Source organism: Glycine soja, chromosome 12, assembly GCF_004193775.1.
Source record: "Glycine soja cultivar W05 chromosome 12, ASM419377v2, whole genome shotgun sequence".
Lineage (NCBI taxonomy): Eukaryota > Viridiplantae > Streptophyta > Magnoliopsida > Fabales > Fabaceae > Glycine > Glycine soja.
The window spans coordinates 13,805,226-13,949,404 of record NC_041013.1 but is presented as its reverse complement, the minus strand read 5'-3'; the positions used below and the strand labels follow the sequence as shown (position 1 = coordinate 13,949,404).

At 36.8% G+C, this 144,179-nt stretch overlaps 13 protein-coding genes and 3 pseudogenes across 13 annotated transcripts; 10 read left to right on the top strand and 6 right to left on the bottom strand.

Moving 5' to 3' along the window:
• Window positions 1–27,324: 27,324 nt before the first annotated feature.
• Window positions 27,325–27,780, bottom strand: LOC114378788. The gene has a single exon (XM_028337409.1). It carries the CDS (start codon window positions 27,778–27,780, stop codon window positions 27,325–27,327), a length of 456 nt encoding a protein of 151 aa, XP_028193210.1.
• A 9,143-nt stretch (window positions 27,781–36,923) lies between these two features.
• Window positions 36,924–37,588, top strand: LOC114379641. The gene is made up of 2 exons (XM_028338328.1): window positions 36,924–37,247; window positions 37,339–37,588. Exons 1-2 carry the CDS (start codon window positions 37,098–37,100, stop codon window positions 37,501–37,503), a joined length of 315 nt encoding a protein of 104 aa, XP_028194129.1. The 5' UTR covers window positions 36,924–37,097; the 3' UTR covers window positions 37,504–37,588.
• Window positions 37,589–37,599: 11 nt separating this feature from the next.
• LOC114379640 (2-carboxy-1,4-naphthoquinone phytyltransferase, chloroplastic-like) lies at window positions 37,600–40,648 on the top strand. The gene is made up of 7 exons (XM_028338327.1): window positions 37,600–38,470; window positions 38,564–38,670; window positions 38,747–38,846; window positions 38,924–38,962; window positions 39,054–39,164; window positions 39,297–39,658; window positions 40,450–40,648. Exons 1-6 carry the CDS (start codon window positions 38,360–38,362, stop codon window positions 39,381–39,383), a joined length of 555 nt encoding a protein of 184 aa, XP_028194128.1. The 5' UTR covers window positions 37,600–38,359; the 3' UTR covers window positions 39,384–39,658; window positions 40,450–40,648.
• On the top strand, window positions 37,602–38,160 carry LOC114378787 (heat shock 70 kDa protein-like). Its single transcript, XM_028337408.1, has 2 exons — window positions 37,602–37,662; window positions 37,763–38,160. Exons 1-2 carry the CDS (start codon window positions 37,602–37,604, stop codon window positions 38,158–38,160), a joined length of 459 nt encoding a protein of 152 aa, XP_028193209.1.
• A 3,287-nt stretch (window positions 40,649–43,935) lies between the features above and the next one.
• On the bottom strand, window positions 43,936–45,245 carry LOC114378112. Its single transcript, XM_028336658.1, has 2 exons — window positions 44,929–45,245; window positions 43,936–44,687 (listed from the first exon to the last, which is right to left on the bottom strand). Exons 1-2 carry the CDS (start codon window positions 44,973–44,975, stop codon window positions 44,279–44,281), a joined length of 456 nt encoding a protein of 151 aa, XP_028192459.1. The 5' UTR covers window positions 44,976–45,245; the 3' UTR covers window positions 43,936–44,278.
• Window positions 45,246–45,476: 231 nt separating this feature from the next.
• LOC114378018 (senescence-specific cysteine protease SAG39-like) lies at window positions 45,477–46,864 on the bottom strand. The gene is made up of 2 exons (XM_028336523.1): window positions 46,317–46,864; window positions 45,477–46,240 (listed from the first exon to the last, which is right to left on the bottom strand). Exons 1-2 carry the CDS (start codon window positions 46,753–46,755, stop codon window positions 45,648–45,650), a joined length of 1,032 nt encoding a protein of 343 aa, XP_028192324.1. The 5' UTR covers window positions 46,756–46,864; the 3' UTR covers window positions 45,477–45,647.
• Window positions 46,865–50,759: 3,895 nt separating this feature from the next.
• Window positions 50,760–52,098, top strand: LOC114379629 (senescence-specific cysteine protease SAG39-like). Its single transcript, XM_028338315.1, has 2 exons — window positions 50,760–51,258; window positions 51,332–52,098. Exons 1-2 carry the CDS (start codon window positions 50,820–50,822, stop codon window positions 51,922–51,924), a joined length of 1,032 nt encoding a protein of 343 aa, XP_028194116.1. The 5' UTR covers window positions 50,760–50,819; the 3' UTR covers window positions 51,925–52,098.
• Window positions 52,099–56,532: 4,434 nt separating this feature from the next.
• LOC114379447 (auxin-induced protein X10A-like) lies at window positions 56,533–63,937 on the bottom strand. Its single transcript, XM_028338108.1, has 3 exons — window positions 63,825–63,937; window positions 59,098–59,264; window positions 56,533–56,636 (listed from the first exon to the last, which is right to left on the bottom strand). The coding sequence occupies exons 1-3, from the start codon at window positions 63,935–63,937 to the stop codon at window positions 56,533–56,535; spliced, it is 384 nt and encodes a 127-aa protein (XP_028193909.1).
• A 6,086-nt stretch (window positions 63,938–70,023) lies between these two features.
• LOC114378786 lies at window positions 70,024–71,770 on the top strand (annotated as a pseudogene).
• Window positions 71,771–77,701: 5,931 nt separating this feature from the next.
• On the top strand, window positions 77,702–78,613 carry LOC114378785. Its single transcript, XM_028337406.1, has one exon. The coding sequence runs from the start codon at window positions 77,702–77,704 to the stop codon at window positions 78,611–78,613; it is 912 nt and encodes a 303-aa protein (XP_028193207.1).
• A 20,975-nt stretch (window positions 78,614–99,588) lies between these two features.
• LOC114378209 (auxin-induced protein 15A-like) lies at window positions 99,589–100,139 on the top strand. The gene has a single exon (XM_028336758.1). The coding sequence runs from the start codon at window positions 99,689–99,691 to the stop codon at window positions 99,959–99,961; it is 273 nt and encodes a 90-aa protein (XP_028192559.1). The 5' UTR covers window positions 99,589–99,688; the 3' UTR covers window positions 99,962–100,139.
• A 1,199-nt stretch (window positions 100,140–101,338) lies between these two features.
• Window positions 101,339–101,863, bottom strand: LOC114379561 (auxin-induced protein X10A-like). Its single transcript, XM_028338239.1, has one exon. The coding sequence runs from the start codon at window positions 101,774–101,776 to the stop codon at window positions 101,498–101,500; it is 279 nt and encodes a 92-aa protein (XP_028194040.1). The 5' UTR covers window positions 101,777–101,863; the 3' UTR covers window positions 101,339–101,497.
• Window positions 101,864–111,620: 9,757 nt separating this feature from the next.
• LOC114378367 (auxin-induced protein 6B-like) lies at window positions 111,621–111,926 on the bottom strand. Its single transcript, XM_028336950.1, has one exon. It carries the CDS (start codon window positions 111,924–111,926, stop codon window positions 111,654–111,656), a length of 273 nt encoding a protein of 90 aa, XP_028192751.1. The 3' UTR covers window positions 111,621–111,653.
• A 12,205-nt stretch (window positions 111,927–124,131) lies between these two features.
• Window positions 124,132–127,910, top strand: LOC114378783 (annotated as a pseudogene).
• A 4,212-nt stretch (window positions 127,911–132,122) lies between these two features.
• LOC114378327 (indole-3-acetic acid-induced protein ARG7-like) lies at window positions 132,123–132,641 on the top strand. Its single transcript, XM_028336897.1, has one exon. It carries the CDS (start codon window positions 132,215–132,217, stop codon window positions 132,485–132,487), a length of 273 nt encoding a protein of 90 aa, XP_028192698.1. The 5' UTR covers window positions 132,123–132,214; the 3' UTR covers window positions 132,488–132,641.
• A 4,736-nt stretch (window positions 132,642–137,377) lies between these two features.
• LOC114378326 lies at window positions 137,378–138,102 on the top strand (annotated as a pseudogene).
• The last annotated feature ends 6,077 nt before the right edge of the window (window positions 138,103–144,179 follow it).

Here is a 144,179-nt window from a genome sequence, read left to right as displayed (position 1 = left end):
GGACTTAATGATCACATGATCACATGATCATTTTTTGGACTTAATGATCACATGATCAGTTGATTCAAGTTGTTTTGATGATAACAAAGATGATGACAAAAAGGCCAAGAGAATGATTTCAAGATTAAGTCAACAAGCTCAAGATCAAGTTCAAGAGAAGTTTGATTTCAAGATTCAAGAAAAGATGAATTCAAGATTCAAGAGAAGAAATCAAGAAGACTTCATAAGGGAAGTATTGAAAAGATTTTTCAAAAAACAAACATAGCACAATTTTGTTTTTCTAAAGAGTTTTTACAAAATTTTCTAAGTTACCAGAGTTTTTACTCTCTGGTAATCGATTACCAGTTTCCTGTAATCGATTACCAGTGACAAAGTTTGATTTCAAAAGTTTTTAACTGAATTTACAACGTTCCAATTGATTTCAAAATGGTGTAATCGATTACAAGATATTGGTAATCGATTACCAATGTATCTAAACGTTGAAATTCAAATTCATTTGTGAAGAGTCACATCCTTTCATAAAAAGCCTTATGTAATCGATTACAAGGATTTGGTAATCGATTACCAGTGACAAGTTTTGAACAAAAACCAAAAGATGTAACTCTTCCAATTGTTTTCAGATTTTTCTAAAAGTTATGACTCTTCCAATGGTTTTCTTGCCAGACTTGAAGAGTCTATAAAAGCAAGACCTTGATTTACATTTTAAAAAAAACTTACAACCTTTACAAACAAATTTTCCACATATTTTTTTACAACCTTTGAATCTCTTTGAACATCTTCTTCAACTTCTTCTTCTTCTTTCTTTGCAAAAAACTTTCTTAAGTTTTCTGGTTTTCCAAACCTTGAAAACAAAAGTGTGCTATTCATCTTTTTATTTCTCTTCTCCCTTTGCCAAAAAGAATTCGTCAAGGACTAACCACCTGAATTCTTTTTGTGTCTCTTTTCTCCATTTTCCAAAAGAACAAAGGACTAACCGCCTGAATTCTTTTGTGTCTCCCTTCTCTGTTGTCAAAGAATTCAAAACGACACAGTTTGAGAATTCTTTTGATTCTTCCCTTTCCCTTATACAAAAGATTTCAAAGGACTAACTGCCTAAGATATCTTTTGTATCCCCTTCACAAAGTTTCAAAGGACTAACCGCCTGAGAACTTTGTCTTAACACATTGGAGGGTACATCCTTTGTGGTACAAGTAGAGGGTACATCCTTTGTGGTACAAGTAGAGGGTACATCTACTTGGGTTGTTGTAACTGAGAACAAGAGAGGATACATCTCTTGTGGATCAGTTCAAGTGGAGGGTACATCCACTTGGTTGTTACAAAGAGAACAAGAGAGGGTACATCCCTTGTGGATCTTTGCTTGTAAAGGATTTTACAAGGTTGAAAAGAAATCTCAAGGACCGCAGGTCACTTGGGGACTGGATGTAGGCACGGGTTGTTGCTAAACCAGTATAAAACTCTTTTGTTTGTCTTCTTCTTCTCTACACTCTTTAATTTTCGTTGTACACTTTAACTATCGTTTTTACTTTTGGTTAAGTTTCTATTTTTGTTCTTTACTTTCTTAACATTATAGTAAAAGCCTAATTGAATTTAGTAACATTAAGAAGGATATATTTTTAATTAGTTAATGTTCATTAATAATTAATTCAAACCCCCTCCCCCTTCTTAATTATTCCGAGACCACTTGATCCAACAACATCAAAAAGCCAAAGAACATGGTAAGCAACACAAGATGGAAGAAAATGATAACTAAAGTTAACATAATCATTCATAAGTCAAAACCAAATATAATCAAATCATAAAATACTAAGTGCCAAATATAATCCAACCATAAAATGCTAAGTGCCAAATACCAAAATATAACGAAAGTTTAGAAAATGATAACTTAAAAAACATAGCCAAATACACGGCTTAAAATAAAAGATAATAATGATCTAAAACTAGGAAGGTGGTGGAAGATCAAAGCACCGACAAAGATAAGTCACATCCTCTTCAAGCCTCGTGATATGGGTATCCATTCCTTCAAAGCGACTATCCAAGGAATCAAAGCGTTCTCCTACATATGTGCGGAGGCCCCGTAATTCTGAAAGAACTTCATTCATAAGCACTGAGGAATCATCTCTTTGAGGAGGAGGAGGAGAAGGAGTACGCTCGTCTTGTGGAGGTAGTGTGTCCTTCTTCAGCAATTGTCCATCACGATCCTTACGGTAACCAAATGAAGTTACTGCACCAGCACCTATAGCAAAAGATCTCTTGACTTGAAGAAAAGGTTCATCATCAAGAGGAATTTGAAAATGACGGAGAAAAAGGATGACTAATTAAGGATACGGAAGAGGTGCATTGGTCCGTAATGCTTTATGCATTCGGTACCTAACCAAGTGAGCTCAGTCGATCTAACGACCGGTAAGGAAAGCCAACATCAAAATCAAGTCCTCCTTAGAGGATTGAGCCATATTAGAAGAACGGGGAAGCAAAATTCTAACAATAATATAGTGCATGATGCGACAATCAAAGGTTAATGATCCGGCCAGCAATCTATCGATCATATCAGCCTGGTCATTACAGGCCATACGACGAGCATCATGACTAGAATAATCAAACTTCTAGTCATCAACAATGGTACCCTCAAAAGGTGCACCTTGACTGGGTAATTTAGTTAATGAAAAGAACAGAGATTGATCAATGATCATAGAAATACCATGCACCTTAGAACGAATAATACCATCCTGAATTTTTAAATTGCTGTAAAAGACTCTAACTAGTTCAGGATAATAAGACAATTTTAAGGACACAAAATCAACTAATCCAGAGTTTTGAAACACTTGATAACAGTCAAACGTCTCATCATTGAAGAAATCTATGTCTAGGTACTTAGGGTCTAAGATGATCCTAGAAGAAAATTGAGAATTGTATCGTAGACGTTGATCATTTGAAGAAAATAGAGTAGATGATCATGGAGATGACAAGGAAGGACGAATTGGTGCTGTGGGTGCTTCAGATGGTTCGTGGTGGCGATGGCCAACATCAACGGTGGTGGAGGATGTTCCCTTTCTCTTCTTCGACGATTATGCCATTTGATGAAGTTTTAACGAATTTCAATCGGTGGAATCAAAAGAGGAGTGAAAATGACGAAGATTGGTCTTTGTGGGACGTGTTTTGCTTAAGAATTGAGGGAGTTATGAAGATTTGAAGATTAGGGAAAATAAGGCACATAGAAAGGAGTGTGGCTGCGTAGCGCTACTGGTTTTCGTGAGTATTTATAGAAGAGGGCATGATGTAATCGATTACAAGGTTTGGTAATCGATTACAGGAGCATTTAACCTTCTGGTAATCGATTACAGGATATTGTAATCGATTACAGGATATTGTAATCGATTACAGGCTATCTGTTCTTGTGTAATCGATTACACATGATGGTAATCGATTACCAGAACATTATCTAGGCTGTTTCCTTAAGGAATAGTTATGTCTAAGCTAAAAACATCTATCTATGTCAATTATCAATACTAATACTCATTTACTTCAATCAAACAAGTATCAATCACACAATAACACACCAATCAAACATAATTAACACCTTAGAATCAACAATCAATCAATAATGAAACATTAAGATTTCAAAACAACCAATCAATCCTTATTTATCCAAATCACTAATATCTAAATGACCTAATTCCCTTCTAATTGAAAAGAATGTTTCCTTGGGGAGAGGTTTTGTGAAGATATCAGCAAGCTGATTATTTGTATCAACAAATTCTAGCACACAATCTCCCTTCAGAACATGATCTCTTAGAAAATGGTTCCTAATTTCTATATGCTTGGTTCTAGAGTGTTGAATTAGATTTTTGGATAGATTGATTGCACTGGTATTGTCACACCTAATAGGTATATGGTCAAGAAAGAATCCATAATAAGAGAGTTGTTGCTTCATCCATAAAATCTGTGCACAACAACTGCCAACAGAAATATATTCCACTTCTGTAGTAGATAAAACAACACTATTTTGTTTCTTACTATGCCAAGAAACTAGAGCAAATCCAATGAATTGACAAGTTCCACTTGTGCTCTTTCTATCTGTTTTAGAGCTGGCAAAGTCTGAATCAGAGTATCCTATTAAGGTGAATGTGGAATTCCTAGGATACCATAAACCTATATTCATAGTGCCTAATAAATATCTTATGATTCTTTTAACGGTACTAAGATGTGATTGTTTGGGATTTGATTGAAATCTAGCACACATACACACACTAAACATTATATCAGGTCTGCTAGCAGATAAATAAAGAAGGGATCCGATCATACCTCGATATTGCTTAACATCTATTAACTGACTGGTTTCATCTTTATCTAAATAACAAGCAGTGCTCATTGGTGTAGCCATGTGCTTAGCATTTTCCATGTCGAATATGTGAATTAACTCTTTGCAGTACTTGGATTGATTGACACAAATACCATCCTTGGTTTGTTTAATTTGTAATCCAAGAAAGAAATTAAGTTCTCCCATCATTGACATTTCAAACTCACTTTGCATGTCACGAGAGAATTCCTTGCACAATAATTCATTAGTAGATCCAAAGATAATATCATCAACATAAATTTGAACCAATAAAATATCATGTGATTTTCTCTTTATGAAAATAGTAGTATCTACTTTTCCTCTAGAGAAGTCCTTTTCTAAAAGGAACTTACTCAGACACTCATACCATGCCCTAGGGGCTTGCTTTAAGCCATATATAGCCTTTTTTAATTTAAAAACATGATTAGGCTTGTCTGAGTTTTCAAATCCAGGGGGTTGATCAACAAATACTTCCTCTTGAATAAAACCATTTAAGAATGCACTTTTTGCATCCATTTGATAAAGCTTAAAATTCATTATGGATGCATAAGCTAATAGCATTCTGATGACTTCTAATCTAGCAACTGAAGTGTATGTCTCCTCATAATCTATTCCCTCTTCTTGATTATATCCTTTGGCTACTAATCTCGCCTTATTCCTTATAACTATGCCATTTTCATCTAATTTATTTCTAAACACCCATTTTGTCCCAATGATTGGGTAGTTTTAAGGTTTCTCAACTAACTCCCGAACATTATTTCTTTCAAATTGGTTTAGTTCTTCCTGCATAGCTATTATCCAATTTTCATCTATTATGGCTTCATTTAAATTTTGAGGTTCAATCATAGATACAAAAGCCATGTTATTGCATAAATCTTTGAGAGAATGTCTAGTTGTTACCCCTGCTGAGATGTCACCAAGAATGTTGTCAAGGGGATGATCTCTTGAAGCTTTCCACTCTTTTGGAAGATCATTATTTGCTTTGACTTCTACTAGAGGATCTTCATTGCTTCCTTCTCCTTTTCCTTTAGAATCTTGTCCATGAATGTGCATTTGTTCTAAATGTTAGTGCCTAGCTTTACTGAGTTTTAAAAGATTGGCTAAAATTTTGTTAAAACATAAGCACTTAGACAATGAAGGAAAGCTGGAGTTGCTGCACATGATGTCTAACATTATGTCAAGGAATCAGATCGGGCTGCACAATGCACAAGGCAAGATAAAATGTCAAATGAAGAATTGAAGCTGCAGGATCCACGATGTCGGATACAATGTCCAGGACATCCTGCCCGAAAATACTGGACACATAAATCTGTTATATCTTTAACAGATTAATGTACAGTCAGCAACAGATTAGGCGCTCTATCTTTAGGAACGAATTAAAAGATAATTAAAGTTTGAATTACAAACTTGAATAGTTTCGTTCAGGGATTAGAGATTGAAGATAAAAACTAAAAGATAAAACTTTATCTTTTAGATCTTTAAGTGCAGATTTTTTAGGAGAATGATAGATCTTATCCAGCGCAAGTTGTTGCAGCCCAGATACGTACACTGCTATATAAACATGAAGGCTGCACGAGTTTTCCATCAAGTCAGAGATTGAAGAGTTATTTTGTGAGTTTTGTGACTTGAGTGTTTTGTGAGCCACCTTGATGTTACCCTAACATCAAGTGTTGGACCTGAGTGTGTAGAGTTGATCTCTATTGTTCAGAGAGCAATCTCTGGTGTGTCCTTGATTTGTTTGTAAACACGGGTGAGTGATTGAGAGGGAGTGAGAGGGGCTCTCATATCTAAGAGTGGCTCTTAGGTAGAAGTTGCATGGGTAGTGGTTAGGTGAGAAGGTTGTATACAGTGGCTGTTAGATCTTCGAACTAATACTATCTTAGTGGATTTCCTCCCTGGCTTGGTAGCCCCCAGATGTAGGTGACGTTGCACCGAACTGGGTTAACAATCCTCTTGTGTTATTTACTTGTTTAATCTGTTCATACTGTCATATACAATCTGCATGTTCTGAAGCGCGATGTCGTGACATCCTGTACGACATCTGTCCTCAGTATCAGAATTTCAATTGGTATCAGAGCGGGCACTCGAAATCACTGAGTGAGATCTAGGGAGATAAATTCTGATGAACATGGAGAAAGAAGGAGGACCAGTGAATAGACCACCAATTCTGGATGGAACCAACTATGAATACTGGAAAGCAAGGATGGTGGCCTTCCTCAAATCACTGGATAGCAGAACCTGGAAAGCTGTCATCAAAGGCTGGGAACATCCCAAGATGCTGGACACAGAAGGAAAGCCCACTGATGAATTGAAGCCAGAAGAAGACTGGACAAAAGAAGAAGACGAATTGGCACTTGGAAACTCCAAAGCCTTGAATGCCCTATTCAATGGAGTTGACAAGAATATCTTCAGATTGATCAACACATGCACAGTTGCCAAGGATGCATGGGAGATTCTGAAAACCACTCATGAAGGAACCTCCAAAGTGAAGATGTCCAGATTGCAACTATTGGCTACAAAATTCGAAAATCTGAAGATGAAGGAAGAAGAATGCATTCATGACTTCCACATGAACATTCTTGAAATTGCCAATGCTTGCACTGCCTTGGGAGAAAGGATGACAGATGAAAAGCTGGTGAGAAAGATCCTCAGATCTTTGCCTAAGAGATTTGACATGAAAGTCACTGCAATAGAGGAGGCCCAAGACATTTGCAACATGAGAGTAGATGAACTCATTGGTTCCCTTCAAACCTTTGAGCTAGGACTCTCGGATAGGACTAAAAAGAAGAGCAAGAACCTGGCGTTCGTGTCCAATGATGAAGGAGAAGAAGATGAGTATGACCTGGATACTGATGAAGGTCTGACTAACGCAGTTGTGCTCCTTGGAAAACAGTTCAACAAAGTGCTGAAATGAATGGACAGGAGGCAGAAACCACATGTCCGGAACATCCCTTTCGACATCAGGAAAGGTAGTGAATACCAGAAGAAGTCAGATGAAAAGCCCAGTCACAGCAAAGGAATTCAATGCCATGGGTGTGAAGGCTATGGACACATCAAAGCTGAATGTCCCACCCATCTCAAGAAGCAGAGAAAAGGACTTTATGTATGTTGGTCTGATGATACAGAGAGTGAACAAGAAAGTGATTCTGACAGAGATGTGAATGCACTCACTGGGATATTTGAATCTGATGAAGATTCAAGTGATATTGATGTTGAAATCACTTTTGATGAGCTTGCTATATCCTATAGAGAACTATGCATCAAAAGTGAGAAGATTCTTCAGCAAGAAGCACAACTAAAGAAGATCATTGCAAATCTGGAGGCTGAGAAGGAGGCACATGAAGAGGAGATCTCTGAGCTTAAAGGAGAAATTGGTTTTCTGAACTCTAAACTGGAAAACATGACAAAATCAATAAAGATGCTGAATAAAGGCTCAGATATGCTTGATGAGGTGCTACAGCTTGGGAAGAATGTTGGAAACCAGAGAGGACTTGGATTTAATCATAAATCTGCTGGCAGAACAACCATGACAGAATTTGTTCCTGCCAAAAACAGCACTGGAGCCACGATGTCACAACATCGGTCTCGACATCATGGAACGCAGCAGAAAAAGAGCAAAAGAAAGAAGTGGAGGTGTCACTACTGTGGCAAGTATGGTCACATAAAGCCCTTTTGCTATCATCTACATGGCCATCCACATCATGGAACTCAAAGTAGCAGCAGCGGAAGGAAGATGATGTGGGTTCCAAAACACAAGATTGTTAGTCTTGTTGTTCATACTTCACTTAGAGCATCAGCTAAGGAAGATTGGTACCTAGATAGCGGCTGTTCCAGACACATGACAGGAGTTAAAGAATTCCTGGTGAACATTGAACCTTGCTCCACTAGCTATGTGACATTTGGAGATGGCTCTAAAGGAAAGATCACTGGAATGGGAAAGCTAGTCCATGATGGACTTCCTAGTCTGAACAAAGTACTGCTGGTAAAGGGACTGACTGCAAACTTGATCAGCATCAGTCAGTTGTGTGATGAAGGATTCAATATAAACTTCACAAAGTCAGAATGCTTGGTGACAAATGAGAAGAGTGAAGTTCTAATGAAGGGCAGCAGATCAAAGGACAACTGTTACCTATGAACACCTCAAGAAACCAGTTACTCCTCCACATGTCTATCCTCCAAAGAAGATGAAGTCAAAATATGGCATCAAAGATTTGGACATCTGCACTTAAGAGGCATGAAGAAAATCATTGACAAAGGTGCTGTTAGAGGCATTCCCAATCTGAAAATAGAAGAAGGCAGAATCTGTGGTGAATGTCAGATTGGAAAGCAAGTCAAGATGTCCCACCAGAAGCTTCAACATCAGACCACTTCCAGGGTGCTGGAACTACTTCACATGGACTTGATGGGGCCTATGCAAGCTGAAAGCCTTGGAGGAAAGAGGTATGCCTATGTTGTTGTGGATGATTTCTCCAGATTTACCTGGGTCAACTTTATCAGAGAGAAATCAGACACCTTTGAAGTATTCAAAGAGTTTATTCTAAGACTTCAAAGAGAAAAAGACTGTGTCATCAAGAGAATTAGGAGTGACCATGGCAGAGAGTTTGAAAACAGCAAGTTTACTGAATTCTGCACATCTGAAGGCATCACTCATGAGTTCTCTACAGCCATCACACCACAACAAAATGGCATAGTTGAAAGGAAAAACAGGACTTTGCAAGAAGCTGCTAGGGTCATGCTTCATGCCAAAGAACTTCCCTATAATCTCTGGGCTGAAGCCATGAACACAGCATGCTATATCCACAACAGAGTCACACTTAGAAGAGGGACTCCAACCACACTGTATGAAATCTGGAAAGGGAGGAAGCCAACTGTCAAGCACTTCCACATCTTTGGAAGTCCATGTTACATTTTGGCAGATAGAGAGCAAAGGAGAAAGATGGATCCCAAGAGTGATGCAGGAATATTCTTGGGATACTCTACAAACAGCAGAGCATATAGAGTATTCAATTCCAGAACCAGAACTGTGATGGAATCCATCAATGTGGTTGTTGATGATCTAACTCCAACAAGAAAGAAGGATGTCGAAGACGATGTCAGAACATCGGGAGACAATGTAGCAGATACAGCTAAAAGTGCAGAAAATGCAGAAAATGCAGAAAACTCTGATTCTGCTACAGATGAACCAAATATCAATCAACCTGACAAGAGTCCCTCCATTAGAATCCAGAAGATGCACCCCAAGGAGCTGATTATAGGAGATCCAAACAGAGGAGTCACTACAAGATCAAGGGAGATTGAGATCGTCTCCAATTCATGCTTTGTCTCCAAAACTGAGCCAAAGAATGTGAAAGAGGCACTGACTGATGAGTTCTGAATCAATGCTATGCAAGAAGAATTGGAGCAATTCAAAAGGAATGAAGTTTGGGAGCTAGTTCCTAGACCCGAGGGAACTAATGTGATTGGCACCAAGTGGATCTTCAAGAACAAAACCAATGAAGAAGGTGTTATAACCAGAAACAAGGCCAGACTTGTTGCTCAAGGCTACACTCAGATTGAAGGTGTAGACTTTGATGAAACTTTCGCCCCTGTTGCTAGACTTGAGTCCATCAGATTGTTACTTGGTGTAGCTTGCATCCTCAAATTCAAGCTGTACCAGATGGATGTGAAGAGCGCGTTTCTGAATGGATACCTGAATGAAGAAGTCTATGTGGAGCAGCCAAAGGGATTTGTAGATCCAACTCATCCAGATCATGTATACAGGCTCAAGAAGGCTCTCTATGGATTGAAGCAAGCTCCAAGAGCTTGGTATGAAAGGCTAACAGAGTTCCTTACTCAGCAAGGGTACAGGAAGGGAGGAATTGACAAGACTCTCTTTGTCAAACAAGATGCTGAAAACTTGATGATAGCACAGATATATGTTGATGACATTGTGTTTGGAGGGATGTCGAATGAGATGCTTCGACATTTTGTCCAACAGATGCACTCTGAATTTGAGATGAGTCTTGTTGGAGAGCTGACTTATTTTCTGGGACTCCAAGTGAAGCAGATGGAAGACTCCATATTCCTCTCACAAAGCAAGTATGCAAAGAACATTGTCAAGAAGTTTGGGATGGAAAATGCCAGCCATAAAAGAACACCTGCACCTACTCACTTGAAGCTGTCAAAGGATGAAGCTGGCACCAGTGTTGATCAAAGTCTGTACAGAAGCATGATTGGGAGCTTACTATATTTAACAGCAAGCAGACCTGACATCACCTTTGCAGTAGGTGTTTGTGCAAGATATCAAGCCAATCCCAAGATAAGTCACTTGAATCAAGTAAAGAGAATTCTGAAATATGTAAATGGCACCAGTGACTATGGGATTATGTACTGTCATTGTTCAGATTCAATGCTGGTTGGATATTGTGATGCTGATTGGGCTGGAAGTGCAGATGACAGAAAAAGCACTTCTGGTGGATGTTTCTATTTGGGAAACAATCTTATTTCATGGTTCAGCAAGAAGCAGAACTGTGTGTCCCTATCTACTGCAGAAGCAGAGTATATTGCAGCAGGAAGCAGCTGTTCACAACTAGTTTGGATGAAGCAGATGCTGAAGGAGTACAATGTCGAACAAGATGTCATGACATTGTACTATGACAACATGAGTGCTATTAATATTTCTAAAAATCCTGTTCAACACAGCAGAACCAAGCACATTGACATTAGACATCACTATATTAGAGATCTTGTTGATGATAAAGTTATCACACTGGAGCATGTTGCCACTGAGGAACAAGTAGCAGATATTTTCACAAAGGCATTGGATGCAAATCAGTTTGAAAAACTGAGGGGCAAGCTGGGCATTTGTCTGCTAGAGGAGTTATAGCAATTACTTCTATCTGAACGTGCTCAAACGTTAATAGCACGTTCACTACTGGGCCAAAACAAATTCAACCTTCGTTTCACTCGTCCCCCTACATTCCTCATTCAAACTTACATTTTCGTAGCAATCTCGTTTTCAACAGCATTCCCCAACACTTCTCAGATATTCACGAAACCACTCCCAAAGCTCTGCTTCTCCATGGATACCTCACCAAAAGAAACCTCATCCCCTGTTTCACCCTCTGTACCATCATCTCCATCATCCTCCAAAACTCCATCAAACCAGGAACAACCTGCACTCAATATCCAATCCATACAAATGATTCCTGGTCCAGGCCCTGTTCCTGAGAAACTGGTCCCTAAAAGACAACAGGGAGTGAAGATTTCTGAAAACCCTAGCTTTGCAACAAGCCCTAGGGAAGAAGACACTGAGATGGATAAGAAGATCCGCAGTTTTGTGAATAGCATTTTGAAAAATGCTTCTGTCCCTGATGCTGATAAAGATGTCCCAACATCTTCCACCCCAAATGCTGAAGTCCTCTCTTCATCCAGTGAAGAGAAATCAACAGAGGAAGAGGATCAAGCCACAGAGGAGACCCCTGCACCAAGGGCACCAGAACCTGCTCCAGGTGACCTCATTGACCTAGAAGAAGTAAAATCTGATGAGGAACCCATTGCCAAAAAGTTGGCACCTGGCATTGCAGAAAGATTACAAAGCAGAAAGGGAAAAACCCCCATTACTAGGTCTGGACGAATCAAAACTATTGCACAGAAGAAGAGCACACCAATCACTCCTACCACATCCAGATGGAGCAAAGTTGCAATCCCTTCCAAGAAGAGGAAAGAAATTTCCTCATCTGATTCTGATGATGATGTCGAACTAGATGTTCCCGACATCAAGAGAGCCAAGAAATCAGGGAAAAAGGTGCCTGGAAATGTCCCTGATGCCCCATTGGACAACATTTCATTCCACTCCATTGGCAATGTTGAAAGGTGGAAATTTGTATATCAACGCAGACTTGCTTTAGAAAGAGAACTGGGAAGAGATGCCTTGGATTGCAAGGAGATCATGGACCTCATCAAGGCTGCTGGACTGCTGAAAACTGTCACCAAGTTGGGAGATTGTTATGAAAGTCTAGTCAGAGAATTCATTGTCAACATTCCCTCTGACATAACAAACAGAAAGAGTGATGAGTATCAGAAAGTGTTTGTTAGAGGAAAGTGTATTAGATTCTCCCCTGCTGTAATCAACAAATACCTGGGCAGACCAACTGAAGGAGTGGTGGATATTGCTGTTTCTGAGCATCAAATTGCCAAGGAAATCACTGCCAAGCAAGTCCAGCATTGGCCAAAGAAAGGGAAGCTTTCTGCAGGGAAGCTAAGTGTGAAGTATGCAATCCTGCATAGGATTGGCACTGCAAACTGGGTACCCACCAATCATACTTCCACTGTTGCCACAGGTTTGGGTAAATTTCTGTATGTTGTTGGAACCAAGTCCAAATTTAATTTTGGAAACTATATTTTTGATCAAACTATTAAGCATTCAGAATCTTTTGCTGTCAAATTACCCATTGCCTTCCCAACTGTATTGTGTGGCATTATGTTGAGTCAACATCCCAATATTTTAAACAACATTGACTCTGTGAAGAAGAGAGAATCTCCTCTATCCCTGCATTACAAACTGTTTGAGGGGACACATGTCCCAGACATTGTCTCGACATCAGGGAAAGCTGCTGCTTCAGGTGCTGTGTCCAAGGATGATTTGATTGCTGAACTCAAGGACACATGCAAGGTGCTGGAGGCAACCATCAAAGCCAACACAGAGAAGAAAATGGAGCTGGAACGCCTGATCAAAAGACTCTCAGACAATGGCGTTGATGATGGAGAAGCAGCTGAGGAAGAAGAAGATGCAGCAGAGGATACAGAATCAGATGATGATGATTCTGATGCCACCCCATGATCATCAGACCTTTAGTTTTTTTTGCTTTTTACTCTTACTAGCTATTGGGGCATGTCCCTTTGAACAATTGATTGTTATTGGTCTGTAATATTTGCACATCATGCATTCTACTTTTGCCAAATTTTGTCTAAAAAGGGGGAGTAGTAGGATATTATGCATAATTTATGATTTTGAGGGGGAGTAGTATTTATACTACTGCTGCTGATGATGATTGATGTAAACTACTGGAACTAGTAGCTGATAGAAGATGCTGCAGTGAACTGCTGCCTAGCAGAATATTCACTTCACAGCAGTAAGAGCATGGAGACAGGGGGAGCAGAAAACTGATGTCACGTGAGATGTCTTGACATCCTGGAAAAGACTTGTAGATTTGCAACTTGCAGAATTTTGTTGTCACCACTACAGATACTGCTGTGCTTGATTACTCTGATAATGAAAGTTGCTGATCCCACTTGCATGACTGCTCGTACCTGCTCAGGAAGTGTCTAAGTATGTTTTAGACAAAATTTGCCAAAGGGGGAGATTGTTAGTGCCTAGCTTTACTGAGTTTTAAAAGATTGGCTAAAATTTTGTTAAAACATAAGCACTTAGACAATGAAGGAAAGCTGGAGTTGCTGCACATGATGTCTAACATTATGTCAAGGAATCAGATCGGGCTGCACAATGCACAAGGCAAGATAAAATGTCAAATGAAGAATTGAAGCTGCAGGATCCACGATGTCGGATACAATGTCCAGGACATCCTGCCCGAAAATACTGGACACATAAATCTGTTATATCTTTAACAGATTAATGTACAGTCAACAACAGATTAGGCGCTCTATCTTTAGGAACGAATTAAAAGATAATTAAAGTTTGAATTACAAACTTGAATAGTTTCGTTCAGGGATTAGAGATTGAAGATAAAAACTAAAAGATAAAACTTTATCTTTTAGATCTTTAAGTGCAGATTTTTCAGGAGAATGATAGATCTTATCCAGCGCAAGTTGTTGCAGCCCAGATACGTACACTGCTATATAAACATGAAGGCTGCACGAGTTTTCCATCAAGTCAGAGATTGAAGAGTTATTTTGTGAGTTTTGTGACTTGAGTGTTTTGTGAGCCACCTTGATGTTACCCTAACATCAAGTGTTGGACCTGAGTGTGTAGAGTTGATCTCTATTGTTCAGAGAGCAATCTCTGGTGTGTCCTTGATTTGTTTGTAAACACGGGTGAGTGATTGAGAGGGAGTGAGAGGGGCTCTCATATCTAAGAGTGGCTCTTAGGTAGAAGTTGCATGGGTAGTGGTTAGGTGAGAAGGTTGTATACAGTGGCTGTTAGATCTTCGAACTAATACTATCTTAGTGGATTTCCTCCCTGGCTTGGTAGCCCCCAGATGTAGGTGACGTTGCACCGAACTGGGTTAACAATCCTCTTGTGTTATTTACTTGTTTAATCTGTTCATACTGTCATATACAATCTGCATGTTCTGAAGCGCGATGTCGTGACATCCTGTACGACATCTGTCCTCAGTATCAGAATTTCACTAAAGATTCTGCAATATCATCTAAAATATCCTTTCTTGGAGAAATAACATTAGACTCATCAAAGGAAACATGAATTAATTCTTCAATTGTCATTGTTCTCTTATTATAAATTCTATAAGCTTTACTATGCAAAGAATAACCAAGGAAAATTCTTCATCTGACTTAGCATCAAATTTTCCTAAGTTTTCTTTTCAATTGTTTAATACAAAACACTTGCAACCAAAAACATGAAGATGTGAGATGTTTTGTTTCCTACCATTGAACAGTTCATAAGGAGTTTTCTTTAAGATAGGTCTTATTAAAGCCATATTCATGATATAACATGTAGTATTAACGGTTTCAGCCCAAAAATATTTTGGAAGAGGAGTATCATTTAATAAGGTTCTAGCAATTTCTTCCAAAGACCTATTTTTCCTTTCAACAACCCCATTTTTTTGAGGGGTTCTTGGTGCAGAAAAGTTATGTTCAATGCCATGCTTATCACAAAATAAATCAAATTCTTTATTTTCAAACTCACCCCATGATCACTCATAATAGATATAATTTTGAGATTTTTTATATTTTGAATAACTTTTGCAAGTTTCTTAAATGCTTGAAATGCATCATTCTTATGAGTGATAAATAGTGTCCAAGTATATCTAGAATAATCATCAACAATTACAAGTGCATAATAGCTTCCACCAAAACTCATATTTCTAGATGGACCAAACAAATCCATATGTAATAATTGTAATGGTTGAGTAGTTGAAACAATGTTTTTGGATTTGAAAGAAACTCTAGTTTGTTTTCCCTTTTGACATGCATCACATAGTCTATCTTTTTCAAATTTCAATTTAGGCAAACCAACAACTAAATCTTTTGAAATCAATTTATTTAAGTGTTCCATGTTTATGTGAGCAATACGTTTATGCCATAGCCATGGATCATCATCTTTGCTAAGAAAACATTTATTATCATCTAGTTTTTGGCTTAAGTCTATCATATAAACATTTTTAACTCTATACCCTATATGCTTTATATTTGTATCATGTTTATGTTCAATGAGACATTTTTTAGAATCAAATGATACTAGATAGCCCTTATCATATAATTGACTAACACAGAGCAAGTTGAGCTTAAGGCCTTCAACAAGTAGAACATTTTCAATGGAGTTTGAAGAATTCGTACCTATTTTTCCAACTCCAAGAATTCTACCTTTGTTGTTGTCACCATAAGTAACATGCCCACTTTTCTTGGAAGAGATATGTGTGAACTTTGATGAATCTCCCGCCATATGTTTTGAACAACCGCTATCTATGTACCATTTCTTCTTCAAAGATACCTACATGATCAAGTTTGTGACTTAGGTACCCAAACTTTATTGGGTCCTTGTGTGTTAGTATTAACTAAAGATCCTTTTGGGACCCATATCATTTTGATATTGTTGCAATTTTTCTTAAAATAACATGTAGATGTGTCATGCATTTTTATTCCACAATAAAAACATGTAATGAAAGGAGAATTATATTTTTGTGAGAAAGAAAAGAAACTTTTGTAAATCTTTTGTTGTTTTTCTGGTTTGTATCCAATTCCTACTTTATCAAAAATACATCTTTGATTTCCTAATATGACATCTAGGTTATTTTTGCCAATAGAAAATTTTGCAAGTGAATTTTTCAAATTTTTAATTTCTTCTATATATGTGCTACAACATTTACATGAATTTACTTTTTCATTAGTCATAGTAGAAACATGAACTTTATCACTAGATTTAAAGATTGAAACTTCAGTTTTAAGAAGATCTATTTCTTTGTTTAATTTTGAAATTTCTTTCTCTAAATCTGAAATTGTTTTCTTAGATGAAGAAACAAGTTTTGCTAGTTTAATTGATTCACTATGTAATCCGGCAAATGCATCTTGTATCTCATCAAAAGAAATAGATTTGTTAGAAGATGTTACCTCTTCGTCACTTTCATAGTTTTTTCCCATTAGACATAGATTAATCATTTCTTTTTCAGAATCATCAGACGATTCTAAGTCGATATCATCCCATGTGATGTAGGCCTTCTTTGCCTTCTTTTCTCCAATAGTCTTCTTTTCAGACTTCTCTATTCTTTTCTTAAAGATTGGACAATCAGCCCTCAGATGTCTGGGTTGATTGCACTCAAAGCATTTTGGAGTTTGAAATGACTCTTCAGTCCTTCTTTTAGGTTTGAAGTTTTGTCTTCTTTGATTTCCTCTCATTCTAATAATTTTTTTGAATGTTTTGACAAAGAGGCTAAGATCTTCATCTTCATCTAACTCAATTGAATCTTCTATGTCACTTTCCTCTTGGATTGAAGATGAGGCTTTAAGAGCAATTCCCTTCTTCTTCTTATCATTTTCTTCATGTTGATTTAATCAATGCAACTCCATCTCATGTTCCTGTAATTTTCCAAATAGAGTAGCAAGAGACATAATAGACTAATCTCTAGATTCTGTGATGGCTGTTACCTTTGGTTGCCACTCTCTACTTAAACATCTTAACACTTTATTTATGAGATCCTAGTTTGGAAAAATTCTTCCTAATGATGCAAGATGATTAACTATATGTGTGAATCTTTTTTGCATATCTTGTATACTTTCATTTGTCTTCATCCTAAATAATTCATACTCATGAGTTAAAGTATTTACAATAGATCGTTTGAGATCAGTTATTCCCTCATGTGTAACTTGTAGAGTGTCCCACATATCCTTAGCACTCTTACAATTCGAAACCCTAAAATATTCATCCATTCTTAGGGCAGAAGTAATGATGTTTTTAGCCTTTAAATTGTACTGCACTAATCTTCTTTCATCTTCAGACCACTCTTCTCTAGGTTTCTCTATTGTTGTATTTCCCGCCACCATGGTGGGTACATAAGGTCCAACTTCTATGGCTTCCCAAATGTTTAAGTCTATTGCCTCAATGAAAATTTGCATTCGGGTTTTCCAATAGTGGTAACTCTCTCCATTAAAAATAGGAGGCCTATTTATTGAATTTCCTTCTGGGAATAAGAAGTTTGCTGAGGCCATTATTCTTGAAGCTTCTAAACTTTATACAAGAATGAAGCTCTGATACCACTTGGTAGACAAGTGGCCTCAGATATCTTAAGAAGGGGGAGTTGAATTAAGATATCTCAAACTTTTTAAGATTAAAAATTCTATTTTGATTTTAACCCAAATCCCAAGATTCCTTTCAAAATGAACTCCTAAAGAATTATGAAAATTAATATTACTGAATAGAAGCAATAAGCAATAATAAATAAAGGAGTTTAAGGGAAGAGAAAATGAAAACTCAGATTTATACTGGTTTGGCCACACCCTTGTGCCTACGTCCAGTCCCCAAGCAAGCCGCTTGAGAGTTCCACTATCTTGTAAAAGCCCTTTACAAGTTTTAAACCACACAAGGACAACCCTTCCTTTGTGTTCAAATTACTTTACAACAAGAGACCCTCGGTCTCTTAATCCCTTTTTAGAAATAAGATGAAGAGAAGAAGAAATCTCTCTTGAAAGAGATAGATTGAACAATTGAGCACTCAAATAATTCCTTATTAAATTACAAGTGTATTGGCCAAGGAATTTTTAAGAGGATAAGATAATTTTGCTTTTTGAGAGGATAAGACCTTTTTGTTCTGAAAAACTCTAAGCAAATTCGTGTTCCAAGTCACATATAAATAGACTTTTGATGGCCATGTAAAAACCATTTGAACAAATGTGACTCTTGGAAATAATTTTCTGAAAATCCCGTCTGGTAATCAATTACAAGACTAGTGTAATCAATTACATGCTTTAAAATTTGAATCAAAACGTTCAATAATTGCTGGTAATTGATTACCATCTATGTGTAATCGATTACACAGTGTAAAATTTGAATTTAAATTTCTAATGGCTGTTATAAATCATTTTGGCCACTGGTAATCGATTACATCCTCTGGTAATCGATTACCAGAGAGTAAATCTCTTGAAAAAGACATTTTTGCTTAAATTTCTTGGCCAAACCTCTTGTTGTTTCAATTTGGAATTCCCTCCCTAAATCAGTAGAGATCTTCTTGATGATGTATCTTGAATCTCTTGGATTTTTGTCTTGATCTTAACTTGAGAAGAGCATGTTCATGTGGCATCAAAACATCATGATCATATGGCATCATCAAAACATCAAAGTCAAAGTCTTTGCTTCTACATAAACCATCATCCAAGAGTGGTTTATCTATAGCCTTACTTTGTGTACTTGAATAGGCTTACCTGAAATTAAATGAAAAAAGCAACCAGAAATGACACTAGTTAACATATGTACAACTAAAGCCAATTGACATAGTAAATACATAGTTACTATCATTTGCAAAAATTTAAAGAAATCCTTTTTTTCCCACTAAATTCCTGAAAAAAGGGACTTGTCATTACAATTAACAAAATTGTGAAACCCCATTTGCAATATTTGAAGAAATTGTACGAGCCCTAGGGTACCAACACAAAACCCTAAACATCAAACATAAAGCATCACATAGATTCCCTACCCACAAATTTCACTATTAAAATACCTAAACCCTGGACCACATTCAATAAAAAACCCTAACCTTAGACCACATGCAATAAAAAATTCACAACACTCAAATATCCCCTTTATGGTGTCAGGAATCGAACCTCACATAGTAAACCAACTCTTGATTCTTCCTTCCTTCCTGTGTTCGTTGCTTGGGATTTACTTCTAGGTGAAAACGTGTTGCCAACCATCGATCTGGAACCAACACGCTTAGGATTCAAATTCACAATCCAATGTTTGTCACCAACAGATTGGATGAGCGTTAATGCCTCATGGTTTTCTCTCAATTGACACCGAAAAAAGTAAGGTTTATGGAAACCAAAGAGAGAGAGACGAGTTTGTGTTGAATGTTAGTGATAGGGGAATCATAATTTCTTATTTGTTGTTTGTTACTAGTAATTTGTTTAAACAAATTAGTAGTTAAAAACCTGGTGCATTAATGTTAATTATCAATTAAGATGTACCTTCTAACTAACTAACACAATAACTTACATGGCAGACCAACGTAAATTTCTAAAAATCAGCTAGACTAAATGGATGGAAACACTGAAATTGACACTTTTGAAAATCAAGAGGATCCAATTTTGTAATTAAAAAGTAGGGAGTTAAAGTCGCAAATTTTGTAAATCTAGATGAACAAAATTACAATTTTGTAAAAAAATTAGGCTTAAATATATTTTTGGTCCCTGATAAATATCTATTTTTTGCATTTGGTCCCTAATAAAAATTTTCTTCGGATCGGGTCCCTAATATTTGAAAAATTTTGTTCGAGATTCCTACCATTAGTCAGGATCCGTAAACTGCCTACATGGCCATTAACCGGCCATGCAAGCATGCCACGTGTGATGCCACATGTAATCTTTGTCTGACTGTGATTACACGTTGAAAAAAGTTTTTTTTTAAAGTAAAAAATGTGGGTGCAAATTAATTTTTTAAAGAACTTAAATTAATCTTTTTTAATTAACACATTTTTTTTTGTTTTTCCTAACCTAATTCCTCTCCATCGGACACTATTGCATGTCTCTTTCCTATGCTATCAGATCTAGATTTTTTTTTCCAGATCTACATCACAAATCCTATCTCAGATTCAACATTTCAACTCTCTACCTCTTTCCTAAACCCTACCCATATCTTCTTCATAGAAATAATCTCTCCTTTTTAATTAAGAATTTTGCCATGATTTTGGGTTTTGTTATGGTTTAAAACTTAAATGCTAGAGATTAAGAGTTTATATTTTTCTGTTGTTGGTGAAGAAAGAGGAAAGAGTGAATGATAGTGGCGGCGGTGCAAAGGAGGAAACGACAAGGAAGGGCGACCGCTGAAAATCGTAACGGTGAATGAGAGTGAAAATAGGAGTTACCAACGAGGACAAAGTGTGGGGGAAGGAAAGTCGATGCAAAGAGAAGAAGAGGACAAAACCACCATGCCAGATCTGGAAAAAGAAACCATGGAAAAAGGAGGAAGGGGAGTGGATCTTAGATCTGGAAAAAGAAACGATGTTGAGGGTGAAACTGTATCTCGCGATGGTGGCACCAACAAGGAGGAGATGAAGTGGTTGTCTTCAAAGTCGCAATCGTTAGAGAAAAAGTCTTTGGCTGGAGATGGGAAAGCGTCTGGATACAAAAAAATTTTAGTCTATATGTATTGGTCACCCAGAAAAATATTTAGAGATAGTTGAATTGAGAGACCTCTACTACCTCTGTAGTCTTAAGTGAAAGTAAGACACTTAGTCTCACCGTTGGAGGATTTTGTGGAGGATTGTGAGCATTAGCCTGAAGCCCATAGAGAGAGAGTCAAAAGCCTCTAGCACGACAGGAAGACCAAGGCCATGGAGTGCATCTGAATCCAAAAGTTGGTTGAGACCATTTTCTTTTTAAGATTTTTTCAATATTTTTTAAACAAATATTGGTAACGACTTCTATAATTTTAATATATTTTTCATCATTTCGTTGCAATCCTCAATTGTAATAGAGTTCTTTTTTGCTCTTTGGATTTTGTTCCATATCAAAGCTTTAATAAAAATTGATAAAATATATACAATTATTAAATAATAAAACAGTTTTTGTTTTATTTTAAAAATACACATTCCATATACATATTCGTTGTATTAACAATCTTATGACTACAATGAGGGAATTGAATTAACAAACTAAAATAACCAAAGTGATATTTGGATAAAAATATTCAAAGTGTAACGTACATATAAGCTACCTAAACTCTAAACAAAATAGTAAAACGATTAAGTAAACATTCTACTTGGATTGTAAATTATCAGGAATATTCTCGTTGTCATTCACCTTGATTTCCTCAGAATATATACAACGTATATGCCTGATAAAAAGCTTAACTGAAGGCTACAAATTAGGAATCAATATCCCAAAATATACGCTTAACAGAAGGCTATAAAATAGGAAGCAATATCCCAAATTATACACTTAACAGAAGGCTATAAAATAGGAAACTATTTATCTACGTTGACCAATATATTTATAATATATTTAACACACCTCCACAGTCGTAGTGGGAGGCTTTCGGACGCTGAGACTGTCTCGAAAATCTTCAAATAAAATTAGCGGAAGACCTTTGGTAAAAATATCCGCTAGCTGATATCATGATGGCACATGAAGAACCCGTACGTGTCCGCGTGCAACCTTCTCACGGACAAAATGGATATCCATTTCAATATGTTTGGTACGTTGATGTTGAACAGGATTCCGTGTCAAATAAATAGCACTCACATTGTCGCAATACACCAGGGTAGCTTTGGGAACTGGACACTGTAACTCCAAAAGTAAGTTTCGAATCTAGCATGATTCTGAGACCACATTTGCCACACCACGATACTCGGCCTTGGCACTTGAACGAGATAACGTAGGTTGGCGTTTTGATGACCAAGATATCAAGTTATCACCCAAAAATACACAATAACCGGAAGTAGATCGTCTCGTGTCAGGGCACCCACCCCAATCTGCATCAGTGTATGAGACCAGAGTAGAAGTAGAAGATGAATATAAATAAAGACTAAAATCCAATGTACCTTGAACATATCGAATAATCCTTTTGAGAGCTGACATATGATCAACCCTCGGATCATGCATATGGAGACACACTTGTTACACGGCATAAGAGATATCTGACCGTGTAAAAGTGAGATATTGTAGAGCCCCTGCAAGACTCCGATATAGAGTAGGATCATCAAATGGAGCACCAGATGTAGCACTAACCTTTGATTTTGTGTCAACTGGGGTTTTAGACGGCTTACACGAAGTCATCCCTGCCCGCGCTATTATTTCTAAGGCATACTTGCGTTGGGAAAGAAACATACGACCCTTATGTCGAGTCACTGCAATACCAAGAAAATAATTCAGAGGGCCAAGATCCTTCATAGCAAATTCAGAGCTAAGAAGATCCATTATAAAACACCGCAGAGCATGAGAAGAAGCAGCAGTGAGAATAATGTCATCAACATATAAGAAAATATAAGCCACACCGGACCCTTTGCTGAAAATGAATAAAGAATTATCACATTTGCTATTAACGAACCTAATAGACAAAACATAATCAACAAAATGCTTATACCAAGCTCGAGGTGCCTGCTTGAGACCATACAATGACTTACGTAAGAGACAAACATAATCTGGATGATCACGGTCCCTGTAACCCAATGGTTGATGCAGATAAACTATTTCCTGTAACTCACCATGAAGGAAAGCATTTTTGACATCCAATTGATGAATTGGCCATGCCTTCAAAAGAGAAAGACTAAGAACAGTGCGGATCGTAGCGGGCTTCACCACTGGACTAAAAGTCTCACCACAATCGATGCCAACATGTTGTGTTTTCCCATCACCTACAAGAGGGGCTTTATGCCTCTCAAAAACACCATTAGATTTGACTTTATGAGTGAAAATCCATATAGAACGAATCACATAAACATGCAGAGGACGGGGCACCAACTCCCACGTCTTATTTTAACAAGAGCATTATATTCATCATCCATGGCCATTTTCTAATTAGGATCACAAAGAGCCGTGATTGGATTTCGAGGCAATGGAGACCTCTCAACCGTAGTATGCATGGAATATTTTTTATTGGGTTTATATATCCCATGCTGGCTATGGGTCACGACCCTAGACTGTTGGATAGGAGAATTAGTAGGAAAGGGATCGATTTGTGTTTGGGCAGGAGTGATTTGTGAGGAAATTGGGTCAGGAGGGGATGAGTTGGGCTCACTTGGCACGTTGGGCTGAGAAGAAGGAGTTGGAGTAAGTTGGTGAAGATGGTGAATGACATAAGGGGATAATCCTTCGTCAATGAAATCATATGTATGGGATTTTGGGGAATGCAAACTAGCAAACGGAAAAGTATGCTCATCAAACAAGACATGGCGACAAATAATAATTTTATGAGACGACAAATCATAACACTTGTAACCACGATGGTGGGTTGGATACCCGAGGAAGACACAAGGAGTAGACCTTGGTTGCAACTTATTAATAGTTGTAGACGGAATGAGAGGGTAACACAAACACCCAAAAACCCGGATATGATCATAAGAAGGGACCCTTGTGTAAAGAACCTCAAGCGAAGACTTATTTCCCAACAATTTACTTGGAAGCACATTAAGAAGATAGGTTACCATTTGGAGAGCATGATGCCAAAATGATGGAGGAAGAGATGCATGAGCAAGAAGAGTATGAGACATATTGTTTATAGTCTGAATTTTGCATTCGGCTTTCCCGTTTTGAGAAGAAGTGTGAGGGCAAGAAAGACGTAATGACATGCCATCAGTTTGACAAAAATGCCAAAAAGAATTATTAGCAAACTCTCTACCATTATCACATTGGACATTTTTTATATTACACTCAAATTGAGTAGAAATATGGGCTTTAAAAGTCAAAAATATGTCATACACATCAGATTTCTGACCTATAGGAAAAGTCCATAAATAGTTCAAAAAATCATCAAGAAATAAAACGTAATATCTATGTCCCAAAGAACTCAAAACGGGAGAGGTCCAAAGATCACTATGTAGAATATCAAATGGCATAGTAGTATTCGAAGAGGAAGAAACAAATGGCAACTTAATATGTTTACCAAGAACACATGAACCACAAATACTAGAACTAGAAAGTTTATTACAATCAATGCTTTTATTCTTCCAAAGCACATCGAAGATAGGAGACACTGGGTGACCCAAACGATCATGCCAAAGCTTAGGAGAGATGGCGGCAAATGTAGAAGAGGAAGCTTGATTGTTGAGGGAATAGGAAATTGGATACAGGTCTCTGCGGCTATCACATCTCATTATTGACATCCCTGTCCGATAATCCTTCACAGAAAACCCAAAGGGATCAAACTCAACAGACACTGAATTATCTTTTGTAAACTTTCTAACAGAAACGAGATTTTTAATCAGTTTAGGAGCATAAAGAACATTGTTAAGGGAGAGGGATTGACACGGGGAAGACAAATTAGTATGACCATAGCCAAGAATTGGAATCGTGTGACCATTACCAACAATAATATTAGTATTAGGATGATTGTTTAAATTAAAATAAGACAAGAGATTACCGGTAGAGGAAGTCATGTGAGATGTAGCACCGGTGTCCATGTACCATGACGGGTCGGGTTGGTTAAGGGACATGGTGTGCATTGCTGCCTCGATATTGGTAGGAGCGTACGAACCAGACTACCCATGAGGATTAGGCGATGCTGCTTGATGTACATAGGCCTACTGAGGCGGTTTTGGGCCTAGCAAACCTGCCTAGCGCTGTTGAGGAGTATTGGGCCGAGCCCATCCTTAATTTGGAAATGGACAAGGAGGAATAGGCTAGGTAGGATTATACCATCCCCATGAAAATGGTTGTCGTTGCTGCCATTGCGGAGGAGTGGTTTCATCGTGGCCACCAGAGGACTGCCCCCGACCACCGCCTTTACCGCCGGTCGAGTTCTGGCCACCACCAGAACCTACATTCTTCCGACCTCCCCCGTTGTTGCGTTGTCCGCCACCAGAATGTTGCGCACCATTTTTTCCCTTCGAATGTCCTAATTTTGTAAGTTGTGGGGACCCATCATTAATCGAAGAGGCGATCATAGCAGACTCAGTGGCTGCTTCCTTTGCCATCCCGGCCTCCTCAAGAGTGAGCATGGAACGAGCCTTGTAAAAGGGAGGAAGGGGGTTGCTTTGACGGATCAACGCACCCACTCCACGGTACAGTTGTGTAAGACCCCCAACCAATTGCAATACCAGTCGACTATCAGACACCGAAGTGTTGGATCGAGTGGCCTCAGAATAATTAAGAAGGGGGGGGTTGAATTAATTATTCCTAAAACTTTACCAATTAAAAAATTACTCTTTTAAGGCTTTTACTTTTGTTGTTAAGAGAATATGGAGTAGAAGAGAAACTTAACAGAAAGTAAAAGCGAAAATTAAATGCACAGTGGAAAGTAAAAGAGTAGGGAAGAAGGAAACAAACACACAAGAGTTTTTATACTGGTTCTGCAACAACCCGTGCCTACCTCCAATCCCCAAGCGACCTGCGGTCCTTGAGATTTCTTTCAACCTTGTAAAAATCCTTTTACAAGCAAAGATCCACAAGGGATGTACCCTCCCTTGTTCTCTTTGAAACCCTAGTGCATGTACCCTCCACTAGAACTGATCCACAAGAGATGTACCCTCTCTTGTTCTCAGTCAAACCCAAGTAGATGTACCCTCTACTTGTACCACAAAGGATGTACCCTCCAATGTGTTAAGACAAAGATCTCAGGCTGTTAAACCTTTGATACTTTGTGAATGGGGATACAAAAGAATTCTCAGGCGGTTAAACCTTTGAACGCTTTTGTATTAGGGAATGGGAAGAATCAAAAGAATTCTCAGACTGTGTCGTGTTGAATTCTTTGACAAGGGAGAAGGGAAACACAAAAGAATTCAGGCGGTCAGTCCTTTGTTCTTTTGGAAAAGGGAGAAGAGAGACACAAAAAGAATTCAGGCGGTTAGTCCTTGGCGAATTCTTTTTAGCAAAGGGAGAAGAGAATGAAAAAGATGAATAGCACAAGTTTTCAAGGTTTGGAAAACCAGAAAATTTCAGAAAGCTTTTGGTACAAAGAAGAAGAAGAAGAAGTTCAAAGAGATTCAAGGCTTGTAAAGAATTGATTGGAAAAGTATTCAAGATTGTTGTTAGAAAGATTGATTAAAAATGCAAAACAAGGCCTTGCTTTTATAGACTTTTAATGTCTGGTCAAGAAGGCCATTAAGAAGAGTTATAACTTTTAGAAAAACTTAAAACCCATTTGAAAAAGTCAAAACCTTTTTGAAGAATTACATCTTTAGATTTTTCAGAAACAAACACTGGTAATCGATTACCAAATAAGTGTGATCGATTACACAAAGCTTTTATGTGAAAGGATGTGACTCTTCACATTTGAATTTGAATTTCAACGTTCAAGGACACTGGTAATCGATTACCAAAACATTGTAATCGATTACAGCCTTTTGAAAATATTTGGAACGTTGTAAATTCAGTTTGAAAAACTTTTTCAAATTCATTTTGCTACTGGTAATCGATTACAACAATATGATAATCGATTACCAGAGAGTAAAAACTCTTTGGTAAAGGTTTTGTCAAAAACTCATGTGTTATTCAAAGTTTTGAAAAACTTTTTAATACTTATCTTGATTGAGTCTTTTCTTCATTCTTGAATCTTGAGTCTTGAATCTTGATCTTGATTCTTGAGATCTTGAATCTTGAATCTTGATTCTTGATTGTAGGCTTTCTTCTTGAGTCTTGAATTCTTCTTGATTCTTGAACTCTTGACTTGTTCTTGATTCACTTGAGATGTTCTTTGATATACTTGAGTTGTTCTTTGATAGGCTTTCTTCTTGAGTCTTGAATTCTTCTTGATTCTTGAACTCTTGACTTGTTCTTGATTCACTTGAGATGTTCTTTGATTCACTTGAGTTGTTCTTTGATCTTTTGAGCTTTTTGTTCATCACCTTTGTCATCATCTTTTGTTGTCATCATTGTTATCATCAAAACACCTTTGAATCATTTTTGATTCATCATGAAGCTTTGCTTCCACACGAAGCCCCAACGCTCTTCAATTAATCTGCTAGAGATTTGAGACGAAGACAATAAGAGAAAACATTTGGAAAATTCTCCATAGAAGTAGCGGAGAATTCTTGCTCCAAGGTAATGGCACGAGAATGTTGATTATCTTGGAATATATCACGCAATCTATCCCAAGCCTCCATAGCCGTAGAGTCGAGCTCAATAATGGTGTGCAATAAGTCACTAGAAATGGTAGCATAAATCCACGAAAAAACTGTGGCATCCAAAGTTGACCATAGCTCCCTCTCTTCCTCGGTAGAAGGAATCATCCCCGTGCCGTTGGCCGGAGGTATGATATGATCAAGCACCTTGGTTGAGCGTGCATGAATCTTGAAGAGTTCCGTCCACGTCGAATATTGAACGTTTTCCATTTCAAGAACAATGGAAACATGATTCCTGATGTTTGAAACGGCAAGAGCCGGATGAAAAGAAGTTTTGTTGGAAGCCATTGAGAGAAGAGAACAAAGAGAGGAAAGGGAGATTAAGGAAGACGACGGGCAAGGAACACAGAGCTAGGGCAAGCGGAAGACAGAGAAAGAAAAACCCTAGGCAAACTGATACCATGTAAATTATCAGGAATATTCTCATTGTCATTCACCTTGATTTCCTCAGAATATATACAACATATATGCCTAATAAAAAGCTTAACCGAAGGCTACAAATTAGGAATCAATATCCCAAAATATACGCTTAACAGAAGGCTATAAAATAGGAAGCAATATCCCAAATTATACACTTAACAAAAGGCTATAAAATAGGAAACTATTTATCTACGTTGACCAATATATTTATAATATATTTAACATGGATCACAACTCTAGTTTTTCTCTTGCTTGCTCTCTTGTCAACTTTTTCGTCGTTTTTGTCATTCTTAGATTAAATCATGTAGTATTTAAAATATGCGAGAGCACTCCTAGACAACAAAGTGTATATTGTGACTATCACATCATCTTTAAAAGTTTTCGTTACTAAAGCTAGAATCGGTCTTAATAAATATGACACAACGTCATATTCAATTAACAACTTATTATTATTGACAATCCAACTAAGATAAATTATATAAAGCATATTATATTCCGATTGTCCACCATATATCAGATAACTTTTGCAGGTGCATGATAAAAATAGTAGTGAGAAAAAAAAATATAGGATACCATACGGGATTAGATATGACCGAATTTTGATTCTTTCAGAAAACATAACCCAAAAAAGAACTTAAATACCCAAAATCTAACAAGACAACTAAAAAATGAAATATTTCATTTTTCTTACTCTCTTATTGAATTTCGGATATTTTAGTTATTGTATGAATCAAAATTCATGTTTTCTACATGAATCAAAATTCACCCAAATCTATCCTCTCTAGTGTAATTTTTTTTTCTAACTGGTTTTATCATCCACCTACAAAAGTTATCGAGTATATCACTGAACAATTGAAATATAATATCATTTGTCTCATTCTTTTAGTGAGAAAGTCTGTCTCAAGAAATAGTAGGGTGTTAATTGAAGTCGATGGCGTGTCCTATTTGTTAGGACTTATTCTAGCTTTAGTGATAAAAACTTTTAAATGAGGTGATAGTCACTATATACACTTTGTTGTCCAAAGATATTCTCACATGTTTTAAACATTACACATTATATTAAAAGTGATAGAGATGACAACATAAGGGGTGACCAAGAGGAAGCAAAATAAAAACTAGTTGTAATCTAACTAAGAGGCTTACTTGATAGTTTTATTATTTTGTTTAGGGTTTAACTTTTATGAATGTGTCACTTTGATTATTTTTTTGGTCTAAATATCACTTTAATTGATTATTTCAATCTGTTAATTCAGTTCACTCATTGCAATAGCAAGATTGTTAATTCAATTCATTGTAAGAAAATATATTTTTTAGTACACGAAAAACTAGACATACTGCGGAAACCAATCCGAAAGTGATTTTTAAGGATTTCGAAATAAAGAATGTGCATTTCCAAAAAAAAAAAACAAATGTGAATCACACATTCAGATGTAGTACATAAAAAACTTATGTTACAGATTGATGATTCCAAAATTTTACCTGTATATAATTGCGGATCAATTGTTCCTGAATAACTTTACATTTTCGGATTGCATGTTCCGAAATTATATATCTATATCTATATATATATATATATATATATATGTATAATTTCAGGTTATCCATTCCAGAATAATGCATATATAATTCCGTAATGTGAACTTCGGAATATAACAATGACTCTGGATCATTTGATCCATATTTATATCTTTATTACTATAGAACGCATGATTCACAAATGCTTTTTTTTATTCCAAATTATATAATTCATAGTATAACCAGATCGGTTAAGACTTATTTGGGTAATTTTTTAAAAAAATATTTTTAAGAGAAGATAATTAGAAGATATAATGGGATGAACTTCTCCATTAGTTAATTATAAATTATTTTCTAGAAAATTTCTCATATAATTTCTCTAAAAAATAAAAGGCATCTAATGATTTACTAATGTAAGGCTCATTTTAATTTAAGGAAAAATTCATTTTATTTCTTTTTTTTATTTTCTTTTTCTAAAAGCATTTTTTGGAGAAACTTACTCCAACATACCTTAAAAAATCTAAGAACTCACCTTTATGTAACAGCGACTGTGACTCTGACGAAGAGGAACCGAAGTTGACCCACGCCTTCCTCCTACCTACAACTTCGTTCCAAAGTAAGAAGGTGGGTCAAACAAACTTAAAAGAGGCAAGGACAGCATTGGAATATTTCAAAATAAGGAGGTGCAGGTAGTAAAAGAGGATATGTAGGAAGTAAAAACCCCAAAACAAATGAGTAATATGACATTCATACAAAATAAAGCCCAACAAAATATCACATCCAATTAACGGTACCCTCCAACCAAAACAAAGAAGCAAATAATGGTCACAGGCGGTTAATTTTTCTTCTAAACCAAACATCACTGTGATTATAATAATTTTCTTCAATTCTTAGACACCATTGTTGATGACAAAATCAAATCCAAATCCAACATAACTCGTAGACACCACCAATCATCATTCGAATCTGCTTCATATTATTCTGCCATTGGTCCAACGCATCATCGTAGAACAACTCCTTGATAGTTATAGCCTTTAAAGCTTGATAATCAGTACAAAACCTCCACTTACCATAATTTTTCTTAACTAAGACAATAGGTGATGAAAAAGGGTTAGTTCTTGGTTGAATGATGCCTTATTCTAGCATCTCATGTACCATCTTTTCAATGTGCTCCTTTAACCGACTTTGAATTGGGGTGGAGGGGAATGGCATGGTTTTGATCCCTGATTCTGGAAAACCCGTAGGTGTATGAAAAACCACTTTATAGGTATGCAGCAAGGTCGCTATCTCAGGAGCAATATACACAGGAAACTAAGTAAGAATGTCATCAGGATTATCATGTTGCATCATGTGGATAGCAAAACTATTAGAAATGGCACTAGTATCATGCAACCTTTTGAGTTGGTGAAGGTGAGCTTGAGTAGGAGTACTGGAAACTTCTCCCTGCAATGTAAGAAAGTTCCCATGGTAGAAAAATTTGAGTGTCAAGGCTGCATAATCAGCAACATGGGGACCTAGTGTGGCTAGCCAAGGTGATCCCAGAATAAGGTCAGCTCCCGAAACAGGTAGCAAATATACAGGAACCAATAATTTTTGTCCCTGAATGTCTACTGCCAACTGCTTAACCCATCCTTCAGTTTCCATTATTTGGCCATTTCCCACCAAGACCCTAAAATGAGGCTCGGGTTCAATTGGTAACTTGAGGAACATTGCAATTCTAGGCTGTAGGAACGATTCAGAATTATCACCATCAACCAAAATCTGCACTCGAATGTTTCCAATATTACCAGTAAATCGAATAGTGCCAACACCATGGAATCCCTTCATGGCATTAAGAGATAGGTGGTGTGCCCCACGTGGCATTTCAGCAGTAGCAATGTCTATGTCAGGTGGTTTAATCTCTTCGTTAAGATCACTATCATCTGTAAGTTGCAACATCATGAGCTGCTTGTTGGGACATTTGAGGGAGAAGGAAAATTTGTCGTCACACCAATAAGACAACCCTTTATCCCTCCTAACTTGCATTTCGGCTTGGGAGATGTATTTAATCTTTGGTTTGTTTTGGGTTTGGTTCAATGGTTTGGAATTTGGGGTACGTAATAAGGGTGATTGGTTAGCTTTGGGGTTGGTGTTTGGAACATCGGCCTTGATGGGGTTGTAAGAGTATTTCGGGTAAGGCTGGTTGGTGTTTGAGGTTCTGGCTTGGCTATTGGAGAATTTTGGTTTGGAATTTGGTTCATACCATTCCTCAAACAATTTGGCTAGTGCTGCTGCTTTGGGCAAAGTAGTAGGGGACATGGCTCGGACATCGCTGCATATGTTCACTTTAAACTGCTAAGAAAGCAATCCATCAAAGCGTCTGTGCTCAAACCGTCCACTCTGTTAGTAAGGGCTGTAAATTCCATATACTATTACAAACCGTCCACTCTGTTAGTAAGGGCTGTAAATTCCATATACTATTCACAGTACCAGTTTGCATCAACTTAAACAAAGTGGATTTAGGACACTCATGAACAGAAGGACCAAAATCCATCTTGAGGGCCCTTGTGAAAACTCGCCAAAAGGGAAAAGGATTAGCTCTTTGCATCATTTTGAACCATGGAATCACATCTTGGTCAAGATGAACCAAAGCAATGGTTAAACGATCATAATCAGGCGTTTCATAATAATCAAAGAATTGTTCTACTCTAAAAACCCAATCCCTTACATTTTTTCCATCAAAACGCGGAAAATCAAGCTTAACAGAGCGCACTTGGAATGATGGTTTCGGTGAGTTCGAACCAACATGGGAAGAATCTGGAGGGGGCGTTTGGCGTTGCAACAAAGTTGTCAATGCTTCTGTGATGCGATTGAACTTGGACTCCTTTGCCAGTTGCATATGGTGCATCTTTTCTTGTAGATTGATATATTTTTTTCTCAATAATGTTTGCATTTTTCTTGACCTCAACTTGTAGTTCTCTTAGGCGTGTATTCTCTGCCATGATGTGACAAGAGCACCAATGTACGATATGTAATACAACAGAGGAAAAAATGGAAAAATGATTGTACGTTTTTATTGCTATGGCAACGCAATATCAACTCTCAACTAGTGTAGCTGAGAAGAATAGTACAATTCCTATTTGAAAACTAGAAGAAAGGACAAATAAGGAAGAAATATAGGAAATATTCAGAGGGAGAGAAAAAAATCACAATTCACATATCCTCCCCTCCCAATGATTACCCTTTCCCTTTCAACAACCAACTTTTCACCCAAAATCCCTCAGCCTGCTATTGGCTAGGAGCACTCTGCTACCTTTCCTCACACCCACATTTCTTGGATCATTTGTACCTAACTTCTCCTTTCCTCTCTCTTCTGCTGACTCAGCCCTTCCATGAGTATTGTCAGGTGGCAGGTTCATTACGGGTTCCCTAAACCACCCCTTCAATCTCCACTTCTGATCTTCGCAACCGTTCACCAAATTCTTCTTCCTATGGGAGATTGCTTCATTACCCGTCTTTCGTGGCACGTCGAGCGAGTCTCCGGTCACCCACTTGAGTTGTTTCAACAAATTGTGCAGAGCGAACAACGATTCCCCCATGGACATCCAGATGAGGATCTTCTTCATGATGCTCAAAGACGAGGCTGCATGCTCTCTAGTACGACCTCAACATGGAGGTGTTAGGTGGGGACATCCAGATGAGGATCTTTTCCTTTTTGCGAGCATACTACTACGTGGGACCTGTTGAAGAGTTAAGGTCAGAGCTTGAGGGGATACATCTGTTGGAAGAAGAAGAAGATTTTATTTCATTTGCTACACAAAATACAAGAGTATGATCTCCTATTTATACTAGAATAGAGTGACTACTCACATAATTTGCTTATTCAAGAATAGTGAATGCTCACATAATTGCTTAATCAAGACTTTGTAACTTACAACTTAACAACTTTCATCTTCCACAATTTAAGGCTCATAAAACTTGTTATTATTATTTTTCTAATTAATATCTAACATCTTCCCTTAATTGGAAAATTCTTTTGCACACCAAGTCTTGCTCGCAATCTTCGAAAATCTTCAAATTTGAGAGGCTTGGTGAAAATATCCGCAACTTGATCTTGAGTTTTCACATGAGTCAATTCTACTTCTTTCTTGGTAATGCACTCTCTAATGAAATGATACCTTGTATCTATATGCTTACTTCGTTCATGGAACACCGGATTCTTGGCAAGCTCTTGTGTAGATCTATTATCAACATAGATCTTTGTGCTTTTCTTTTGCAACAACTGAAGTTCCTCCAACAATATTCTTAGCCAAATGGCATGACATGTGCAAGAAGTTGCAGCTACATACTCGGCTTCACATGTAGAAAGTGTCACAATGCCTTGCTTCTTAGAACTCCATGTAAAAACACAATCACCCATAAAAAATACAAATCCGGTAGTACTTTTTCTATCATCAACATATCCGGCAAAATCACTATCACAAAATCCCACAAGCTTATAGTTATTGGAGGGAGAATAAAATAATCCAAAATCAATTGTACCCTTCAAGTAACGAAGAATTCTTTTTGCGGCTTTTAGATGAGGAGAGGTAGGAGCCTCCGTAAAGCTACACACAACTCCCACCGCATATAGAATATCGGGCCTTGTATTGGTTAGATACCTTAAACTCCCCACAAGAATCTTGAAGATCGTGGAGTCTACCTTCTCTCCTTCATCAAACTTTGATAACTTCAAGCCACCTTCCATAGGTGTGTTCACGGGATTGCAATCAAGCATATTAAATTTCTTCAACACTTCTTTTGTGTAGCTTCCTTGTGAGACAAAGATACCATTCTCCGTTTGCTTCACTTCCATTCCCAAGTAATATGACATGAGTCCCATATCTGTCATATCAAATTCATGAGATATGGACTCCTCGAAGTCTTCAAACAAATTTGGGTTATGGCCGGTAAAGATAAGGTCATCCACATAAAGACAAATAAATAAGACATCACCATTATTAAAAGTTTTAACATAAAGAGCATACTCATTTTGACAACGAACAAACCCATTGTCTTGGAAGTACTTGTCAATGCGAGTATTCCATGCCCTCGGTGCTTGCTTTAGACCATACAACGCCTTGTTCAATTTCAAGACTTTTCCTTCTTGACCTTTGATGACAAAACCCATTGGTTGTTCAACATAGACATCTTCTTCAAGATAACCATTTAGAAATGCCGATTTTACATCAAGCTGAAAAATTCTCCACTTCATTTGAGCTGCCAAGGAAATAAGAAGACGAATGGTCTCCATGCAGGCAACTGGTGCAAACACTTCATCATAATCAACTCCATATTGTTGCTTGTAGCCTTTAGCTACAAGTCTTGCTTTGTGTCTCTCAACCTCTCCTTTTGCATTCTTCTTGATTTTGAACACCCATTTAACTCTAATTGCTTCATGACCTTTAGAAAGGCTTGATAACTCCCAAGTGTTGTTCTTCTCAATGGCTTTGATTTCTTCTTCCATGGCTTGTCTCCACCTTTTGTCTTTCATTGCTTCATCAAAGTTTAAGGGTTCACTGTCAACAAAAAGACAAAACAAATCATTTATAACTTCAGTTTCATCATATAATTCTTAAATATTTCTCATTCTTCTTGGCCTTTCACTTGAACTCCCTTCGGAAGATGATGAGGCTTCATTGGTTGAAGGAGTTGGTGAAAGTGCTGGAATTGAATCATTTGGAGTCAAGGCTTCTTCATCTATTTCTTCAAAGTACGGGAAAAAATCATAAGTGTCTTCTTTCTCCTCCCAATTCCATGTGCCTTCTTCATAGAACTCGACATCTCGGCTCACAATTGTCTTTCCATTGTTTGGATTGTACAATTTGTAGCCTTTTTAGCTTACATCATAGCCAATGAACACATGTTTCTCACTCCGATCATCAAGCTTGAATCTTCCTTGGTCGGGTACATGAGCATATGCAATGCTCCCAAATACTCTCAAGTTATCAACTCTTGGCTTCACTCCACTCCATGCTTCTTGTGGTGTTTGATCTTTGACATTCTTTGTTGGGGAGCGATTGGACAAATAAACGGCACATGCAACAACTTCGGCCCAAAATTCCTTTGGCATATTTTTAGCCTTCAACATACATCTAGTCACATTAAGAATAGTTCTATTTTTTCTCTCCGCTACCCCATTTTGGTGTGGAGATCTAGGAACCGTTAAAGGGTGACGAATCCCATATTTTTCACAAAATTCATTAAATTCTTTTGATGTGAATTCGCCACCTCTATCGGATCTTAGAGCTTTGATTACATAACTACTCTCCTTTTTCACAAGAGCTTTAAAATTTTTAAAAACTACAAATGCCTCAAATTTTTGCTTTAGAAAATAAACCCAAGTTTTTCTACTATAATCATCAATAAAAAGCAAGAAATATTTATTGTTACCACATGAAGGAGGATTGATTGGGCCACACACATCGGTGTAAACAAGTTGGAGAGACTCTTTTGCTCTTGAATTAGCTTCTTTTGGAAAACTCCTTCTTGCATGCTTTCCAAGGAGACATGCTTCACACAATTGATTAGGATGGTTGATGTGAGACATCCCTTTCACCATCTTCTCCTCTCCTAAGGATTTTAGTGCTCCAAAATTCAAGTGCCCAAATCTCATATGCCAACACCATGATTCATCTTTTATGCTAGCCTTCAAATATTTTGCTTCATTGCTTTGATACCACTTTGTTGGAAGAAGAAGAAGATTTTATTTCATTTGCTACACAAAATACAAGAGTATGATTACCTATTTATACTAGAATAGAGTGACTACTCATATAATTTGCTTATTCAAGAATACTGAATGCTCACATAATTGCTTATTCAAGACTTTGTAACTTATAACTTTACAACTTTCATCTTCCACAATTTAAGGCTCATAAAACTTGTTATTATTATTTTTCTAATAAATATCTAACAACATCAAGGTCAGAGGGAAGGTGTTAGGTCTAATTTTCTTAGGCTGCAATGGATTCTAAACTTAAGGGAGTGTTTGTTGATGGGTTGAGGGAGGAGTTATGTGAATGGGTTCTCATGCAATCCTAGTTCATTGAATGATGCGTTGAGATTGGCTTTTGAGTTTGAGAAGGTGAAGATGATTAGGGGAAAGGAGGGAGTGGGTCCCACTTGTGAGGTTAGGGATGGGATGGGGGAGGATCCACTACTAAAATAATAATATTCTACAACGCACATTCAACATCGGTGGTTCCAAAAACGATGTTATTTAAGAGGCAATGGCATTTTAGTAAATAAGTGATTTATTTTAACAACGTTTTTGCAAGAAATGATGTTATTTACGCGTTACAACATCGTTTTTGGAACACCGTTGTTGAACTGCAAGTAACATGAATTGTGAACAACATCGTTTTTTAACAAAAACGATGTAACTTATTCTATTCAACAACGTTTTTAAACAAACCCGTTGTGGTATTGGGTTTTTTTTGCTTTTTATTCCTATCTGAACTTATTCTCGCTTCTCTCTCTCTTTCGGGCAAAGAACTCCTCAATGAGGCCTTTAGGTCTTCTCCACACGTTTCTCTCTCCTTCGCCCTCGATCCCTTCCTTTTTCCTCAAATTCCACGCCTCCTTCTCCTTGAAGTCCCCGACCTCCACCTTTCGCGCCTTCTCCGACGCCGAGGAGGACGAAGAAGACGATGAAGAAGAAGACCAAGACTAAGACAACGTTTCTACCGACGAATACGATGACGTTTCGGGTGAAGCTTCCAACGAGGCTGACGTATTCCCTCAAATTCGACGTCGATGAGCTCGCCTCAGTCTACGACTTCCGCATCGACAAGTTTCAGGTTCGTTCACCGTTTGTTTTTATTTCTCTTCGTTTTCGAGAAATTCGAAACTTGTGTGTTGAGGTCTTGATTTGTTTTTGTTGAGTTTCAGCGGCAAGCGATACTGGCTTTTTTGAGAGGCTTCTCGGTGGTGGTTTCCGCTCCGACGAGCAGCAGGAAGACGCTGATTGGGGAGGCTGCGGCAGAATGTGAGTACTTATTGACGACTGCTTTTCATGCAGTGTTGGTAATGTTTCTTCTAGAAGTGGACTTGTAAATGTTGATGTGATTGTTTTGGACGAAGTTGATTACCTTAGTGACATATCTCGTGGTACAGTCTAGGAGGAGATTGTAAGCATTATTTTTTGACTTTACATGTTACATAGCTTGCTCAACTTCTCCTATTTGTTCATGCATATTAGGACAATTTCTGCAGGTTATTTATTGATAAACTTCATTCACTAATCTAGGCCCCCTGCCCCTGCCTCATGGAATTTATAGTATTTCTGCAGTCTAGGATGTATGCTTTACTATAGATGTAAACGGCCTTCTATCTGTTTCTGTGGAAGAAACAACCACTGGTTATAGGAATGAGATTACCATAACCAATGACCAAAAAAGGCTTTCAGCTGAGGAGATTATAAGAATGATTCATGAAGCTGAGAATTATCAGGTTGATGATAGGAAGTTCATGAAGAAGGCTAATACAATGAATGCTTTGGATGACTATGTTTACAAGATGAGGAATGCATTGAATAATAAGAATATCAGTTCAAAGCTTTGTTTACAAGAAAGGGAGAAAATCAAATCTGTAATTTCGAAGGTGACAGATTTGCTAGAGGGTGATAATCAGCCGTATGAAATAGAGGTGTTTGAGGATCATCTGAATGAGCTTGTGAACCTCTTTGATCGTGTCATTGGCAAGTTTGCTTAGATGTTTTTTAAGTTTTTATTTTTTGCAATGCTGAGATCTGTCATTTTGTTTGTATTGAATGCAAACTTTTCTAATTTATGATGTTGTAGTTTAATATATTTGTGCCTGACATGTTTTAAATTGTTATTATTGTTGACTTTGGCTTTTGTTATTGTTATTGAATTCATCTTTGGATCAGTTCACAAGAACAAGCTTTGCTATGCGTTGTTCATCTTTCTCTGAATGGATCTCTGTCAATATTGTTGTGGAAAGAAACATACGTTCAATATTGTTTCTTGTTTGTGCAATTATTTGTGGCTATATATATCAGGTACAAGTTTTTGCTGACATCATAATCATGTTGGAAAGTTATTCAGGAGTCATTAACTTGCAATTTTCTGTGCTTGGCCAATTGTTGTTGCAGTGTCCACCATTTCGGTTAAGCTACCAGGGGCTGGGAGAGCCCTTGTGCTTTGCAGCATTTGGGCCTTTTGCCACTTGTGCTTTTTATTTATTACATGGCAGTTCAAGGTTACCTCAGCTACCTAATTAGAATGTCTTATAATATTTGATTTTTCATGGTTTAGATATGGAATGATTTGGACAGTGTGATGAACCATTTCCCCTTAAGTGGAACGATTCTTTCAGCATCAATTCTTGTTGGCTTCACAACATCTCTTATCTTGTTTTGCAGTCATTTCCATCAGGTATATTCATTTTTTGAATTTTAATTTCCAATTTTTAGGAACTTTGATTAGGTGACATGTTTTTATTCACAACACAGGTGGAAGGAGACAGGGAGGTTGGGAAAATGTCACCTTTGGTAACTGCACTTTCTTTAAATTGAACTTTTTTCTAATCCATGTTAATGCTGTGAATCTACCTATGTTACTTATTTTCCATTTCTCTTTCAGGTTAGACTTGGCACTAAAAAAGGTGCAGAGGTAGTGAAAGGGGCAATCTTTATGCTCTATGCTCTTTTGGTTGCTTTTGGTCTAATCAAGGCACTTCCTCTCACTTGTATAGTATGTACTTCTAAACTCAACCAATTTTTTGCATCTCATTCTTTATTTTTTTCCCTTCTTTAAAGGTGTAGCTGTTATTTTGGACCATGTGCTCATGATTTATTCTTTTGGTTATGAATATGATTGTGCTAGTTCCTTTGTGCATTGACCTTGCCGATGGGAAACCTAGTAGTTAGATTTGTCGAAGACAATTACAAGGCAAGTGAATTTTTCTTATAGACTTGTCTGTTGGTGTATTTCTTATAGTTTGCTATTAAACCTAAGTTGTATTCTCACATAACAAAAATAAGATTTTCATGGCTAAGTACTTCTGTGTGAGGCTTCATGCATTGTTTGGAGTTGCACTGGCTTTAGGACTAGTGCTGGCTCGAAAGAGTGTGGATGACCCTGGAAGACCCCCTGGCATTGTTCTTAGTGCTGCCACTTCTTTTTGGCTTCCTGTTCCTCCTAAACGAGTCTTTGACTTCCTCCGTGATGAAAACTCTAGGAATGAGGTATGTGCAAAAATTCCAAAAAGCTAAGTTTAATAACGTTTTAGTGTGAATTATTGTGTGTTCATAGACCCATTATTAATTAATAGACAACCTCATTTGGATTTATTAATTAATAGACAACCGCATACAATAATAATAATATTGTTTAATTCTAAATCATTACTATACAAAATAATGTGTTTTCGCAAGTAAAATCATATAAAAGGAAATGTGATTTTCAAGAAATGTACCAGAAGTACTCATTTGTTCGGAAGGATAATGTAGCACTCTATATAGCATAAACACTTCTTCCTAGCGCTCCTCCGCGTATCAGCTGGTATCTTCCATCGTGATATTTTGAAACATGTAAATGTAAACTCAATTATGTCAATAATTATTTTATTACGAAATTTTTTTTCCAACAAATGAAAAAAATAAATAAGATTAGTAAACATAAATGTGTGTGTGAGAGATAATATGCAACATTGAAATATAATTGGGAAGAGAGATGCAAGCCTTTAGAAAAATTAAATATGGAATACCATCGTAGTATTCAAGTAAGGTACAGTCAAAATCCTACCTAAATTGAAAATCAAATAAAAATTTATAACTAATTAAAATCAAATAAACTTGGATCTTTTATAAGTTTGATATCATAAAAACTATTTCAATTAAATAATCTTTATTTGATTTTTTAAAGCCAACCTATCCAAATAAACTAATATTACATATGCAGTATGAATCTCTTTTATAAGATTTTAATGCATTTTAGATACGTGTTTAATGATTGTCCTTTTTTTTGTTCCCTGCAGGTGCTTTGGTTTTACCCATTATACGTGTTTAGCATAGTTCTTAGCACAATTTGGCAATTAGCATATTTTGCTTTACACTACTAAAATAGAAGCCAATTGCGCAATCTTATTTCAAAGTTTCCTATTACTACTTCATTCTTAATTACATAAATGTACAGGTCTTTATTCTTGTGTAAAAGAACATAAATGAACACGTCTCCATTTTTTTATTCCTTTACTAGTTTTTTCTTAATTACATAATTATTAATTTATTTTTAATTTGTTTCTATTAACACAACCTTTTTTTGGTTGGACAAAATTTTGAAAATTAATAAGATAATAATCTTTTTTATATTATTAATTAACCACATCTGTAAAAGGTTATTAATATTGAAAATATAAAAAATGATCATTAATTAATCAATTTTTAATTATAGGTTATTAAATATTTAACATCGTTTCTTAATTGAATACCGATGTCGAAAAGTGTTATTTTACATCGTTTCTTATGATAACACTGATGTAGAAGGTCTACCTTCTACATCGTTTCTTAACTAAACACCGATGTCGAAAAGCGTTATTTTACATCGTTTCTTATGATAACACTGATGTAGAACGTTTAACTTCTACATTGTTTCTTAACTGACCAACGATGTGAAAAAACGCTATTTTACATCGTTTTCTATTATAACACCGATGTAGAAGGTTTAACTTCTACATCTGTTGGTACGTTAGGCCTGATGTAGAAAATGTTGACTTTCTACATCAGTGGTTGGAGGACCGATGTTGAAACTTTTAACTTTCAACAACATTCTATTCGACATCGGTTGACCACCGATGTTAAATGTCAATTTCCACTGATGTTGAAACTTCCTTTTCCAGTAGTGATCTTATTGTGAGGTCGTGTTGTGTGGGAGATGAAATGGATGAAGGTTGAAAGGGGAGTGAATGTTTGGTGAGGAGTGTGAAGAAAAAGCAGTGCCACAAGTGCGGGAAGAAAAAAGTTTTGAGGAACGTTAGCATTGAATCTAGGATTTCTCACTATGATTAATGTATTAGCTAATATTTTTGGCATGGAGTTGAATTACCATGTTAGAATTTGTTATACCCATTTCAAAATACATAAACTTCATGATTCTCTACATCTATCTAGATACATAAAATAACACCAACTTTACTTAAAAAGAAACACAACCTTTAATGGTTAGAGTACTTAGACAGTATGCTATAGCATCTTCAACTTGGTTGCATTGAGACTGAGCTTTGGTTTTAGCTTTTGGTCCCTAACTATCATGGTTTAAACTAATATTTACATGTAAGATAATTGAGTATTATCCAATCTTTTTCGTTAATTATATATCATGTAAAAAATGGTTGATACTATAAACATTACGAGACTATAACAATATTAAGGGCAAAGAAGGGAATAGTCCCCTCTTATTTTTTGTTCGGCATTAAATAATAGATATTGCATTTAACTTTTCTATTTTTCAATTTTAAACTTTTTATTACACACTTTTTGAGAAAATGATATTTATATATTTTTTTCTTGTAAAGTGCTTTTACACTGTTATCAAATCATATATACTTTTTGTCGATTTTGATGCAAAATATAATTTTTAAATTGATTGACTGTAAATATTTTAGATTGATGAAAGTGATTTTGAAGTATTTTCCTAAAATAAAAGTGATTTTGAAGTATATAAAGTCATATACTTTTTGTCGATTTTGATAATGACTATCATATAAACTCATTGAACTCATTTATTTTGAAGTATTTTCCTAATATAAGAGTGATTTTTTTCACACCACATGATAATTAAGATGTGAAAAGAACAGGAAGAAAAAAGAGAAAGAAATTTCTGTAAAAAAATGAGATAGAAATAAAAGAAAAAAAGAAAGAGAGAAAAAGTGAAAGATGTGATCAAAGATGAAGAAATAGATTGAAGGAAAAGGTAAACCTGAAAGAAACGTAAGATAAATAGGTATAATAAAACAACTTATTTAAAATAAAAAGAAATAACAAGATTTTTGGTGAATATAGATAAAAAAAAAGTTACTCACTTTTATTGTATAAAAAACATTTTTCTAGTAAAAGAATGTGTTTGGGACAAAAAGGTGTAAAATCATTTTTATGACATTATTCCTTTCTCTGTCTCTCGTTTTCATATGAGGATCTAAACCAAAATATTGTCCCTTTCGAATAGTACAATTACATAATTTTTCCTTACACCGGTGCTGTTAGAGTCTATTAGTTAAAAATAATTAATTGTTAATTAATTTGTTAAAAGTTAGTTACTAGCAAGTTCCACATAAATAATAAGTATCACGCATTGTTTTATACCTTCTTCATTTTCAATTTTTATTAAGGCATTTTCAATTATTCTTGTTTTGCATATCATCTCTCATTTTCTCTTCCTCTACTCTCTTTGAGCCAAAAAATATTTACTATCTCGTACATGAAAATTCTTCGTCATATGCATAATTATTTCCTCTTAATACTATTGTATTTGCTTTTATTTAGGATAGGATATTTTTGGGTTAGTAGTACATTTAGATTTGAAAATTTTCTAAATTTTAATTTCGTCCTTGACTATTAAAACTATTACTTTTAGCATGTATTCCCATCATGAACTCCGATCCATAAATTTTAAGTAGTCAACGCTTTATAAATACAAATCTTGGTTATTTATAGTCTTCTTGAAGAGAGATGTTGTACGATGTATTTAATCCAAAGCACTTCAATCAACTTCAATTTAAATGTAGTAGCATTAAATATACAATAAAGACTTTATACTTTGTGCTGGATTTTCAAATTGTAAAAATGTTTTTGATCCTCTAGCCGTTCTAGGAATACAGATTAAGTAAACTTTTCCATTCCTATAAGTGATATGCTGAGATGGTGGCAGTGATTGTTGCAAGAAGACTTACATAGTTCAGTTTGCTTTATTATTTTATCATAATTCTTTTTCTTTCCAATTTATTATTTAAGTACTTTAGTTGCTATAACGGCTTAGGATACATTCATTTATATATGTTTCCACTTGTGTGGCCTATGTTCATTACATTGATAGCTAGTCACATTTTTTTGAGAATTATGTCCATCTAGTGCTTTATTTCTACAACTCTAATGTTTCTGTTTTTTCTCTGCCTGCCCTTACGGAAGATTCCCAGAAAGTGAGGATGCAGAGGTGAGTAACTCTTTTATTCGGGGTTACCATATAAAATTCTTTCTCATTTCTATTTGACTGCTTTAATAATTTATCCATTCATTGCATTTTTACTGAGGCTGGTACTTGGCACCATGGGATTTGATGCAAATGCATGTTTTTGGGAATGAAACATAGAGCTGATTACTCATTTGCATTAGCTAGATAAAGGTTTCCATGGCTATTGTTTCCTGTTGATTGGCCACAGTTCACACTAGGAGAAAAAGAAACTACACTTCATGCAACTTCATATGAAGACACTGCTATAATTCTCAGCTAATACTTGCATATTATTTTGACTTTCAAATTCCAATATCCTTACAAGTTATGTTGCTATAAAATGTGCAAGATAGGAAATAAGAGACCAGTGAGGAATAGTAGGAAAACTGGGAGGCTAATAAACGGAACAGAACAATCCCTAAGGAAAATAATTCAATGGAAAATCACTTGCCATTTTTGTGAGACACATTTCGGTCAACAAATGTAAAAACATGAAAAATCCTTGAGAATATGAAATCACTGAACCTATAACATTGATATGTAGTATCATATCCAGTCTCCTATCTACTATTTACTGTAGTCATATTTAGTCAAATTCCAGTTTAATTTGTATAATGCATTGGAAACACTATATCATTCATTCAGCACGAAGCGAGAGAAGCGGAATCCACAGTAGATGCAACAGAGTCACGAGCGTTGCTCCTCTTCCGCTTTGGCACCATCTTCGTTGGTTTCAGGCTTCTTCTGAAAGCCTCAGGGATTAGGTCACGGGTTTCGTCGATCCTGTTCTCTTTCTGAGCCTGCGACTGCGAGTGGCTCACGACGTGGAGGCTCTGATTGGAGCAACCAGGGAAGACGCTCTGCCCGTTGGAGAAGCTGATCTTCTCGACGGAGGTGACGCAGCATTCCTGCCAGTTCAACTCGCCCAGATCCACCACCACGTCCTCCAGCGCCACAGCTGCGAATGCCGACATGCTCTCTTGCACCGTCGACCGCGGCAGATCAACCAGATCCAGCGACTCCACCGCGTCTACCAGCACCTTCTGCGCACTAATCCACAAACGTTTTAGCAGTTTTTCTCGAACGAAAACCTATTCGAGAACATTCTCTTGTTCTTCGAAGATTCACGGAGGGCAAACACAGATCCTAGACTATTACTTCAATGTTTATCTTCTAATTTTACTTAATTAGCATTGAATAAAAAAAAAACTAAGGAAAAAACAGTGAGAATAGGCACGAAATTAGCGTGGCAACAAAACGGAGCATAAATTAGTGTGAGAGAGAACAAAACCTTAGGAGCGAGGTGGATTTTCTTGAAGCCGTGAACGCGGATGACATGTGGGAGAAGGAAGAAGGAAAGTGAATCACAGAGTGTTCAGAAAGAACGATCGGAAAATTTTTTAGAATGAGAATTGCAAATCGTATAGAACGAACAGAATTACGGAACCTGATTGAGTTGATTGATGGTGAGATGAAGCGTTTGGCGAGAGTGAATGAGGAGGAGGTAGTCCTCGAGGCACCAATTTTCGTTCTTCGAAGGACGTTTCTTTGTGGAACTAGCTTGCAATTGTGGAATAATCACCGTTGATAATTCTTCCGCCATTGTAATTCAAAACAGAAAGAGTGAGAGAAACCGGAAATGCCACCTTTTATACCGCTACTAGGCGCGCGTTAGTTCAGTAGTTTGTTAAGGAATCACTTTGGCACTACGCGCACTTGTTAATTATATTAATTAATTAAATAAAAATAAATATGAGTGAATAAAGTATGCACCTCCATAAAATCAGTAGAGGTTAATTTGTTCACTATATGAAACGAAAATCAAACTCGTGATGTGTGTGTATCTCAAGTCATAAGACTAATAACCATGACTAATTTTTTAGTTTCATAATACGTGATAGGTACAATGATTAATGTGAGGATACACTGCTATACACAAGTGTAGCTAGCGGGAATTGAGACTTAAAGGACTGTATATAGTTTAGGAACGGTGGTGTCCAAATTTGATAATTATGCAGTGGGGTAAGATGCCATCATAGCTATGCCACAGAGTCCTTCCTGAGCTTTGACACCCCTCTGCATCATAATGTAGCCTTCTTCGCCCCATTCGGTTCCCCATGAGTTCTTAACCAACCAATACTGAGTTCCATCAGCGCTAACACCGTATCCCACGGCAGTGACACCGTGATCCAACTGGGTTCCACATGAACCGGTGAAAACACCAGTCTTGTAAAATTGAAAGTCAGAGCCACTGGCATCAATGGCTACAGAAACCGGTTGATTGGCCACAGCCTTTTGCAGTGCCTTCTCATTGTTAACAGGGACATCTTCATAGCCAGTGATGGTTGCAGCGTGGTTTGCTGCTTCATTTGCATTGCATTTTCCGTCGACAGCCTTGTAGGGGTAATTGGCTTCAGTGTTGAGTCCATGGTTTTGGATGATGAATTTGAAAGCACCATCCATAAAACCACCCGCACAACCTTGGTCCTCACCCTTTGTGTCACAATCAACTACTTCTTGTTCGGACAAAGAGATCAATTTTCCAGAATTCAGTGCATGAATTCCTTCTGTTGCTGCAACAGCAGAAAACGCCCAACAACATCCTACAAGGCCAATTAAAAGTTATTAGATAACCATTCAATTGAATTTGATTTGTGATACAAATTATCAAGCACTTACCACATTGGCCTTGGTCCTTGATGGGTGTCACAGCACCCTTTTGCCTCCAATCCACTGTGGATGGTAATGCAGTCACATTTTCATACTTAAAAGTGGTTGTTCTTGTGATTGAGGAACACATGTGCCCCTTGAATTTATTTCTTGGTGCAATGAACTCTTCATTGGTGAGGTCTGCAAATTGATTAATGCCTAACTTGTAAGGTTTGTCGGCAGCATTGTTGAAGGCTTCAATGTAATTCACATTTTCCTTGAATATCTTGAAACGCTTTTCCCTTTCCTCAGGGTCTTTATACACTTTGGCATAGCGAGCCATCCATTCTTCGTGCCTCTCATACATGGATGCATCTTGGAGAGTGCGAGATGTGACTTGAAAAGCCCAGAATCCCAAACAGAAAAGCAATGCCAATGAAATATGATAGAATTGATTTTTGGCAACCATGGTAGCTACTAGCTAGTGTAGTGTAGAGTGATAATAATTGGAACAACTAGTTCAAACTTGTTAGTGAAATGTGTGAAAGATGTGCTGTGCCGTGCTATTCCTGCATTATTTGTAGTCTTTATATAGGCATGTTAACGTTGAATTCTAAATTAGTCTTTTAGTTTTCAACTCAAATCTCAAAGACAAACAAATGTCTCTCTCTTGTATGTACCTGCGACATTTTTTAAGGATTAGAGCCTTGTTTCCGTATATTGGTGCTATAGACAAATTACTTGTCAAGTATAACGTAGATGCTTCAATATACCGTGCCAAAGTACATTTCAATATAACGTAGATGCTTCAAGTATAACGTATTGGAAAAGTGAGGAATTATAATAATGGAGGTTTGAAAACTTAATCAATTTCGTGCAGGCAAAATGCTAAATGAAAAGTCGTACTCTTCCAAATCAAATATATACTTTTTATACAAAAACATATAATAATATATATTTGCCGAGAATTTTTATGTACTCAATAATAAATGGAACGTAGATTCTAGATAGTAGTAGTATTTAATTAAGTCTACGTCACAACAAAACGGAGCATAAGATGAAAACAAGCAAGTACTAAATAAGGCCCTCTATTATTTAAGTACTTAAAAATATTCAAGTAATATCATAAAACAATATACATTTTATTTCACTAACAAAAAACATAATTTAAATAAATATGGAAAAAATATATTATATTTTTTTATAATTTAAATTACTCTTATGTTATTGTCTATTATTCAATTTATATCTCTAAAAAAAATTAGATACATATAAATATGTATATATAAAATAGGCATAACAAATGGACAGAATAGGTTTGATTCTCTTTATTCCGGTTTGCACAAAAGACAAAAATGATTTAAAAGAGGTGATATTATAATTTTGGAACCGATTCATACTTCTGTCCAATTTTATGGAGTTTGGGAAAACTTGTAGGGATATATATCTTTAAAATACTAATTATATTTATGATTTAATTTATTCTTTATATTTGGTCTCCCAAAGAAAATTCTGTAGCTCCATCATTATCATCTATTATTAACAAAATATCATTTCATATTAAAGCTTACATATAATTTGTTCTTTATGAAAATAATAATTTTAGTTTTATTTCCTTTATAATTTTAATTTTTTGTGTATTTTTTCAATAGGTTGATATATCATAGAGTTGAAAATTCATTGAATATGAATCTATGGTTGTAAAATGTTATGAAATTAATTTAAAGATTGACACTTTTTAATAAAATGTCACATTTTAAATTAAACAACTTCAATTTATTTATAAAAACAAGAGAGAAAAATATTACAAACTTTAAAAAAATTTAAATTTTTAGTATCGTCACACCTTGGGATGACCCTCAGGGGCCTTGGATTCACTCGGAGTGTTACATACAACAACCTTTCTTATAGGAGTTATTAGTGTAATATATATAATGAGACGCGACGGTAAAGAATTCAAATATTAAGAGGACTAATGTAATATACAAGAAAATGTCTATATAATATTTTTAAACATTAAATTATTAGTATATATGATTAGAAAAAAGATAGATCCTACAGCGTATTATTTTCGGATGCATTGATAAGAAAAATATTAAAAATGATTAATTTGTTTCAGAAAACTTTTTTCTTTTTATTAATTTGCCCCCTGCGTTATAAAATGTCAATTGATTTTTAAATTTATTAATCTCCTTCAAATCCTGCTGGATTGGATTTAGTTAATCGGTATGTTTCTTTTTACTCCCTCTCTTTCTATGTCTATCTACCTTCATAAATGAATAAAAATTAAAATGTTAAGTTTTTAAAATGTTACGTGACTTTTTAACTAATTTTAAGTATGGATGATTGTATAACACATTTACTTTCCTCATTTTCATATAAAAATAACTTTCTCACTAAATACATCTTGTATTGGAGGTATCTAGCTAGTAAGAAAATCAATTTATATAATGGTAAGAAGGTCAAATTTGGGCTGTATAAACTTGGATGAACAATCAAGATTAAAAGTTTAGGTTAAACATTTTTAATTCCTCAATGTATTGTTGTATACACTTTTAGTCTCATTTTAAAAATGTTGATTTTTGTCCTCCATTTTTTGAAATGAGTCCACAACAATCCTCATGCACTAACTTTGAGCTGCGCAAAAAAGAAAGTTAGGTTGATATAATTTATGGCAGTTTAAAATTTTCAAAATTTAAATTCAAAATATGGTTAAAAGGTTAAAATTTATTGGATGCTTTCATTTGGTTATGCCTTAGAATTATGCATGCGCATGAAACAATAAAATTTTCAAATCTCGATTTTAATAAGAAAAAAAGTTTAATGGACACACCAAACCCTTATGCAACACCTAAAAAGGGAGTAAAAATATAAGCATAATAGTGTTTTTGATATGATAGGAAGAAAGAGATAAACAAAAAAGAGAGGTATTAATGAAATGTTTAAAATAATGAAGTATTTGTATATCATTATTCTTTGGGTAAATACCCAATTTAGTCATTGAATTTGTAAGACACTGACACTTGGGTCTTCGAAAGATGAAAAACAATATAATTTTGTCCCCGAATTTTGAAAAAGTGCGATAAATACGCCTTATTGTTAATTTTCTCCATTAACCCAAACGACCAATTAATCATAGCCTATGTGACATTAATGGACCTATTCATCATCTTAAATTTTGTTGTGTTGCTGACGTGGAAGGACCAAATTGTCACCAAAAATTTGATGAACTTAATTGACATCATCATTGTCACCACAAGTTGCCACCACTGCTCTTAATCATGCCTTCATAGATCCCTCTCATTGAAAGGTGAAAACCACTATAAACCCATCAATCACCAGCAGAGTCACCCCAAAATTCCCCAATAACAACAAAATTACTATCTCTGTGAACAGTAACAACAAACCTCCATTGCAAACAACAACAACAAACCATAATGAACCACCATGAAAAGAATCATCTCGTCGGGGACCAGCAATCCTACAAACAAGCAAGGAAAAAGAAAGGAGGGAAAAATCGAAGCATGAAGCCCTGTTTCTTGTTCTCCTTTTCTCCTTTTGGTTTGATCCACTTCTCACTCACGCGAATTCATATTTCTCTTGTAGCTTAAACGAAACGGTTAAAATAAATTATCAAACTTGGCAACAATCTCTGCTCCTCCGTAGTGGTGGCGAGCATCAAAATCCTGATGAATTTGTTGCTGCATGATTTTAGGAAAGGGGGAAGGGAGGGGGGAGGGGGAATAGATGAAATTGTGTGGGATGGTGTTAGGTTTGTGGTGAGAGACTAAGACGCCACGGTGGTGGAGAGTGCGGAGGTGCAATGGAGGGTGAAGGTGCAATGGAGAAGGAAAGGGGAAGAATAGAGGAGAAAGAGAAAGACTAAAAGAAAATTATCAACAATTCTCCAAACTGAAAAAATAGTCCTCCAAAATGTTGATGACAATTTAGTCCTTCCATGTTAGCAACACACAACAAAATTTAGGATGACAAATAGATCCAGTGGTGTCACATAGGATTAACGGTTTGGATTAATGAAAAAAATTGATTGCCAGATGGATTTATCATACCTTTTTAAAATTTAGGGATAATTTTATTTTCCATCTTTTGAGATCCAAGTATTAACGCCTTACAAATTCAAGGACCAAATGAGATATTTCTTGTTACTCTTTTAATAATTTCAAACTTTTTAATATGCACAACACAAGACATCCCTTTGAAAACTACTTTGCCACGGTATGCCAGTTAGTGCCTCTATGTACACTTGACAAATAATTTGTCCGGAGTACCTAACCTGCATATGCATACAATACAAGAGTCATATTCCAAAAATTCTCATTTGTACGTACATTTAGAGAAAGATGCTTTCGGATTTTAGTTGAAAACCAAGAAGATTAATTTACCATTCAACGTTCACTTTACTATAAATACCACAAATAATCTTGGGTACCAGCACAACACATCTTTCTCACATTTCACTAATCAACTTCAAGTAATTGTTCCATAATTGCCTCGCTCACTACGCTAGCTACCATGGTTGCCAAAAATCATTTCTATCATATTTCATTGGCAATGCTTCTCTGCATGGCTTTCTTGGCTTTTCAAGTCACATGTCGCACTCTCCAAGATGCATCCATGTATGAGAGGCATGAGCAATGGATGACTCGTTACGGCAAGGTGTATAAGGACCCTCAGGAACGGGAAAAGCGTTTCAGGATATTTAAGGAAAATGTGAATTACATTGAAGCTTTCAACAACGCTGCCAATAAACGTTACAAGCTAGCCATTAATCAATTTGCAGACCTCACTAACGAAGAGTTCATTGCACCCAGAAATAGATTCAAGGGGCATATGTGTTCCTCAATCATTAGGACAACCACTTTTAAGTATGAAAATGTGACAGCAGTACCATCCACAGTGGATTGGAGGCAAAAAGGAGCAGTTACACCCATCAAGGACCAAGGTCAATGTGGTAAGTGTATGATAATTCATTTACTAATTCAAATGATATTGAAGGATTTTCTAACTGTTGATTTACTTCGTAGGATGTTGTTGGGCATTTTCTGCTGTTGCAGCAACTGAAGGAATTCATGCACTGACTTCTGGAAAATTAATATCTTTGTCGGAGCAAGAACTTGTTGATTGTGACACAAAGGGTGTGGACCAAGGTTGTGAAGGTGGTCTTATGGATGATGCTTTTAAATTCGTCATCCAAAATCATGGACTCAATACCGAAGCCAACTATCCCTATAAGGGTGTTGATGGAAAGTGCAATGCAAATGAAGCAGCCAACAATGCTGCTACTATTACTGGGTATGAGGATGTCCCTGCCAACAATGAGAAGGCACTGCAAAAAGCTGTGGCCAATCAACCAGTTTCCGTAGCCATTGATGCCAGTGGCTCTGACTTTCAATTTTACAAGAGTGGTGTCTTCACTGGTTCATGTGGAACTGAGTTGGATCACGGTGTCACTGCTGTGGGATATGGTGTTAGTAATGATGGGACTGAATATTGGTTGGTTAAGAACTCATGGGGAACCGAGTGGGGTGAAGAAGGTTACATTAGGATGCAAAGGGGCGTGGATTCTGAGGAAGGACTCTGTGGCATAGCTATGCAAGCATCTTACCCTACTGCATAATTATAAAATCTGGACACCATTATAGTATATATTTACAATTCTACTTATCTTTTTAAGCATTGATTCCTCCTATAGGTCGTGTATATCATTATATCCCCTGCGTTAACACAATATTGTACATTGTACTTGTACCAATCTATTACAATTCAATGAAAAATGAGTCATATATGGTTATGAATTATGAGTTATGACATATTAGATAAAGGTATCAAAACCATAACATGAAGAAGAGAAAAGCAGTAAGGCGTGCAGAGATCCTGAGAGAGAGACCTATGAAAGAATTGTTGCTCAGTACACTGATGTTGAAGGGTATATGTGTTTATATATATATAGCATTGACAGTGTTAACAAAACACCACAAAGAAATGTTCTAAGGAATACGAATTTGTCATTCTAACGGTCTTTCCCCCCTCTATCTTGAGAAAAGGAGATCTTTAGATGTTGAAAAAATGCCTATTGTACAAAATGTCTCCACTAATCTATGTCAGTCTCCTAAAGTGTGAGATTATTGTCAATTCAAGTAAGAAGTTATGCACTGGAAGACATCTTCACTGCATGGAATTGTGAGGCCACCCATGGAATGATCATATCCAAACTCCTCGCTTGACTCAACAAGTCCTGGAATGAAGATTGGTTCAAGTATGATAAAGGAATCACAGACCGCAACATAGACTGCAAGATGGCCCTTTGGTGTATCCACAGCTTTTGAAGATGCTAGATTTGCTGCAAATAATGCTTTTCTGATACCGGGTAAACGAAAACCCATTTTGGTATTTATTTGAGAGAGAAAAGTCTTAAGAATTTTGAATTTTGAATGCTTTAGGATCTGAATGATTTGTATTGATGCTAAATGCTTGTAGCCATGAATATATATAGAGAAAAAGATATGTACAAAACATTGGCTGCATGAATTATTGGTGAAGGAGTGCCATGAGATAGGAGTAATGGGACCAACTTAGAGACAAGGGCATATGGTGTTGTCTTGAGGACTTTCTCAAGAATCAAGGTAACATGTTATTGGTGAATGAAGGCCAACATATTTCCCCACTCGAAAAGAAAGAATATATGAAAGAAAATATCAAAGGGGTTCATGTTGAGCAATATTAAGGGGGGCAGGGGCAATTAACTTAATGTGTGCAAACTCTAGGCTGGGGCCGGTTAGAATTTTCCGTACATTAAAAATGTGGTTGATAGTGTCTCATGATCATGTACTCCGTATTGGTTTTCTTCTTACCTCCAAAAACTTATTCAGAGCTGTCAATCTGGTCTGATTAAGGTTTACTGGTTGCTCTGTCACTCTGATATTTGTTGGTACATGGTTGATATATATATATATATCAATAGAACTGTTAGCTTACAATTATTTGATTAAGCATGTGAAAATTGAGATGTCTGGAGCATATCCACCATTGGATTAGCTATATTAAAATGCACGAACAATTATTAGGTTCTCAGGTGGGTCTTTGCTGGCCACTATCTCTGAAGGTGAGCTGTGCAGTCGCATCGAATTTGCTAATCCTTGAGACAATGTCATGCCATCCATCGTCCCTCAATAGACGATCATGGCCCATTACGGAATTGGATTGCAGAGTCCCTTAGCAATTATATATGCACTATTTCTTGGGTTCTTAAGCAACACAAGTCATCACATTCCTAAAGTATCAGAATTCAAATATTTCTTTCATATACAAGACCTTTATCATCAGTATATTATTTGTTGTGTAGAGCAACAGAAAACTATGGGTTTCCACATACTCGGTATTATTGGGCTACAGTTTCTATAAACCAAGGAGCCACCAAGAAGCTTGAAGTAGCAAAAGGCTATCTTGCAGTCTATGTTGGAGATAAGATTGGACGGTTCATGATTCCAGTATCATACTTGAACCAACCTGCATTTCAAGACTTAGTCAAGCAGAAGAAGAATTCGGATATGATCATCCAACTGGCGGTCTAACTATACCATGCACGGAGGATGAGTTCCTAAATGTCACCTCTGACTTGAATGAGCTGTAAATCATGCTAATACACACCTAGATAGATTAAATGAGGCAAATTTGTATAGAAGGCACTTTTGTTTATTACAAGGATTTTCTATTATTTATTCTTGTATAATCCAATTGAAAGGTTGAAACCTGTTTCCTGAATGAGAGTGCACTCTAGACATTGTTCAGACACTTTTTGCTTTAGCCAAATGTTAATTAATTTTAATATATAAAACAGTATCATTATCAAATTTAAGTTGATTACTATTGCCCCAAGATTCAGAATAGCAACAGAAGAAGATATCGCAAATTTTGGTGGACCAAAAATAAGAACTCCAATCCACACAGTTTGAACGAGCATTAAATAGTTATTTTATTATCCATGGCCAGTTATTTCACCTTTTATAATTTATTTTCTGTTTGTAAAGTTTAAATTGAGATTTTGGATATCCGACTTTGAACTCCATCTTTAAATGTTTTTGGCTGATAATTTATGATACAAATATTGAAAAAGATGATGGGACTCACCAAACCAATGCAAGAGGGGAGGTGAGTTGATTTTAAAATCAAATTGAAAGAAAAGCTGAGTTTTAAAAACTTTTGCTTCACAAGGATTGCATTATAACTTTTTGTTAAAACCAACATTGAATCAATCACCCGTACATAATATCTTTTTGTTAAAGTGCATCAATTTGAAAAAATCTTTAAACTTAACAAATTGATAAAAAATACAATAGAAAGAAATGAGAGTAAGAAAAGATAGACAACAAAATTTATATTGGTTCATTCTCTATTTCTAGAGAAGCTACTCTAGTTATCTAATGTAACTTGAATTAGATTTTTACTATGCAATGTGAGTTTTACAAGTAATCACAAACAATTTCAAATTCTACTTAGATAATGAAACTTAGGCACTCAACCCTAGGGTCCTTTGTGAATCTAAACCTAATAGAAACCTACCCTTAGCTTTAAACTGGAAACACATATTTTAGCATGCTGTAAAAACTCATGCATATGCAACAAACATATGTAAAAACCATGTGAAATAGAGTCAAGGAAAGATACAACATTTTCACTCAAATGTAAGAACAAAAGATTTGATTGAATGGACCTCTCTTGATCTCAAATGTGTTTACAACTCACTTTTGCCTTTGAAAGCTTCAAGACACGATAACTGAAGTTTTGAGTTGTAAAAGCTCATTCAAAAATGTATTTTTCAAAGGCTTGAAAGTGAGGACACAAGGTGGATATATATAGAGAAAATAGTTATAATCGTCTGTGATCGATTAAATTGACAATGTAATTGATTATCTCGAGAAGGTAATCGATTAGATTCTCATATTAATCGATTAAAGTGTTATTCCTTAAACCTGTAAAGCATTCAAGAATAATGTAATTGATTATAATCTTGATTTAATCGATTAAAGTATTTTTGATCACTTCTGGGAACACTTTCAAGAATGATGTAATCGATTACTATATCCTTATAATTGATTAAACAAGAGACCCACGAAAACATGATCTAAAAAAGAACCGTGTAATTGATTACAAATATATGGTAATCAATTAAACTAGAATGAATATCTCTTTATAAACTTCTCAAAAGACTTGTGTAATCGATGATAGACAGAGGTAATAGATTAAAACAGAGACTTATGCACTAAAGATGTTTCTTACCTTAGAAACTCTCTTTCCACTTCTATATGATGATGCATGATGTACACACAGATAAATTTAAAGAAAAAAACAACGATCAATACAAATGTCACTCAATAAAGAGTTGGACATATAAAAGTAAAAAACTTTTCATAACTTGATCTTCATGTTGCTCCCCATATCTCTAATAGATATGTCTAGTCATAATTGTTACAAAACTAGACCTATTATTTTGGTTTAAGGACAATTTTTCTTTATTTGGTTTTGAAAACTTTAAACCTGTGCTTCTTGAAAGTTTGATAGAGGTTAAAGTTCATAGTTTAATTTAATCTAAAAGACATAGGTTATGGAAAAGAATTGGTTCTTTGATTTCTCCAGATATAGGGTTATAGATAATAAGCCTTACATTAATTCATGATGGTACGAGAGAGCTTTGGTTACAAGAATAGACCAGGTTTATTCAAGGAAAAATAAGCCTTGATGTTAAGTCCAATTTTATGTTGCACCAGTTTTGGCAGGGAAGGTACCTCGTGTGTTTAGGATTCTGGAAAGTGGAAACTTAATATTTTATTTTCCTATATATATTTATTAATAAAATATATTTTGTTTGTCCCACATAAAATTATTTTCTCTTGTGTTGTAGGGAAAATATTTTTGCTCTCCCCTTGTTAGGAATCATGTGTATTGGTTTCTATTCCTTCTTTAAAATTTACCGGAAAAAAGTCAGGCTTTTTAACCGGATTCAACCTTGTTCCTATAGAGAGAACTGAACATTGAATGTAATTAACAGAAAATACCGAGGAGCCGCTTGAGTAGTTGAAAAAAATGATAAACTGTGATATTGTGATTCTGTTTCTTTTGCCTCTTTCTCAAGAAAGGGATATATATCTTTACAAGTTGAGAAGATGCCTATTCTACAAAAATGTCTCCACTAATCTATGTTAGTCTCCTAAAGTCTGAGTTTTTATTGTCAATTCAAGCGAGAAGTTATACCTAGGAAGACATCTTCACTCCAAGGAATTGTGAGGCCACCCATGGGATGGTCATATCCAAACTCTTCCTCAACCATTAATTGTAAGAAACCATCTTCACTTGCAGCCATGAATATATATAGATAAAAGGATATGTAAGAAACCATTAATTGGTTACTTGAATTATTGGTGGAGGGGTGTGAGATAAGAGTCATGCATGGGACCAAAGGAGACACAAGGCATGTGGTGTTGTCTTAGAGGACTTTCTTTAGGTTGCAACGTAACATCTTACAATAGATAATACAAGTGCCACCATCTGGATCTATAAAAAAGAAAGTCTAGTTAGATCATTTTGACACTTATTCAGGGTGGTGGTTTGGGCGGGGAACATCATTTATGTAATCGTCAATCAATGTTTCTCAGAAACTGACATATAAAAAATGTGGTTCATAGTGCCTCATAATATGATCATGCATTCAATGTTGGTTCTCTTTTGATCTCCTCCGTTTCAGAGCTATGAAGTCCTATAGGACAGCCCCACATGCCTTGTCTCTGATTTGGTCCCATGACTCATATCTCACACCCCTCCAGCAATAATTCAAGTAACCAATAAATAGTTTCTAACATATCCTTTTATCTCTATATATTCTTGGCTGCAAGAATTTAGGACCAATAAAAATCATTCACATCCTGAAGCAGTCAAAATTTAAAATTCTCCAGAGTTTTTTTAAACAATTGTCTTCTCAAATCAATACCACAATGGGTATCAGAAAGGCATTATTTTCAGCAAATGAAGTATCTTCAAAAGCCGTTCATGCGCCAAAGGGCTATCTTGCAGTATATGTCGGAGAGAAAATGAAGCGGTTTGTGATCCCCGTGTTGTACTTGAACCATCCTTCCTTCCAAGACATGTTGAGTCAAGCTGAGGAAGAGTTTGGATATGATCATCCCATGGGTGGCCTCACAATTCCTTGCAGCGAAGATGTTTTCCAATGTATAACTTCTTAGTTAAATTGACAATAAATCTCATACTTTAGGAGATTAAAATAGATTAGGGGAGACATATGGTCCAATAGGTGTCTTCTCAACTTGTAAAGATCTCTCTCTCTAGTAAGAGATAAAAGAAACAGAATGACAATATCACATTATATCATATTTTTGTGCGTAATGACATTGAATTCATCTACTGAAGCAGCTTCGCTGTGTTTTCTGTTTATTAGTTTCAACATCCACTTCTCTCTGGACGAGCAATGTTGAATTCTGTATAAAAACCAGACTTTGTTTTGAGAATTTTCAAAGAAAAAATAGAACACATGATTCCTTGCAAGAGTAGAGCAAAAGTATTCTTCCTAGGACCAAAGAGAAAGGCAAGTTTATTTGGGAGAAAGTCATAAGTATTCGTGTGAAGTTAAAATTTTGAGGTGCTAAGGCCTCAAACACATGAGGTACATTCCGGCCGATGTAGGTGACAAGTAACAATTTTATGTTTTTGATTGAATAGCACTGGCCTACTACTGTAGCAAAAGCTTTCTGTGATACCATTGATGTATGGTGTGGCTTAGCATCTATAACCGTGCATCTGTAGTAGTCAAATAACCAATGCTTTTTCATAACTTGTGTCTTTTAGATAAAATGAAACTGACCTTTCAAACCAAATAAAGAAGTTGCCTTAAACCAAAGCTATAGGTTTAGGTCAGTAAAAAATGACTAATATTTGTATCATCACAAAATATTTATACAGCTGGACTTGGAAGTTAGAGATCTAGTTTGTGAATTTAAAATTTTGTGAATAGAAATATATTGTAAATGGAGAAATAATTAGAAATTTAGAATAGAAACATCAATTTAAAACTATTGATTACTCATTGAAGCGGTGTGCATCGGAGCAATTCCTATTTTGTGTCCACCTAAATTTGCAATATCTTCATCCATTGCTGTTGTGAATTTTGGGGGCAATACTATAGTAGAAACAATCCATTATTTTCTGCCCAAGGAACAACTCATAATCCATGTGAAGGTGCTCATTGTTTAGGACAATGGAAGAACCGGTGCCCCTTGGAAAATGATAATGATTTTGCAGTGATAAAAGAATGGAAGGGAGTACTAAATTAACCGAAGACACATAATTACTATGTGGTGCTGAAAGCCAAAATTGAATGAGTCACGTATTATAGAAAAATATAGCAACAAGTGGTTGAAAGGGGTTACAGGTTCAGCACAAGGAGGTACATTGAAATACATTTGGGAAGCAGTAACATCCCTTATCAAGGTTGGTCAATATCTCCGACAAATTTACTGCACTTAATCCCAGGTATAAGCTCGTAGCCTGATATATGTCAACTTAAATTTGATAAAGATACTGATGTATTTGTGATTTGGGAAAAGCAAAAAGTGTTTAGACAATGTCTTGTGTTGGATTCTCATTCAGGAAACAAGTTTAAACTTCCAATAAAATTATAAGGAAACAAAATACAAAATCCTCAAAAAACAAAGGAAAATTCCTTCTGTACAAATTTGTCCCATCTAATCTATCTTTGTCTCCATTAGCATGCTATACAAGTCATTCAAGTTAGAAGTGACATTTAGGAACTCATTCTCCTTGCATGGTATTGTGAGGCTACACATTGGATGGTCATACCCAAATTCTTCCTCAACTTGATTCAACAAAACTTGAAAGGAAGGTTGGTTCAAGTATGAAATGGGGATAACAAACCGCTTCATTTTGTTGGTACTTAATTAGATGATAGTTGCTAGTTGATAGTTTTAGAGAATTATTTTAGAAAGAAGGCTATGTCATTGATTTCTTGGATGATCAATTACAACATACCAATTGTCTATTTATAGGCTGAAGTCACCAACCTCTCAATGGTGGTGAATGTTTCTACATTACTTTAGGTCTTTCTAGAGTTTTCATGATAGATTAGTATCATGATAGTTCTAGATTCTTCTATCTTATACATACACTTATAGTTCTAGATTATTTTACCATATTCATATACATTATAGTTCTAGATTGTTCTACCATATTCATAAACACTATAGTTTTAGGATATTCTACCATTTCCATACATATTATATTTAAGAATATTCTAGAAATTTGTAGCAATTTCAACACTCCTCCTTGATGCAAATTTCTGTGACTCCGAGCATAGCTCGTAATTCTTCAAATCTTGGTCTCGACAATGCCTTCGTGAATATGTCTGCAATTTGATCTTCTGTTCTGCAGTAGTTGAGTTTTATCTCTTTAGTTGCTTCAGCTTCTCTGATAAAGTGATACTTGATTGCTATGTGTTTTGTTCTGCTGTGATGAATTGGATTCTTCGCCATTGCAATTGCTGATTTGTTGTTGCAGTTGATTTTAGTAGGCTCATCTTGTTTTTCTCCCATGTCTTCAAGTATCCTACGAAGCCATATAGCTTGATTCGTTGCTTCAGCAGCTGTCACGTACTCTGCTTCTGCTGTTGATTGAGCTATTGTACCTTGCTTCTTCGACGCCCAAGAGAACATTCCCGATCCTAGTGAGAAAGCATAGCCAGAGGTACTCTTCATGTCATCTGCCAAACCTGTCCAATCACTGTTAGTGTAGCCAAGTAATTCTGAGTTGGTTTTAGTAGTATACCATATACCGAACTCTTTTGTTCCTTGTAGATACCTCAAAATTCTTTTTCCTGCTCCAAAGTGTATTTGACTTGGGCTTTGCATGAATCTTGATAGAAGACTTGTAGCATACATTATGTCAGGCCGTGTAGCTTGAGACTTGATGTAAAGTGTAGGCTCACTCTTGCTCCTCCTGAATCCTCGATCAATGAAATACTGATCGATTCTGCTATACCATGCTCGAGGTGCTTGCTTCAAATTGTAGAGTGCTTTTCTTTGTCTTAACACTTTGCTTTCTTTGCCTTCAGACACGAATCCTTGTGGCTGCTCCACATAGATCTCTTCTTCAAGTACGCCATTAAGGAAGGCGGATTGGACATCTAGTTGATGGATACTCCATCCTTTTTGTGATGCAAGAGCTATTAGAGCTCTTATGGTATCAAGACGAGCTACTGGTGCAAATGTCTCATTGTAGTCAATTATGGGTTGCTGTGAGTAACCCTTAGCTACTAGCCTCGCCATGTGTTTCTGTATGGTGCCATCAGGGTTGAGCTTTGTCTTATAGACCCACTTAACCTCAATGATATATTTTCCATGGGGATGATTTACTAACTCCCATGTGTTGTTTTTCTTGATCATCTGTATCTCTTCTTCCATTGCCTTGACCCATACTTCCTGCTTTGACGCTTCTTCAAAGCTTTCAGGTTCAAGTATGGCCAAGTTACAGGTTTCATATATGTCCACCAAAGATCTTACTCGTCTTGGAGTAGACTCTGGTGATGATAGTTCTTGATCTTGTTGTTGTAGTGGAGGTGAAGGTGGTTCACCTGGGTCTTCTTCCTCAGCTTCTTCTTGAGGTAGTTGAGCGGGTATAAGAACGTTCGTCTCCACTTTGTCTTCATCCCAATTCCAAGAAGCGTACTCATCAACTTCAACATCTCGACTGATGACGAGTTTCTTAGTTTGCAAGTTGTAGACACGGTAGCCCTTAGAGATATTGCTATACCCAAGGAAGATACCTCGTATAGTCTTGTCTTCAAGCTTGTGCCTTTTCACGTCTGGAATGTGAATGTAGCATATAGATCCAAAGACCCTTAGGTGCTTTGTTGATGGCTTCTTCCCGTTCCAAGCTTCAATTGGAGTCTTGTCTTTTACAGACTTAGTTAGACATCTGTTGAGTATGTAAACAGCAGTGTAGACTGCTTCAGCCCAGAATGTGTTAGGTAGTCCCTTATCCTTGAGCATCGATCTAGCCATTTCTATAACTGTGCGATTCTTTCTCTTGGACACTCCATTTTGTTGAGGAGGATATGCGACTGTAAGTTGTCGCTCAATACCTTCATCCTCACAAAATCTTTCAAACTAGCGAGAGGTGTACTCTTTGCCGCGATCACATCTTAGTACTTTTATCCATTTTCCACTTTGATTTTCAGCAAGGGCCTTGAACTTTTTGAATACTCCAAAGACTTCTGATTTTTCTTTTAGAAAATATACCCATGTCATTCTAGAGAAGTCATCAATGAAGAGTATGAAGTACCTGTTGTTCTCATGTGATGGCGTCCTCAATGGTCCACAGATGTTCGTATGTATCAGCTCTAATAGATTTTTCGCTCTCCATGCTCCGCTTCTTGAGAAAGGAAATCAGTGTTGCTTACCAAGGAGACATCCTTCACACACTTCATTGTTCTCCTTTATGCTTGTAAGATCTCTCATCATGTTCTTCTCATGTAACAACTTCAAGGCATGTGTGTTGAAGTAGCCAAATCTTCGATGCCATAGCCATGAATCATCAACTTGTACCTTCATGGCAATGTTTGTTGCATATTTTAAATTTAGAGGGAAGCTTCTATTGCTCTTATTTATCTTTGCTTGGGCTATCTCAGACCTTTTATTTTTGTTGTCTAAAATTTTACATACACCTCCTTCAAAGTGAAGTGTGTAGCCTCTCTCCATCATTTGGCCAATACTTATTTAGAAGATTTTCTTTTAGGCTAGGAACTAATAAGACATCATGGATGAGTCGCGTACCTTTATCCGTCTCCACCATGACAGTGCCTTTGCCTTTTGATTCAACCACACTTCCATTTCCCAGTCGAACTTTGACTTTGATAGACTCGTCAATGCTTTTGAAAATAGTCTCATCCTTGGCCATGTGATTGCTACATCCACTATCCAAGTACCAGCTTCCTCCCTTTTCTTTTATTGAGTCTTGAGTGACATAGAACATACATTGTTCTTGATCATACTCCTATGCTATATTAGCTTGATGCCTATTTTTGTTGCGACAATTTTTCTCTACGTGCCCGAAATTCTTGCAATGGTTGCATTGTGGCATATTACGAAACCAACAATTTTTCTCTGTGTGGCCTTGCCTTTTGCATATATTGCATGGAGGATTTTTATCTATTTTGTTCTTAAGGAAATTCCTAGATCCTTCTCTTCTTCTGGAAGTTTCTTCATAATTTTTCTTTCCTCCATTTTCTTTGTTTTGGGGATGAAATTTAAACTTTGACTGGAAGGCATTTTCAAGTGTATCTTCTTTATGCCTATACAGTCTTTGCTCATATGCTTCAAGAGAGCCCACATGTTCTGTCTCTGATAGAGTGGATAGATCTTTGGTTTCCTCAATCGTTGTCACGATTGGGTCAAACTTTTGGGGCATAGTAATTAGAATTTTCTCAACAATTTTCTTGTCAACAATATCTTCCCCAAAAGCTCTCATTTGATTAACCATTTCTTTAACTTTAGAATAGTAATTTTTAACTATCTCAGACTCCTTCATCTTTAATAGTTCAAAATCTCTTCTTAGAGATTGAAGTTTAACGGCACGTACCTTAACACTTCCTCGAAACTCCTCCTGCAATGTGTTCCACACTTCTTTGGCAGTCTTAGCTCCCATAATTCTTGGGAAAATTGGATTAGTCATCGCTTGTTGCAAGGTGAACAACGCCTTTGAATTTTTCTGTTTATTTTTCTTCAACTCTTTTTCTTGAAATGCATTAAGAGCTGAAGTATCCGCGGGAATGGTGAAGTCTTCTTCTACTATGTCCCATAAATCTTGAGATGAAAAATATGTTTCCATTTTAACACGCCAAAAATCATAATTTTCACCATTGAAGATAGGGACATAAATAGTTGATGATTGAGTAGTATTATCCATAGCTTAGAAAAAAAATATTATTGGAGTGGGTTAATAGTACAAAGGAAATTTTTGAAGTAGTTGGGAGGATTTTGGAATGGTAGGTAGGTAATATAACTACGCCCAATGTATGACCGAACATAGCTCTGATACCACTGTTGGTAGTTAATTAGATAATAGTTGATAGTTGATAGTTGATAGTTTTAGAGAATTGTTTTAGAAAGAAGGCTATGTCATTGATTTCTTGGATGATCAATTACAACATACCAATTGCCTATTTATAGGTTCAAGTCACCAACCTCTCAATGATGGTGAATGTTTCTACATTATTTTAGGTCTTTCTAGAATTTTCATGATTGATTAGTATCATGATAGTTCTAGATTCTTCTATCTTATACAAACACTTATAGTTCTAGATTGTTTTACCATATTCATACACATTATAGTTCTAGATTGTTCTACCATATTCATACATACTATAGTTATAGGATATTCTATCGTTTTCATACATATTATATTTAAGAATATTTTAGAAATTTGTAGCAATTTCAACACATTTTCTCTCTAACATAGACTGCAAGGTAACCCTTTGGGATATCCACAACTTTTGAAGATGCTTGGTTTGCAGCAAATGATGCCTTTCTGATACCAAGAAGACGAACACCCATTGTTGTATGTGTTGAGACTTGGGAAGAGAAATGTCAAGATAGACTTGTAAATAAGAAACAAGTTTTTTAACTTCAAATGCTTTAGGATGTGAATGATTTTTTTTTGTCCTTAATGCTTGCAGCCATGAATATTTATAGATGAAATAATTTCTAACAAATCGTTCGATAACTGAATTAGTGTGTGGGGAGGGCTGAAGGCTATGAAATAAGACTCATGGGACCAAGGGAGACAAGGGCATATGGTGTTGCCTTGGAAAACTTTGTCAAAATATCAATAGTTAACATAATACTTCCCCACGTTAACTTGTTAATCCGCTTGAAATGAAATAGATTTATAATCTCAAACCCAAGAGATATAATTCGTAAACAAAACATTGTGTTTAGGCATGTCTCAATTGGTAATAAATGGAGGGCTTGATGGCCATTTTTTGATAAGGCTTTAATTTATCATCCTTGATAAAGGCACTGATGACAAACCCATGTGATATCTCATGTGTATGCCCCCCATCCTTTAGCCGTCATTCTCTCTAGGAATTGGGTTTCCAAATAATCTTAAAAACTATATATACACTATCCTTTGACTTCACAAACGACACATGCCATTGCAATCCTGAGGCTTCAACATTTAGATTCATTCTTTGAAAATTTGAGATTGTTCTTCTGCCTTCAATCAAGCAAAAAACTGAGTTTCTGTTTACCTACTATTCGGCGGGCATCATTCACGACTAGCCAAGCAACTTAAAAATTTGTAGATGTTCCAAAGGGCTATCTCGCAGTGTATGTTGGAGAGAAACAAAAGCGGTTCATGATTCCCATATCATATTTGAACCAGCCTTCATTCCAAGACTTGTTGAATGAAGCTGAAGAAGAGTTTTGATATGATCATCCCATGGGTGGCCTAACAATTCCTTGCAGTGATGTATTCCAACGAATAACTTCTTGCTTGAATTGACAATAAGTCTAACGCTTTAGGTGACCGACCTAGATTAGTTGAGACATTTTACCAATTTTTGAGTAATGACAACAATTCAATTTCTAAGTATTTCTGTTTGTTTTACTTCTCTCTTCAATTTGAATTGAGGTTTATTGCTGAAAAAAAAGATTTGACTTTTATCGACGGAATGAAAAAAAAATATGATAGAATCTAACCGAATTCCACAGCATATAGCAGCCCGTCCCAGATATTTCACAGACTAGGAAAAAGATAATAGCTAGTATTTTGCTAGGACCAAAGAGAAACTTGAATTTATTAATTTGGGATGGAATTTAAGGATTTTTAAGTTCTATAGTAACACATAAAATTAAAATTCATGGCCCCATTCATACACCTTTTTATTGAAATAAGTTGAAGTCCCATCTCTGTTTAGCTAGGTTTGTATACCTTCTGTGGTAACACATCGTGCCAAATCATTTTACCAGCTTTCAATTTGGCATAACACCTTCAAAGATTTTCATTAAAATAAGACAAATTTTAGAAAGAAAGATTTCATTGGTTTTAAGAATCAGTAGCTTTAGTGGTTGCGATTGCCCTTCAATATAATCTAGTTCTTAGTATTGTCTTGTAAGAACTCTCTTCAGTCCTGGGCAAAACTCTTAAATTCAGCATGACCCACCACTAGAATATCGATGGCTAGTTTGTATTGCTGAACAGAAGTCTTGAGACTTACTTGAAATGTTTTGCTGGAAACAATACTTACACTTGTACCCCAATTTCCACCCAGCCAACTTTCAGTACAACTAAGCCCATCACTTCGTCATAGGCATGTCCCCTTAATTTACAGACCCTTTATGGTAGACCATCTTCATCGATTAATCTACAAGAAAAATGACATATGCCTACAGAGACTTTTGCCTACACATATAAATTAGTGTAGGTAAAAGTCAAAAAATACTTATACCTATAATTGTTTGTCATAGGTAAATTCAAAAGTTTGTACTTACTATTATTTGATGTAGGTAAAACTCAAAATAACTTCTACTTATAAATGCTTAGTGTTGGTAAAATTTCAAAAAACTTATACCTACGATTACTTAGTGTTGGTAAAATCCTATCAAATTTGTACCTACAGTCTATTAGTGTAAATAAAATTTAAAAAGTTTATACCTACAAATAATAGTGTAGGTAAAATACAATAAAACAAATATATTAAAATAATTATTTTAAGAGTTTATATCTCCCCCGTAGATCTCTCTCACTTTTCTCTTTAGAGGGTCCAACTTGCTTCCAGATCTCGCACCGATTTGGATCACTCTTTTGACTCTTCTTCTTCCAATTCATTCGCCGCTGCAGATCTCACTCTCCGATCCAAGCCGTCATGGCGGCTGCCAACGCTCCGATCGCCATGAGAGAAGCTCTCCCCGTGAGTTCTCCGCACTCTTCCTTTTTCTCCCTATTTCCTTAGCTCGATTTGCAACTCCACTTCGCTACTTAACTACAACAAAACCTGCTATCTTGTGATAAGTAGCAGTAGAATAATAACTATCATGCTTTACTAGATTTTGTTTTTTTTTCTCTCTCTCCCGAATTGAGTATTCCGCGATAGATTCGATCGGTGCCATTACGAAGTTCATTCACTGCACTACTTTACTTTCTTGCTTTTCAGTTTGCATAGATCTAGATGTTTCTTGTGTTTTTCCTAAACTGTAGAGTTAGCGTGTGTTGTGAAGTGAGAGTGATGTGATTTGTGATTGCAGTTGCCAAGCATTGACATAAATCCGCAGTTCATCACTTTCACGCATGTGACGATGGAGTCCAATAAGTATATATGCGTTCGAGAAACGGCTCCGCAGAATAGTGTGGTTATCATTGATATGAACATGCCGAATCAGCCTTTGAGGAGGCCTATTACGGTAGATTCCGCTCTTATGAATCCAAATTCCAGAATCCTTGCTTTGAAAGGTTGGCTACTATTCCGTTGTATTCTTCTCATGAACTTGTGACTCGTGTTTGTGGCTAGTAATGATGATGTGGATTTGTGGATAATATAACTACCGGTATTTTGGTATTGATTCGAATTTCGTACGTCATTGTAGATATCAAGATTTATTGGAAGCTTAAATTCTTTATATATTTTACATTAGCATGTAGTTATAGGTGCCATCAATTCTAACAGTTACATTAGCATGTAGATACCAAAAATTTGGGCCATCAATTTTTAAATGCAGGGGAGATGCTGGTTGGACCAGCTAATGTTGATATATTTTACATTGTAGATACCAAAAATTTGGGCCATCACTTTTTATTTGTCTCTTTATGGGAACATATATGTAAGAGACTATGTATGCTGAACCACGGCATCCCTTGTGCTTCTATTCAGCTTTCTTCCGTTTTTTTAATATATTACTCTCCTTTTATTAAAGAAAGAAGTCACGATAATGCATCACTACATCTCTATATATCTAAAGTTTCGTGCATGCATGTTTAGGAATGAAAAAAATTTCAGAAGAGGAGAGAAACTATTTTTTGGAATTCCTAGTTATCTTGTAAAATAAACCAGTCTAACATATGATGAAAATTAAGGGTTAACTTAATTTTTATAATATAGATCATATGGATTGCTATCTTTCCTTAAATTTTAAATGATCTAATCAAGTTCTTAATAACCTAAACCAAATATAAAAAGTTAATAAAAATTAAATGGTAAGATGAAAAAAAATGATTATTTGTGACTTTGGAATAGGATAATCCACAATGTAAAATATATCAGCATTAGCTGGTCCAACCAGCATCTTGATTCAGTTTTTGTTTTCTACTTTGTTTTACATTTTTTTCTCCATAATAACTTATCATAAACTCTGTTCTGTTGCCTCGTTTTTTGTTTCTGAGAAAAAACAAACAGAGGAACTCGTTTGCTGCTTAGGATCATCAAAATTTCACCAGTATTCTCTGCCAAGTACATATCTCAACTATTGATTGAGTATATAAGGTTAATGATAAGGATAATGACGGAAACAAAGTGTGTTATTGGCTTTTGTTTTTTTTGTTCGTGATGCTTCGACCGATTGATTGACAGAGCAATCGTATTTCTAGAGTTAATTAATATAGTTTGTTTTCGGTGTTTTTTGTGTGAAACGTTAGGATAAGCTGATGGTACTGTGGTTTGTAAGTTCTGTAGTTTGTAATGCATTATTGAGTGATGTTTGAATCTATATGATGAAGTTAAAATTGCAAACTAGTGTTGATAAATTGGGTTGTGACTTGTGAGTGTTTGAATGCAGCATCATGTCTTAATAATTTTTCTTACATTGCTTCTTTTAATCTCTAACTCATTAGTTTCTTTTCAATATTTAGCCAAGATTCTGAGGTGATGACCTTGTTTGTTTTGGTTTGCTGAAGCATATTGTTTCCTTTTATTTGAATATGAACAGGTGGCAGCTTCTACTAGAAGAACAACAACATCACAGATTCCAAACTACCCCAATCTTCCATATCAGTTGCTGTGTCAAGTTCAAAATGTCACACTTCATGTGAGTGTTGGGTGCTGGTTGACTTGACTTGACCACTTGTTGCATTTGTCCTCAAGAGCTTATTGCATTCAGGGAGCATGTTGCATTTTTTAGTCGCTGTCCTCATTTTCAGTGTAAATTAGAAAGCTATTATTATTAAATATTAATTAGAGTCTGCAGGTCAAGAAAATATTATTATACGCTCATATATCTTAATTCCTCACTGTTTCTGTTTGATATGTGTTGAATTAGTTCTTTCACACTTAAATTACAGGGATGCTGATTGTAATCAAGCATTTAATTTTTCTTGATGTCAAGAATCACAAACCATAAGGTCAGGAAGTGAGTGCAGCATGAGTAAACATTGATACACCACAAGAAAAATGACATTTGCCTACAAACACTTTTGACTACATGGGAAGCCGCTCCTGCGATTGCCGCATCGTTGTTCTCGTGAGCCACCAGGTACACATATAATTTCTTTTTGAAGGATTCCTTTCGTTTAAATTTAATAGTGGTAATTAATAATTCTATTAGAAGTAATCATGGAGGTTTTGTTTTATTTAATTTGAGTAATGCTTTTAATGTGTTGCAGATTTAATTTCACAGGGTTCAATTCTAGGTGTTGAGGTCAGCATTTCTAGAAAATCATATTCTACTCAACTGGTTGTCATGGAAGATGAGAATGAGAACCAAAATTCCGCGCCACCTCAAAACGGAGGGTTTCTCATCCCGAATATATTTACTTTAACTATACCGAAGGTTAATGAATAGCTTAATACGTAGCTTTTGATTTCTTGAATAGTTTGGTTGAGTTTTCTTGTTGTGGTACTGATTTTGATTGGATTCTTACTGGTTTGTGGTAGGTTGATGGAGGTTGCAATTTATCAATTAAAGTTCGGTGGTCATAATAACTTCTCAATTTGAAACTTTTATATAAGTTATTGTCAACATAATAATAGAATTCTGACTTTGAAAGTGCTTTTGCAATGCTCAAAATCTTGAGAAGCAGTTCTCAATTTTTGTTGTTGCCTTTTGGTGTAATAAAGTTGTTTTGGACACTATTGATCATGATAGGGACACAAATGTTGCTCTTCACTGTTACCATCAACTAACTAGTGCTAACTTATGTTTTGAAATTATCAATATGAGGGATCATAATATTCATTTCATTTTATTTTTTTGTAAATAGTTATGAGTATTATTATTTTCCATTTCGGGAAAATTAGACTATCATAATATTCCCTTTTTAGTCTTTTTAATTTCTGGTTTCTACTTAACAATTTAACCATGACTAATCATTAGGTAGTGCTAATTTAACAGGTTTTGCAATAATGTAGCTTCAGAAAATCTGTTAGTAAATTTTCTTTTATCCTTTACTGCAGTTATACTACAAGGCCACAAGCTGTAGTATCATTTCATGATGAACCAGCTGAGTGATAGCAGCAAACTTGTCATAGATTCCACAATTTTCTTATCTCATTAGTGCATTATGGTAAGATGTTTTTGTTCAATATATGAGTCTACACATATCATTACTAACATATATTAATTAGAAGTTATCCAAAGAATTAACCCTTCTTGAAGTGTTCTTTACGGGGTGAATTTCTTGGAATTTTTTACATTTCTTAAGTTTTGTTATGCTCATTTTTGTTTGTTTTAACATTTTTCTTGCATCCGGTGCTGTAGGTAATGAGTTGAGTGGTAAGGGCATTGGTGCAAGTGTTGGTGTTGCACAATATGGGAAAGACTTGATAAAGCTTAAACAAATTCTAAGCACGTTATACGAGAGCTCCAAGTTCAAGCCTTCACTTGTCGCACCTGGGGGATTTTATGAAAAATATTGGTATGAAAGGCTTCTTCAGGTTTCGGGTTCAAGCATAATCAATGTTCTGACTCATCATTTATATAATTTGGGCCAGGTTTGATTGTCACTTACTTAATTCTTTCTACTATATAGGCTTTGTTACCAAATATTTGATAATCTAAAATATCTAGACAATCCTTCCTTTGTTTCTATTTTCATTTCTTGTGAGTAGTGGTACACTGGCATGAAATCAGTTGAGGCAATAAGTCATGCTTAATTGGTAGGTTATTGCTTCTCTTTCATTAACATGATGATGATGTTTATTTTTCATATTTGTTTGTTCCATTTCTATATATTACATTCAAAAAGAAAATGCTGTCATGTCTGAAAAACCATATAATTGCAAGAGAGTTTGCTAAAATAGACTATGAAAGGCCTCTTTTGACAAAAATTGATATTATCTGGAGAGATAATATATGAAGGTTGGATTTGCTAATTTATGTAGAGATACGTCTTAGCCTCCCATCTCCTTGATTGTCTTCAAAGCTACTGAAAGATGTTTACATTAATATGAATGCCAACATGAAATTGTGCCATGTTGAACTATCCCATCATATACTTTAATACTGATCATTTCTGTTTAATTTGTTTTTCTCATAAGTGCTTACTTTTTCCTTGCATTGAAAGATATGCACTGGCAACTGATATATAATATATTCATTTCAATATTTAACCTTATCAGCTTATCTTGTACCAAGGGTGATATACTTTATTCACTTGCTTGAAAAATACTATTGTCTGTCATTCCTGATCAGTGTTTCTAAGTTGATTTCTCTTTTAGATAGTGATGAGCATCTTGAAAGGAAGATTCTAGATCCTGAGCGCTTGAGCAGGGTGGAATCAATTTTCAGCAATCTTTCAGAAACCATTAAAATATATGGTCCTTGGTCTTCTGCATGGGTAGGAGAAGCTGGAGGGGCATACAACAGTGGTGGCAATCATGTTTCTAATAGATTTCTAAACAGCTTCTGGTGAGTAAAATTGGTTGTCCATTCCTTCCATCAGTTTTTGTTCTTTTTTAATTTCTAAAGGATGTATTATGATGTTTTTTCTGTTATATTTAGCAAAACATGTTGCTAAATATAAAATTGGTTGTGATTTATTGTAAGTTTTGAAATTTAAATGGCTCAGGTACTTAGGTCAACTTGGAATAGCATCTTGCTAGAGCACTAAAGTCTATAGCAGGCAGACTTTAATTGGAGGGAACTATGGCCTTCTCAATACCACCACCTTTGCTCCCAATCCTGACTACTACAGGTAAGTACTAATTGAAAATTGCAACAAACGAAAAGAGAATACTTTTTTTTCCTTGAAGGTTACTTGAAGATTTCTAGTGATTATTACATCATGTTTGAACATATCTAATCCTAGGTTCTGGCCTTGTTTCTAAACAGTGCAGTTTTGTGGCATCGGTTAATGGGAAAGAAGGTTCTTGCGGTCTCAAGTGATGTTCATATTAAAGACTTTTACCTACAGTTAGAAAATGTAAGTAGAAGTTAATGACTTTTACTTACAGTTGAAGATGATAAATACATATTAAAGACTTTTTACCTACAGTTAGGAAATGTATGTAGAAGTTAATGACTTTTACCTACACACTATACATAGTAGGTAAAACCTATAGTGACAGACAATTAGCCGTCATTATACCCCCCCCCCCCAAAGTTGACAAAAGAAACGTCCGTAGGACAAAGTCTATCATACATTTACCTACATATTTTTTATTTATAGTGACAGTTTTTGTCTCTAGGTATATATGTCATTTTTCTTGTAGTGTATTCCTGACTATGTCCAGTTAGGCACCTTACAGATTAAAATACACATCAAGCTGAATTGAATTGGGATGGGACTTCAATTTATACAGCTCACAGATTAAAATGCATCATATAGATACATGCCTAATGTGGCACTGTTATTTGATAATTCATATATTTCTATAAAAAGGTGTATGGTTGAGGTCATGAATTTTGATTTTATGAACTATTATAGAACAGAAAAGTCTTTTTATTAAATTCAAGTTCCTCTTTGTTCCTACCAAAATACTATCATAGCTTTTCCTGGCCGTGAAGCATGTGGCCTATTATATAGTTGTCAAGACATTTTTATACTTTTTTTTCAGCAAGAGCAAACTCCTGATGGTGTCTATTGTTCTAATAGTAGAAGTAAGTGAACTATGTAATTGATAAACATAAATACAGAGCAAATTAATTCTTTGTCATTACTCAAAAATTGGTAATCTTTACAAGTTGAGAAGAAGCCTATTGTATAAAATGTCAAAAATTGGTAATTTTTTGTTAATTCAAGTGAAAAGTTATATGTTGTTAAACATCATCACTGCAAGGAATTGTGAGGCCACCCAAGGGATGATCATATCCAAACTCTTCCTCAGCTTGATACAAAAGATCTTGGAATGAAGGTTGATTCAAGTATGACAATATGGGAATCACCAGCCGCTTTTGCTTCTCTCCAACATACACTGCAACATAGTCCTTTGGGACTTCTACAAATTTTGAAGCTGCTTGGCGAGCTGTGAATAATGGCTGTCAAATAGCAGGTAAACGGAAACCCATTTTTTTTACTTGATTGAAAGAAGAAGAAAAATGTCGAAGTTAGCTTGAGGATTGCAATGGCATGTGTTGACTGAAGACCATGGAATGTGTATATATAGCTTTTAAGATTCTGTGGAAACCCAATCCCGAGAGAAAGTGACTGTTAATGGATGGATGACATACGCACGAGTTATCACATGGTTTTTTCTTCAATGCATCTACCAAGGATAAGTTGTGAAGACGTGTGTATGCCCACCATATCAAACATTGGCCAACATAAAGCTTCCACTTGTGTAACCTAATAAGACATGCCTCAGTGAAACGTAACGATTATTTATTAATTGATATTTAATATTTTTGTTAACATGCTCTGGACAAGTTTTGTTCACGTTACATTGAAGTACAGCTGGAAGGTAACTTCTGGCTGACGAATTATAAGGCAATGGATAGTGAGAGATCATTTATCATTTTAATCATTTATGTGGTTTGAGATTATACATCTATTTAATTTCAAGCGGAAATAGTGAGAAAGTTCTCCAAGGGAATACCATATTCCCTTGTCTCCCTGTATGTCCCATCCCATCAATCTTGCCTTATAGTCCTCCCCACCTTAATGATTCATGTAGCCAATGATTTCTTACAAATTATTTCTTCTATATATATTCATCGATGCAAGCATTTAGGACAACAGAAGTCATTCACATCCTAAAGCATTCGAAGTTCAAAAGCTTGCATCTTATATTTCAAAGTCTTTTCTAACTTTCTCTTCCCAAGTCTCAACTCAAACAACAACAAATAGGTTTTCGATTACCTGGCATTAGGAAGACATCAGTTGCTGCAAACCAAGCATCTTCAAAAGCTCTGGAGGTGCCAAAGGGCTACCTTGCAGTCTATGTTGGAGACAAAATGAGGCAGTTTGTTATCCCCGTATCATACTTGAACCAACCTTCCTTTCAAGATTTGTTGAATCAAGCGGAGGAAGAATTCGGGTATGACCATCCAATGGGTGGTCTCACAATACCATGCAGGGAGGATGAGTTCCTAACTGTCACCTCTCACTTGAATAACCAGTAAATCATGTTAATGGAGACACAGATAGATTAGATGAGGCAAATTCGTACATAAGGCATTTTCTTTTATTGTGAGAATTTTCTATTTCGTACAGAAGTTGAAACTTGTTTCCTAAATAAGAATTAATGCAACACAGGACATTGTTTAATTACTTTTTGCCTTTGTCAAATCTTGATATGGTTTAACATATAACACACTGTATCATTACTAAATTTAACTTACTATGGTATTGCCATGGAGTTATTACTACCATGGTATTGCCCTAAAATTCACAACAAATATAGAAAGAGATCGTAAATTTTGGTGGACATAAATTAAGAACTCCGATCCACTCAGTTTCAACATATGCTTCTTGCATGGTATGACCATAGTTTCACTTTATCTAATATAGACAGAAGTTATGGAAAATACATTGGTTCCTTCACTTCTTCCCATATAGGGTTAGTGATTACGAGCCATACTATTTACGAATCGTAAAAGAGAAAATTGTTGTCACAGGAGTAGGCCTTGTCTATTCAAAGAAGAAAATAAACCTTGACATTAACTCCAATTTTATTTTGCACCTGCTTTGGCAGAGAAGGTGCATCGTGTGTTTAGGTCCTTGCAGCTCAAATTTTTAATTTGATATGTATAATAATTATTAGAATACATTTTGTTTCTCCCAAATAATTTTATCTTTCCTTGGTCCAATGGAAAATACTTCTGCTATATATACGTACCATTTTAGAAATCATGTGTGTTCTATTACTAATTTGAAATTTATCATAACAAAGTCTCATCTTTTAACAGAATTCAACCTGGCTCATACAGAGAGGAGTAAAGATTGAAACTAATTAATCAACATAAAGTATAGAGAAGCTTGATCCTTGTGTTGTTGAATTCATTAATTGTAATTAACAACAAAAAAAACATATTATGTTTCTTTTTCTTCTCTCTTGAGAAAGGGGGGTCTATACATTTTGAGAAGACGCCTATTGTACAAAATGTCTCCTATAATCTATGTCAATCTCCTAAACTGGGAGATCTATGCTCAATTCAAGCAAAAAGTTATATGTTGGAAGACAACTTCGCTGCAAGGAATTGTGAGGCCACCCATGGGATGGTCATATCCAAACTCTTTCTCAGCTTGACTCAACAAATCCTGGAATGAAGGTTGGTTTAAGTATTGATAACTTCTAAATAATTGTGAATTAATAGTAAAGAATTATTCAAATTTTGGCCTGAAATTAATTATTTAGCAGTTATTTGTGATTAAAAGTTAGAAAATTAATTAAATTGAATTTTTGGTTGCAGATACAAAAATTGGAGTTACATTAAGCAAAAAAAGCAACAAAAAAAATGAAGGAAAAGAAGAAGTCTGAAGCAGGCCCAACCTAACACGCGCGCTAAGCGCGCATCACGCGCTAAGCGTGCAAGGCAATACAAGCGCTAAGCGAGGCGTTAAGCTCGAAGATGCAGAATTCGTTACGCGCTAAGGGCGCGATCCAACAGAAACACACACTAAGCCTACAGCTCGCACTAAGCGCGAGGTGTCGCGCTAAGCGCACTTATGAAGGCCCAAAGCCCACTTCAGCAGCTATAAATGGAGAGCCAGTCCAAGGGAAACAACACATCTTGCCTCAGAGCACTTCTCTCAGCATTCTAAGCCTAAGCTCTCCCTTTTCTCTCTATATTCTTTGTTTTTTTTATTACCCCCATTCTTTCTTTCACCCCCAGTTGTAAAGCCCTCAATGGCCATGAGTGGCTAATCCCCTTGCTAGGGCCTGGCAGGCCTAAAAAGCCAATGATGTATGGTGTACTTCAAGAGTTATCAATGCAAACAGGATTCTTTTTATCTTGCATTCATTTCTTAAATTTCTTTTGGGTTTTATTTGCTCGGGAGAGGGTATTTCCTAATAAGGGTTTAAAAATTAATGCATGCATCAATTTTAGGGGTTATATGCTTGGGAAAGGGTAACACCTAATAGAACATCTTAAGAAAAGAATCATCGGGTTAGCATTGCTAGGCATAGAATGATAACTCAATGCCCATGCATTTAGCAACATCTAGAACTTAACCTTAATGCATTTTAATTATTGAATCTTCGGAAAGGCATTTGGGAGATAGGTAGTTAAAATAGGCTTGTCATCGTGAGGCATCAAGGGCAAGTAAGATTAATAGATGTGGGTAGAACTAATACAATTGCATTGGTAATGAATATCATATTTACATGCATCATAGGCCAATTGGGTTTTCCCGGTCTTGGCATTTCTATTAATTGTTTTTCTAAATCTATTTGATCTAGTAATAACAATTTAATTTTGCAACTATTCCTATTTTTACTATTTGTTCTTTACTTGCAAATTGAAAAGTATTCGGTAGAGTGTAATAAAATCCCTGTGGAAATGATACTCGGACTTCCGAGGTTTACTACTTAGAGCAATTTGGTACACTTGCCAAAGTTTCAACAAGTTTTTGGCGCCGTTGCCGGGGATTTTATTTTCGCACTTAATTGCCCTACTATATCAGTTTGTAAGCCCAACTCTTCTTTTCTTGGCTTATTCTTTTAGTATTCTTTCTCTTCACTTCTCTTCTTTCTTTCTACCATAATTGGTCTGGTAGTGCCTTTTTGTTTTTATGCGACTTAGAACTGCATCTGGAGACGTTGTCCCTATCAACTTGGAAATTGAAGCTACTTGTCGGCGTAACAACGCTGCAAGAAGAACGGAACAAGACACAGAAGGAAGCAGTTACACCTCGCCTCCTCTTTCTCCACATCACACTAAAATGGACGGGGAACCGGCACGAAGAGTCACACTAGAGGACTTCTCTAATACCGCCACTCCTCAGTTCTTCACAAGTATTGCAAGGCTGGAGGTTCAAGCAGCCAATATCTCCTACGCGCACTCCCTTATTCAGTTAATCGAAGGGAACCTCTTCCATGGTCATCCAAGCAAAGATCCATATGCTCATCTAGCCTCATACATAGAAATATGCAACATCGCCAAAATCGCAGGAGTCCAAAAAGATGCAATACGCCTTAACCTCTTCTCCTTTTCCCTAGCAGGAGAGGCAAAACGATGGTTGCACTCTTTCGCAGGTAATAGTTTAAGAACCTGGGAAGTAGTAGTGGAAAATTTCTTAAAGAAGTACTTCCCAGAGTCAAAGACCGCCGAAGGGAAGATGGAGATTTCTTCTTTCCATCAATTCTCGGATGAATCCTTTAGCGAAGCACTAGACCGTTTCCACGGATTGTTAAGATAAACACCGACACATGGATACAACGAGCTAGTACAACTAAACATATTCATCGATGGCTTGCAGCCTCAATCGAAACAGCTACTAGATGCATGCGCAGGAGGGAAGATCAAACTGAAGACTCCCGAGGAAGCGATGGAGCTCATCGAGAACATGGCGGCTAGCGATCAAGCAATCCTTCGTGATCGTACCTATGTTCCCACGAAAAGAAGTCTCTTGGAACTCAGCACGCAGGACGCGACTTTGGCATAAATCAAGTTATTGACGAGGCAGATAGAAGCCCTTACCGAAACCCTCAGCACAAGAGGAGAGCACAAGAGGAGGGTAAGGTTGAAGAAGAAGACCGGCCAGAGGAAGAAAGGACAGAGACACCAGAAGAAAGGACAGAGGAAGAAGAAAAGGTGGCATCGCCACCTAAGACCAAGAGCCAGAGAGCAAGGGAAGCAAAGAAGGAAGAACCACCAGCCCTACCACAGGATCTCCCATATCCTATGGTACCCACCAAGAAGAACAAGGAGCGTTACTTCAGACGTTTCTTGGAAATATTCAAAGGGCTGGAGATCACTATGTCATTCGGGGAAGCCTTACAGTAGATGCCCCTCTACTCCAAATTTATGAAAGACATCCTCACCAAAAAGGGGAAGTACATTGACAACGAGAACATTGTGGTAGGGGGCAACTGCAGTGCAATAATACAGAGGAAGCTACCCAAGAAGTTTAAGGACCCCAGAAGTGTTACCATCCCGTGCACCATAGGGAAGGAAGCGGTAAACAAGGCCCTAATTGATCTAGGAGCAAGTATCAATCTAAATGCCCTTGTGAATGTGCAAAACAATCGGGAATTTAAAGATAGATCCCACCAAGATGACGCTTCAACTAGCAGACCGCTCAATCACAAGACCATCGGGGTGGTAGACGATGTCCTAGTCAAGTTACGCCACTTCACTTTTCCGGTGGACTTTGTCATAATGGATATCGAAGAAGACACAGACATTCCCCTCATCTTAGGCAGACCCTTCATGCTGACTGCCAACTGTGTGGTGGATATGGGAAATGGGAACTTGGAGTTGAGTATTGACAATCAGAAGATCACCTTCGACCTGTTCAAGGCAATGAAGTACCCACAGGAGGGTTGGAAGTGCTTCAGAATGGAGGAGATAGATAAGGAAGACGTCAGTATTCTCGAGACACCACCGTCTTCGTTGGAGAAAGCAATGGTATATGCTTTAGACTGTCTAACTAGTGAAGAAGAAGAAGATCCGAAGGCTTGCTGGGAAGACTTGGATCGACAAGACAACATTCCTGAGGGAGAGGCCAGATATGAGACGCTAGAGAAGGAAGTTCCGTCCGAGAAGAAGAAGATAGAGTTGAAGATATTGCTCGATCATATGAAGTATGTGTTCTTAGAGGAAGATAAACCTATAGTAATCAGTAACGCACTCACAGCAGAGGAGGAAAACAGGTTGGTAGATGTCCTCAAGAAACACAAGGAAGCAATTGGATGACACATATCGGATCTCAAGGAAATTAGCCCTGCTTACTGCATGCACGGGATAATGATGGAGGAGGACTACAAGCCAGTCCGAGAACCCCAGAGGCAGCTGAATCCAACATTGAAGGAAGAGGTAAGAACGGAGGTACTCAAGGCTGGGCTCATATACCCCATTTTTGACAGCGCTTGGGTAAGCCCAGTACAGGTGGTTCCCAAGAAAGGTGGAATGACAATGGTCCAAAATAAGAAGAATGACTTGATACCAACACGAACTGTCACTGGCTGGCGAATGTGTATCGACTATCGCAAGCTGAATGAAGCCACATGGAAGGACCATTTCCCCTGACCTTTCATGGATCAGATGCTGGAGAGACTTGGAGGGCAAGCATACTACTGTTTCTTGGATGGATACTCGGGATACAACCAGATTGCGATAGACCCCAGAGATCAGGAGAAGACGGCCTTTACATTCCCCTTTAGCGTCTTTGCTTACAGAAGGATGCCATTCGGGTTATGTAATGCACCAGCCACATTTCAGAGGTGCATGCTGGCGATTTTTTCAAACATGGTGGAAAAGAGCATTGAGGTATTTATGGATGACTTCTCGGTTTTTGGACCCTCATTTGACAGTTGTTTAAGGAACCTCGAGATGGTACTTTAGAGGTGCGTAGAGACTAACTTGGTACTGAACTGGGAGAAGTTTCATTTCATGGTTCGAGAGGGCATAGTCCTAGGCCACAAGATCTTACCCAGAGGGATTGAGGTTGATCGGGCGAAGATGGACGTCATCGAGAAGCTGCCACCACCACTTAATGTCAAAGGTGTCAGAAGTTTCGTAGGGCATGCAGGTTTCTATAGGAGGTTTATCAAGGATTTCTCGAAGATTGCCAGACCCCTAAGTAACCTACTGAATAAAGACGTGGTTTTCAAGTTTGATGAAGAATGTTCAGCAGCATTCTAGACACTGAAGAATAAGCTCACCACTGCACCAATAATGATTGCACTCGACTGGAATAAAGATTTTGAACTAATGTGTGATGCCAGTGATTATGAAGTAGGAGCAGTTCTAGGACAGAGGCACGACAAGGTATTTCATGCCATCTATTATGCTAGCAATGTCCTGAATGAAGCACAGTTGAATTATGCAACCACAGAAAAGGAGAAGCTAGCCATTGTCTTTTCCTTGGAGAAGTTCAGGTCATACTTGATAGGGTAGAGGGTCACCATTTTCACAGATCATGCTGCCATCAAGCACCTGCTCGCCAAAACAGACTCAAAGTCGAGGTTGATTAGATGGGTCTTGCTGTTACAAGAGTTTGACATCATTATCAAGGATAAGAAAGGATCCGAGAATGTGGTAGCCGATCATCTATCTCGGTTAAAGAATGAAGAAGTCACCAAGGAAGAACCAGAGATAAAAGGTGAATTTCCTAATGAGTTTCTTTTGCAGGTTACCGCTAGACCTTGGTTTGCAGACATGGCCAATTACAAAGCCACGAGAGTCATTCCAGAGGAGCTTAATTGGAGTAATAGGAAGAAATTCTTGCACGATGCACGCTTCTATGTGTGGGATGATCCTTATCTGTTCAAGGCTGGAGCAGATAATTTACTAAGGAGATGTGTCACAAAGGAGGAAGCATGTAGTATTCTTTGGCACTGCCACAGTTCACCCTATGGCGATCACCACAGTGGGGACAGAACAACAGAAAAAAGTGCTACAATCAGGTTTTTTTCTGGCCCTCTATCTTTAAAGATGCTTACGAGTTTGTGCGTTGTTGTGATAAATGCCAGAGAACAGGGGGGATATCTCGAAGAAATGAGATGCCTTTGCAGAATATCATGGAAGTAGAGATCTTTGACTGTTGGGGCATAGACTTCATGGGGCCCCTGCCTTCGTCATATGGAAATGTCTACATCTTGGTAGCTATGGATTACGTCTCCAAATGGGTGGAAGCCATACCTACGTCAAAGGACAATGCCAGGGTAGTAATCAAATTTTTGAAGAAAAACCCACGAGCCATGATTAGTGACGGGGGAACGCACTTTTGCAACAATCAGTTGAAGAAAGTCTTGGAGCACTATAATGCCCGACATAAGGTGGCCACACCTTATCATCCTCAGACAAATGGCCAAGCAGAAATCTCTAACAGGGAGCTCAAGCGAATCTTGAAGAAAACAGTTGCATCATCAAGAAAGGATTGGGCCTTGAAGCTCGATGATACTCTCTGGGCCTATAGGACATCATTCAAGACTCCTATCGGCTTATCGCCATTTCAGCTAGTGAATAGGAAGGCATGCCATTTACCAGTGGAGCTGGAGCATAGAGCATATTGGGCTCTCAAGTTGCTCAACTTCGACAACAACGCATGCGAGGAAAAGAGGAAGCTACAGATCCTGGAATTAGAAGAGATGAGACTGAATGCCTACGAGTCATCTTGAATTTACAAGCAAAAGATGAAGGCATATCATGATAAGACTAAATGCCTACATGATAGCTATGGATTACTTCACCAAATGGGTGGAAGCCATAGCTACGCCGAAGGACGATGCCAAGGTAGTAATCAAATTTCTGAAGAAGAACATTTTTTCCCGTTTTGGAGTCCTACAAGCCTTGATTAGTGATGGGGGAACGCACTTCTGCAACAATCAGTTGAAGAAAGTCTTGGAGCACTATAATGTCCGACATAAGGTGGCCACACCTTATCATCCTCAGAAAAATGGCCAAGCAGAAATCTGTAACAGGGAGCTCAAGCGAATCTTGGAGAAAACAGTTGCATCATCAAGAAAGGATTGGGCCTTGAAGCTCGATGATACTCTCTGGGCCTATAGGACAGCGCTCAAGACTCCTATCGGCTTATCGCCATTTCAGCTAGTGTATGGGAAGGCATGCCATTTACCAGTGGAGCTGGAGCACAAAGCATATTGGGCTCTCAAGTTGCTCAACTTCGACAACAACGCATGCGGGGAAAAGAGGAAGCTACAGATGCTGGAATTAGAAGAGATGAGACTGAATGCTAGTGAGTCATCTTGAATTTACAAGCAAAAGACGAAGGCATATCATGATAAGACTGAATGCCTACATTATAGCTATGGATTACGTCTCCAAATGGGTGGAAGCCATAGCTACGCCGAAGTACGATGTCAGGGTAGTAATCAAATTTCTGAAGAACATTTTTTCCTAATTCGGTGTCCCACGAGCCTTGATTAGTGATGAGGGAACGCTTTTCTGCAACAATCAGTTGAAGAAAGTCTTGGAGAACTATAATGTCTGACATCAGGTGGCCACACCTTATCATCCTTAGACAAATGACCAAGCAGAAATCTCTAACAGGGAGCTCAAGCGAATCTTGGAGAAAACAGTTGCATCATCAAGAAAGAATTGGGCCTTGAAGCTCGATGATACTCTCTGAGCCTATAGGACAGCGTTCAAGACTCCTATCGGCTTATCGCCATTTCAGCTAGTGTATGGGAAGGCATGCCATTTACCTGTGGAGCTGGAGCACAAAGCATATTGGGCTCTCAAGTTGCTCAACTTCGACAACAACGCATGCGGAGTAAAAAGGAAGCTACATATGCTAGAATTAGAAGAGATGAGACTGAATGCCTACGAGTCATCTTGAATTTACAAGCAAAAGACGAAGGCATATCATCATAAGACTGAATGCCTACATTATAGCTATGGATTACGTCTCCAAATGGGTGGAAGCCATAGCTACGCCGAAGTACGATGTCAGGGGAGTAATCAAATTTCTGAAGAAGAACATTTTTTCCCGTTTCGGAGTCCCACGAGCCTTGATTAGTGACGAGGGAACGCACTTCTGGAACAATCAGTTGAAGAAAGTCTTGGAGCACTATAATGTCCAACATAAGGTGGCCATACCTTATCATCCTCAGACAAATGGCCAAGCAGAAATCTCTAAGAGGGAGCTCAAGCGAATCTTGGAGAAAACAGTTGCATCATCAAGAAAGGATTGGGCCTTGAAGCTCGATGATACTCTCTGGGCCTATAGGACAACGTTCAAGACTCCTATCGGCTTATCGCCATTTCAGCTAGTGTACGGGAAGGCATGTCATTTACCAGTGGAGCTGGAGCACAAAGCATATTGGGCTCTCAAGTTGCTCAATTTCGACAACAACGCATGCGGGGAAAAGAGGAAGCTACAGATGCTGTAATTAGAAGAGATGAGACTGAATGCCTACGAGTCATCTTGAATTTACAAGCAAAAGACGAAGGCATATCATGATAAGAAGCTACAGAGGAAAGAATTCCAGCCAGGGCAACAGGTATTACTCTTTAACTCGAGGCTAAGGCTATTCTTAGGTTTGCTGAAGTCCAAGTGGTCAGGGCCATTTATCATAAAAGAAGTCAGACCTCACGGAGCAGTAGAATTGGTGGACCCTAGAGAAGAGAACTTTGAGAAGAAATGGATCGTCAATGGACAGGCGCTAAGCAAGGCGTTAAGTTCGAAGATGCAGAATCTGTTACGTGCGCTAAGGGTGGGCCACGCAATAAGCGCGCGATCCAACAGAAACACATGCTAAGCCTGCAGCTTGCGCTAAGCGCATGATCTGAATGCGCTAAGCGCGAGGTGTTGCGCTAAGCGTTCTTACGAAGGCCCAAAGCCCACTTCAGCAGCTATAAATAGAGAGCTAGTCCAAGGGAAACAACAGATCTCGCTTCAGAGCACTTCTCTCAGCATTCTAAGCCTGAGCTTTCCCTTTTCCCTCTATATTCTTTGTTTTTTTATTACCCCCATTCTTTCTTTCACCCCCAGTTGTAAAGTCCTCAATGGCCATGAGTGGCTAATCCCCTAGCTAGGGCCTGGCAGGCCTAAAAAGCTAGCGATGTATCGTGTACTTCAAGAGTTATTAATGCAAAGAGGATTCATTCCAGGTTTTTCTGTTCTAATTCTTTTCTTTTTATTTTGCATTCATTAGAAGAATCATCGGGAGAGGGTATTTCCTAATAAGGGTTTAAGAATTAATGCATGCATCAGTTTTAGGTGTTATACGCTTGGGAAAGGGTAACACCTAATAGAACATCTTAAGAAAAGAATCATCGGGTTAGCATTGCTAGGCATAGAATGATAACTCAATGCCCATGCATTTAGCAACATCTAGAACTTAACCTTAATGCATTTTAATTATTGAATCTTCGCAAAGGCATTTGGGAGATAGGTAGTTAAAATAGGCTTGTCATCATGAGGCATCAGGGGCAAGTAAGATTAATAGATGTGGGTAGAACTAATACAATTGCATTGGTAATGAATATCATATTTACATGCATCATAGGCCAATTGGGTTTGTCCGGTCTTGGTATTTCTTTTAATTGTTTTTTCTAAAACTATTTGATCTAGTAATAGCAATTTAATTTTGCAACTACTCCTATTTTTACTATTTGTTCTTTACTTGCAAATTGAAAAGTATTCGGTAGAGTGCAATAAAATCCCTGTGGAAACGATACTCGGACTTCCGAGGTTTACTACTTAGAGCGATTTGGTACACTTGCCAAAGTTTCAACAAGTTTTTGGCGTTGTTGCCGAGGATTTTATGTTCGCACTTAATTGCCCTACTATATCAGTTTGTAAGCCCAACTCTTCTTTTCTTGGCTTATTCTTTTAGTATTCTTTCTCTTCTCTTCTATTCTTTCTTTCTCCCATAATTGCACGGGTAGTGCCTTTTTGTTTTTATGCGACTTAGAACTGCATCTGGAGACGTTGTCCCTATCAACTTGGAAATTGAAGCTACTTGTCGGTGTAACAACGCTGCAAGAAGAAGAAGGGAACAAGACACAAAAGGAAGCAGTTACACCTCACCTCCTCTTTCTCCACATCACACTAAAATGGACGGGGAACCGGCACGAAGAGTCACACTAGACGGCTTTTCTAATACCGCCACTCCTTAGTTCTTCAAAAGTATTGCAAGGCCGGAGGTTCAAGCAGCCAATATCTCATACCCGCACTCCCTTATTCTGTTAATTCAAGGGAACCTCTTCCATGGTCATCCAAGCAAAGATCCATATGCTCATCTAGCCTCATACATAGAAATATGCAACACCGTCAAAATCACAGGAGTCCCAGAAGATGCAATACGCCTTAACCTCTTCTCCTTTTCCCTAGAAGGAGAGGAAAAACGATGGTTGCACTCTTTCATAGGTAACAGTTTAAGAACCTGGGAAGAAGTAGTGGAAAAATTCTTAAAGAAGTACTTTCTAGAGTCAAAGACCGTCGTAGGGAAGATGGAGATTTCTTCTTTCCATCAATTGTCGGATGAATCCCTTAGCAAAGCACTAGACCGTTTCCACGGATTGTTAAGAAAAGCACCGACACACGGATACAGTGAGCCAGTACAACTAAACATATTCATCGATGGCTTGCGGCCTCAATCGAAACAGCTACTAGATGCATCCGCAGGAGGGAAGATCAAACTGAAGACTCCCGAGGAAGCGATGGAGCTCATCGAGAACATGGCGGCTAGCGATTAAGCAATCCTTCGTGATCGTACCCATGTTCCCATGAAAAGAAGTCTCTTGGACCTCAGCACGCAGGACGCGACTTTGGCACAAAACATGTAGTTGACGAGGCAGATATAAGCCTTTACCGAAACCCTCAACAATTTGCCTTAACAACTACAAGCGGTAAGGTCTTCCCACTCTTCTGTTTTGCAGGTAGAAGCTGCCCCACATACGGAGGAACCTATGAGCCTGGACAATGTATAAGCCAACAGGACACCTCTCGAGAAGTAAACTATATAGGCATACCTAATTGCGGATTCCAGGGTTACAACCAGGGGAACTCATCCGGATTCCACCAAGGGGCAGCAGGATTCAATCACGGGCCACCGGGATTCAATGAAGGAAGAAACTTCATGCAAGGTTCAGGGTCGAGGAATCAGGGAAACCAATATAAGGAGCAAAGGAACCAACAACCATACCAACCGCCTTACTAGCACCCTAGGCAAGGACCGAATCAGCAAGAAAAGCCGACCAATATAGACGCACTACTACTGCAATTCATCTAGGAGTCACGATCACATCAAAAGAGCACTGATGCAGCTATTCGGAATCTGGAAGTTCAAATGGGCCAATTGGCACATGACAATGCCGAACGGCCCACTAGAACTTTCGGGGCTAACACAGAGAAAAACACAAAGGAAGAATGCAAGGCAGTGCTGACTCGAGGGTAAAGAAGAGCACAAGAGGAGGGTGAGGTTGAAGAAGAAGACCGGCCAGAGGAAGAAAGGACAGAGACACCAGAAGAAAGGACAGAGGAAGAAGAGAAGGTGGCATCGCCACCTAAGACCAAGAGCCAGAGAGCAAGGGAAGCCAAGAAGGAAGAACCACTAGCCCTACTATAGGATCTCCCATATCCTATGGTACCCACCAAGAAGAACAAGGAGCGTTACTTCAGACGTTTCTTGGAAATATTCAAAGGGCTGGAGATCACTATGCCATTCGGGGAAGCCTTACAGCAGATACCCCTCTACTCCAAATTTATGAAAGACATCCTCACCAAGAAGGGGAAGTACATTGACAACGAGAACATTGTGGTAGGGGGCAACTGCAACGCAATAATACAGAGGAAGCTATCCAAGAAGTTTAAGGACCCCAGAAGTGTTACCATCCCGAGCACCATAGGGAAGGAAGCGGTAAACAAGGCCCTCATTGATCTATGAGCAACTATCAATATGATGCCCTTGTCAATGTGCAAAAGAATCAGGAATTTGAAGATAGATCCCACCAAGATGACGCTTCAAGTAGCAGACCGCTTGATCACAAGACCATACGGGGTGGTAGAAGATGTCCTAGTCAAGGTACGCCACTTCACTTTTCCGGTGGACTTTGTCATAATGGATATCGAAGAAGACACAAACATTCCCCTCATCTTAGACATACCCTTCATGTTGACTGCCAACTGTGTGGCGGATATGGGGAATGGGAACTTTGTTCAAGGCAATGAAGTACCCACAGGAGGATTGGAAGTGCTTCAGAATGGAGGAGATAGATAAGGAAGACGTCAGTATTCTCGAGACACCACGGTCTTCGCTGGAGAAAGCAATGGTAAATGCTCTAGACTGTCTAACCAGTGAAGAAGAAGAAGATCTAAAGACTTGCTTGGAAGACTTGGATCGACAAGACAGTATTCCTGAGGGAGAAGCCAGATATGAGACGCTAGAGAAGGAAGTTCCGTCCGAGAAGAAGAAGATAGAGTTAAAGATATTGCTCAATCATATGAAGTATGTGTTCTTGGAGGAAGATAAACCTGTAGTAATCAGTAACGCACTCACAGCAGAGGAGGAAAGCAGGTTGGTAGATGTCCTCAAGAAACACAGGGAAGCAATTGGATGGCACATATCGGATCTCAAGGAAATTAGCCTTGCTTACTACATGCATAGGATAATGATGGAGGAGGACTACAAGCCAGTCCGACAACCCTAGAGGCGGCTGAATCCAACAATGAAGGATGAGGTAAGAAAGGAGGTACTCAAGCTCTTGGAGGCTGGGCTCATATACCCCATCTTTGACAGCGCTTGGGTAAGCCCAGTACAGGTGGTTCCCAAGAAAGGTGGAATGACAGTGGTCCGAAATGAGAAGAATAACTTGATACCAACACGAACTGTCACTGGCTGGCGAATGTGTATCGACTATCGCAAGCTGAATGAAGCCACACGGGAGGACCATTTCCCTTTACCTTTCATGGATCAGATGCTGGAGAGACTTGCATGGTAGGCATACTACTGTTTCTTGGATGGATACTCGGGATACAACCAGATTGCGGTAGACCCCAGAGATCAGGAGAAGACGGCCTTTACATTCCCCATTAGCGCCTTTGCTTACAGAAGGATGCCATTCGGGTTATGTAATGCACCAGCCATATTTCAGAGGTGCATGCTGGCCACAAGATCTCAGCCAAAGGGATTGAGGTTGATCGAGCGAAGATAGACGTCATCGAGAAGCTGCCACCACCACTTAATGTTAAAGGTGTCAGAAGTTTCTTAGGGCATGCAGGTTTGTACAGGAGGTTTATGAAGGATTTCTCGAAGATTGCCAGGCCCCTAAGTAACCTGCTGAATAAAGATGTGGTTTTCAAGTTTGATGAAGAATGTTCAGCAGCATTCCAGACACTGAAGAATAAGCTCACCACTGCACCAGTAATGATTGCACCCGACTGCAATAAAGATTTTGAACTAATGTGTGATGCCAATGATTATGCAGTAGGAGCAGTTCTGGGACAGAGGCACGACAAGGTATTTCATGCCATCTATTATGCTAGCAAGGTCCTGAATGAAGCACAGTTGAATTATGCAACCACAGAAAAGGAGATGCTAACCATTGTCTTTGCCTTGGAGAAGTTCAGGTCATACTTGATAGGGTCGAGGGTCACCATTTTCACAGATCATGCTGCCATCAAGCACCTGCTCGCCAAATAGACTCAAAGCCGAGGTTGATTAGATGGGTCCTGCTGTTACAAGAGTTTGACATCATTATCAAGGATTAGAAAGGATCCGAGAATGTGGTAGCCGATCATCTATCTTGGTTAAATAATGAAGAAGTCACCAAGGAAGAACCAGAGGTAAAAGGTGAATTTCCTGATGAGTTTCCTTTGCAGGTTACCGCTAGACCTTGGTTTGCAGACATGGCCAATTACAAAGCCACGGGAGTCAATCCAAAGGAGCTTAGTTGGAGTCAAAGGAAGAAATTCTTGCACGATGCACGCTTCTATGTGTGGGATGATCCTCATCGGTTCACGGCAGGAGCAAATAATTTACTAAGGAGATGCATCACAAAGGAGGAAGCACAAAGCATTCTTTGGCACTACCACAGTTTACTCTATGGCAGTCACCACAGCTGGGACAGAACAACAGCAAAAGTGCTACAATCAAGTTTTTTCTAGCCCTCTATCTTTAAAGATGCTTACGAGTTTGTGCGTTGTTGTGATAAATGCCAGAGAACAGAAGGGATATCTCGAAGAAATGAGATGCCTTTGCAGAATATCATGGAAGTAGAGATCTTTGACTGTTGGGGCATAGACTTCATGGGGCCCCTGCCTTCGTCATATGGAAATGTTTACATCTTGGTAGCTATGGATTACGTCTCCAAATGGGTGGAAGCCATAGCTACGCCGAAGGACGATGCCAGGGTAGTAATCAAATTTCTGAAAAAGAACATTTTTTCCCGTTTCGGAGTCCCACGAGCCTTGATTAGTGATGGGGGAACGCACTTCTGCAACAATCAGTTGAAGAAAGTCTTGGAGCACTATAATGCCCAACATAAGGTGGCCACACCTTATCATCCTCAGACAAATGGCCAAGCAGAAATCTCTAACAGGGAGCTCATGCGAATCCTGGAGAAAATAGTTGCATCATCAAGAAAGGATTGGGCCTTGAAGCTCGATGATACTCTCTGGGCCTTTAGGATAGCGTTCAAGACTCCTATCGGCTTATCGCCATTTCAGCTAGTTTATGGGAAGGCATGCCATTTACCAGTGGAGCTGGAGCACAAAGCATATTGGGCTTTCAAGTTGCTCAACTTCGACAGCAATGCATGCGGGAAAAAGAGGAAGCTACAGATGCTGGAATTAGAAGAGATGAGACTGAATGCCTATGAGTCATCCAGAATTTACAAGCAAAAGACAAAGGCATGTCATGATACGAAGCTACAGAGGAAAGAATTCCAGCCAGGGCAACAAGTATTACTCTTTAACTCGAGGCTAAGTCTATTCCCATGTAAGCTGAAGTCCAAGTGGTCAGAGCCATTTATCATAAAAGAAGTCAGACGTCATGGAGGAGTAGAATTGGTGGACCCAAGAGAAGAGAACTTTGAGAGGAAATGGATCGTCAATGGACAAGGCTTGAAGCCGTACAGTGGAGGACAACTCGAGCGATTGATGACCATCATCTACTTGAATGATCCTTGAGAAGGCCTACTGTCTTGCTAAAGACAATAAACTAAGCGCTGGTTGGGAGGCAACCCAACATATATTTGTAAAAATGTAGTTATTTTTATTTTATGTAAGAAAAAAAATAGGCCCAACAGGTGCAAATAGAAAAAAAGAGAGGTGCAAAAAGCAAAGGCTCAGTAGGTGAAGACAGCAACAGGAGGGGTACCAATTGCAAAACTGAGGTGGGCTGCACGAAGCTACTTGCTAAGCGCCCAGGTATGTTTTCAAAATTTGAATTTTAAACTCTGAAGGGCAACCATGGGACGTTTTCCTTGGGTCGCTTAGCGGCGACCTGCGTGCTAAGCGCGCAAGTCATAAATTACAGGGCAGTTTTTGATACTGCCTGACCCTTCAGCTTCTTTCAAAACATTTTAAATTACTAGCCTCATCATTTTACCTTTTTTCTCTTCTCTGCGCATTCTTACTTCTCCTCTGCACTCTCTCTAAAAGCATACTCCCTTGTTTTGCATTTGTTCACAAGCCCTTCACGAGAAAAAGTGAGATTATGGATCTGGGTTATAACTAAAATACGTGCAGGTGTCAGCACGCTAAGCCTTCCACATAGGCTTAGTGAGAACATGTAACATGGAGAAGAACAGAGGAACGCGCTAAGCTACTGGGAAAGCCACAGAAGGGAAATGATGCACGTGCTTAGCCGGCAACCCGTGCTAAGCGCGCTCATGCATCTGGGCGAACGCGCTAAGTGCCCACCCTTGGCGCTAAGCGCATGCCAGCAGCAGCATGAAGGGGGCGCTAAGTGCGGGGCTGGGCCTTAGGGCCCATTAGATTACTTTTTGATTACTTTCCACACTCTCTACTTCTACTGTCCACACTCCCTTCTGATTACTTTCTGCACCCCCTTCTTTACTGATTGCACCTCTATTCTGATTACTTTTTGCACCTCCCTGATTGCTAACTTCAGTCTGTTTTTCTTGTTTTTTTGTTTCTTGTTTTTTGCACCTCTATTCTGTTTTTCCAATTGGGACTCTTCCTGTTTCTCTTCCGAGATTGCTTGGCACAGATACCAGGATAACATTCAGCTCCGGAACATCCTTCCGGAGAGGAATGTAGAGCTTGGACCAGGGATGTTTGATGAGTTCCTACAGGAACTCCAGAGGCACAGATGGGACCAGGTTTTGACCCGACTTCCAGAGAAGCAAATTGATGTTGCTCTAGTGAAGGAGTTTTACTCCAACCTATATGATCCAGAGGACCACAGTCCGAAGTTTTGTAGGGTTCAAGGACAGGTCGTGTGGTTTGATGCTGAGATGATTAACGACTTCCTCGACACCCCGGTCATCCTGGCATAGGGAGAGGATTACCCAACATACTCTCAGTACCTCCGCACGCCTTCAGACCATGACGCCATCCTATTTGCATTATGTATTCCAGGGGGGGCGATTTGTTCTAAATGTTGATGGGCCCCCTGGAAGCTATTGCGGAAGGATTTGACGACACTCGCTCAGACATGGAGTGTACTTTCTTATTTTAACCTTGCCCCTACTTCTCACACCTATGATATTAATGTTGACAGGGCCCGACTCATCTATGGTTTGGTGATGAAGATGGACCTGGACGAGGGTAGCCTCATTTCTCTTCAGATCAATCAGATCACCCAGTCCAACACTTCTAGGTTTGGGTTCCTAGCGTTGATCAGAACACTGTGTGAGATTCAGGGGGTTGTCTCTGATACCCTGATTTTTTAGTCACTAAGTCCTGTGATCAACCTTGCCGACATTAAGAAGAACTGCTGGAACCCCGCCGATCTATCTATCACATTTCAGGGGACCCGTCGCACACGCACCAGAGCTTCGGCGTCGGCATCAGAGGCCCCTCTTCCATCCCAGCCTCCCCTCTTGGCCTTCTTCCCAGCAACCACGGCCTCCACTTCCATTCACCTCAGCACCTCCAGACATGCATGGACAGATGCTCAGGTTCTTGTACCAGGGTCAGCAGATCATCATTCAGGACCTGCATCGATTGTCCCTACATTTGCAGATGGATCTGCCACTCACGACTCCAGAGGCCTATCGTCAGTTGGTCGCCTGGCCAGGAGACCAGCCCTCCACTGACAGGGGGGAAGAGCCTTCTAGAGTCGCCGCTACTGAGGATCCTGCTGTTGATGAAGACCTCATGGATGACTTGGCTGGCTCTGATTGGGGCCCATGGGTAGACTTGGGTGGAGGCAGCTGATCTTATGTTTTGATGTTTTCTTTTATATTATGTTTTGTGTTCTCTTTTATGTTTTATGTTATGTTTTACGAAGTCTGTTTGGTAATTAAAAAGAGGTAGTAGTAATAATATTAGTATTTCAGTATGTGTTTTTTGAGTAATAAGTGCATGATAACTCAAGCAGTCATAATTCTTTAGTTTGTTCTGAAAGGTTCAAACACTTGAGATGCCACTGATCCTTGGAGAAACACTGGTTCTGGAAGCACAAGTCATGTCATGAAATGGAACATGAATAGCACAGAATGGAAAGGTTAGCTTGATGGAACAAGGTCATAACTGGTACGCTGAATACTTGCTTAAGTCCCGGTGAGAGTGTGAACTTAATTGTGAGAGAAACGCCTGATTTTAAGTTCCTGGTTTTGCATCATTCTTAGACTGCTAGAATAGTTACTTAAGGTGGATATGATCAAAGCCATGTTTGTTTTTTTTACCTACTTAGCCAAAAAGCCAACCCAACATAATTTTACCCCTTGCACCCATGATTGAGCCAACTGATTATTTTGAATTAACCCTTGAGCCAATTAAACAGAATCCTGACCTTTTAGGATTTTAAGAGAGCAAAAATGGGTTATTAAGGTCTTAATTTGGGGGATTTTGGGAAATAGGTAGCCAAGACAATAAGTACATCACACAAAGTAGGACACCTTTTACAAACAGTAGGCCCAATTTTGAAAAAAACAAAAAAAAATATTTAATAAAGGGAAGAAACAAAAGAGCAAGAGAGGTGTCAAAGGTAAAGTGTTGTGGGGAATATCAAATTACAAACACTAAACCAGACACTTGTGAACAGAGGGAAACGCCAACCTTGTTAAGCACGCGATCCAGCAGAAACACACGCTAAGCCTGCAACTCGCGCTAAGTGCGATTACGAAGGCCCAAAGCCCACTTCAGCAGCTATAAATAGAGAGCCAGCCCAAGGGAAACAACACATCTCACCTCAGAGCACTTCTCTCAGCATTCTAAGCCTGAGCTCTCCCTTTTCTCTCTATACTCTTTTTTTTATTACCCTCATTCTTTCTTTCACCCCCAGTTGTAAAGCCCTCAATGGCCATGAAGGGCTAATCCCCTAGCTAGGGCCTAGCAGGCCTAAAAAGCCAAAGATGTATGGTGTATTTCAAGACTTATCAAAGCAAAGAGGATTCATTCCAGGTTTTTCTGTTCTAATTCTTTTCTTTTTATCTTGCATTCATTTGAAGAATCATCGGGAGAGGGTATTTCCTAATAAGGGTTTAAGAATTAATGCATGCATCAGTTTTAGGGGTTATACGCTTGGGAAAGGGTAACACCTAATAGAACATCTAAAGAAAAGAATCATCGGGTTAGCATTGCTAGGCATAGAATGATAACTCAATGCCTATGCATTTAGCAACATCTAGAACTTAACCTTAATGCATTTTAATTATTGAATCTTCGCAAAGGCATTTGGGAGATATGTAGTTAAAATAGGCTTGTCATCGTGAGGAATCAGGGGAAAGTAAGATTAATAGATGTGGGTAGAACTAATACAATTGCATTGGGAATGAATATCATATTTACATGCATCGTTGGCCAATTGGGTTTGTCCGGTCTTGGCATTTTTATTAATTGTTTTTCTAAAACTATTTGATCTAATAATAACAATTTACTTTTGCAACTATTCCTGTTTTTACTATTTGTTCTTTACTTACAAATTGAAAAGTATTCGGTAGAGTGCAATAAAATCCCTATGGAAACGATACTCGGACTTCCGAGGTTTACTACTTAGAGCGATTTGGGACACTTGCCAAAGTTTCAACAAGTATGATACAGGAATCACAAATCGCTTCATTTTCTCTCTGACAGAGACTGCAAGATAGCCTTATGGTGCACCCAACGATTTTGATGCCTTTCTGATGCCAGGTAAACAAAAACCCATTGTTGTATTGATTTGAGAAGATAATGGTTTAAGAGAAGTTTTAAGAATTTTAAATTTTGAACTCTTTATGATGGGAATGATTTGTGTTGGTCCTTACTGCTTTCAGCCATGAATATATATATAGGTGAAAGGATATGCTTGAAACCATTAATTGGGTACTTAAATTATTTTTGAATGAGGGACATCAGATAGAGTCATGAGACCAAAATGAGAGACATGGCATATGGGGTGTTGTCTTAGAGAACTTTCTTAAGAATCAACGGAACAAGTTATTGTAGACAACATGAGTCCCACCTTCTGGATCTAAGAAAAAGAAAGTGTAATATGATCTTGTTGACACTAGATTATTTAGGGTGGTGGGGGCCAGAAACATCATTTATACGAATTTCATGCAGTGTTGCTTATAATTTAACATACAAAAAACTGTGGTTGATAAGGCCTCATGCATTATTCAATGTCGGTTCTCTTCTTATCTCCACAGTTTCAGAGGTATAAAGATCTAGAGACAGCTTGTTAGGAGCAGAGTATGAGAAATTGGTTTCGAGGGTCCAGTACCTCCAGAGAAAGAAGGAAGATAAGCCTAAGCTTTTTCATTCATATCCCTTGCTAGTTATTACATAGCTATATATATAGCAATTCTTGCTAACAGAATTGCACAAAACGTGCTAGGGAATATTACAATTAACAGAATGCGATTATGCCTGTCCCCTAATAGCACTACACAACAAGATCATTATCCTACCCTCTGCCAGCTCAGCCACGAATCTATTTTCCTTTTGGACCTTAGCAGGCCTGTTTCTTCCTTCTGCAATTCCTTCTTCCTATCACAACTCCCCATGCCTTTGTCCCTCAATTGGTGTCTTGATTCCTATCATAGCCCTTATATATATATATATATATATATATATATATATATATATATATATATATCCAGGGATGCAAGCACTTGGGATCAACACAAATCATTGGCATCCCGAAGTATTCCAAGTTCAAACACTTGCATTGTATTAACATCCCCATTTTTGAACGAGCATTTTCTTCTCGAGTCTCGACACATAAAAAAAAATTCCACCGTGTTTAACAAACCAAATATCTACTATCGCTCTGTGGGTGTGCATTCAATATGATTACCTTAAACTGTATGTTGGAGAGAAAAAGAAGCAGTTTGTGATCCCTATGTATGGGTTGAAGCAAATTTCATTCAAAGACTTACTGAGCCAAGCTGAGCAAGAATTTGGGTATAATAATCATGCAATGGGTGGTCTTGCAATTCCCGGCAGATAAGATATGTTCTTAGATATCACTTCTTGATCACTTGAATAGGGGCTAACATTGCAAAAATAAGATTGACCTAGACTGTTAGTATTTTAGGGGAATTGTAAATTGGTTAGTTGTTGAATGGTAGTTAGTGGCGTGGGATATAATTAGGTGTAGTTAGAAAATTAGTGTGGGAAAGATTTAGTAAGTGTGTATTGATTTCTCAAACTCATTTACAATGGAGTGCATATTACATATTTATAGGCACCCTCCACCACCTACTACCTGTGTTGGTGAACTATTAAATAAAATTATACATTATTCTAGCATTTTCTAAATTAAGAACTATCGAGACATTTCTATTACATGTATGTGGCTACTATAGCTTTATAGAAAAAGCTAGATTTATTAAGACAATTCTATAGCTTTCTTTATAGTCATTCTGAAATGTCTAGAAATTTGCTGCACTTTCAACACTTCTCCTTGATGCATATTTCGGTAACTCCAAATTTGGTCCATGGTAGCTTGAATTTTGTTCTTGACATTACCTTTGTAAAGATGTTTGTAACTTGGTCTTTTGCCTTGTAGTACTCATGTTTGATTTGCTTAGTTGGCTCTGCTTCTTTGAAGATTCTTTGTAGCAAATGACTTTCGTCCACTCCATGTGTCAATAGGAGTCTTGTCTTGCACTGTCTTAGTTGGACATCTATTGAGTATGTAGAATGCAACGTAAACTGCTTATGCCCAAAATGTTTTAGGAAAACCTTTTTTCTTTAGCATTGATCTTGCCATCTCCATTTTGTTGCGAATAGCATGCGACTGTAAGTTGTTGCTCAATGCTATCATCTTAATTCACCCCCCTCTTAAGTTATTGAGACCACTTGTCCAACAATTTAGACGCGGTTAGGAACCTTATTAAGCGACAACGTTCCATGCTCGTAGAATTGTCACCCACCCAAGCTGAGATGCGCCACTACCTAAGCCTTCATGAACCTGCAAATCAATTTCCGCAGCAGATGATGGCAGCAGTGCATGGCGGCAAAGACTAAAATCAGACAGGTTTTGTTGCAAACATGGAGATGAAGCGATTGATGGTCATGGTTTCTTGGTTCACGGCTGGAGTTGACCAAAAAAAAGGAAGAGAAAAAATTGTTAAGGTTTATGAAAGAGCAGAAAGAGAGAACCAAAGGAAGGTTGAACATCATTGTTGTTGTTGTTGCGAGCATTTTCCTATTGTAGCTAGCCCTCACAAGTGACTGTGGTAGAACAGGAGTAGCGGAGCTTATCCAGCATGGGGGTGTCAAAGAAGAAGGAGAGGTCAGTGTGGCTAAGGGAGGTGAGGAGGGAAGGGGGGATGTTGTGGTTAATGACGTCGAAGGCGCCCTAGTGATGTCAAGCATGTGGTAGAGGAGGAGTCGGATAGTGAGAAATGAGGTGTTAGATTGTGAGAGGGAGAGTGAGAAACGAGAGAGTAGAGTGGGAGATAAAGATTAAAAACAAAGATTTCGAAGACGGTTTTACGAAAAACGTCTTGGAATAACAATCATTCTAAGATGGTTTTCGCGAAATCATCGTAGAAAGATAGTTTCCAAGACGTTTTTTTATCTCATATTTACAAAATTGTCAGCGCATAACATTCTAAGACGGTTCCATGTAACAACACAAAGAAATGGCTATTTCTTGACAGTGCATTGTAGAAAACAATTTTTTTAGTAGTGGTATATGTCTATATATAGTATTGACAGTGTTATCAACACAAAGAAATGTTCTAAGGAATATGAATTTGTCGTTCTAATGGTCTTTCCCCCCTCTTTCTTGAGAAAAGGAGATCTTTAGATGTTGAGGAAATGCCTATTGTACAAGTCATCACATTCGTAAAGTATCAAAATTCAAATATTTCTTTCATATACAAGAACTTTATTATTAGTATATTATTTGTTGTGTAGAGCAACAAAAAACTATGGGTTTCCGCATACACGGTATTTTTAGATGGGATACAGTTTCTACAAACAAAGCAGCCAGCAAGAAGCTTGAAGTACCAAAAGGCTATCTTGCAGTCTATGTTGGAGGTAAGATGAGACGGTTTATGATTCTAGTATCATACTAACCTGCATTTCAACAATTACTTAGTCAAGCTGAAGAAGAATTTGGATATGATCATCCAACTGACGGTCTAACAATACATGCACGGAGGATGAGTTCCTAAATGTCACCTCTCACTTGAATGAGCTGTAAATCATGCTATTACAGACCGAGATAGACTAGATGAGACATTTGTATAGAAGGCACTTTTGTTTATTATAAGGATTATCCATTATTTATTCATGTATAATCCAATTGAAAGGTTGAAACCTGTTTCCTGAATGAGAATGCACACTAGACATTGTTTGCTTTTGCCAAATCTTAATTAATTTTAATATATAAAACTGTGTCATTATCAAATTTAAGTTGATATATATATATGCTATCAGCTTATATTGGGGATTAAGTGAAGTAGTTCAGTTGGAGGTGTCGATCAAACTTGATAGTGGTTCCTAGTTGTTGCTGCTTCTGTAATGTATTTCAATCGACAACACATTTTTCCTGATACAGTTTTAGTCACTTGTTGCTAGATTTATTTATAATAAGTGGACAGAAAATAAGAACTACAATCCACACAGTTTGAACGAACAATAAAGAGTTATTCTATCATCCATGGGCAGTTATTTCACCCTTTATAATTTATTTTCAGTTTGTAGATGAGATTTTAGATATCTGACATTGAAGTCCGTCTGTAAAATGTTTTTGGCTGATAATTTATGATATAGATATGGCAAGTCATAATTGTTACACAGCTAGACCTATTAATTTAGTTTAAGGATAGTTTTTCTTTATTTGGTTTGAATACTTAAACCTGTGCTTCTTGAAAGTTGGATAGAAGTTAAAGTTCATAGTTTAATTTAATCTAAAAGACATAGGTTATGGAAAAGAATTGGTTCTTTGACTTCTCCAGATATAGGGTTATAGATAATAAGCCATAAGATAATTCATGATGGTATAAGAGAACTTTTGTTACAAGAGTAGACCAGGTTTATTCAAGGAAAAAATAAGCCTTGATGTTAAGTCCAGTTTTATGTTGCGCCAGTTTTGGCAGGGTGGGTACCTCGTCTGTTTAGGGTTCTAGAAAGTGGAAACTTCAATTTTTATTTTCCTAGTATATTTGTTAATAAAATATATTTTGTTTGTCCCACATGAAAAAATTAGGTTTAATTTAATTTTTCACACCTCGAATATAGTCCGTTTTTAAAAAACTACCTAACATTCATTTTTTTCCCCTTAGATATGTGGAAAATTTTTGTGTTTCATGGTTAGGTAATTTCTTAAAAACGGACTATATTTCAAATTTGAAAAACTTAATTAAGCCAAAAAATTATTTTCTCTGGTGTCCTAGGAAAAATAGTTTTGCTCTCCCCTTGTTAGGAATCATGTGTAATGCTTTCTATTCCCGCTTTAAAATTTAAGTCAGGCTTTTTAACCGGATTCAACCTTGCTCCTATTGAGAGAACTGAACATTGATTGTAATTAACAGAAAATACCGAGGAGCTGCTTGAGTAGTTGAATTCATTCATTACACAAAAAAAATGATAAACTGTGATTATGTTTCTTTTCCCTCTTTCTAAAGAAAGGAATATATCTTTACAAGTTGAGAAGATGCCTATTCCACAAAAATGTCTCCACTAATCTATGTTGGTCTCCTAAAGTGTGGGTTTTTATTGTCAATTCAAGCAAGAAGTTATACATAGGAAGATATCTGCACTGCAAGGAATTGTGAAGCCACCCATGGGATGGTAATATCCAAATTCTTCCTCAGCATGACTCAACAAGTCCTGGAATGAAGGTTGGTTCAAGTACGATACAGGAATGACAAACTGGTTCTTTTTCTTTCCGACATAGATTGCAAGATAGCCCTTTGGCGCATCCACTGCCTTGGAGATGCTTGATTTGCTGCAAACAATGCGTTTCTAACTCCTGGTAAACGAAAACCCAATGTGGTATTGATTTGAGGTGCAAATTGTTTAAGAAAAGTCTTGAGAATTTTGAATTTGGAATGCTTCAGAATGTGAATGATTTGTGTTGGTCCTAAATACTTGCAGCCATGAATATATATAGATAAAAGGATATGTAAGAAACCATTAATTGGTTACCTGAATTATTGGTGGAGGGGTGTGAGATAGGAGTCATGCATGGGACCAAAGGCGAGATAAGGCATGTGGTGTTGTCTTAGAGGACTTTCTTAAGTTGCAACGTAACATATTACAGTAGATAATACAAGTGCCACCTTCTGGATCTATGAAAAAGAAAGTCTAATTGGATCATTTTGACACTTATTCAGGGTGGCGGTTTGGGCCGGAAACATCATTTTTGCAATCGTCATTCAATGTTTCTCAGAAACTGACATATATAAAAATGTGGTTCATAGTGCCTCATAATATGATCATGCATTCAATGTTGGTTCTCTTATTATCTCCTCAGTTTAAGAGCTATGAAGTCCTAAAGGACAGCCCCACATGCCTTGTCTCTCATTTGGTCCCTTGACTCATATCTCACACCCCTCCACCAATAATTCAAGTAACCAATAAATAGTTTCTTACATATCCTTTTATCTCTATATATTCATTGCTGCATTAATTTAGGACCAATAAAAATCATTCACATCCTGAAGCAGTGAAAAATAAAAATTCTCAAGAGTTCTCCTAAAGCATCGTCTTCCCAAATCAATACCACAATGGGTTTTCATTTGCCTGGTATCAGAAAGGCATTGTTTGCAGTGAATCAAGCATCTTCAAAAGCCATTCATGTGCCAAAGGGCTATCTTGAAGTATATGTCGGAGAGAACATGAAGCGGTTTGTGATCCCTGTGTCATACTTGAACCAACCTTCCTTCCAAGACTTGTTGAGTCAAGCTGAGGAAGAATTTGGGTATGATCATCCCATGGGTGGCCTTGCAATTCCTTGCAGCGAAGATGTTTTCCAATGTATAACTTCTTGCTTGAATTGACAATAAATCTCACACTTTAGGAGACTGACATAGATTAGGGTAGACATTTTGTACTGTAGGCGTCTTCTCAACTTGTAAAGATCTCTCTTTCTCGAGTAAGAGAAAAGAAACAGAATAACAATATCAAATAATATTATATTTTTGTGAGTGATGACAATGAATTCATCTACTCAAGCAACTTCTCTGTGCTTTCTGTTTATTAGTTTCAACATCCACCTCTCTGTGGACGAGCAATGTTGAATTCTGTATAAAAACCCGACTTTGTTCTTTGAGTTTTCAAAGCAGAAATAGAACACATGATTCCCTGCAAGAGTAGAGCAAAAGTATTTTTCCTAGGACCCCACGGAAAGACAAGTTAATTTGGGAGAAAGTCAAAATATATTTATTAATAAATATTCATATGAAATTAAAATATTGAGGTTCTAAGGCTTCAAACACATGAGGTGCTTCCCGGTCGATTCAGGTGAAAAGTAACAACTTTATGTTTTTGATTGAATAGCACTGGCCTACTACTGTAGCAAAAGCTTTCAGTGATACCATTATGTATGGTGCGGCTTCGCATCTATAATCCTGCATCTGCAGTTGTCAAAGAACCAATGCTTTTTCATAACTTGTGCCTTTTATATAAAATGAAACTGACCTTTCAAACCAGATAAACAAGTTGCCTTAAAGCAAAGCTATAGGTTTAGGTTAGTAAAAAATATGACTAATATTTGTATCATTACAAAATATTAATACAGCTGGACTTGGAATTAAGAGATCTAGTTCGTGAATTCAAAATTTATGAACAGACATATATTGTAAATGGAGAAATAGTTAGCAATTTAAAACTATTTATTACTCATTGAAACAGTGTACATCGGAGTAATTCCTATTTCATGTCCACCTAACTTTGTAACATCTTCATCCATTGCTGTTGTGAATTTTGGAGCAATACCAGAGTAGAAACAATCCATTTTTTTCTGTGCAAGGAACAACTCATAATCCATGCGAAGGAGTGAATTGTTTAGGACAATGGAAGAACCGGTGCCCCTTGGAAAATGATAATGATTTTGCAGTGATAAAAGATTGGGAGGGAGTACTAAATTAAACGAAGATACAAAATTCTTATGTGGTGATGAAAGCAAGAATTGAATGATACGAGCCACATATTATAAAAAAATCTAGCAACAATTGGTTGAAAGGAGTTACAGGTTCGGCTTAAGGAGGTATATTGAAATACATTAGGGAAGCAGTAACATCCCTTATCAAGGTTGGTCAATATCTCCAACAAATTTACTGCACTTAAACCCTGGTATAAGCTGGTAGCCTGATATATGTCAACTTAAATTAGATAAAGATACTGTTGTATTTGTGATTTGACAAAAGCAAAAAGTGTTTAGGCAATATCTTGTGTTGCATTCTCATTCAGGAAACAAGTTTAAACTTCCAACAGAATTATACAAGGAAACCAAATAAAAAATCCTCAAAAAACAAAGGAAAATTCCTTCTATTCAAATTTGCCTCATCTAATCTATCTGTCTCCATTAGCATGGTTTATAAGTCATTCAAGTTAGAGGTGATACTTAAGAACTCATCCTCCTTGCATGGTATTGTGAGACCACCCATTGGATGGTCATACCCAAATTCTTCTTCAGCTTGATTCAACAAATCTTGAAAGGAAGGTTGTTTCAAGTATGACATGGGGATAACAAACCGCTTCATTTTCTCTCCAACATAGACTGCAAGGTAACCCTTTGGGACATCCTCAACTTTAGAAGATGCTTGGTTTGAAGAAAAGGACGCCTTTCTGAAACCAGGAAGACGAAAACCCATTGTTGTATGTGTTGAAACATGGGAAGAGAAATGTCAAGAAAGACTGGTAAGTATGATACAAGTTTTTGAACTTCAAATGCTTTAGGATGTGAAATATTTTTTTTGTCCTAAATGCTTGCAGCCATGAATATATATATAGATAAAAGAATTTCTAACAAATCTTTGGATAACTGAATTATTGTGTGGGGAAGGCTGAAGGCTATGAGATAAGACTAATGGGACCAAGGGAGACAAGGGCATATGGTGTTGCCTTGGAAAAGAATGGAATAGATGAATAATGCCAAACCAGCGAGATATAATGGCCAATGATCTCTCGCTATCTGTTGCCTTATAATTTCATGAGCCAGAAAATACCTTCCAGCTGTACTTAAACATAATGTGAACAAAACATGTCCAAAGCATGTGTACAAAATTATGGAATACCAAATAATTCATAAACAAAAGGTTAGGTTTAGGTACGTTTCATTTGGTAATAAATGGAGGGCTTGATGGCCATTGTTTGATAAGGCTTTAATTTATCATCCTTGATAAAGGCACTGAACACAAACCCATGTGATATCTCATGTGTATGCCCCCCATCCTTTAACAGTCATTCTCTCGGGGAATTGGGTTTCCAAAGAATCTGAAAAACTATATATACACTTTCCTTTGACTTCACAAACAACACATGCCATTGAATATTTAGATTCATTCTTTGAAAATTTGAGATTGTTCTTCTGCCTTCAATCAAGCCAAAAAATGGGTTTCCGTTTCCCTTCTATTCGACAAGCATCATTCATGGCTAGCCAAGCAACTTCAAAATTTGTAGATGCTCCAAAGGGCTATTTTGCAGTGTACGTTGGAGAGAAACAAGCGGTTCATGATTCCCGTATAATATTTGAACCAGCCTTCATTCCAAGACTTGTTGAATGAAGCTGAAGAAGAGTTTGGATATGATCATCCCATGGGTGGCCTCACAATTCCTTGCAGTGAAGATGTATTCCAACGTATAACTTCTTGCTTGAATTGACAATAAATCTCACACATTAAGTGACTGACTTAGATTAGTGCAGACATTTTATTCAATTGGTGTCTTCTTAGCCTGTAAAGATTGCCAATTTTTTATTACTGACAACGAATTCAATTTCTAGTATTTCTGTTCGTGTTTTATGTCTCTTTCAATTAGAACTGATCAAGGTTTATTGCTGAAAAAAAAGATTTGACTTTTATGGATGGAATGAAAAAAAATATATGATAGAATCTAACCGAATTCCACAGCATATAGCAGCCTGTCCCAGATCCTTCACAGACTAGGAAAAAGCTAATAGCTAGTATTTTGCTAGGACCAAAGAGAAACTTGAATTTATTAATTTGGGATGTAATTTAAGGATTTTTAAGTTCTATAGTAACACATAAAATTTAAACTCATGGCCCCATTCATACGCCTTTTTATTGAAATATATAATTCAGTAGTGTTACATGAGACGTGTATCTATGGTGCTTCTCAATCTGTGAGGTGTATAAGTTGAAGTCCCATCTCAGTTTAGCTAGGTGTGTATGCCTTCTGTGGTATCACATGGTACCAAATCATTTTACCAGCTTTCAATTTTGCAAAACACCTTCAAAAAATTTCATTTAATATCATTGAAATAAGACAGAATTTAGAAAGAAAGATTTCATTGGTTTAAGAATCATTAGATTTAGTGGTTGTAATTGCCCCTCAACATAATCTAATTCTATTGGAAGTTGGTTAAAGTTAGTTGTGCTCAGAAAAAACAACTTGTAGCTGTTAGCTAATGATGCCTAGTTTTAGGTAGCCATAATTTGTTGTTTATATCACCCAATCAGGGAATTGCTAGTTTCTCTATTTTTGCTTTGCTTTAACAAGTTCAAAGTGTGAAAAACCAAGTCAAAATATTATGACACCCTCTATCCCACACATATATGTACTAATAATAAAAGAAATAATTAAAAAAAATAAACTTAATTCAAGTTTTTAAAACATATTTAAATACAAGCCTTTTAAGAGGATAGCAGGCTCACATTCACCTTTCTAACATCATCATAAAACTTTTCTAAATAAATAATAAATTCACTTCGGCTCAAACAAGACCGTCTATAAAACCCTATACCCCAATGTCACATCCTATCAGAGCGTTGTGTCCCGACGTCCTTCAACATATAGTTCCTTAAAGCAATTCACCTAGTCATCTGCTCCCTCAAATACAAAGTTCAAAATCATCACAGGATCCAAACATAAACAACACACGGGGAGAGAGTTATCACATTCCTAACTAAAGGAGAAACAAGACAACTAGATATACATATCATATAAACCAAATAAAACTTAGTTACACGTAATTCCACCACTTTGTCATTCAAAGTTCACTTTTCAATCATCAATCACATTACACAAGAATCACATGTTCTGATCAAAACATAATAACACATCAATTTCATAATAAACAATTAGCACGCACATGAAACAGTTATGCTAAGACTCAAGCCTATATGCAATGTGGTACCATGTCAGTGAAAAACCACCTTGGGGCGCTTAGGAGTACATAACAAGACACACCAAACAATGGATTTGTTAGGTCACTCTCACTAAGTAAGATCATAGGGAGACCAGTCAGGGTCACGATGTTTTGCGAGAATGCTCCAACCATATGGGATCAGCATAGGCTTAAAGGAGCACTCAAACCCGGTGACCCCCAAGGCCTACACTCCGAAGAGTCCGTCAGGGCCTCTCCCTCCTGATTCATGTCCAACCCCTAAAATCATTTTAGCACACAGACACGGCTCGTGAATTACACAATACCGATGACCTCACACTCGTGTGTTAAACACGTACAACATATCGCGCTACAATTTAACACTGGTTCCTAAATAAGAAACCTACACTTTCTCTTTAACACTGCGCATTTACATTTTTCTCTAGATAACACTGGTCGGGTTATTGTACAATTCACAGCTTACAACACAAATAATGTTACATCAAGAGTTAATCGCATACTTATTCACAACCAAAACTCATTCACAACTTCACATCTCATAATGTCACAATCCACCATCACATGTTTTCACGTATCTCACAATTCAACACATGTTCTACTTTACACTTTTACTCAATCTCAATAACAATATTATAATCTCAAGGCAACATATTATTCCATAATTCATCACATATTTCATTTATAAACACTACTCATGAATTATACAATGTCACGACCTCACACTCATGTTTCAAACATGTTTAACACAATTGCGCTACAATTTAACATTGGTTCCTAAATAGGAAACCTACACTTTCTCTTTAACACTGCGCATTTACACTTTTCTCAAGATAACACTGGTCGGGTTATTGTACAATTCACAGCTTACAACACAAATAATGCCACATCAAGAGTTAATCGCATACTTATTCACAACCAAAACTCATTCACAATTTCACATCTCATAATGTCACTATCCACCATCACATGTTTCACGTATCTCACAATTCAACACGCGTTCTACTTTACACTTTTACTCAATCTCAATAACAATATTATAATCTCAAGGCAACATATTATTCCATAATTCATCACATATTTCATTTATAAACACTGTTCATGAATTATACAATGTCACGACCTCACACTCATGTTTCAAACATGTTTAACACAATTGCGCTACAATTTAACACTGGTTCCTAACTAGGAACCTACACTTTCTCTTTAACACGGCGCATAAACACTGGTCGGGTTATTGTATAATTCATAACTCATGATATAATTAATGTAACATCAAGTGTTAACACATCCACTTATTCACAATCGAATATCATGTCCATACTTTAACATCTCATAACATCACATGAACCATCTCATAACATTCTCAATGATATTCATAAGATACAACATACACATGTTCATGAAATTTAACCATAATATTATTCTCAAACTCCAACACTTAATAATTTTTGGAATCATACTATAACACTCTACAATATTATTTACATAAATTATTAATATAAACAACTACCTCTATATCAATAAACTAGCATACATCAAATTGAATCACAAATTTCGAAGTAAGCTTTCAATGCACAAATTCTAAATAATTATATGAACACTTTGGTCAGTTTCAATTATGATATTAATTTTTTAAAATTATATATAAAAACCTAAACAGCAAGAAAAAGAGAAAATACAAAATTAATATCTCTCTCTAAATTTCTCTTTACTTTATTTCATCAATTCATATTAATTAGAAAAGTACTCGATTTATAGGGTTTACGCTCAACACAATAGCATATCAATTTCACAAAGATTGGTCTGTCAAACATATATAATTCACTGTAATAATTATAAGGATAAAATGAAAATTGCAAAAACACCCAAAAACTCATTTCAATTGATATCTCTAAAGATCCCTACACATGTTCTCACTAATTTTCAATTGTGAATAACTCATCCCTTACCTCTGAGCGGACTCACGTGTCTTCAGCCAGCGATCGTAACATCTCTAGCAGTTCCCTGAGATTCCTTCAGTTATTCCTCCAACTGCTCCGATCAAATTCTCAAACGTCAGAGAGACGGAGAAGAGATTAAAACCTCCACTTGTACTGTCTTCATGCGATTCCTTTTTCTCCCTCCACAAATACTATCTCAAAAATCCCAACGGTGTAAGTGTTCGAAATTGAATTTAGAATAACATACCCAACTTTCATGACAATCCAACGGTTAACGAAACCAGTATCGTAGTTTTACCGAGACAGTTTTGGGTTTCTACGGGAAATTAAAATGCTACAATGAGAAGGGTTTTCCTCTAAGCTCAGATATTATTTTGAAATTCCCAACGGTGAGAATGTTCCAAATTGGGTTGTGAACGTGGTACTCAAATTTCAGGACGATCCAATGGTGAACGAGTCCGAGATCGTCCTTTTTCTGAGACAGGTTTGGTGGACTACGGGAAAAAGAAAGGGTTTTGAGAGGAGAAGGGAAAAAACGAAAATGAGGCCAAAAAGAGGCACCTGACTTAACATAACTATTTATATCTAGGGTATTCAACCTATTATTTGCTCTATATTTATTTATTTATTTTATAAAAACAAACTCTATTTTATTTTCTATGAAACAAATAAATGAAATACCCTTTTTATTTTCTCTCAAATTATTATTTTAATTAATAATTATATCTCCTTATTTATTTATTTATAAAATCTCATCATTTTTCTAAAACTATATTTATTTATAAATAACAATCCTTTTTTAATCTAGATTATAAAAATTGGGATGTTACAAATATCATGTCAGTTTTTCTCCTCTCTCTTCTTCTCTATACGAAAATGTTGTTGTCCATATGTGCAGCTTATGCTTTTCTAACACTACAAAAATACTATTATAAAATTCAGTCATTAATAAAAAATGGGTAATCTTTACAAGTTGAGAAGATGCCTATTGTATAAAGGTCTACTAATCTATGTCAGTCCCCACAGTAAAATTTATTGTCAATTCAAGTGAGAAGTTATGCGTTGGAAAAAATCTTCACTGCAAGGAATTGTGTGTCCACCCAAGAGATGGTCATATCCAAACTCTTCTTCAGCTTGATACAAAAGATCTTGGAATGATGGTTGATTCAAGTATGATATGGCAATCATGAACCGCTTTTCTTTCTCTCCAACATACACCGCAAGATAGCCCTTTGGTACTTCTACAAATTTTGAAGATGCTTGGCTAGCTGCCAATGATGCCTGTCGAATAGCAGGTAAATGGAAACCCATGTTTTTGCTTGATTGAAGGAAGAAGAAAAATCTTAAATTTTCAAAGAACGAACCTTGAAGCTTTAGGATTGATAGTGAGAGATTATATATCATTTTAATTATTTACGTGGTTTGAGATAATACATCTATTTCATTTGAAGCGGAATCAGTGAGAAAAGTCCTCCAAGGCAATACCATATTCCCTTGTCTCCCTCTTGGTTCCATCCCATCAGTCATGTCTTATAGTCCTCCCCACCTCAATGATTCGTGTAGCCAACGATTTCTTACAAATTGGTGCACTTGCCAATCCATCAACACTTCCACTCCATGCTTCAAATGGTGTCATATTCCGTACCACTTTTGTTGGGCATCTATTCAATAGGTACAAGGCTATATTAACAGCCTCGGACAAGAATTATTTTGGTATTCCTTTCTCAAAAAGCATGGACCTAGGCATCTCCATAACGGTTTGATTCTTATTTTCGAATACACCTTTTTGTTGAGGTATATAGCCAGCAGTCAACTGCCTGTTGACACCTTCTTCTTCACAAAATTTATCAAACTCATTGGACGTTTACTCCTTTCCCCTATCACTTCTCAAGACTTTTATAGGCCTACCACTTTGTGTTCTCTCCAAAAGCTTTAAATAGCTTAAATATAACAAATACTTCTGATTTTTGTCTCATGAAATAGACTTATGTCATGTGAGTCAAGTCATCAACAAATAAAATAAAGTACCTATTTTTGAGCATAAGACAAGGTACTCATGGGACCACTTGCGTCTGTGTGAACCAATTCTAGCATTTCTTTGGCTCTCCTTACTCCTTCCTTTGGAAATGGTTGGCGGTGGTGTTTTCCAATCATACGTCCTTCACATACTCCATTTTTCTTCTCAATTGTTGACAACCTGTACACCATATTTTTTTGAGAAAGCATTGTGAGACTGTTGTAGTTTAAGTGTCCAAGTCTCCTTTGCAAAAGAGAAGAGTCACATTCTTCTCGAACAATCAAACTAAGATTTTTTTTCATAATTAAGAGAGCGTGAAAAACTTCTATTTTTTTTTCATTTTTACAACAACAACAACTTTTCCTTTTAAATCAATAATTATGCACTCCCAATTCTCAAATTGAAGAGAATAACCATTCTCCAAAAGCTGCCCAATATGCTTAACAAGTTTTCATCTAATTTAGGTACATAAAGAGTATCATGAATAACTCTTTACCTCCTTGCTTTGTTGCAACTCCAATGCTGCCTTTGCCTTCAACTTCAACAAATTCTCCATTGCCCAATTTGACCTTTGAGCCAAATGAAGAATCCATGTCAATGAAAGCATCTTTATCTCTCATCATATGGCTGCTGCAACCGCTGTCTAGATACCACACATTTTTATATTCTTCAGTTGCTTTCTGACAAGCAAAGAACAGGTTGCCTTCACTATTTTCTGTTTTTGCAAATGAAATGTGTTGCTGCCTGCCAAAACGACAATCCTTTTGCATGTGCATGAACCTTTTGCAATTGTGACATTGTGACTTGCCTTTGTTCCAGCAATCTTTCTCTTCATGAGAGCTCTTTTTGCAAATTCCACACCATTTATTAGATCCTCCATTGCTTTCTCATCCTCCATAGGTGTCTCTTCCTCTTACACCAGAGTTTCTACCCCTTCCTCGACCTCTTCCAAATCCAAAATTGTCACCTCTAGAAAAACCACTTTTATTTTGGGTTGAAGATTTATCATTATTGGATTGAATAGTGAGTTTGGATTGAAACATGCTTTCAATTGACTTTTCAATGCGTCGTAACAACCTTTGCTCATAGGATCTAAGTAACCTTGTAGCACCCCATTTTTCATAAAATAAATAAAAGAGCTTTATTTAAAAATTAATTGAGTTTTTAGAAATTAAATAAATGAGAAAAAATGGTTTTTGTTAATTAATAAATGGATGTTTTAATTAGTTTTTATTTAATGAAAGAGTAAAATAGAGTTCCCTTTTAAAAATAATAAAATAACAGGCTTAGAGTACCATAGCTATAAATAAAGACATATTAGGTCATTTTTCACATTTGCAATATGTCAAAGTTCCTCTCAAATTCGTTCTCTCTTTTTTCTCTCCCAAAACCTTGTCTTTATCCCACATAGACCCAAACCTATCTCAGTAAAACTACAATCCTAGAATCGTTAACCGTTAGATCATTCTGAAATTTGGATTTGTGAAATAATTTCTATATAGAGAGAAATTCCCCTCACATGGAGACAATGAAATTGAGGCTTCAATCCATTCTGCTTCTCTCTAACACTTGAAAACCCTTGCAAAGAAACCAGAGGAAAAGTTTGAGGAATCTTAAGGAACTATTAGAGACACTACTATTGCTTCCGGACTATACATGTGAACCCCCTATAGAGGTAAGGAATGAGTTTATCGCAATTGGAGTTAGAATGAACATGTGTAGGGATCCTTTGAGGATCAAATTAGGGTTTATTTTATGATGTTTACGGTATTTTAATTTTTCCTTTATAATTATAATTACAAGATTGTTGTGTTTGACAGGTCAATTGATGTCTTGTTACGAATTGGTTGATAAAATTGAGTACTCTTGGTGTTTTCATATTTTTGACCTATGATTTTGATTCCTTTGATTTTGATATGATTATGTGAAATTGTTTGAGGGGTTTAATCATATGAACATAACATAATAATATTATTACTGTGTGACATGTATATGATGCATGAGGCATGATAACGCATTGTCTTAGGATTATGGAAGTATGATGAATTATGTGTAAGTGACAAGTTGAATATGTGTTAAATTGTGAGATCACACATGTATTGAGATGTGTACATTGAGCTGTGAGCCATGATTAATGCTCAACGAGTGTTGTTTTTCCTAGTCCACCTAGACCAACTATTGGATAGACAGATAAATCCTCAAAATGAGAAGCATCATGAATCAAAAAGTCTAAAATTCTATCCTTATCTTCTTCTCTTCCGTAGAATTTTGGTTCAGTGATGAGAGAGACACTTTGGCGCCACTCAGGGACTCCACTTCTTCTCTCACGAACCATGTTAGTCAAATGAAACTTAGTCCTTTCTTCAGCAATTTCCATTAATCAATCACTTATTCTTTTTATTTTCTTAGCAATTTTGCAGCGGAAAACAACATGCTTGGGATGAAAAGAGGATAAGCAAGAGCATTGTACCTTGTCTGATGGACCACACTTGACCCCATGGTACTCCAACCCCAAACCTTCATAGGAACACTCGTCAATGTTGTCATCCAGGATGTGAGCTGCATGTTTTAGCTTTTCCAGCCAATCTTTTATAGCTCTGTTTGAGAATTGTTTCTCCTCAGCATCTTCAAGTGTTGCCTTGATTGTAGTCAACAAGCTGGAAAGCCTTTCCAAGTTTTGATCAAAACCCAGAAATAGTAGCAACTCCTTTTGAACAAGTGAGTTCAAATTCCCAAGCAAAGTTTCGAGGACAAACTCAGCCATATTGTAACTCTGCAAGATTTAAATGCAAGAAGGATTGTATGAACCAACAAGGGCGATGATTAACAAAGACAAGTTTTGTGTGGGCTTCAGATTTCAAAAAGTTGGCTACTAATGAAGCAATAATGGAATAACTTGTGAGCAAGCCAAGTTTTCTCAAACCAGCAAGGCAGGGATCACTTATGATGCAATCTTGGAATAGTATATAGATGCAGAAGCATCTTCATCAACTTTAGAGTACTATTCTTGTAGATGAGTAATTTGTTGATTCTGGTTTCGATTTACCAGTCACCCAAACAAACAAAAAAATGATCCAAGAAATTTCACAAAGAAAAACTATCAATAGAAAGAAAATAAAAAATGGAAAAAAAATTCCATGTGTTTTCTCAAGTAAAATATATATTTTTTTAAAAAAGGTTATTTAACAACGGGCTTTGTAAATTGGTACATACATATGCTGTTTTTGTCTGTGTTAAATTCACATTTTGAATATATAAGCTGGCTTTGTATTTTTACACACACACACACACATAAATATATATATATATATATTGTACATTTTCCAACTCTCGTGACAAAGGGGATCTATACATTTTGAGAACACGCCTATTGTACAAAATGTCTTCTCCAAGCTATGTCAGTACTCCTAAAATGAGAATTATGGTCAATTCAAGAAAGAAGTTATACGTTGGAAGGTATCTTCACTGCAAGCAATTGTGAGGCCACCCATGGGATGATCATATCCAAACTCTTCCTCAGCTTCACTCAACAAGTCCTGGAATGAAGGTTGGTTCAAGTATGAAACAGGAATCACAAACCGCTTCATTTTCTCTCCAACATAGACTGCAAGATAACCCTTTGGTGCATCCACCGCTTTTGAAGATGCTTGATTTGCTGCAAATAATGACTTTCTGATATCAGGTAAGTGAAAACCCATTGTAGTATTGATTTGAGAAGAGAATAGTTTAAGTTTACTTAGAATTTTAAATTCCTTAGGATGTGAATGATTTCTGTTGCTCTAAAACGGTTGCAGCCATGAATATATATAGATAGAAAGATTTGCAAGAAACCATTAATTGGGTACTTGAATTATTGCTGAAGAAGGAATACGAGATCGGAGTCATGGGACCGAATGAGAGACATGGCATGTGGTGTTGTCTTAGAGCACTTTCCAAAGAATTAACGTAACATTATATTGTAGATAATTCATGGCCCACCTTCTGCTTCTATGAAAAAGGAAAATGTAATATGATCTTGTCAACACTAGCTTATGTTGGAAGAAGAAGAAGATTTTATTTCATTTGGCACACAAAATACAAGAGTATGATCCCCTATTTATACTAAAATAGAGTGACCACTCACATAATTTGCTTATTCAAGAATACTAAATGCTCACATAATTTCTTATTCAAGACTTTGTAACTCACAACCTTACAACTTTCATCTTCCACAATTTAAGGCTCATAAAACTTGTTATTATTATTTTTCTAATTAATATCTAACATCCTCCCTTAATTGGAAAATTCTTCTGCACACCAAGTCTTGCTCGCAATCTTCGAAAATCTTCAAATTTGAGAGGCTTGGTGAAAATATCCGCAACTTGATCTTGAGTTTTCACATGAGTCAATTCTACTTCTTTCTTGGTAATGCACTCTCTAATGAAATGATACCTTGTATCTATATGCTTACTTCGTTCATGGAACACCGGATTCTTGGCAAGCTCTTGTGCAGATCTATTATCAACATAGATCTTTGTGCTTTCCTTTTGCAACAACTGAAGTTCCTCCAACAATCTTCTTAGCCAAATGGCATGACATGTGCAAGAAGTTGCAGCTACATACTTGGCTTCACAAGTAGAAAGTGTCACAATGCCTTGCTTCTTAGAACTCCATGTAAAAACACAATCACCCATAAAAAATACAAATCCGGTAGTACTTTTTCTATCATCAACATCTCCGGCAAAATCACTATCACAAAATCCCACAAGCTTATAGTTATTGGAGGGAGAATAAAACAATCCAAAATCAATTGTACCTTTCAAGTAACGAAGAATTCTTTTTGCGGCTTTTAGATGAGGAGAGGTAGGAGCCTCCATAAAGCGACACACAACTCCCACCGCATATAGAATATCGGGCCTTGTATTGGTTAGATACCTTAAACTCCCCACAAGACTCTTGAAGATCGTGGAGTCTACCTTCTCTCCTTCATCAAACTTTGATAACTTCAAGCCACCTTCCATAGGTGTGTTCACGGGATTGCAATCAAGCATATTAAATTTCTTCAACACTTCTTTTGTGTACCTTTCTTGTGAGACAAAGATACCATTCTCTGTTTGCTTCACTTCCATTCCCAAGTAATATGACATGAGTCCCATATCTGTCATATCAAATTCACGAGACATGGACTCCTTGAAGTCTTCAAACAAATTTGGGTTATTGCCGGTAAAGATAAGGTCATCCACATAAAGACAAATAAATAAGACATCACCATTATTAAAAGTTTTAACATAAAGAGCATACTCATTTTGACAACGAACAAACCCATTGTCTTGGAAGTACTTGTCAATGCGAGTATTCCATGCCCTCGGTGCTTGCTTTAGACCATACAACGCCTTGTTCAATTTCAAGACTTTTCTTTCTTGACCTTCGATGACAAAACCCATCGGTTGTTCAACATAGACATCTTCTTCAAGATAGCCATTTAGAAATGCCGATTTTACATCAAGCTGAAAAATTCTCCACTTCATTTGAGCTGCCAAGGAAATAAGAAGACGAATGGTTTCCATGCGGGCAACCGGTGCAAACACTTCATCATAATCAACTCCATATTGTTGCTTATAACCTTTAGCTACAAGTCTTGCTTTGTGTCTCTCAACCTCTCCTTTTGCATTCTTCTTGATTTTGAACACCCATTTGACTCCAATTGCTTCATGACCTTTGGGAAGGCTTGATAACTCCCATGTGTTGTTCTTCTCAATGGCTTTGATTTCTTCTTCCATGGCTTGTCTCCACCTTTTGTCTTTCATTGCTTCATCAAAGTTTAAGGGTTCACTGTCAACAAAAAGACAAAACAAATCATTTATAACTTCAGTTTCATCATATAATTCTTGAATATTTCTCATTCTTCTTGGCCTTTCACTTAAACTCCCTTCGGAAGATGATGAGGCTTCATTGGTTGAAGGAGTTGGTGAAAGTGCTGGAGTTGAATCATTTGGAGTCAAGGCTTCTTCATCTATTTCTTCAAAGTACGGGAAAAAATCATAAGTGTCTTCTTTCTCCTCCCAATTCCATGTGCCTTCTTCATAGAACTCTACATCTCGACTCACAATTGTCTTTCCATTGTTTGGATTGTACAATTTGTAGCCTTTTGAGCTTGCATCATAGCCAATGAACACATGTTTCTCACTCCGATCATCAAGCTTGAATCTTCCTTGGTCGGGTACATGAGCATATGCAATGCTCCCAAATACTCTCAAGTGATCAACTCTTGGCTTCACTCCACTCCATGCTTCTTGTGGTGTTTGATCTTTGACATTCTTTGTTGGGGAGCGATTGGACAAATAAACGGCACATGCAACAGCTTCGGCCCAAAATTCCTTTGGCATATTTTTAGCCTTCAACATACATCTAGTCATATTAAGAATAGTTCTATTTTTTCTCTCCGCTACCCCATTTTGTTGTGGAGATCTAGGAACCGTTAGAGGGTGACGAATCCCATATTTTTCACAAAATTCATTAAATTCTTTTGATGTGAATTCGCCACCTCTATCGGATGTTAGAGCTTTGATTACATAACCACTCTCCTTTTCCACAAGAGCTTTAAAATTTTTAAAAGCTACAAATGCCTTAGATTTTTGCTTTAGAAAATAAACCCAAGTTTTTCTACTATAATCATCAATAAAAAGCAAGAAATATTTATTGTTACCACATGAAGGAGGATTGATTGGGCCACACACATCGGTGTAAACAAGTTGGAGAGGCTCCTTTGCTCTTGAATTAGCTTCTTTTGGAAAACTCCTTCTTGCATGCTTTCCAAGGAGACATGCTTCACACAATTGATTAGGATGGTTGATTTGAGGCATCCCTTTCACCATCTTCTCCTCTCCTAAGGATTTTAGTGCTCCAAAATTCAAGTGCCCAAATCTCATATGCCAACACCATGATTCATCTTTTATGCTAGCCTTCAAACATTTTGCTTCATTGGTTTTAATGTTCAAAGTGAACATTCTATTTCTTGACATAAACACCTTGGCAATCAAATTAGAATTTTTATCTTGAAGCCATAAACAACAATCTTTCATATGAATTTCATACCCCTTTTCAACAAGTTGTCCCAAACTCAAAATATTGCTTTTTAGTTTAGGAACATAGTAAACATCCGTGATTAATTTGTGAGCACCATCTTTTAAAGAAATTAAAATGGTACCTTTTCCTTGGATTTGCACCTTGGAAGAATCTCCAAAAGAAACATTTCCTTTCACCTTCTCATCAAGTTCCACAAATTTCTCTTTGCATCCACACATGTGATTGCTTGCTCCATTGTCAAGATACCATAAGCATTTGTCTTCCTTCTCACCATTATTAAGTGATAGTAGTAGTGTTGACTCTTCAACTTCTTCTTTATCATCAACAAGATTGACCTTCTCTTCAACATTTGTTCTACACTCCCAAGAGTAATGGCCATATTTATGACAATTAAAACATTCAACATTAGATTTATCATACCTCCTTTCATATGCTTTTTCATAATTGTTTCTACCTCTTCCTCTTCCTCTTCCACGACTTCTAGTGGATTGATGGCTCCTCCATTCATTATTGTCAAAATTATCACGATCTCCTCTTCCTCCTCTTCCTTGGCCATGACCACGTCCACGACCACGTCCTCTTCCACGTCCACGTGCTTTTTGACTACTTTCTCCTCCATTTTCTTTCAAAGAAGCTTTGGCTTTGAGGACTTGCTCCAATGGCTCATCATGTCTTCTATTGAACCTTTCTTCATAGGCTTGAAGAGAACCCATGAATTGGTCTACGGTCATTGAGTCTAAATCCTTAGACTCTTCAATAGCACAAACCACATAATCAAATTTAGCAATTAAGGAGCGAAGGATCTTTTCCACCACACGAACATCTTCCATATTTTCTCCATAACGCTTCATTTGGTTCACAATAGCCAACACCTTGTTGCCAAAATCTGAGATAGATTCAGATTCCTTCATATGCAATGATTCAAACTCTCTACGTAGAGTTTGTAGGCGCACCTTTTTTACCTTATCAACACCTTCAAGGGAGGTTTTCAAAATCTCCCATGCTTCTTTGGATGTGGTTGCATTTGACACCAACTCGAACATAGCTTCATCCAAACCTTGATGAATGAAAGTAAGTGCTTGTTGATCCTTCTTCTTCGACTTCAACAAAGTCTCCTTCTCATTTGGTGACAAAATAGCCTCATTTTGAGGTTGGGCATAACCTTTCTCTACAATCTCCCATGCATCTTGAGAACCTAACAAGGCTTTCATGTGACGACACCAATTATCATAATTCTCTTTGGTAAGACGAGGGAATTGAAACATACTCAAGCCATTGTTTGCCATCTCTCAACTCACAAAGTGTTTCTCTCTCAACACTCTAGAACTCAAGCTCTGATACCACTTTGTTGGAAGAAGAAGAAGATTTTATTTCATTTGGCACACAAAATACAAGAGTATGATCCCCTATTTATACTAAAATAGAGTGACCACTCACATAATTTGCTTATTCAAGAATACTAAATGCTCACATAATTTCTTATTCAAGACTTTGTAACTCACAACCTTACAACTTTCATCTTCCACAATTTAAGGCTCATAAAACTTGTTATTATTATTTTTCTAATTAATATCTAACAGCTTATTCAGTGTGGTGGGGGCCAGAAGTTTCATTTATGCAAAGTTCATGTAGTGTTGCTTAGTATTTGACGTGCAAAAAAATGTGGTTCACGATGCCTGATGATAAGATGATGCATTCAATGTTGGTCCTCATCTTATTTCCACTGTTTTGGATCTATGAAATCCTTTAGGACAGCTCCATATGTCCTTGTCCTTTGCTAAAGTTGTGTAGACGTATGTAACATCACCTTATCAAACAATGGGCAACTTAAAGCGTCAACTTCTAACTAAATGAGACGTGCCTAAATGAATCCTAACTTTTTTTAATGCATTAATTGGTGTTCCATACTTTTGAAGACATGCTTCGGAGTTGTGTTCATCACGTTAATTATACCAGAGTACAGGCTGTGAAAATAGACAGCTGGAAGAAATTTCCAGGACGATGAATTATAAGGCAAGGCAACACATAGCGAAAGATCATAGACCATTATATTTCTAGGGTTTGACATTATACATACGATAACATGTTAGGTATTTCATGAGAAACTCCTCTAAGGCAACACCATATGCCTGTGTCTCCCTGTCGGTCCCATGACACATCTGATTACCTTCCCCCTTAATCATACATCTAGCAAACGATTTCTTACATATTCTTTCTTCTATATATATTCATGTCTGCAAGGATTTAGCACAACAAAAATCATTCACATCCTAGAGAATTTAGAGTTCAAAAATTTCCATCTTCTTTACAAGTCTTATTTGACACTCTCTTCACAAGTTTCAACACATACAACAATGGGTTTTCGTTTACCTAGAATCCAGAAGACATCATTTTCTGCAAACAAATTAGCATCTTCAAAAGTCATGGATGTGCCGAAGGGCTATGTTGCAGTCTATGTTGGAGAGAAAATGAGGCGGTTTGTGATTCCTGTATCATACTTGAACCAACCTTCATTCCAGGACTTGTTAAGTCAAGCTGAGGAAGATTTTGGATATCATCATCCAATGGGCGGCCTCACAATTCCATGCTGTGAAGATGTATTCCAGCATATAACTTCTTGCTTGAATTGACAACAAAGCTCACACTAGGAGACTAACATAGATCAGTTAAGACATTTTGTACAATAGGGGAAAAGAAACATTATAGAATGACAAAAGTTACAGTATTTCATTTTTTTTTTGTGCAGTGACAATGTATTCAACGTTAACTTCACCCTGTCTTGTGTGGCATTCTCATTCAGGCAACAGGTTTTAAATTCGGTACAGAATAGAAAAATATCATACGTCTGTTTAAATTTTCCTCATCTAATCTACCTCACTCTACATTAACATGAGTTACAGCTCATTCAAGTGAGAAGTAACGTTTAGGAACTCATCCTCCTCACATGGTATTGTTAGAGCACCCATTGGATGATCATATCCAAATTGTTCTTCTGCTTGACTAAGTTATTCTTGAAATAATTAAAGGTTGGTTCAAATATGATATTGGAATCATGAACCGTCTCATCTTATCTCCAACACAGACTGCAAGATAGCCTTTTGGTAGTTCAACCCTTTACGAGGCTGCTTGGGACGAAGCCCACCTAATAATACCATGTATGTGGAAACCCATTGTATTCTGTTGCTCCACACAACAAATAATCTCACATGTTTCCTCAAATAATTGTAAGCTGACAGTTCTATTGATATACATATCTATCATGTGTTGGTTAATTTGAAAATCGAGATAATACTGGATAAATCTGAAGTCGTGTATAACACTTTCAGATTGAATCAAATTTCGGGGTTCAACCAAAATTGTTCAATCGGATAAAATCAGAAGATTATGATTCAAGAGTTTTGTTTTGGTCTTGTATGTTTTGTCACCTGTCATGCTTTCTGAATGATTATTTATGATCAAAGAACAGGTGGTTTTTGGCGGTTGATGGAAGTTTTATCTTTTTTAAAAACTGCCTTTTCTTGAAAGTCACTTTCATGTAATTTCCAAAATTTTTCTACACCAAACATCTCGTTATTACATTAAAACAAGTGTGCACTCTTATTTTAACATAATAAAGAGATCAATTACACTAAAATGTCCAACAAACCTCCCCCATTTTAGTGTAATTACTGATCAAATTACCAAAGTCATAACATACCACAAACTACTGCATAGATGAAATATCGTGACGATTGAATTCTATCTTAGCAAATTACACGTTTCAAATATTCGAATATCAGGGTGTCACTAAGGATTGAACCCTTTCTATTCATAATGAATACATGAAGATAATCTACACAATAGTTTATAACATTACTCTTGCTCGACACTAGTTTACTAGCCTGTGTCCCTATCCTTCATAAGTATATCAAAGCCAAGTCCCAACTTCTTGAAGCGGCTAAACTTCATGCTTATATAGGTAGTCCTTTTCTTTCTTGCACCTGCAAATGCAATTTTTCAAAAGAATCATTGAGGAGTTATACTTCAACCTCCTTAACTTACAGAACCGAACACATACCTTTTGGGATACTTTCGATGATGTGTTCCAATCTCTACATGTTAAGCTTTCCACATTGAATTCAGCACCTAATATCATATTAGATGGGAATTGGGTATCTTAACATAAGAGATTTCAGATGGACTTTAATCCTAATCCCACAGCCGACCTTTTCACGAGATCTCTACTTAACCCTTTGGTTAAATGATCGGCCAAATTATGCTGAGTTCTCACAAACTCCACTGATATCACACCATGCATGATTAACTCCCGAACCATGTTGTGTCTAACACCCAAGTGTCTAGACTTCCCATTATACACTTGACTATATGCCTTAGCCAAAGTAGCCTGACTATCGCACCTGATAGACATGGGAGGTATAGGTTTGGGCCACAATGGAATCTCATAGATCAGATTTCTTAACCACTCAGCTTCTTTACCAGCTGCTGCTAAAGCTATAAATTCAGATTCCATTGTTGAATTTGTAATGCAGGTCTGTTTCTTGGATGCCCAAGAGATAGCACCTCCTCCAAGGAGGAATACCCAACCACTTGTGGATGAATAATCTTCCATATTGGTTATCCAACTTGCATCAGAGTAACCTTCAATAACTGAAGGAAATCCAGTATATGTCAAACCATAGTCAATGGTTCCCTTTAAGTACTTGAATACTCTATTCATAGCTTGCCAATGATGAGAGCTGGGATTACTTGTAAACCTACTAAGTTTAGCAACAACATAAGCTATATCAGGCCTAGTACTAATCATTGCATACATGAGTGATCCTATCGCCCTTGAGTATTCAAGTTGAGACACTGCTACACCTTTATTAGGTAATAGCTTCAGGTTAGGATCAATGGGAGTACTTACCGGAGAACAATCTTTAAAATTAAATTTCTCCAATATCTTCTCAATATAATGTGATTGAGAGATGGAAATGCCATTGTTTCCACGTTTGATCTTTATTCCTAAGATCACATCCGCCTCCCCCATATCTTTCATATCAAACTTAGAAGACAAAAATGCTTTAGTTTCATCAACTTGATCTTGGTCGATACCAAAGATCAACATGTCGTCTACATACAGACAAATGATAACTCCTTTGCCATGAGTATCAAACTTGCTGTATAGACATTTATTTGCTTGGTTTAGAACAAAACCACTAGACAACACAACCTCATCAAATTTTTTATGCCATTGTTTAGGCGCTTGTTTCAAGCCATAAAGAGATTTCATCAGTTTACACACCTTATTTTCATTTCCTGGCATAACAAACCCTTCAGGTTGTTTCATGTATATCTCTTCATCCAATTCGCCATTTAAGAATGCAGTTTTCACATCCATTTGGTGAATCACCAGATTGTGGATAGCAGCAAGTGCTAACAACAGTCTAATAGTGGATATCCTAGCAACAGGAGCATATGTATCGAAAAAATCAATACCCTCCTTTTGCCTAAAGCCTTGGATAACCAATCTGGCTTTGTACTTGTCAACAGTACCATCCATTTTCATCTTTCTCCTAAAGATCATCTTACATCCTAATGGCTTACATCCAGGAGGTAAGTTAACCAATTTCCAGGTATTATTTTGCATGATGGAATCCATCTCACTTTGGATTTCTTCTTTCCAGAATACATCCCTTGAAGCCATTGCTTCACTGAAAGTCTTTGGGTCTTCCTCAACATTAAGGAAATATTGATATTGAAATTCAATATCATTCCTTGACCCTTCAACCAAATAGAGTTGAAAGTCATCACCAAATGACTTAGCCTTTCTTACTCTCGTACTCTTTCTAGTTTCAGTACTAGTTGAAGGTATATCCTCAATATTAACTGAGACTTTCGACATGGAATTCATGTCCTTTGGCCTAGGTATAGATGCAAACCTTTGTTCATCAAAGATAGCATCCCGTGACTCTATAACCGAGTTCACAACAACAGAATCATTAGATTCTAGCACATAGAATCTATATGCTTTAGAATGTTCAGCATATCCAATAAATATGCAATCTATACCTCTTTCACCTATGGTTTTCCTTTTAAGTTCTGTAAGCCTGACTACAGCCCTACATCCCCAAATTTTGAGATAACTCAAATTTGGTGTCTTTTTGTGCCAAAGTTCATATGGGGTAACCTTATTCCTTTTGTTAGGAATTCGGTTCAACAAGTAACAGGCTGTCAACATAGCCTCACCCCAAAATCCTTCACTTAAACCCGAATAGGATAACATGGAATTCACCGTTTCTTTCAAGGTTCTATTCTTCCTTTCGGCTACACCATTCTGTTGTGGTGTATAGGGAGCTGTAGTTTGATGTATTATTCCAGTAGATTGAAAATAAATCGGATCATAATACTCACCTCCCCTATCCGTACAAAGAGTTTTGATTAGCCCATTTTGATGAAGTTCTACCTCTTTCTTATAAATTTTAAATTTATCAAGAGCTTCATCTTTTGTATTTAATAAATATACATAACAATACCTTGATGCATCATCAATAAAAGTAACAAGATATTTTTTATGACCTAATGATGGAGTAGCATGCAAATCACACAAATCACTATGAATAAGGTCTAAGACTTTAGTCTCACTTTTAACATCCTTAAAAGGTTTCCTAGTGATCTTGGTCAACATGCAAGTTTTGCATTTTTCAATGTTCATATCAAAAGGAGGAATCATACTTGTTTTTGACATATCTTTTAATCTTTTGTAATGAACATGTCCTAATCTAGCATGCCAAATTTCTAATTTTGTCATATTAGTTATAGAACTACACGAGGCCATAAAAACAGATTCATGAACAAAAGGAACATCAATGTTTAATTTAAACATTCCATTACAACGATAACCAAATCCAACAAACGAACCATGTCTTGACAAGATGTACTTGTCACTTTCAAGTACTTGCTTGAAACCATAATTATTTAAAACCATACCAGACAATAAGTTCTTACGAATACCAGGTACAAATAAGACATTATCCAAATACAAAATTTTTCCGGAAGTAAAAACTAAATTCACACAACCTAATCCTAGGATTGGTTTAGTTGCAACATTGCCCATCTTCACAATAGAGCCATCATCGATTGGTCTAAATTCCTTGAACCAACGACGATCTTTGCACACATGGCTTGTTGCTCCCGAATCAAACCACCAAGCAACGTCATCATCCTTGTTACTTTTCAGGATCATTAGACCCACTTGGACCAGCCTTGTTCTTTCCATTGAACACCCCACAATCCCTCTTTAAATGACCAGGTTTCCCACACTTCCAACATGACAATTTTGTCTGTTTGTTTGAACCTTTGTTCTTATTTCCTTGAAATTTTCGTGTGTTACCTTTAGCATTGTAATTTTGCTTAATTGTTCCACTTTCCTCTACCATATTAACGGAAGAGGAATCTGTTACGTTTCTATCATTGACTTTGTGAATTTCCTGAGCCCTCAATGACTCCTCAATCATGAAATGACTACCGAGTTGAACCAGAGTCAACTCTTCCTTCTTATGTTTCAAGGTATGCTTGAAGTCTTCCTTCTTCTGTTGCTCCACACAACAAATAATCTCACATGTTTCCTCAAATAATTGTAAGCTGACAGTTCTATTGATATACATATCTATCATGTGTTGGTTAATTTGAAAATCGAGATAATACTGGATAAATCTAAAGTCGTGTATAACACTTTCATATTGAATCAAATTTCGGGGTTCAACCAAAATTGTTCAATCGGATAAAATCAGAAGATTATGATTCAAGAGTTTTGTTTTGGTCTTGTATGTTTTGTCACCTGTCATGCTTTCTGAACCAGAATGATTATTTATGATCAAAGAACATGTGGTTTTTGGAGGTTGATGAACAAGTGGTTTTTGGCGGTTGATGGAAGTTTTTTCTTTTTTAAAAATCGCCTTTTCCTGAAAGTCACTTCCATGTAATTTCCAAAATTTTTCTAAACTGAACATCTCGTTATTACATTAAAACAAGCGTGCACTCTTATTTTAACATAATAAAGAGATCAATTACACTAAAATGTCCAACACCATGTACCAACTAATACCACAGTGACTTATTGACAGCTCTGAATAAGTTTTAGGAGGTAAAGGGAAAATCAATACCGAATACATGATCATGAGGCACTATGAACCACATTTTTTATGTACGGAAAATTCTAACCGCCACCAGCCTAAAATTTGCACCCATTAGTTCATGGCCCCTGCCCCCTTAATAATTGTCAATATGATCCACTTTGATTTTTTTTTCCATGTACTTTATCTTAACTACTGTAACATGTTACACTGATTCTTGAGAAAGTCCTCAATACAACACCACATGCCATTGTCTCTAAGATGGTCCCATTACTCTTATCTCATAGCCCTCATTCACCAATAACTCATGCAACCATTGGTTCATTACATATTCCTTTATCTATATATATTTGTGGTTACATGCATTAGCACCAGCACATAACATTCAAACCCTAAAGCATTCAAAATTGTCTCCTCAAAGCAATACAACAATGGGTTTTCGTTTACCTGGTATCAGAAATGCATTATTTGCAGAAGTTGTGGCATGTGTAGTTTGTCTTTCCAATCGATCTCTGACAAAAAGTGTATGGGAAAGACACCACAAAAAGCATGAAGTGAAAGAAAGCATGGTATTTCTCCCTTAAGGGTCTTCGGGAGTTTAACTCATGTTTATGTCTCAGACGAGAGAAGAGAAAAACTTTATAACAAGAGTGAGAGATTCATCTTCATTAGTTATGATTCAAGGTCAAAGGGTTACAAGTTGAACAACCCAAACAACAAGAAGATGGTAGTCAGTCGAGATGTGGTGTTCGACGAAAAAGGAGAATGGGACTTTGAGACTCATGAAAATGAATACAACTTCTTATCTCCACTTGATGAAGAAAAGACACCTCAACATGTTCAACAAGAGCTCATCCCATCAACATCAACCAATCACGGAGACACTTTGTCATCTCTTGAGAATGTATTTTTAGTGTAAAAAATGATTTAATTTTTAAATTTGACACCCGAATCGTGCATAGCAAAATGACAAGACCAACTTCAAATTAGCCTTATGGGCAAGAGTACAAAACAGCACTCATAAAACGTCTAAAAGAAACGTATGCGGCAGAACACCAGCTAGTAGATACTAACACTGACCATTTTATTTGTCGTTATAGTTGTCAACTTATCATTAGTTTTGTTTTTTGTTGTAACAGTTTAGTTTAAGGATGGGGACGTCGATCAGGGGATTCATAAGAATATTCTGTTAAACCAAGGCTAATTCATTCTGAAGGAAATTTCATTCCACCAAGCCACATCTTCCTTAATTCAGTTTATTGTCCTCAATGGATACTCTATTGGTTAACTGAGGTCTTAAATTCAAAGGAATCAAATATAACAGAGGGTGTGTGACGTCACTGAGGTGTGATATGTTGCGTGAGTTGGCCTGTCGATCATGCACTTTAAATTCTTGTCAAGAAACACAATACACGTACCAATTATATTGATTCACGTGCTCAATTGTCATTATAATAGTATTTCATGTTCTATAACAAAGAATGCAAGCATTAGTTGGGAAGATTGTAAGCTCTACAAGCAATCAGAAAATTTGACTCTAGCTGTGGAACTTCAAAGCACTCAAAACTCACTCTCCACCCAAGTTTTGACGAAGACAAAGCCAACAAATGAAACACTCTTAACACAAGACAAGTAAAAGCCAAGAATAGAAGAAATAGTAGCACAACGAAGTCAAGGTTGAAGACAGAATTGAAGATCAATGAGTCTTAAGTATATATAGTAAACTCTTCAAGTTTTAAAATAAAGACTTAACCATGTTTTTTTCTGTAAATATTCTCTCTAAATCTTGTGTTATTTCAATAGTTAATGTGAAGAAACTATATAATTAATGTTTGAAGAAGATTTTTTTTTGAAAAAAATCTTTCGGGTTAAATTTGATAATTTGATTATTGACTTTTGAGTTGAATGTTTAAAATGCGTTAATCAATCTTATAGGATATGACATTAGAATTTGAAGGATGTAAATTTTGAGTAAAAGAAATTAGAATTTAAAGATTTTAGGTAAAAAAATTTAACGATAGAACCATTTTTAATTAATTTGGCTTGAAAAATTTGAAGACCAAAATTACACTCAATTTAAATTAAAGAACTAAAGGGTAATTCAACCTCTAACTAAAGATTCAATTTAATTAATATCCACATGATATTATTTTGGTAGGATTAGCACAATGCAATATGTTAAAAAAATCATGTATTTACTTACAATATCAAGGTATTTTTTTTTAATAGTACATAAAGTTTTTAATAATTTTATTTATATAACCGCGCAATGAGCAAGTCACGATCTTGTTATAACTTATTCCGAGTACGGTTGAAATAGACATATTTATTCTTTTAATAATCCACTAAAAAGTACCTTCTCTTTGATACACGAGAAAAGAACTAGAATAACGAACTATAACAAGCCCCTTTATCGTCGTGTCGAAACTCATTTTTGGAAAGCTGGAAGAAGTGCAACCTTTTTATTCGCGTATGCCTTAGAAATATGCATGCACATGAAACAATAATATTTTCGAACCTCGATATTTATAATTCCAATGTTTTCCAATACGTTACGGTGACAAATAATTTGTCCGGAGTACCTACACCTGCATATGCATACAAATACAATACAAGAGTCATATTCAAAAAGCTCTCATTGCTACATGTAGAGAAAGGTGCTTTCAGATTTGAGTTGAAAACAAGAAACATGAAATTACCATTGAAGTTAACTTTCCTATAAATACAACAAATTAAATAATATTGGTACCAACACAGCACATCTTTCTCACATTTCACTAACCAACTTCAAGTAATTGTTCCATAATTGTCACACACACTACACTATAGCTACCATACCATGGTTGCCAAAAATCATTTCTATCATATTTCATTTACAATGCTTCCCTGAATGGCTTTCTTGGCTTCTCAAGTCACATGTCGCACTCTCCAAGATGCATCCATGTATGAGAGGCATGAGGAATGGATGAGTCGTTATGGCAAGGTGTATAAGGACCCTCGGGAACGGGAAAAGCGTTTCAGGATATTCAAGGAAAATATGAATTACATTGAAACCTCCAAGAATGTCGCCATTAAACCTTAGAAGCTAGTCATTAATCAATTTGCAGACCTCAACAACGAGGAGTTCATTGCACCCAGAAATATATTCAAAGGGATGATCCTTTGTCGTTTTCTTTCTCGAAAACACACCTTTCCTTTTCCGTTTATTTCCTTCTTCGTCTATTTAAGTAGGAATACGAGTTGGAACGGGATGATCGTTTGCCATTTTCTTTCTTCTTGGATCAGGATCCCACTGATCTCGTTCATATTCTTGTCACATTGATTCGGGTGGCATCAAAAAATAATTGCTAAATAAATATTTTTAAAAATATTTTCAATATATTTTTATTTAAAGATATTTTCAATATAGCAGTTACTACTATTTAAAATTTTATGTCTATTGTATAAGATAGATATATCAATTATTTTTTTACTGTATTTTTTAGTTTATTTTAATATTACTAACTAATTTTCTTATTCTTTTAATTAACAAACATAACAAAAAAATATGAACAACATATAAATTTAACTACAAAAGTACATACAAAGTAAATAAAAAATTATACTCTAATTTTATCCAATTTTTTAATTTTTCATTATCTGTATATTTTTTCTTTGAAAAAATAAAAAACAAAATTATAAAATTTAATTTAATAAATAAGTAATTTTAAAACCAATTAAGAAAACTATATAATAATATTTATATTTTATAATATTATAAATTAAAAAAAAACAAAAAGAAGACAGAAAATCCCAAGTAATATATATTGAACATTAAACTGCAAAGCAGTGGAGATTAGAAAAAGTAGGAGAGAGAATATGTATTTACGGAAAACCAAGATATGTGTTCCTTGGTCACAAGAAAGGAGCAGTTACACCTGTCAAGGACCAAGGTCATTGTGGTTAGTGCATGATAATTGATTTACCAAATCAAATTAAATTGAATGATTCTCTTACTACTAATATACCTTGTATTGTAGGATTTTGTTGGGCGTTTTATGATGTTGCTTCGACTGAAGGAATTCTTGCACTGACGGCTGGAAAATTGATCTCTTTGTCAGAACAAGAACTTGTTGATTGTGACACAAAGGGTGTGGACCAAGGTTGTGAGTGTGGCCTTATGGATGATGCTTTCAAATTCATTATTCAAAATCATGGAGTCAAGATGCCAATTACCCTTATAAGGGTGTTGATGGAAAGTGCAATGCAAATGAAGAAGCCAACCCTGCTGCTACTATTACTGGGTAAGAGGATGTTCCTGCCAACAATGAGAAGGCACTGCAAAAAGTTGTGGCCAATCAACCAGTTTTTGTAGCTATTGATGCGTGTGACTCTGACTTTCAGTTTTACAAGAGTGGTGTCTTCACTGGTTCATGTGAAACTGAGTTGAATCATGGTGTCACTACTATGGGATATGGTGTTAGTCATGATGGGACTCAATATTGGTTGGTTAAGAACTCGTGAGAAACTGAGTGGGTATATATATAGAGAGAGTATTGACAGAGTGTTGCTTAACCACACAAAAACATGGTATATGAAATATGAATTTTTCATTCTAATAGTCCTTTCCCCGTTTTCTCTAGAAAGGGAGATGTACAAGTTGAAAAGACGCCTATTGTTCAAAATGTCTTTTGAAATAGCTGGTTCCTTTTGGTTTTTCTTTTAAAAATAATAAATAAATAAATAAAATAAGAATAAAAAATTAGGTTATCAGTTTTCTAACTATATAAAGAAACTTTAACCCTAGAACAGTTTTTACAAAACAATTTCTGTTCTTTTTTTTTTTAACACTCAAGAATCCTAATAGAGCAATTGGAGCAGGAGCTCTAGAGAACGCCAAAAATGTCACCATTGATAATGGAGAACGCTTGAGCGACTACATCGAGATAAGAGATGAGTTACTCATGCTTGGTGGTTAGAATGAACATGTGTAGGGATCCCTATGATCAATTTTGGACTATTTCTTTTTCTTGAAAAATCAATTGTTTTTCCTAAAATTTTTGCTTGTTATTGTGACTGATTTTCACTTGTGCAAATTTGATAACACAAGAGTGGAATAGAACTATGTAGATATTAACTGAGTTGCAAGAAAGAAATATATGCGTCTTTGCGGTTTTGCCTAAATTCGGGTTAAATAGATTTAGTTAAGGGTTTAGCTAAAATCCTTTTTTAATTAGCCAAATGGCTTTGATGCGTGCTTGTTTGCCTGTAGCTTTCTCATCTGATATGCATATATTCATTGAACTCCTTTAAGTCTATACCAATTCCACATGGTTGGAGCATTTTTAAAAAATAGAGTGATTCTGACTGGTCTTCCTATGATTTTATTTAGTGGGAGTGACCTGACTCACCCATTGTGAGACATGTCTTATCATGAACTCCTAGGCACCCGACGAATTTTTTCACTGAAAAATGGTACCACATAGCATGTAGGCTTTTAGTGTATCTGTTGTTAACGCTTGTGTTTGACTTTCATTGAGTTAGCGATTGAGGTTTTAATGTTATTTTTGGAGTGTGTGAACTTGAGTAAGTGTGAATAATATGGTTGTTTTTGTAAATTCAGCTCTAAGTATTATATGTTTCACATGCTCTAGTGTTTTATTATATACGAATGTGATAACTCATTCCCGACGTGTGTTTGTGTTTAGGCTGAATGCCATTTTGTTTCAAGTGAGTCAACATATGATGAATTCCATGTTGGAGATGAAGAGACTTAGACTTGGTCAGGGAAATGTTCTATGATATTGGGACATGGTATTTTATTTCATATGTTACAATTCCATGAATTGTATAGTTGTTTTATGTTTTTCGTTATTAGTTTGACTTCTTTTCATTCAGAATGAACCACTTTGTTTTGTATCGAGATAATTTTATTATTTATTTGGACAAGTTCTATTATGATTTTAGAAAAGTGAATTTGAATCTTTTACCCTTTTTAAAAATATTTTTATTTAAATGTGTTTAAAAAAATTTAATTAATTCTCTATTTCTATTCCTTATATTTGTGTGGAGTAGAGGGTGTCACATCCTCACTAATCTATGTTAGTCTCCTAGAGTGTGAGATTTATTGTAATTCAAGCAAGAAGTTATACGTTGGAAGGCATCTTTGCTGCAAGGAATTGTGAGGCCACCCATGGGATGGTCATGTCCAAACTCTTCCTCAACTTTACTCAACAATTCCTTGAATGAAGGTTGGTTACAGTATAATACTGGGATAATGAACCGATTCATTTCTCTCGGACAGAAACTGCAAGATAGCCCTTTGGTGCATCCACCACTTCTGAAGATGCTTGATTTGCTGCAAATAATGCATTTCTGATACCAGGTAAAAGAAAACCCATTGTTGTATTGCTTTGAGGAGACAATTGTTTAAGAAAAGTATTGACAATTTTGAATGCTTTAGGGTTTGAATGTTATGTGCTGGTGCTAATGCCTATAACCACGAATATATATAGATAAAGAAATATGTAATAAACCAATGGCTGCATGAGTTATTGGTGAATGAGGGGTATGAGATAAGAGTAATGGGACCATCTTAGAGACACTGGCATGTGGTGTTGTCTTAGGGACTTTCTCAAGAATCAGTGTAACATGTTGCAGTAGTTAAGATAAAGTATATGAAAAAAATCAAAGTAGATCATACTGACAATTATTAAGGGGGCAGGGGCAATGAACTAATGGGTGAAAATTTTAGTGGTTAGAATTTTAGGCTGATCAGCTTACAATTGTTTGATGAAATATGTGAGATTATTTGTTCTTTGGAGCAACAGAATACCATGGGTTTCCGCATACATGGTATTATTCGGTGGGCTTCGTCCCAAGCAACCTCATCAAGGGTTGCCAAAAGGCTATCTTGCAGTTTATGTTGGAGATAAGATGAGACGGTTCTGGATTCCAGTATCATGTGCTTGAACCAACCTTTAATTATTTCAAGAATAACTTAGTGAAGCAGAAGAACAATTTGGATATGTTCATCCAATGGGTGGTCTAGCAATACCATGCGAGGAGGATGAGTTCCTAAACGTTACCTATCACTTGAATAAGCTGTAACTCATGCTAATGTAGACTGGATAGATTAATTGAGCCAAATTTGTACAGACGTATGATATTTTCTATTCTGTACAGAATTTAAAACCTGTTGCCTGAATTAGAATGTCACACAAGACAGGGTGATGTTAACATTGTAACAATTAACAGAAAACACAGAGGATTTGCTTGAGTAGTTGAATTCATTGTCACTACACAAAAAAATTAAGAAATACTGTAACTTTTGTCATTCTATAATGTTTCTTTTCCCTCCTTCTCGAGAAAGGAATATCTTTACAAGTTGACAACACTCTATTGTACAAAATGTCTTAATTAATCTTTGTCAGTCTCCTAGTCTGAGCTGTGTTGTCAATTCAAGCAAGAAGTTATATGTTGGAATACATCTTCACTGCAAGGAATTGTGAGGCCGCCCATTGGATGATGATATCCAAAATCTTCCTCAGCTTGGCTTAACAAGTCCTGGAATAATGGTTGGTTCAAGTATGATACTGGAATCACAAACCGCCTCATTTTGTCTCCAACATAGACTGCAAGGTTGCCCTTCGGCACATCCATGACTTTTGAAGATGCAAATTTGTTTGCAGAAAATGATGTCTTCCTGATTCCAGATAAGCGAAAACCCATTGTTTTTTGTGTTCAAACTTGAGAGTGTCAAATAAGACTTGTAAAGAAGATGGAAGTTTTTGAGCTCCAAATTCTTTAGGATGTAAATGATTTTTGTTGTGCTAAATCCTTGCAGCCATGAATATATATAGAACAAAGAGTTTGTCAGAAATCGTTGGCTAGATGTATGATTGAGGGGGAAAGGCAATCAGATAACCCATGGGACTGACAGGGAGACAGGGGCATATGGTGTTGCCTTAGAGGACTTTCTCATGAATTACCTAACATGTTATAGTATGTATAATGTCAAACCCTAGAAATATAATGGTCTATGATCTTTCGCTATGTGTTGCCTTATAATTCATCATCCAGGATATTTCTTCCAGCTGTCTATATTTTCACAGCCTGTACTCTAGCATAACTAACGTGATGAAAACATGTCCAAAGCATGTCTTCAAAAGTATGGAATACCAATTAATGCATTAAAAAAGTTAGGATTCACTTAGGCACGCCTCGTTTAGTTACAAGTTGAGGCTTTAAGTTGCCCATTGGTTGATAAGGTGGTGTTACACACGTCTACACAACTTTAGCAAAGGACAAGGGCATATGGAGCTGTCCTAAAGGACTTCATAGATCCAAAACAGTGGAAATAAGATGAGGACGAACATTGAATGCATCATCATATCATCTGGCATCGTGAACCACATATTTCTGCGCGTCAAATACTAAGCAACATTACATCAACTTTGCATAAATGAAACTTCTGGCCCGCACCACACTGAATAAGCTAGTGTTGACAAGATCATATTACATTTTCTTTTTTCCTAGAAGCAGAAGCTGGGACTTGAATTATCTACAATATAATGTTTCGTTAATTCTTTGGAAAGTTCTCTAAGACAACACCACATGCCATGTCTCTCATTCGGTCCCATGACTCCGATCTCGTATCCCATCTTCAGCAATAATTCAAGTACCCAATTAATGGTTTCTTGCAAATCTTTCTATCTATATATATTCATGGCTGCAAGCGTTTTAGAGCAACCCAAATCATTCACATCCTAAGGCATTCAAAATACTACGGAAACTTAAAACAATTCTCTTCTCAAATCAATACTACAATGGGTTTTCGCTTACCTGGCATCAGAAAGTCATTATTTGCAGAAAATCAAGCATCTTCAAAAGCGGAGGATGCACCAAAGGGCTATCTTGCAGTCTATGTTGGAGAGAAAATGAAGCGGTTTGTGATTCCTGTTTCATACTTGAACCAACCTTTATTCCAGGACTTGTTGAGTGAAGCTGAGGAAGAGTTTGGCTATAATCATCCCATGGGTGGCCTCACAATTCCTTGCAGTGAAGATACCTTCCAACATATAACTTCTTTCTTGAACTGACCATAATTCTCATACTTTAGGAGTACTGACATAGCTTAGAGGAGACATTTTGTACAATAGGCGTGTTCTGAAAATGTATAGATCCCCCTTTGTCACGAGAGAGGGAAAAATCATAATATATTAGTTTTTTGTTTAATTACAATGATTTCAACAACTCGAGCTCTGCTTGTCTTTACTTTATGTTTATTAGTTCCAATCTTGCCTTCTCTCTGTATGAGCCAGGTAGGTTGAATTCTGTTAAAAAATGAGACTTAGGAGAAGTATTTTCCCCAGGACCATAGACAGATAAAATTACTTAGGGGAAACAGAACATATTCAATTAGTAATTATACATATCAAATTAAAATTTTGATCTGTCCATTACCCTATAAACACACAAGGAAATTTTCCTGACAAAGAAAGTGCAAAATAAAATTGGACTTAACTTCAAGGTTTGTTTTCTTCCTTGAATCGACGTAGACTACTCTTGTGACAAAAGCTTTCTCTTATACGACTCACAAATGGTATGGCTCATTATCTCTAACCCTATATGGGTAGAAGTGAACGAACAAACGGTTTTACATAACTTCTTTCAATTAGATAAGTTGAAACTATGGCCATACAATACATAAAGCATAGCACAAAAATACGTTGCGGATTTCTTGTTCCGATCATGGACACACATGGGAACTACATTAGGGAACTAGTAATTAACAAGATTATCAAGATTGTGTAATATCTCCAACAAAATTACTGCAATTAATCCCTAATGTTTATAATTAGCTGACAGTCTGATCATGCTGATATATATCAAGTTAAATTTGATACTGTTGTATATATTAAACTACATTGAGATTTGGCAAAAGCAAAAAGTTATTAAACAATGTCTTGTGTTGCATTCTCATTCAGGAAATAGGTTTCAACTTCTGTACAAAACAGAAAATCCTTACAATAAAAGAAAACGGCTTCTGTACAAATTTACAGGTCATTCAAGTGACAGGTGACAGTTAGGAACTCATTCTTCTTACATGGTATTGTGAGACCACCTATTGGGTGCTCATACCCGAATTCTTCCTCAGCTTGATTCAACATATCTTGAAAGGAAGGTTTGCTCAAGCATGATATGGGATAACAAACTGCTTCATTTTCACTCCAACATAGACTGCAAGGTAGCCTTTGGCACCTCCACGGCTTTTGAAGGTGCTAATTTGTTTGCAGCAACCGATGTCTTCCTGATGCCAGTTAAGCAAAAACCCGTTTTTGTTTTATGAGTTGAGACTTGGGAAGAGAAAGTGAGAAAAGACTTGTGAATAAGATGCAAGTTTTTGAACTCTAAATGGTTTAGGACGTGAATGACTCATAAAGGGCATATTGTATTGCCTTGGAGGACTTTCTCACTGGTTCCACTTGAAATAAATAGATGTGTAATCTCAAACCACAAAAATAAAATGATATAGGATCTCTCACTATCCATTGTCTTATAATTCATCAGCCTGAAATTACTTTCCACCAGTACTTCAATATTGTTGAAATTGTTACAAATTTTTTAGAATATTCTTAAATATAATATGTATGAAAATGGTAGAATATCCTAGAACTATAGTGTGTATGAATATGGTAGAACAATCTAAAATTATAATGTGTATGAATATGGTAGAACAATCTAGAACTATAAGTGTATGTATAAGATAGAAGAATCTAGAACTATCATGATACTAATCTATTATGAAAACTCTAGAAAGACCAAAAGTAATATAGAAGCGTTCACCACCATTGAGAGGTTGGTGACTTGAGCCTATAAATAGGCAATTGGTATGTTGTAATTGATAATCCAAGAAATCAATGACATGACCTTCTTTCTAAAACAATTCTCTAAAACTATCAACTATCAACTATCATCTAATCAACTACCAAAAGTGGTATCAGAGTTACGTTCGGTCATACATTGGGCGTAGTTATATTACCTACCTACCATTCCAAAATCCTCCCAACTACTTCAAAAATTTCCTTTGTACTATTAACCCACTCCAATAATATTTTTTCTAAGCTATGGATAACACTACTCAATCGTCAACTATTTCTGTCCCTATCTTCAATGGTGAAAATTTTGATTTCTGGCGTGTTAAAATGGAAACATATTTTTCATCTCAAGATTTATGGGACATAGTAGAAGAAGGCTTCACCGTTCCCGCGGATGCTCACTACTACAAAAAGCAGATTCTACATCGGTCAAAGTAAGCTATCTACGTCGGGCCCACCACCGTCTTTGTTCCAGATGTCGTTGTATGTCGACAACAACGACATCGGTCAGCCCCACCACCGTCTTTGTAATGTCAGAAGACAACGTCAGTGCGCAATTAACAATAGTCGTTATATAACATAATTCAACGACGCAATTGCAGTAGCACCGTCGTTGTTCGGATCCATTTCAACATTGGTATCCATAACAGCCGTCGTTGTTAGGATCCATTTCAACGTCGGGTATCCATAGGGACCCGTCGTTGTTTCAGAAAGCTATAAAGACGGGGTGGAAGTTGCACCCGTTGTCGCTTTTTAAAATTTCAACGTTGGGTTCATTTACACCCGTCGTTGTTGAAGGAAGCTATAAAGATGGGTCTCAGAATGACCGTCGTTGTTGAAGAAAGCTATAAAGACGGGTCTCGTAACGACCGTCGTTGTTCTAGTTCCCCTGCTCACAAAATTTGGGTTATACCATTCACACAAAAAGTATAATTATATTAGGAAATAAACAAAAATAAACTATATGGGAAAAATAAACATAAAGTGGATTTTGTTTTCCCGATTCAATATTATCCACAATACTTCTTTTTATGCATTTAGAGGTATGATAATTGCTAGCAAAGTAATGTACAAAGCAATGCATTGTTTTAAAATAATGACATCAAGTCCAGAAACCTTACGTAAATAGGTACTATTGAGTTAATGTAACATGGGTCCTATCTAAAACTATTTTTTCCAAAATCTTCTAAAAGCATGTGTCTCATATTGTTCTAATGAAAACAAAGAGATCTAACAATTAAGGAAAACATACCTCAGGCTGCTCACTACCGGTACTCAATTGGCCAAACTGATTCCCACCAAATGCATAAATTTGACCATTTACAGAAACACACAATGTATGCCAAACTTCAATTTGATCTAAGTAGCCTACCCCACACAGTGGCATAAAGCTTGCTGTTAGACTTCAGCAATACCAAAACAGAAGAAAAAGAATTTTGGGTTTTAATTTGCTGACATTACTGTCTCTAACTTTATTTATTTTTTTCTAAATTTTCCCTCTTTAAATTCAATCAGTGTATGTTTCTTTAAAATTTTGCATGCCTCCAACTTAAGCACATAATGTTGCTCATATACAATAGCCTTGATGAAGATTACAAATTACAAACAGAACAGTCTTAAAATTACCACAATAAACGATGTATCTACACCATGATCTCGTAGCTAGTCTAAACCCTGTCTAAGCCAAGACAAAATAAGACAACCTGCACATGATTATTTTATTTTATGACTTATATTATATCCTTTTATAATAAATTTCTGAAATCTGAGTTAGAGTGCACTTTTTAAGTGACATCTCATCATTCATCTCTAGTGTGAAAAACCAAAGTACCACCAAACTACTACTTGGGAGCCAAACTTAGGATCTGACTTAAAGCCAAGTTGGAACCATTATTGGGTTCTGTTCCGTGGTGTGCTTGTCTTGCTTGTTGGGTTTCCTAACACTCTTTTGTCTGCCTAACACATTTGGTTCTCACTTTTTCTCAAATGGGGTTGTCTTGTTTGTGTGGTTTTTAGGTAGACTTTGTTGTTTACTATAATGGATTTTCTATGTGTGTGTCTTTCTCTTATTGTTTGGATATGAGGGTCTTTCAATAATGAAGGTGTTTATATTTGTTTTCTTTTTGGGCAAGGATGATGATTTGGCCCAGTAGTTGATCCTGCTTCTGGCTGGTGATTTAAAAGGCAAGATTTATGGCTGGGGAGGTTGAAGAATCATTCAGCATGAACTTTCAGGTTGTTGTTTTTTCATACACTTTGTTGATTTTAACATGGATCTATTGTTTTCAATTATAGTTACAAATGTTCCAATCATGCTTACTCCTGCTTTGCTTAGTTTAGTTTATAAATTATGATTGCCGTTTTCATCACTCCATTTCAATTCATTGCCAGAAGAGTAGGAAGTATATTTTTATATGTTTCTGTAATTTTCATTTAACATAGGTTGGTTCTGTGTGAATAGTTCTTGTGGTTAATGATATATAGGGATACAACAATAACAAAGCCTTATCCCATATGAGGTCTGTTACATGGATATGTTTTTTCATAGCCGTTCTCAAGCCCGGGTTAAGGAGGAAGGTTGTGTTTGGCCCTTAGCAGCCAATATAAAACTCACGGTTATACCAAACATAGATAATGATATATAGGGATGGATGACAATAATTTGCTAGAAGAGTGATCTTCTTCAGTGATTGTTACTTAGTCAGACATATAATGGTCTTGATCTGAATTTAGTTGAACAAGTAGAGCATGGTAAAGAAGATTGACTAGAGTTAATTAGACAGTTTAATGCTATTCCTATTTGATGTTCCCTTTGGTTTACTGTGATGATTCATTCTCATCAGGGTTTTTCTAATTTGCATGGATTTTGTTCAGTACTAATTTTATGATTTGTTTCTTATAGAAACATATTCATTTATGTGATTTATTATAATTCCACACAAAAAATGATCACATTACATGTAACTATTCTCTAAAAAAGACCCTGAAAAAGGAACTCAATATTATGAATATTGACTAGATTGAATACCATTAATGCTAAAAAAGATGAAACAGTGTTGATATTTAAATCTGACTGCTGTGCTTTTATTCTTGCGGAAAATGCAGGTAGATTCTATACATTCTGGTTGTATCTCATTTGGGAGATTTGAAAATGAGCCTTTATCTTGGGAGAGAAGGTCCTCTTTCTCTCACAATAGGTACTTGGAGGAGGTTGAGAAATGTTCAAAACCAGGTTCAGTTATTGAGAAGAAAGCATATTTTGAAGCTCATTTCAAGAGGAAGGACATGTTTGGTTTTATTCCATCTACAGGTCATAAGGGATCATCAGATAGAGCAACCAGTGAAAATGATGGATCAGAGAGAAATGCCTAGCAAGAGGATTTTGGGTCCAATGATGGCCATTATGTTCAATTTGATGAAATGTCCCAAAAGGATTTTGAGCTAGATGAAGGTGACCATTATATTGAAATGGACCAAAGTTCCCAAGAGGATTTTGTGACAATTGAAGATGGTCATTATGTTGAATTTAGTGAAATTCCTGGTAATTCAAATTATCATGAAGAGTGTGGTATGGGTGAATTCCAAAAAGAAGAGACCATCACAGAATATCCAATGGTTTCATTTTCAGGTTTGCAGATGGAATCTGCTGTGAACAATTCTAATGATTTGGAGGATGACAGTAAGAAAAATATTAGTTTGGATGAAGCTCATCAATCTGAAAATGAAAGAAGTAATATACTCTCAGATAATGGCAAGATGATTATAGAAGTGAAAAGGGATGATGATGTTACTATAAATACTGATGAATCATCAACAAACATGAATATGCCTGTTGATGAACCAGCGCGGGGTGTTGAGGAAACAATTTCCCATGATCCTGCAAATCCTTCTACTAAGGTATGGATACCCATGCATGAAGTTGTTTTTTTTTTCCCATGGAAAGGCCAACATATTGAATGGCTTATAATGAAAACACAATTAATGCAGTAAATCAAGATTACTCATATTTATGACTACATATGTATTTGTGCTTTAATTTTATATTTGCTTTGAACCAGAGGGTGGTTTCCTTGTATTGTCACAATGTTTATATTCTGCAATTATATAAATTTGCTTGTTATACTCTGGGGTGACACAAGTCTGCTCTTGATCGATGCATAGGAAACACCGCAGGTGAGTTTGTTGACTTATAGAATAATTTCCTTAAAAGTCATACCTGTTTGATTGATTGATAGTATCTCTTTCTGTCTCTGTCTCTCTCTCTCTCTCTATATATATATATATATATATATACACACACAGACACTGATAGTGCATACAAATTTAACTTAGTTTATTTTAAAAAATGATAAAAAAAAAAGGAACCTTGGAAATGAGCCTTGGGTTTAAGCCCAAGCGAGCAAGGCAGGTTAAGGCGTTGCCGACATTGCCACCTCCTTCACCCTGAGAAAAGCCACCATCAATCAATGTGAAGAGCACAAGTACACAAATGAATTCATGAAATGTGAAAGAAGAATAAGAAGATACCTTCAAGGTGGTGCTTCTGATTTTGTCATCTGGCATAGGGTAAGCCGCAACCGTGGCCAAGAAATCCATGGTCACCGCAAAGTAGGCAGAAGATCAACATCGGAAACCATTACAAAATTCCATCAACAGCAAACTCACCTGACCATACAGTCCCCAGCCGAATGTAAGAAGCACCCCAGCATCTACAAAAAGAATTTTAAAATTCTTAGGAAGCATATTCATCAGTTACACATATTGAACACCATCCAGTGCACTAATATCTACAGGAGATGAAGTGCAAGTTCTGATGAAGTGCGCGTACCTAGCTACTCAGTGGCACCATCCAGTGCACTAATACAGCACACAGACATGCAAGTTCTGATGAAGTGTGCGTACCTAGCTACTCAGTGGCACCCATTGAAGAAATTGTCATCTGCTGTGCAGTGGCAAAGAGTGTCGACACTTCATTCGTTCAGTTAACTGCTGTAGTGGGAAGCTTCGTGGTACAACATCTGCACTAAATTGTTGTTGTGGGAATCAAATGCAGGTGCAATGCAGTTCAACAGGGTAATGACAATATATTACTAAAATTTTATCAAAATGAGTAGGTAATACTAAAAACAGAACACCGCGATGTTTGGGCGCATCACCATTATACCAATTGTGAATGGTCACTGTATTACTACCATGACTGAAAATTTCATAGCTACTGACTAAAATAACAAAACAATTGTCTCAAATACAGGAAAAAACAATACTCCTAAGCCATGATTAGCCCTTTTTACACGCAGTCTTTAAAAAATATGTTGCCCATTTCTTTCGAATTGTTGTTATGTTGCCGATGTCCAACGGTGTCTCATCAGCAAACCACTACAAGTATTAATATTTAAAAGTTAGTACTGCAAATAACAAAATTCAATTCCAATTGCAGTCAACAATGTTAGAAACTCAAGTTTATGCATACCATGGACCAGTCACTCTTTATCTCATTGGTTATGATGTTCCACATCCAATGCATTACGTAATATCCACATTCATAACATCTTGGTTGAACATGACTCTACATATGGAAAAAATTTGAATATCCTATACATTACATAATTACATGACATAACTAGACAACAATAACGCATGGTAGATATCACTAACCTTAACTTCAATCCACTTAGGTGCAGCTGCCTTAGTTTCAGGAGACAATGTCGTCTTTAATTTCGTCATTACACTGATTTTAAAAAAGCACATCAATGCATATAGAACAAGAACATGTTCAATGATGACCATTAAAGAAGGCTTGTAAAAAGTTATATGTTATGAGATAACCTATTAATTGTGGCTTTGATATGCATATCAGGTTTCCTACGCAATGAACACAACCAAACAACAACATGTTGCCTAGGACACAAAAGTACTAGCTGCCAATGTGCCCTGCATGTCATGCACATTACATACGTATACACCAAAACATCATTTCAAGTATTATTGTTAAACATGACTTACTGATGGAAGTAAGGTCCAATGTACACCTCTCGGTCAGATTCCTTAATCCATTTTTCAAGATATTGTTGGCATTCGCTGCGTCTATCCTTTGAAACCACCAGCAAATGTGGCTCAAGGAATGCATACATCGAACCTTGACCCAAGGTTTGACTCCACTCATGCATATACCTATTCATATCATTTGAAAGTATTGTAGTGGATCATGATATAGAATGAATGAGGAACAAATAAATTAAGGATATCACTTACACTAACCATAATTGTTGTACATATATGTTAAGACTTTTGTCTCCTGCTATTATTTCACTAACATCTGAATATGTTATGAATATTGATGTAGGTGCATGTACAATACCAAAGCAGCTCCCATCAAAGTTGATTTCAACTGGCTTGTCATAAATATCAAAACTATACTTTATCAGCCCACACAACGGATCATCTGCGTCCACATTAGCCGGCTTTGGCACATGTGCATCCTTGTTGTGCGGAATAATTGCTGGCTCCTACAAGGTTAATCAAAGTGGGTGAGTATTTGTAGTCTAATCTATGAATGTTTTACTTTAGGTATATCAAATCAAACATGTTACCTCATCTACAATTGCTTTCACAAGGTCTGTGGGCCAAGCTACAAATGTATCGACGGCCTGCTTCACATATTGTATTTCTGAGGTGGCATAGGGGACCTCAGCCTCAGGATCGATAATTGTCTCTACAGTTACCTGTACAACATCATCTGCATAAGCCACTATGTGTATGATTGAATCCCCCTCCATTATTTTCCCCATGGCCACCAACCCGAGTGTACCATCCTTACGTTGCACATACAGTCCCATCATTGGTATGACATCAGCATCATGTTCCTGTGAAGGCTGGACATTGATAACAACATTACTTCCCTTAGTGCTGACACGCGCACCTAATTGTTGTATGTCCGGCTGAATTTGGGGTGACTCTGGGGATCCTTTATGTGACAACTCTTTCTTAATAGCCTCTTTCAATGCCATGGTCATTATTTCCAAGCTCCTTTTATTTTCCTCTTCTAGCTGAGCCCTCAATTCTTCCTTAATTTGAGTCCTCAATTCTTCCCTAATCTGACCAGTCATGTCTTCCCTGAGCCTTGCAACAACTTCATCTAATTGTTGTTGGCTGATGGATGTGGACGAGTTGTTGCATGTCCTTGATGCCCTTCCATAGTACTAAGTAATAGTGACACCTGAGCCCGCTGCACGAACGCGACCCCCATGGTCAGGTCGCCCAATGGCAGTGTTCAGTATGTCTTGCCGACCATGGGGTACAAAGGAACCTTGCGTAACCTGCTCTTCTAAGGAGTCCTACACAAAACAAGTGACACACAAAAACACAACGTGCCGTGATTGTCATTACAAAATACTTAAACATATGAACACTGCAATATATTGCTGAACTTACTATTTTATCTGCTATTTCCTGTGCCGACTCAGATGTCATACTGCCAACAGCCCTGGTCCGAGCAACCTTCCACTTAACATGTCTTTTAATTGGAGATGGGGGGTCATCAACACTTGCTGGATTTTCACTCAACAATGCTTCCTCTTGTATCCTTTTTCTTTTCTCGTCTAACAATTTCTTCTCAAGCAAATCATATCCCCCACGTGAAAGTACGTGAGGGCAGTCGTTGTGTTTTTGAATTGATTGTGCTCGTTTCCTAATACCTTGTAATGTGACACACATAATTGCCATCAAGTTTTTTGAAATCAAAATAATGAAATTGTTGTAAAAATTTTCATTTCAAGTTACGATTGACAGATTAAACTAACCTCCCAGTTAGGTGTGAGCCGGGTTTCTTCAAATTGTTTCCAAGCTTCATGATCTAGTCCATATTTTGTGACAACATCCTGCGTTTGTTGGCCTTCACTCTTAGCAAACACAAATTTTGTAGTCAAGGTGGACTTAAATTGGCGCCATCTCGTCGCAACTGTTGACATAACCTTCGTCTTCACATTTGGAGCTTCGCGATATCAAACTTTGCCTGCATAAATACATTAGTTAAAATAATGACAAAAAGCAGCCAAATGTATATCATTATACAATACTACAAATCAGCAAGTATTGAATCATATTGACCTGCAAGCTATTGCTCAATGACAAACATGTCTTGTATGTTTTTCAAAAGCACACTATTACAAGATGTAAAATAGATCCACATATAGAACAGATGGGGAATAGCTGATAGAAACTCACAATCAAAGAAGGGTTAAGAATTAAGGTGGACCAAAAAGTCATACGATTCACGGAACATACGGCCTGCAATTTCTTTTTGTTTTTTTGCTAAATTGATAGACAATGTTCTCATAGGGAGATCTTGGGAATTGTTCAAACATCCAACAAAATATGCATTACCTATCTAGTTGGCTGGTACAAATCTTGGCTGAATACAAATCTTGTTACTGGGTGAGTTGGGGAAGGGGTAATTTGGTCAATGTCCTGAGGCTGGTTTGGGTTAAACTTGTCGGATGGGGCATTACTCCTGTACACACTCTTACATACGGGCTATGTTACCTTACCTATCTAGTTATTTTTAGGTCCTGTTTGGACTTTTCAATAAACACTTTAATTAAGTTAAAATTGACCTATGCATAAGTTAAAATAAGCTTTTGGAGAAGTTAAACAAGGGAGTTTCTATGCATATCATCTCTGTTAATTAATTTTATCTCCTTATTTTCTTCTCCTAGAAGTGCTTATCGAGAAGTTTTTTTCAAATTGGCCTGGATAGGATTTTTTAACATTAACTATAGAATTAGCATTCAGTAAATGCTTGACAGGTCTTCCTGGCTTGCCATACCCATCATGATAGGCACCATAGCAACTCCATGTGTGAAGTTCTGGAAGTTAGTTAACTGCTGCTCAGTGCTCACATCCTTAATTTTTTAAGTTTAGGCTGTGATGGATTCCTGATATGGTTTTCTTATTTAATTTAATGATTGCTTCTTTATCATATGTGATAATAAAAGTCTCTACTAATTTTGTTGCTTGTAAGTTAACGATTTTAAACGGCTGAGTAATGCTGTGCACAGGTACGACAAATTTTGAAAGTATTGTGTGAATAAATGAGTATTATTGTCTTTGTTTTCAATTCGTGATGCAGTCTGTGTATCAGCAGGAAAAATTTAATATTTATTGCATAGTTTGTGATGCAGATGTCATGTTCAATTTTTTCTTTCATTTATTGTATTTGTACCATCTGTACTGAGATTGCTAGCATATATCGTATCCAAAAGATATGATTGTTATCGGCGGTAACTAGTAAGCAAGTATTTGTACATGTAGGCTGATTACGCAAGCACTAGCTTCCTATTATTGGGGTTCCTTACTCTCTGAAACATATTTGTGTAGCTTAAAATATAACCAAATTTTAATGCTATGCATAACTGCCATTGTTGTTGTACTATGACTGAGATTCCATTTCACTGCAAATTATGGTGCAGCTAGAATCTAAACTTTACCGATTTTATTTTTATTTTATAGCTTAAATATATTATTGCAGGATTATCTGAAAGCCCCTGCAACCACAGACTTGGCATATAATGCAATTCTGGAACATACTATTGCAGAGAGGGAGCGCAGGTAATTGTCGCATTTATTTATTGATGTGGTGGGATAGTTGGTGATACTACCCAGATTTGTTAAAACCATAACACTATTACTATACTGCTATTTTCCTAAGACAATGTCATGCACTAAGTAAACTAATTTTGTTGGATGAAACATGTGGAGTACATCCTTATAATTTCAATTCGATAGTAGCTTAGAATTTTCTTTTTTCTCTTTTCTTGGATAAGAAGGTAATGCATATTTGTTCTCATAGTGATATTTCATCATTGCGATGGCTCTGGTATTTGAATTTGTCTGAGTGCTACTTGTTGGACGGAAT

Bases quoted from the DNA above. Each gene is read 5' to 3' on its own strand.
- LOC114378788 (XM_028337409.1), bottom strand. From the start codon at position 27,780: ATGGCTTCCAACAAAACTTCTTTTCATCCGGCTCTTGCCGTTTCAAAC.
- LOC114379641 (XM_028338328.1), top strand. From the start codon at position 37,098: ATGAAGAAGAAGACCAAGACTAAGACAACGTTTCTACCGACGAATACG. The intron at 37,248-37,338 runs GTTCGTTCACCG...GTTGAGTTTCAG, and splicing joins TCCGCATCGACAAGTTTCAG to CGGCAAGCGATACTGGCTTT.
- LOC114378787 (XM_028337408.1), top strand. From the start codon at position 37,602: ATGTTACATAGCTTGCTCAACTTCTCCTATTTGTTCATGCATATTAGG. The intron at 37,663-37,762 runs GTTATTTATTGA...GCTTTACTATAG, and splicing joins TATTAGGACAATTTCTGCAG to ATGTAAACGGCCTTCTATCT.
- LOC114379640 (XM_028338327.1), top strand. From the start codon at position 38,360: ATGCGTTGTTCATCTTTCTCTGAATGGATCTCTGTCAATATTGTTGTG. The intron at 38,471-38,563 runs GTACAAGTTTTT...TTGTTGTTGCAG, and splicing joins TTTGTGGCTATATATATCAG to TGTCCACCATTTCGGTTAAG. The intron at 38,847-38,923 runs GTATATTCATTT...TTCACAACACAG, and splicing joins TTTGCAGTCATTTCCATCAG to GTGGAAGGAGACAGGGAGGT.
- LOC114378112 (XM_028336658.1), bottom strand. From the start codon at position 44,975: ATGTCATCCGCGTTCACGGCTTCAAGAAAATCCACCTCGCTCCTAAG. The intron at 44,688-44,928 runs GTTTTGTTCTCT...TTTGTGGATTAG, and splicing joins AAATCCACCTCGCTCCTAAG to TGCGCAGAAGGTGCTGGTAG.
- LOC114378018 (XM_028336523.1), bottom strand. From the start codon at position 46,755: ATGGTTGCCAAAAATCAATTCTATCATATTTCATTGGCATTGCTTTTC. The intron at 46,241-46,316 runs GTAAGTGCTTGA...TTGGCCTTGTAG, and splicing joins CAAGGACCAAGGCCAATGTG to GATGTTGTTGGGCGTTTTCT.
- LOC114379629 (XM_028338315.1), top strand. From the start codon at position 50,820: ATGGTTGCCAAAAATCATTTCTATCATATTTCATTGGCAATGCTTCTC. The intron at 51,259-51,331 runs GTAAGTGTATGA...TTTACTTCGTAG, and splicing joins CAAGGACCAAGGTCAATGTG to GATGTTGTTGGGCATTTTCT.
- LOC114379447 (XM_028338108.1), bottom strand. From the start codon at position 63,937: ATGGGTGTTCGTCTTCTTGGTATCAGAAAGGCATCATTTGCTGCAAAC. The intron at 59,265-63,824 runs GTGTTGAAATTG...CATCTAATTAAG, and splicing joins GTCTATGTTAGAGAGAAAAT to TACCAACAAAATGAAGCGGT. The intron at 56,637-59,097 runs ATGACTTGTATA...ATGGTTTCTTAC, and splicing joins AAATGTCACTTCTAACTTGA to AATTAATGGTTGAGGAAGAG.
- LOC114378785 (XM_028337406.1), top strand. From the start codon at position 77,702: ATGCCCCTCTACTCCAAATTTATGAAAGACATCCTCACCAAAAAGGGG.
- LOC114378209 (XM_028336758.1), top strand. From the start codon at position 99,689: ATGGGTTTTCATTTGCCTGGTATCAGAAAGGCATTGTTTGCAGTGAAT.
- LOC114379561 (XM_028338239.1), bottom strand. From the start codon at position 101,776: ATGGGTTTTCGTCTTCCTGGTTTCAGAAAGGCGTCCTTTTCTTCAAAC.
- LOC114378367 (XM_028336950.1), bottom strand. From the start codon at position 111,926: ATGGGTTTTCACTTACCTGATATCAGAAAGTCATTATTTGCAGCAAAT.
- LOC114378327 (XM_028336897.1), top strand. From the start codon at position 132,215: ATGGGTTTTCGCTTACCTGGCATCAGAAAGTCATTATTTGCAGAAAAT.